The following is a 144,179-nucleotide window of genomic DNA, read 5'->3' as shown; positions in this document are numbered from 1 at the left end:
TTAACAACAGAATATTATTTATAAGGAACCCTGGAAGAAGCAAATTCTTTCCCAACCAAGAATATATCAACGAAAATAAACAAATCTCAAGAAATTATCATATTTGAATAATTCTTCTACTCTAGATGCATTTATTTTCCTGGCTACTAATTTGCATGGAACAAGAAAAATCATATTTTCATGGATTAATTTTGAACTTTTGAAAAATTCTTTATACAACTAATTATAAGCATTGAAAAAAATTTGTTATCTGTTGAAGACTAAAATTTGATGTTCACATTCACAAATAAAATTCATTAAAGTTAGTATCTAAGATCAAGAATGAATCCTAAGTATGTAAAATACCACATATATAACATAGAGAATTGAATAGTGTGTCTACAGGCTATGTGTGAGGCTATAAAGAGGTGAAGCAACCATCAAAGCAAAGAGACATGACATTAGAATAGTGTGCTTACAGGTTATGTGTGAGGTTATAAAGAGGTGAAGCAACCATCAAAGCAAAGAGACATGACATTAGAATAGTTTACTTTCAGGTTATGTGTGAGGTTATAAAGAGGTGAAGCAACCATCAAAGCAAAGAGATATGACATTAGAATAGTGTGCTTTCAAGTTATGTGTGAGGTTATAAAGAGGGGAGGCAACCACCAAAGCAAAGAGACATGACATTAGAATAGTGTGCTTTCTGGTTATGTGTGAGGTTATAAAGAGGTGAAGCAACCATCAAAGCAAAGAGAAATGACATTAGAATAGTGTGCTTACAGGTTATGTGTGAGGTTATAAAGAGGTGAAGCAACACTCAAAGCAGAGAGACATGACATTAGAATAGTGTGCTTTCTGGTTATGTGTGAGGTTTATAAAGATGTAGAGCAAATATCAAAGCAGAGAGAAATGACATTATGATAGTGTGCTTTCTGGTTATGTGTGAGGTTATAAAGAGGTGAAACAACCATCAGAGCAAAGAGACATGACATTAGAATAGTGTGCTTACAGGTTATGTGTGAGGTTATAAAGAGGTGAAGCAACCATCAAAGCAAAGAGACATGACATTAGAATAGTGTGCTTTCTGGTTATGTGTGAGGTTTATAAAGATGTAGAGCAAATATCAAAGCAAAGAGAAATGCCATTAGAATAGTGTGCTTACAGGTTATGTGTGAGGTTATAAAGAGGTGAAGCAACTATCAAACCAGAGAGACATGACATTAGAATAGTGTGCTTTCTGGTTATGTGTGAGGTTTATAAAGATGTGGAGCAAATATCAAAGCAGAGAGAAATTACATTATAATAGTATGCTTTCTGGTTATGACTGAGGTTATAAGGATGTGGAGCAACTATCAAAGCAGAGAGAAATGACATTATAATAGTGTGCTTTCTGGTTATGTGTGTGAGGTTATAAAGAGGTGAAACAACTATCAGAGCAAAGAGACATGACATTCGAATAGTGTACTTTCAGGTTATATGTGAGGTAATAAAGATGTGAAGCAACCATCAAAGCAAAGCTGATATAAAGAGTGGATAAAAAAACTATTAAAATTAACAAAAAGGTGTTTGTTCCCCAATAAGGAATATGGCATTGGACAAGGACTACAGCTTGGGGTGCATAGTTCCCAACTTGATGTATATTTACAAACCATGTAAGCTGTGGCAGGGAGGAAGATAAAAAGCAGTACTGTCAAATGTTCAATAACATTAGCTTTCAATTGTTCTTCATGGCTTTATCTTCTAATTGGCTGCTGTATCTGGTACTTAATGGTGTAATCAACCTTGAAGTATTGTCTTGGCTTCAAGCAGTTACACATTAATTTGTGGTGTGGCCTTTTAGTTAACAGGCTCTTCATGTAGATGTAGATTAATTTGCTAATTGTTTGGGCAAATGATTAAATCTCCATTGGTAACAAATGAATTAAATGAATTCACAACAAGCACTTGATATGGTGTATGCCATGCTAAGCAGATTTATAACTAATGTTACAGATAGATCAGACTCTAGTGACTACCATCACAATCACCTATCATTATAATTAACTCATACTCATTTTTGATGAAAATTTAGAAATTACTGAAATAAAGACTGACCATAATGTGAAATTAGTAACATCTCCTGGCTACAAAACATAAAAAAAAATCATTTGAAATTAGAAAAATATCATCATAATAGACATCAAGTCGTATTTTAATGCTGCTCAATTAAGAGTCCCAAAATGCAATGATTTTGTCCTTTGGTAAGATTATTCCAAAACTTCCAGTGAACTGATTGTTATGAGTAGGTATAATGAGAGGCAACTATTGTTAAAAAAAACCCAAAAATTTACCAAATTTACAGAAAATATTCTTTTGCCGCTCAAAAAACTTTCTCTGGTCATATCTGAAGAAAAAAAATTACAATTAGACAGAATATAGATCTATGTGTATTGTATCTTTTTTTATATGTTATTTGGTCATCTAAATTCTATTTCAATAATAATAATCTTGCAACAAATGTCATCAAGAGTAAAAAAACTGTATCTGACCACTTTCGGCTGTCGACTGATCAGGGAAAACTCAAGTAACAAATTATACTCCAGACACTCCAAGATGATTGTGGCTTTGTTTGGTTTGTTTTCAATTTACCAAGTGCTTCTAGAGAAGATTTTTTTAACATATATAGGCAAATGAGGGAGAATTGTCATTCAGTAATATGTTGTTCCACAAACTTATAAGACTGGCTGAATCATTGATTTTCAAATATAGTTTAATTGGCATGACTAAAAAACAAATTTAAAACATCAATCGGACAAAATATACAAATATAGAACATTGACACATAAATAACATGATGTTATTCACCAATATTTCTGTCAGTAATTCAATCTGGACAATGGGATAAGGTCAAGCCACTTGAGGATCTAAACAAACAACCTCTGACAAGGTGAATCAATATATTACTACTAATTAGCAGGTAAAGTGGATTATAACCTAGGCTAGGGGGTCTCAAGGAAGAAAGGTTGGGAGATTGGTATAAGATGGCTCTAAGCATGTATATTATTCTTATAATTTGAAGGTGAAAGTGGAACATTTGTTTGGGGGCGGGGGGGTGTAAGAAATGAGGTAGCTGCATACCTTGCATTGTGAATCAATATGGTGATGATTGGAAGAGTGTTTAAACATGTCCATGTAAGTATGAAAAAAAAAAATAGAAAAAAGTAAATGGATCAAATAGGAGCTTACCTAAAAAGTAAAATGGACTTCCTGTTTCAAATTCTGAAATTCCCTTGAGTATCTGACCAAAATGTTAAAAAACATTTTAAGAAAAACTTTTTCATTTGTTCTGAAGTGGTCTATGCATAACGCTACCATGAGAGTCCTTGTCAATACAATACAATAAGCTTTATTTAGAGTCTGTACATTTTAACATACAAACATAAGCTCATAAGAGCTTTTAAAACCAACAAGTAACATATATAAGACATACAAATAAAGTAGTTTAAACACACATTTTTAACAACACACACAATAGGACATTCCTTTAAAGAACAAAACAAATGTCCCATAAAACTACAGTAAATTAAAAGCTAGGCAATGTTAGCATAAGCAGTAGCATTATTTAGAAGCACTATAGAAATTTACCTGAAGCATTGTATATGCACTTGAATCTAAAGCAGTAACAAATAATAATTTAAGTATTGAACATATTAAGCATTATTCATTTAGTAAGGAATACACAAGATTCAAATTTCGATTTTATGAATGAACTGCCCTGGTTGACCTGGGGTCATTTGGGGAAAAACACATCATAGGAAATTGTGACATAAAAATATTTGCTTTGAGACGTCAATTTTTTTTGGGGAAAAAAGTATTAATTGGAAGATCATCTACAAAGTCAAACTAAAGACGTTAAAACTGGTATTTGCTGCTTGTCTGTTTCACTAACATCATTTAGGAGGAAGAGCACAGAGTCAGTCTGCTCAGAGTAAGAATGTCTTCCCAGGGAACCATGTCTTAAGTTCATCTATACCTTTTCATCCACATACAGACTGGTTAAAAATAGCACTACAAGCGAAATACTCCAGCAGGATGACTATAGGATGGCACTCTCAGAAAATCCACACATAAGGAATACTATTCTCCAGACAAAATGGAAACACTATGTACCCATCATATATAGATTTTCTATAATACTAATGTAAATTATTCTGTTTGTTGCAAAAAAAGGAAAATACTAGTTAACTTGTGAACAGTATATGCTCTTATTTAACCATTACAATAGAAACACTCTTTATCTATAAATTTCACCAACAAAAGTTTAAGTTTTGAGTAACTCTATACAATAAAAATATCTTGAAATATTAATACTAACAAGAAATTATGCTACATTTAATATAATTTTTGCTGCATCATTTTATACTTAGGTATCTAAGCTATATTTATTATGATTTTTGCTGCATCATTTTATACTTGAGTGATAGACAAGTAAGTAATAAGACATTCAAAACTCTCTATTCAACAAAACCCATAATCCATGAAAAAACAACAAATTATGACAGGTTATATCAGACAGATCATCATGGATTATAAAAATTTGACATATTACCAAAATTCATATTATAATTCATCTTCTTTTAAACCCTCTCATCTCAGTCCTTATGAAAGAAAATTGTTGACATAACGTCTACTCCACTGTCTCAAAGTGTAGGCTTCCATAATGTGGGGAAATGTGATTCTATAAAGATCACCAAAACATATCATATTTCCATTTAAGACATTTAAATAACCTCTAACTACTGAATAGATACCACTGAACCTTTAAAAATCGAATCTGGAAATTTATAGAATAAATATCTTTACTCTTCCATAACATATTTTTTTAAAGGAGTGCATAAACAATGATTTTCCTTATTTTTTCACATTGTTTGCCTCCACTGTAGGTGTTTAGGGGGTCTGGTTAATTAGCATAATCTAAAGATCTAATTCTGATGCAAGAAATTTTTTGATGTCCATGCAAATTTCAAACTAATTGAGGTAAACTGACCAAACTGTTGGTTTGAGTTTATCATTGATCAACATTAACTAAGAACTGTCACAATATGGAGTTTATAAGTAACGGAGCCCAGAAAACAAATCAAATGATTCATACCACGTTGAAAGACTAATAATATTCAGGATATCAATTTGCTAAATAACTCATAATAATCTATTTGTTATAATCATTTGAGTGTTTCTTGAGGAAATTTCAGCTTTTCAATATGTAGGAAGTTTACAATGATAATATATTGTTGAATACTCGCAGTTAAACTTTATTTGATTGGGGCAAATATTTTGACCGCCCATAGCCATGAAATATGAAATGTTCTCCCCCAGAATTTTTGGATAAGCATCAGGTACGACAGCTTTGTGAAATGATTTGTACATTGCATTGTGTCGTGTCATGTCGCTTAGCTTTATTTCTGGTTAGTTTTTTTTTTATAACCAGAATAAATTTTGAAACATAAGATATATATGTCCAATGTCTTCCATTTGCTTTTGATGAGATGACAATTTCTGGTAATAGATTAAGAAACCTATAAACGCCCTTTAATAATTGTTTTACCATACAGGAATAATGTATATGCTCTTCATCTTGATCTAAAAACATGTTAAGGATGTTCGCTACTCTGTTTTAAAATAACAAGCTTTTTAAAAGACTGTTATAGATGAATAGCATATAAATAAAGGAACTAAAAAAGCAGAAAAAAATGAAGGGTCCGTGTGCTTGTTTTCGAGATATAAGCCATTGAAAATTTGGCGGGAAATCATTTTCTCTAGATTTTTCATACATTTAACATTGGCACCCTTTTTCTTTTAAAAAATACAAAAAAATAACAAGGATTTTCAAATATGGCTTTTTAAACTATATGTAATAAAATTATGAAAAGAAAAGTAGGGGTTAGCGGGGAAAATTTTTTAATGGCACTACATGGATAAAACCAAAGGATTCCGAATATCTGTCAAAATTTCAAAAACAAGAGGACCGAACATCCTTAATGTCTTTACAATATAACCATTAGAATACATCAAGGATTTAAATCTGATCAGAGGTATGCATACATGTTTACAGTTATTACCAATCAAGGACTCAGCAGTTTTAAAATTGCTTACATGCACATCATTCAAACTCTGATGGATAGTTGTCTCATTGGCAATCATACCACATCTCCTTGGTCTCTGGTGGATAGTTGTCTCATTGGCAATCATACCACATCTCCTTGGTCTCTGATGGATAGTTGTCTCATTGGCAATCATACCACATCTCCTTGGTCTCTGATGGATAGTTGTCTCATTGGCAATCATACCACATCTCCTTGGTCTCTGATGGATAGTTGTCTCATTGGCAATCATACCACATCTCCTTGGTCTCTGATGGATAGTTGTCTCATTGGCAATCATACCACATCTCCTTGGTCTCTGGTGGATAGTTGTCTCATTGGCAATCATACCACATCTCCTTGGTCTCTGATGGATAGTTGTCTCATTGGCAATCATACCACATCTCCTTGGTCTCTGATGGATAGTTGTCTCATTGGCAATCATACCACATCTCCTTGGTCTCTGATGGATAGTTGTCTCATTGGCAATCATACCACATCTCCTTGGTCTCTGATGGATAGTTGTCTCATTGGCAATCATACCACATCTCCTTGGTCTCTGGTGGATAGTTGTCTCATTGGCAATCATACCACATCTCCTTGGTCTCTGATGGATAGTTGTCTCATTGGCAATCATACCACATCTCCTTGGTCTCTGATGGATAGTTGTCTCATTGGCAATCATACCACATCTCCTTGGTCTCTGATAGATAGTTGTCTCATTGGCAATCATACCACATCTCCTTGGTCTCTGATAGATAGTTGTCTCATTGGCAATCATACCACATCTCTTTGGTCTCTGATAGATAGTTGTCTCATTGGCAATCATACCACATCTCCTTGGTCTCTGGTGGATAGTTGTCTCATTGGCAATCATACCACATCTCCTTGGTCTCTGGTGGATAGTTGTCTCATTGGCAATCATACCACATCTCCTTGGTCTCTGGTGGATAGTTGTCTCATTGGCAATCATACCACATCTCCTTGGTCTCTGGTGAATAGTTGTCTCATTGGCAATCATACCACATCTCCTTGGTCTCTGGTGGATAGTTGTCTCATTGGCAATCATACCACATCTCCTTTTTTCTTGTTGTCTTTGTGTTTCACAAACTAGTGCTGATTTCAACCAAGAGCTAGTCTATTTACAAGCATCTCTGAAGTAAGCACATTATTATCCCAACCAGCTGCCAATGCAAGAAAAAATAAATTATAGTGATAATAATGTTTAATCTTTTTTTTAAGTCCTAAGGCATACTTTTTAAATCTTTTTATTAAAGAGAGATGGACATTATACATAAAATTTAAGTGTGTGGTACTATATTTTACTTTTGACCATGTTTAATAAGTCAACTTTATGTGTATTATTCTATTTGTATGGACTGGTATCAGTTCTGGAAAAATAACTGTTTTAGCCGAGACTATAATAGTCAACCAATCATTTGATTTATGAATAATTTTGTATTTCTGTTGTTTTTCTAAAATGTGTTTCTAAGTAAAAGATACAAATGTATTTTCATGAAAATAACAAATTCTTAGGTTTGTTGGAAAGGTTTTTAAATTTTAAAAACATATTATGCTGACAGTGAATACAAATGCTAAGTTGGATGTTCAAATCTACAAAGTTTAAGCATAAAAAACAGTAAATATTACCTATAAACAACAACTTATACACATACAGTCATGGTGGATTCTATTCAGTTTGGATACCCCATTAAAATCCTACCTGTTCTATAATGACAATAGGGCACAAGAAAAGTTTATGCACTATTTCCTATATATATCTAATATTCCAAGTACATAATTAACAAATAAATAGTTTATGAAATTTGTAAAGACTGTCTAAATGAGGGTTGTACAGCTACAAGCAAATCATATTTATCAATAAGTATTTTTAAACAAATAATCAATTTTAACTATGCAAAACGATATGTCACCAGTTCCAGACTAACGGAGCAGCAACAAAGTTTCCATAATTATATTTGTCGTTACAGTGAGTTCACACTATTTACTTTGATCATAAATGTAACAGCTCTTAAATAATATGTCAGTTAAAAGAAGTTTTAAATCATCAAACACATTAATAAGGCTGATCTAATGTCATATAGCATAAAAAAATTACAGGAAATCAGACAGGACACTAACATCATTTCATCTCTATCAAGGAAAGATCAACAGATACGATTATCCAATTTATTCAGATTAAGGAATTTATATGCTCTATTAGGGCGCATAAATGGTAGATTTGTGTCTATACCACTGAAGGCACTGAAAGATCTTCAACAATATGATAAGGGATAAAACTCTTTTTTGACTTTGAGCATTTATCATAACACATCAATATCTAGGAATAATGTTTAACACAATAATAACTTCCATCTTTTGATGCAAATCAATGACATATTTAGGAATAAAATTTAAAAAATCCTAAATAATCAAACAGACCCTGTTACTCTCAGGATGTTAAGCAGTGATATATATAGGAATAAGGTTTTAACACAATACAGACTAATAAACCTGATCCTGTTATTCTTGGATGTTGACCAGTGACATATAACTAGAAGTATTAGGTTTGATTCAATACTGACTAATCAAACACACCCTAAGAATCTCAATATGCTGACCAGTGACATATCTATGAATAATGTTTTACACAATTTTGACAATTCAAACAGACCATTTGACTCTCATGATGCTAACCAGTGACATATCTAGGAATATTAGGTTTAATTTGATACTGACTAATCAAACAGACCTTGTGAATCTGGGTTGACGCCCAGTGATACACATTTATCTATGAATAAGATTTAACACAATACTGACTATTCAAACAGACCTAGCAAGTTTCTGAATGCTAACCTTTTCTGTATTCCCTTTCTTAATTTACACTCTCTACATTTCTGTATTTCACATACTTTTCATTGCTTCATTACTAATTATGTATAGATCACAACTACTTTATAAGACTGGATTTGGGTACCACCATGAGCAATTTTGCTAGATCCATATTATCTTCACAGACAGGATTTGGGTAGAATAGGCAAATTTGTTAGATCACCATTACCTAGTTGCATAATACTTTGTTGAGTTATTTGGATTTTAAAATGTAACATATGCAACATTGAACCCAACAAAAAATAATATCATTTTCTAAAATTTTATTTCTACCAGCCAACATAGTAATTGATACACAAAAAGTACTTTCTACCCATAAGGACAATTCTTTAAACAGAAATTTAATCCATAAACTGATAACACAGAGATATGTCTCGCCTATTTGTTATTTTGATAATGCAAATGTTGAAATTAAAATAGCAATACTTTAACATGTAAGTTATGCAATTATTCAAAGTCAATGAACCATGACTGAAGGTACAGGGCTAAACAATCTCCATGGAAATGAGATGTGCCAATGCTAATACAACTGCAAACCAAATACCATTGACTTTTCATAAGTCGTTCCCTTTAAACAAACCTAAACACAAACATTAACTTGTAAACTATGTAAAAGTTTCAAAGTCAATGAACCATAATTAGGAGGTGGGGTTATATAATCTCCATGGAAATGAAACTTGCAAATTCCAATACATTTGCATACCGAATATCATTGACTTAACATTAGTGGTTCATCTTGAACTGACCTAATTACAAACCAATACATGTAAACTAAGTAAAAGTTTCAAAGTCAATAGACCATGACTGAGGGGTAAAGACCAAATATTCTCCATAGAAATGAGATGTGCTAATGCTTATACAATTGCATACCAATTATCATTGACCTACCACTAACAGTTCCCCTTAAACTGACCTAATCACAAACTAATACATGAAAACTAAGCAAAGTTTCAAAGTCAATAGACCATGAATGAGGGGGCGGGGCCAAATAATCTCCATGGAAATGAGATATTCCAATGCTTATACAACTGCATACCAAATATCATTGACCTACCACTAGTGGTTCCCCATAAACTGACCTAATCACAAACTAATACATGAAAACTAAGCAAAGTTTCAAAGACAATAGACCTTGACTGAGGGGCGGGGCCAAATAATCTCCATGGTAATGAGATGTGCCAATGCTAATAAAACTGCATACCAAATATCATTGACCTACCACTAGTGGTTAACCATGAACTAGACCTAATCACAAACTAATACATTGTTGACGCCGCTGCCGTTGCCGCTGCCGCCAGAAACAGCATACCTATGTCTCGCTTTTTGACTCCGTCAAGGCGAGACAATAATTTGTCATCTTTTTTAATTAATAATATGTTTACTATTTTTAAATATGATGTATTAATACACCAGTTTCACATTAACTGCGCATGTCTAACCTAATAAGCCAAACTGTGAAATCACGCGATAATTCCCGAGAATTCATCGACTGGGGGCTTACGGTTGATGTAAGCAGTGACCATGCAGACCAGGAAAAACAATCACCTGATTAAGTGTTTGCGTTTATATGTACACGAGCATCATTTGAATCAAAATATATATTGAGAAGACAACTTTATTAACAATGACACATTAAAAGATTTTTAAACGGACTACTGTTGTGTTTTAGGTTTTAGTAATAGACGATCTAATATGACGCCTGACTTTGTACCTTTAATTGTCACGAAGAAATGCTTGGATTCCCGCTGAGGTTGTTCACTTAGCGGGAAGAATAAATTAGAAAAAATAAGTGGGGGTCACTTCATATCCATATATTAGGTCAATGATCAATTAAAAAGTCAATTAACACCTTAGCCATGTGGAATCCTAGTTTTACCTTGTACAATCTCACCAGGTGACAATTGATAAAAACGTACCCTTTTCTACATACAGTTGCTGAAAAGGGGATGACCATTTGATATTCTGACGGAAGCCGGAAGGATTTTTTCGGATTGAAAATTCATCGTCATCTGTTGCTACGATTTAATGTCCCCCCCCATTTACTAATTATAAAACCAAATACATGTTCTCAAGAAAATATAATTGCATTACCTGTTCTTAGAGACACTCAAAATGTAAGAGCGTTGAAATACAATATGTTATGAGTAAGTAAATGTATATATGAACGCATGCTGATTAATCAATATAAGTAATGACAGCTGTATAAAAAAAATTAATATTGAAAAAAATACATCATTTGTTACAAAAATCTAATGTGCATGTCTTTCTACGCGTTTAAAATCCCTGTACATGTACAATACATAATAGCTACGTTCGCCGTGACAAACATACTGTGTACTGGTATCATCTGTTTACCTGCCTCCAGTACACACCAAGAGAGAGAGAGAGAGAGATGTGTATTATCGGTATTTATTATTGTGTTGCCAAATATAAGGGTAAATTGGATAGCCCCTATCCCGAACGATTCAGTCCCTCCCCGTAATCGATCTCTCCTACTTGCGTTAATGAAGTAATCGTAGATCAGCGGAATATACCGACTGAATTATTCGGGTTAGGTAGCCCCCTGTCACGTATGATATCGTTAATTATCGCGGGATTTAAACTAAAACGTGCATCAGGTCAGGGTTGATAAGTCTCTTATGTGAAACTGGTCTATTACTATCATAAACAAAACACAGAGAATTTAGATCTTTATCTTTGTTTAATCTATTTCAATGATGCCTTACTATACAAATTATTATTTATGTGTAAGATCAATTTCTCTTTTATAAAGTTTCAATGTTGAGCAAAAACAGTATCAAATTTTTCAAGGAAATAAAAAATCCATTTCTGAACAATAAAGCAAGGTTTTGATGAATGAATTGGGTTTCATTCATATATGGTGATTTAACCAGTCGCAATTAATACATCACTTCAAACAGATCAGATCCACAAAGAAAAAACTTTTTCAGCCAACACATAAGCAATAATCTATAAATAGGAACGTATATACATAATTATTAATTTAGTGAATTACATTAAGGCATTGAGATGAAGTTCATGCACTTTTAATTTCCATATTAACATACAGTCATTGCTATTTAATAGAATTATATGTTGTAAATATATTTATTTTCTTTGTTATCAAAAAAAGAAGAAAAATCTTCTTTTGTGTAAGAGGATAACTAATTTTGCTGCATCCTTTGCTCCTATCAAAACAATAAATTATTTGCATTTCATCGAATATCTTAATTTGTTGTTTTTCCCTACCAAAGAAATCCATGAAAAATAATATCCTGCAAATCTAACTGAATCCACAGTATGTCTCAGTCATAAGATATTGAGCAGGGATAGTGACTTCATAGATTTTAAGAGTTCTAATGGCATTCAGATGTGTTGGGTTGACCATGACAGTCATCTTACCTTAACTTTTGACACTGTAGTTTAATGTATTACTTTAAAGACTACACTCTAACGTATATTTTTTTAGATAACTCAAATGTATAATTTTTAAGACTATAGGCTAACATATTATTTTGAGATAAAAGTATAACTTTTGAGACTAAACTCTTGCTGATAAAGTCAGTATCAAAAACAAAAAAAAACATTATTCTATATGTAGCAGTCAAGGTCCTTAAATTACATTCCAAAACTTCCCCGATACATAATTGTCTTGCAGACATAAATTCAACTTTATTTCAATCTGTATGCATGCTACCTATAATATAACTTCAATTGGAAGTTGATTGGGCATTTGGTCATCATGTTCTGTAATTGAAAAAAAAGTCATACGGAAAGTTTAACTAGTAGCTAGCAAGAGGTTTAGCGATTTCGTTGACTAGTTTGGCCCGCAAATAAAAAATCTTTCTTATACAGATTATAAATAAACGATGATTTACATTAATTTCTTTGATCTTTTTTTTATGCTTTACCATAACATCCTACCTTAAGAAATCTTTTCTCTGGTGTCTTGAATTAGTTATATTGACATCCATATCTAGCTTTACTGTATTCTGTAGCTATAATTTTTATTTCTCTCTTCACTTATTCTGTGAACTATTGTATTTTGAAATTATATTTCTGGAAGCTGAAAAATAAATATTGGTATAATTGAATGTAACTAATTAAGCAGAAAGATAAAGCAAAAAATAACAGATAGAATTATATGTTTCATAAAAAAAAAATGCCTGAATGAATCTTGTAGCTTTGTATGCATCCCTAAAGATAACTATAAAATGATCTTTAACAAAGTGATCTAATGATGGTCACTTTCAGTAAATTAAAGTCAAACATATTTGCTGTGTTTAATGAACTCTTCTGGATTAGAACTTTCATCAGGAAAGATCAAAATTATTATCCGAAGCCTAGTGTCATGTAACTAATGACCCGATATGACGTTAGAATAGTTAGAAACCTGATGACATCTAGCTATGAACAATGGTACACAGAAAAGGAACTTTTTTAAGCATAAAGTATAGATAAATCATTAAATAGGATAAAATATTATATATTTCTCAAATTTCAAAATCTCACAAAATTATATACTTTCTTGTTCTTTATAGGATCCTATTATTACCAGAGGCACAACTGAACCTGAGAGTTAAAGGAAAAGATGACTTATATTTATTGTGTAACTATAAACGTAGGTGACTTATGCTGGATAATTATAGTCAATTTGATCTAGATTAATTCAAATATTAGAATATGACAACAATTCACCTTCACTAGTCATAGTTAACTGTGTGTGGTACTGTTAAAGGATTAAACTCTTTTCTTTATTTATTTTTTAGTACTCAGTACAAAACCTTATTCATCAACTCTAAATAAGAATAAAACTAGATATACACAATGAATATGTCTAGCAACAACACATGACTAACAAAGAGGCTTGAATCAAAATGCTATAGTTATCAATCCTAAAATGGAGCTAATTATATAGAGAAGTATTTTTTTATGTCTCTGGTATAAATTCTAACTGGAAAATACCTATGGTTCAATTTTATACCTGAAATAACAAAAAATACCTCTTTTACTGACTTTCAAATGACTTGTTTTTGTCGCCCTGATCACACACATCAAAAGTGCACTTAACTAGTGATAAAAAAACATGTGTCTTCTTATGTAAAATTGTAATAACTTTACTAAGTTTAAAAACAGATTGTCTACTCTAAATTAAAGATGATAAATACAGATTAAACTCAATTCAATCTGAATAAATACCACTGTCACAATTTTACTTTAAAATTACAGATCATCCAAAAAATCAAAATTACAATCTTTATTCATATCAGTGGGAGAAACCTAGAGAATAATTGTCAAATTACAGCAAATTACCCGATAATTTCTGTAATTCTAAATTCTTCACGTAAGTCATCAGTAGGCCACCCTTTGACACCAAATATGGTCACAGGTAAATCACAGGTGAGATAGGCTACCTACTAATTTACTTTTTCACCTGGTCGAACTTGTCAGCTCTGCACGCCAGGGATTCAGTCACCTTTTACAGTAACGACCAAAGTTCAAAGAGAATTAATATTATGAGAAGCTATGAAATGACAAAAATGAAGTGTAAATTTTGACACCACATATGGCATTACATGTTGATTTTACATGAACGACCTTTGATGACCTTTGATAACCTGTGATGTCCTACTGATCCTGATGACAGTTGGCTAATGAAGTCTGAGAGTTAATTATTCCATGACATGCATTATATATAATCCCTCCTATTCATGTTGTATTTGTCAACAATATTACAATATCATTAGGAATTCTATTCCCAGGCTTTACCTTAATAAATTCTCATAAAGTGTTGAAAATTTCCAAAGAGCAATATGCTACACTGTAACTTTCTATACAGTTGATCATAAAATGGAAGTTAAATTAGAAAGACAGCAAACTTTATGCTTTCGAACATGCAATTATGAGTAATGAAAAAATCTTGACTTATCTAACTCAGTAGAAATATTTTGTGCATCTACCTTTCGGGAAACATACAATTACTATAGAAATTGATGAAACATTTTTTATATTCCAAACGTAGCAGGATAGAGATTCATGGAGATTTCTACCCTTATAGACCACTTGTGATTGACATTGGAACCAGCTGATTTTTTATGAGTTAGTGTAATTTTCTAACTGTAACCTATTCTAGGATTGCTCGTCACTGATTTCTCTTGACATGGGAATAAACACAAAATATAAAGCTTACTGTTAATCAGGTTAAATAACCCCTTTTAATAACCTATTTCCCTGAGACATAAATGAACCTGAAGTAAAAAATCCTGTAGATTCCCCTTTGTTGTTGTTGCAAAGGTTACACATGTTGAAGGACAGAAAGAAATTATTGGAATTCAATTCTCTATATTGCATGGGGCCATTCAGATATTTATACCATATAAAAAATTTATAATGATATTACAGAAAATTCATAGGTACCTGTTGACTGGATTGTCTGTTGCCTTCATTTTTTTGTTAATTTCTTTCCTGTCACTCTTATAAACATTCTATACATTGATGATAAAGGCTCCTATGTCAATTATGATATAAAATCAAATACCAACCCTCGGACACCCTTAAAAAGTGACAAAGGAGTATGGAGTATAGAGTATGGAGTATTTTTTGATATATTTCAAAGGTATAATGTTCCAACCATCAGTAAGTTTTATTGAAACTTTGATCGTTTTTTAACATTTTTATTAGCAAAACATGTCATAAAAATTAACCAAATATAAAATAGTGGTAATCTGGTTAATAACAACCTGTCAGACAAATGTGGACTTCGCTTAATTATGACTGTCACATTTTACTCAAATATACCCAATGGAAGATTCCTTAAATATTTTACACTACAAAGATTTCAATTTTGCAAATCGTTAAACATAATGATTCCATGTAAATTTTTCCAGATGTCAATCCTTACTGTATTACAGAAGCATTTTTTTTTTTTTTCAAAAGTTTTTACAAGCAACCAGTAAATTTGCCATAACTTAAGATGTTTCTTGTCAATTATTTTGGTATATAAGTATTGGAATATTTTACTCTGCCTTATTGTTTTTATATATGTCCTAAACAATAATAAAAAAAATCTCTAAGTGGCAGTTACCTTAAATCTACAGATACCTAATAGAAAAATCCTTTCAATATTACAATATTTTAAATATGTTCCATAAAAGGACAACCAGACAAATCATTATCGATCAATATAAAAAAAACCTGAATTAATCACGTTCTTTTGATTTCTATGATTGATGGTATACAACTGTATGTATATTTCATCATTTACAGATCATTGACTTAACAAACAAAATCTATCTATTTAGATAGGTAATGATTCAAAATTTCTGAAATTTGTCGAAAAATAGTCATTTACACAAATTATGAAAGAGTTGTACCCTTGTGTTCTTAATTTTACATGTACCTATGACTAAAATAATCTGTATCATGTCAAAAACTTTAACCTACGAGTGCAATGATTCATAAAGAAATTTCAGAAACATTTGATAAATTGAAATACAAGAGAAGTAGAAAATATTTTTGGCAATTTTAAAAAAAAATTTGGCAGACAATTTGAAGAATGAAATATATGTACTATTAGAAAATGAGATTTACATGTTCTTTCTATTTTAACATTAGAACTCCAATAAGTTACAACTCTGTTGGTTCTAGTACATGTATAATGAAAGAACAGTGTTTCAATGTGCACTGATGGTGTACATATTTTATCTGTCCAAGGGCAATAGCTACAATATATTTGAATTTCATTCTTTTATTTTTTTTTAGTTCATAAAAATGAAATATGGAACAGATGTTTTTATCTGTTGTCAGTTTTATCCAAAGCTGTGTTTCCAAAATAAATGGTATGGTATAACTGACCACAAAGAAAAAACTTTTTCAGCCAATATATAAGTGATAGTCTATAAATATGAAAATACAAGCTTTATTATTGTTGAATTTCATTTTTTTAAATTGGCAATGAGATGAAATGAATGCACTTTTAATTTCCATATTTAGTATGAGGTCAGTGAGTTATATGCTGTAAATATATTCATTGTTTTTGGTATCAACAATGTTGCATCATTTGCTCCTATCAAAGCAATTAAACATTTGAATTTTGTCCAGTATCTTAAGTTTTGGTTTTTCCCTCCTACCAAAGAAATCCATGGAGTGTAATCATCTGAGACTATACATTAACATATAACTTTTGAGAAAGTACTCTAACATCTATTTTTTGGGACTATGCTCTTAACAAATAACTTTTTTCCTTGTTTCAAAATTTTAATAGGGAACATATATTATATTATTGTAGTAAATAAACCATTTTGTAAGACGTTTTGGCCGCTGGCCTTCTTCAGTTTCTTTTTTACCCGTTATCCTTCTTAACTACATGGTAGACATTTTACTTTCACAATCATTAAGATAATACAGATTTAGTTCCTTGGTAATGTTATGACTTTACTTTTTGTTATGTATAAATTTTGGTAGAAAACTCTAACAAGCAACTTTTGAGAGAATATCTTAGTGTATAACTTTTGAGAGTTTACTCTACCATATAACTTTCAGGACTATACACTAACATAAAAGTCATATAACTTTTGAGACTATTATTAATTCTAACATATCACTTTTGTGACTATGCTCTAACATAAACCTTTTGAGACAATACGCTTACATATAACTTTTGATCTTATGCTCTATCATATCACTTTTGAGATTTATGCTTTACTTATGTACCTGGTATAACTTTTGATCTTATACTCTATCATATACCTTTTGATCTTATACTCTAATATATAACTTTTGATCTTATACTCTAATATATAACTTTTGATCTTATACTCTAATATATAACTTTTGATCTTACACTCTATCATATAACTTTTGATCTTATACTCTAATATATACCTTTTGATCTTATACTCTATCATATACCTTTTGATCTTATACTCTAATATATACCTTTTGATCTTATACTCTATCATATACCTTTTGATCTTATACTCTAATATATAACTTTTGATCTTATGCTCTATCATATCACTTTTGAGATTTATGCTTTACTTATGTACCTGGTATAACTTTTGATCTTATACTCTAATTATCTAATATATAACTTTTGATCTTATACTCTATCATGTAACTTTTGATCTTATACTTAATATATAACTTTTGAGACTTATGCTCTAACATATAACTTTCAAGACTTATGCTCTAACATATAACTTTGGAGACTTATGCTCTAACATATAACTTTGGAGACTTATGCTCTAACATATAACTTTGGAGACTTATGCTCTAACATATAACTTTGGAGACTTATGCTCTAACATATAACTTTGGAGACTTATGCTCTAACATATAACTTTGGAGACTTATGCTCTAACATATAACTTTTGAGACTTATGCTCTAACATATAACTTTTGAGACTTATGCTCTAACATATAACTTTTGAGAATATGCTCTAACATAAATTTTGAGACTATAAAAACCTTTGATTTAAATTTCATAAATATCAGACATGAATTGCATACTTGAGAGTGCTAACAAACTTGTTTAGACTTACTGACAAACAAACTGTCTAATGCTAAGATGAACGACCAGCAAAATTACCCTTCTTAATTTTTGAAGAAGATTTTGCACCCCATAAGGAAAGTTATTATTCTCAATAATTTTTTAGCATTAAAGACTAATAGTAAATGTCTGTTTTTGCCTTAACAATTTTAAATACAACATTTTTGTAAGATTTGTGGATGAGAATTAAGGTTAAAATGTTTTTGTTTTTATGTTCTACTAAGGGCTCAAAAGAATTTTTTTTTTTTAAAAACAAAAAGATGACAATAAAGATAAGCCATAATACATTTATATAAGGGAAGTTAAGTAATACTGTGGCCTCTCATAGAAGAAATATGTTTTTTTTCTTTATATCACTGTGACAGATTTAACTGTACATTTAAAAATGTGACAGATTTTACTGTACATATAAAACATAGCATGACAAATGATCCACCCGTCATGATACTGTAATTTCAGAAATGTTTGGGATGTTTTTATTATTGCATAAAATTGCAACGAGATAAGTGTCGCAAAGAACACCCGTTTTGAATTTTGATAGCATTTGTATTTTATGAAACCCTGAAATTGCAATAGTTTAACTCTTTTACAGTTGTGTAAATGTTATTCATTCTAACATGTGATCAAACATAATTAGACAATATCCTAAAACTTTCATCGTTTTTAAAATTCAAATTAAGATTATATCTAGTGATAAGGAAAGTAGATGTCTGGTATTGAATTTTCATAAATCAGATGGATGCTTTTTATTAATGTATGGTATTATACTGATAACAGCCCTTAATTTCATAAATATGGCCGAACCTTTTCATCTTACTACACTATGTAAATATTGTTAGATATAAATGTGTTGTAACTTTACATGACGCTGCAATAAATTGTGAATTATTAAACTTAAGGGTGCAATAATAATGATAGTTGTCTAGAAACAAGTATTTGCTTTACAATAAATGTAATATAATGATCAAGATACCCTATAAAACGTGATTAATAAGGCATATACTCAACTCATGGAGAGGAAATGAAAGCTTTTTATCAAAATCTTAAAATAATAACTCAAGATTTTAGATTTGAATATAAAATTTACAACCAAAACTTTGTGACATGTTTCTAAACAACCCTGCTACGCTGTGAGAAAAAAAAACCCTTCCATTCTACTTAAGGGGAGAGATGTTGTGGTATTATATGTCTCTGATTCTACTTTAGGGGAGAGATGTAGTGCTTTTGGTGTCATAAGGTTGCTGTCTCATTGAAGTAAACCCCACATCATCTTTTATTCATATACTTTATCATCAACAGAAATTTTAATGTCATTCTTTTTTTTTTTAGTCTATAAAATGGAACAGATGTTTTTATCTGTCATCTGATTTATCTAAAGCTGTGTTTCCATAATAAATGGTATAGTATGGTATAACTGACCAACGAGGGTCGAGGATCATTGTATCATGATGCATTGCTACAGTTGCACACTGGGATCAATTATTCACTTTCAATACGACATTTATCAACTGGCCATGTCTTTTGTTTTCATAAAATTACTAAGTTAAAGCAAAAGACTTCCGACCTTTGTGAAATACATCACCTGTGAAAGTCCCGAGTAGTAATTTATCACGGTCATTTATAAAATAACTGTATCACATTTAATAATATTGGTATCATTTACTGGAGATCGAATGTCAAGCCTATTTTAGAATTCATTGTAAATATGTCTGCATTTGATTATATGTTATAAATCATAAATTGAAGTTTTAAATTGTGACAATGAAATTGTAAAACAATTCAGATTTGATTTCTATCGGGCTACAACAAAAACTGTTTTTGTTCTATCAATATTTCAAATTCTTAATTCTTCCCAATAATGTCTTTATCTGAAATATTTTTCCATAATTATTCATAAATAATAGTGTTATTCCAAGAATTGGTGAATCGAAACTGGTGAAAATCAGGGGCAATAATAGATAAAGTTGGATAACCTAGTATAAATGTTTGGTATCTACCAAATTGAAAAATTACCCTAGTGAGTCCAAAATCTTGTTATGGACCTGGAAATGATCCAATATAAATTATATTTCCTCAATTTTCATACTATTATACTTCCTAAAAATTTAAATCAATCAGGAATATTTCTTTGCAATTGGCTACTTTGTTTGTTTTGTTCACACATTGTTGTCAATATAATGGAATTCTATGCAACTGTCATACAAGTGAAAGGTTTAGCTAGCTATAAAACCAGGTTTAATCCACTATTTTCTACATAAGGAAATGCCTGTACCAAGTCAGGAATATGACGTTTGTTTTCCATTCGTTTGATGTGTTTGAGCTTTTGATTTTGCCATTTGATAAGGGACTTTTCGTTTTGAATGTCCCTTGGAGTTCGGTATTTATGTTATTTTACTTTCTACTAACAACATGTTCTTTGACAATTAGTGTTCAGTTTTATGACAAACATTTGATTTTACATCTGACCCCATGCAGAAAAATGATGATGGTATAAACCTGCAGTTTTAAATTCATAAAATTCAAAGAAGAACAAAGTCCATGTTATCAAAGATTTAGCATAGATTTCAGAACATAAAATACAGCTTTGTAACTCATACAGCTGTAGTGGGTACATGTTTTCTGCACGAACTATGATAAATTATAAGTTTTCTCTAAACTTACTGCACTAAAGCTATAATACATCAGTATTAGTCATGGCATCTGACAAGAAGTATCAAAATTTTATTATCACCAATGATCTACTTTCAACTTATCAAAAAATCTTCTTATTTTATCAAATGTAATTTTTTCAGAAATTGATTATCTGGGTGTACTTGATACATTACTCCTACAAGACAAAGAATCTTTTACATCTTATCAATAGTGGTATAAATATCTTGGCTGACAGACAAACTTCATGCTTAATATTATTTATTTACATTTCAACTCTTTATACCATTTTTTTTTGGTAACTTGTTACATGACATAGATCAAGTGTTCAATGTTGGAGGAGCTAACAAAGAAGACAGATCTTACATTTTTTCAAACTAGTAGTAGCAAGGAAATGACTATATAATAAATTCTAAATGATGACTTGGGACCAATAACAGGTTAAAGGGTCACCTAATTACATGTTGTTGCACATTATATTGTTTAATTCAAAGTTCATGTACTACTGTGTAAACTTGGTGTCAAACTGGTGTCTTGCTGAAAGATGTTCATTAAACCAGCTATCATATCATCCTTATCTACAATTAACAAGCACAAATATGATCAATACAGGAGATCATACAAGAGATTCTAAGAAATGGATGTTCATAACACTCAGTATGGCCTTGTGTATAACAATCAACACCAAAGGAATGAATGTCGTCTTATAAGATCAGCTACCATGCAAATGTGTTTTAGAAGATAAAAAATATGAATAGTAATTGTCATAACAAATAATTAAGACTGAGGTCTACAGGCAAGCTGATTTTATTTAAACTTTTCCCAAAAATGGAAATGTCAACCCATGCAAATATATTTGATACACAGCAACACAATCTGTAGTATGTATACAACTATCAGCTCATTCAGTAAAGTGAAGACACACAAGACATCTGTAATGTTTCAGGAATAAATGGTGTGTCCTTGACTAGTACTTTCACCAAAGGAGCAAATGGTGCATCTTTGACAAGAACGTTCAACAGTTGTTATTATCCATCAATTTGTTGTTTTCCCATTTATCAAGCTAGAGAAAATGCAAAAATTAAGTAAATCCTGGGAATAATCTAATGCTTTTTATATAAGGTGAACAGTTGATGATTATAATATATTGCTTTACATCTGGAACTTGGTAAATGAGCCTCCTCATGGGGTTTTTGATTATGTGATTACTTGGCCGTTTTTTTAGTGATTATTTGATTACTAGACCAAATATTTCATGATTATTTGATTATCTAGGACTGTATTTTTGATTAATTGATTACGAAGTTTAAAAAAAAAATGTTGTGAATAGCAAGCATATAAATTTTGGCTTGAAAGATGTCAATTTTTTTTTCGCCTAGCTCCGCTCGGCAAAATTGCTAAGAATTAAATCCTAAGATTAAACGTGTTCGTCCAGCAATCTTATTAAGATTTATATCTATATTAACATGCTCATACATATAAGTATAACGAAATCAGAGATATATATTTTAATTAGATTGGTTCGTCCATAGATATTTTTATCTGAAGTTAATTTACTAACTTCTTTAATAAAGGATTTGAGCAAGAATGTGTCCATAGTACACGGATGCCCCACTCGCACTATCATTTTCTATGTTTAGTGGACCATGAAATTGGGGTCAAAACTCTAATTTGGCATTAAAATTAGAAAGATCATATCAAAGGGAACATGTGTACTAAGTTTCAAGTTGATTGTACTTAAACTTCATCAAAAACTATCTTGACCAAAAACTTAAACCTGAAGTGGGACAGACAGCCGAACGGATGAATGGACAGACAAACGAACGGAGGCACAGACCAAAAAACACATAGCCCATAAATGGGGCATAAAAATGTGCTGAAATTGAATGAAGGTCTGGTTAATCTCAATGAGACCATACCAGGCATATCCAAATAAAGTTCTCTGAAGTCACAAACAACTTCCCTCACTTGAAGATCTATTTCCACTACTTATGCAATATTGTATTTGTTAATAATAATATAAATAAAAATTGTATGCATGTAAATTAAAAATGATCAGGGTAAACTTATCAATCCTTTAAATACACTTATTTTAAAAGGTTACCAATTGAACACTGTAATTAGATCTTTGAATATTGTTTTTATTGGTTTAAATATTAATTGTGTTATCAGTAACTTAAAACCATACTAAATATTATTGTTATACACATCAAGGTACTACAATCTGTTGATACTTATAATTTGGCATTGCACAAGGTCAAGTCTTTCTCTGACTGTTAATGACGTCTTTACACTAAATCCATTGGATGTTGTACTGATTGATATTTTAGTCTTAGATACATGATTGTTTTTATTAGTTATTGGCTTTGAACTAGCTGTCAGTAACTGCGAGTACTCTCAGATCTGTACTTTGTGTCCTTTTTTGTTTGTTAAGGATGTATAAATACCCTGCCAAGTCCGGTCTGTGTTAGATGCTTTTCTGTTTTGTATCGATCTGATGAGTTTGGCACTTTTCAACTGATTTTTATAGTTTTTTCTTACGTTGTGCTGTAACAAAACTGTCCCAGGTTAAGGGGAGGGTTGAGCGCTCACAAACATGTTTAACCCCGCCACATTCTGTATATGCCTTTCCCAAGTCACGAGCCTGTAGTTCAGTGGTTGTCGTTGGTTGATGTCTGTCATATTTGTTTTTTGTAAATTATTGTGTTATAAATTAGTTATTTTTCTCAATTGAACTGTTTCATATTTTTCATGTCAGGGTCTTTTAAAGCCGACTATACCATATGGGTTTTTCTCATTGTTGAAGGTCGTATGGTTGCCTGTATATAATTGCTTACATCCTCTTCATTTGAACTTTGGGGTAGTTGTCTCATTGGCAATCATACCACATCTCCTTATTTTTGTTATAAAGAATAAAAGTATTGAAAAATGTTGAGGGGGATTGAAATTTGTATTTCTTAGGAACGGGGGTCTTGAATATATTTTCCTTCCTCAACATGCTCAAGGCAGAGACTTGAAAAAAAGAAAAATTCCAATGTTTCCTCCCAGGTCACCCAGTTTTAATTGGATATTTTGACATTTTGCTGTGCCCTTGGGTTTGTGTTTAGAGCCAACCAGAGCTGACTGCCTGTTGGTGGGTAGTTCCTGCTCAGTTGAAGACCATATGCATATGGTAAGCTCTGGATGTCTTTTTGTGTATTGCATATGGGTGATTTGGTGATGCCTTTATGCCATTGTCCCATTACTTTATATAGACAGCTTATCAGTCAACCTGATCTATCAAAGACGACAAATGATGGCTAAAGGTCTCCTGGTCTTTTGTATAGTCAGGTGAGAAACAAAATATAAACTGACTTGCTTGGTATATACATGTATATTTAGTAAACTCAAATTCAAGTTAAATTAATATTTTACAACAACATAAAGATATAAAAGTGTATGAAAAAAATGTTTTGATAAATGTTGAAAATATTATTGTGTTTGAGAGTGGCCATGAATAAAGGCATGTTTTCTGGTCTGAGTAAAAAAATGATTGCTTGGGGTACAAATCCCTGCCCCACCCCAGTCTGGGCAGAGAATCAAATGGTTGCTTGCTTAGGAACAATAGAGCTTGAAGATGTTGAGAATGAAGATCAGATACAATTATTCTAACATCAGAATTGTACACAACAGTTTTCCATCAGCAAAAGATGCAGGTGATTATGGTTTCACCCGAGGAGATGGATGAGGAAGATTAAGAAGAGCTTCCTCAAAAAAATTGATAGAAGTAAACGAGCAATTTAAGACATGCTAGAGAAGACCCAGACTGTTGAAGCTTTTTTTGTTATTAAATATTTTACATTTAAATTATCAAATGATTACCAAACTTTTAGTTTATGATTATTTGATAACTAAAGAAAATCATTTTCTGATTACCAAAGCAAATACTTAATGATTATGTGATTATATTGGCAAAAAAATGGTGATTATGTGATTACTGGGACCCCCAGGAGAAACCTCATAAATGAAAAATCTTGTCCAGAGAATTATCTCCCTTTCACATTAAAAACACTTATTTTCAATTCCCTCAAAGGTATGCACCAATTACCTTAAGTACAGTTGTTTGATTCAACTAAGTACATATATGTTAAGTTGGTATTATGACCAAGTGTTAAACAAATTCATTGAAAGATTTATATCACTGAAGGTCTATTTTTTCTTCTTTTGAGAGTCTTTCTGTAATTTTTTAACTATTTTTTTAAAATTTCTAATTTTTTGGCATTTAAATCTGTAATATTTTTTTCACTATTCTCTATTCTGCAAACCATATCTAGGCATTACTACCTGCATTGTATCGACAAAAAAGTAGTTACAGCATGACATGACACGAGGTATTCCAAATAATTATGACGTCTTGGGACTAGTGACTAGACACGAGACTGACCCACAGGCAAGTTCGCAAACTCGAGGAAAAAATAACTTTGCAGAATTGATTAATGAAATGTATAAACTTGCTTAGTTGGTATCAAAACCGTAAGTTTTGCCTACCAATAAGTGTTATTCGGGTAAGTCACTATCACTGTGCTGCTGGAGTGGAATGGGAACGCCGTGTTAGGGGAAAGAAACCTACAAACACACACTAAAAATACCACGGTGCCCTATTTGATCCTATTTTAAAATACTCGACAAGGACTTGCATAGCAAGTATTGTTATACAAATCCTTACGTTCGACTATAAATTTCTGCTGGGGCCCTATAGTAGAATTTTTAAAAAAAAATTGAAAAATAGCTCTATGAAATGCTTTAAGAAAATGAAAAGTACAAATCACTACTCAGCGCCAGTAGAAGATGTGGTATGAAATGTCAATGAGATAACTTCGAGGTGAATTATTTACCAAAGACCAGGGGAAACTCCAAAAAACAAGAGTGTGAACAAATCTTAACTGACAATGAGCAAAATTCCATATCGTATGGTAAACCGTTTTACCTTGAAATTTCGACAATGTTATCATGCTCTGTATTCCTACTATTTTTATAAATAAGAAGATGTGGTATGATTGCCAATGAGACAACTCTCCACTAGAGACCAAGTGACATAGAAGATAACAACTATAGGTCTCCGTACGGCCTTCAACAATGAGAAAAACCCATACCGCAAAGTCGGCTATAAATGACAAATGTAAAACAATTCAAACGAGAACTATTCTTATATACCATATACTTATTTTCAAATTTCAATGGGAGACTGGCAAGCTACTTCTGTGGGACCTCATATATGGGAAATATCATCATATCTCTAGACTTCTGGAATTTTCTTAAACTAAGTACAAAGGTTTCCTATTGTAAAATTTGAATGTTAAAAATGTCAATTGAAAACATACAAAAATCTATGTGTCTTTGATCCATTATTTGACCAACTATAAAACAGCACCATATAAAATGACCATGAAAAATCGACCCTAAAACTCCCATTTTCTTTTTAGTGATAAGTGTCCATTTCATTAAGAGGCAATCAAGGGTTAATTGTAAATTCTTTGTAAAGTCAATGCTTGACCAGTATAACTTTACTAGGGACTATTTTATCACGTTAAATGAACTTGACCAAGTTATAAATTCCAGATTAATTTCATTTAGGGCCTAAGTTATTCATTTAACAAGAATATGTCAGTTTAAACTAATGTGATCAAAAGACGATTAAACTAATGTGATCAAAAGACGATTTCACTTCACAATCTAATTGAATGTTGATTTACTACCTTATTAAGTGATAAGCAATTTTCCTGAATAATTTCACATACTAAATTAAAGTTTATCAGACTGAGTCCGGTTGATTTTTGTTTCAGTGCACCACAGAGGTTTATACATCTATGTGAGTGCATCCACATGATGTTGCTTTCTGGACAATGTGTTGTTCCTTGTATGTTTGAGGTTTTTTTCGGTGGAGTCAGGCTTTGGTGGGTGATGTGATTTGTTTTACTGTGCTGTATTTTTGACGGTTCTTGATATTATGTAAGATACTATAAAACTTTTAACTGTGAATACCTGAGTGAAAACTAAAATACTTGAGTATATCATTTATAAGGCGTGTCCAATCTGCAACATTTGTAACTCAGTACTCAGACGGACTACACATATATTGAAGCTCTCTACAATACTATAAAAATCTCTCTTTGAGATTAACAGACACAAAGCAACTTAAATTGATAATCGATTACAAACATTGAATAAGATCGTCGATTCCTTTTTCCCTATGATAAAACGATTGATTGTTATGGCTATGAAATGTTATCAAGATTTAATATAAATGTTAAATTGATTCCTATAAACCATTCTTAATAGAAATGAGGTTATTATGAGACGCACTCTGTGACAAAAGATTGGTAACGTCAATAACCCGCCATATCCGAACGCCATTCTTTTCAACAGAAATACTAAACAATTGCTATAATAGACTTGTCATTATAATTATTTGCAAATTGTCCAAATTATACGCTATCGTTTTGTGTTAGGGTGGCATAATATTTGTATAAACCAAATATAAAGTCAGATGATTTAATGTTCATTTGCAGTTTATGGTAGGGACAAAGAATCAGAAATGTATTTCGGTGCACTCCATTGCTAAGAAACAAAACGTTTGTAAAGGTTCGATATATAATTATCTACTTAATGTACGAAATACATAGCAATTAAAAGGCGAATTACTCACAAATGGACAACTAATTTAATACCTATAGTACTAGAAAAGACTACCGAGGATTACAAATTATGTAATACATTCAACCGGAAAGGGGTGCAATGTAAGAGCCACTACCTCACGGTTCCATAGCCTTATTAAATAGTTAAAAAAAATCAAAAATATATAAGACAAAATTCACTTTTATAAACGCTAGTATCAGACAACTTGTGTCTTGTGAGCATCATTGGATGTTATATATATATATATATATATATATATATATATAAGTCTGAAAATTACACCCAACAGTGTTAGAATTAGACTTTTATGATGACAAATTTTTGTCCCTCAACGGGATTCGAACTCACACCTTTGATACACTACAGCACCAATCGCTTAGCCTCATGTCCAGCGCTCTAGACCAAACGACCACATATATATATATAACAAGTCTAAATTGAAAACAACGTTCAAACCTATGATTGCGTTGGATAAAAACCGCAATTTTTATACGTGTGCATGTAACAAATTTCGTTGTAGAAGGGTCCAAATACAGCACAAACAACATTTTCCAAAAGACCAAAAGAGTGAAAAAGTATATTTTAACAAAACGCATTTGACTAGCAGGTCGAACAACTGATGTTCTTAAACCCTGCAGACTGCCATTGGCGATTGCCAAATAAATTGATCACAAGATGTAACAAAATGGATCTCTATATTAACTTTATACCAAGTAGAAAACAATAAACTTGCGGCAAAGATGGTAAACCACAACATGAGGTGCTAAATTTTTTACACCATATCCGGATTTCGACAATTAATGTCTCTTCAGTGATGTTAGGGATCGAAAAGTATTAGGAAGGCCATTTAATTTACCTCAATTTAGGATAGACTCTTGAATTTTAAAGAGTCAAAATAGGTTGAACGGATCATATAAACCGGAGGGAATATATAATACAAGCCCAAACGAAATAAATATAAAACAAGTCTAAATTGAAAACAACGTTCAAACCTATGATTGCGTTGGATAAAAACCGCAATTTTTATACGTGTGCATGTAACAAATTTCGTTGTAGAAGGGTCCAAATACAGCACAAACAACATTTTCCAAAAGACCAAAAGAGTGAAAAAGTATATTTTAACAAAACGCATTTGACTAGCAGGTCGAACAACTGATGTTCTTAAACCCTGCAGACTGCCATTGGCGATTGCCAAATAAATTGATCACAAGGTGTAACAAAATGGATCTCTATATTAACTTTATACCAAGTAGAAAACAATAAACTTGCGGCAAAGATGGTAAACCACAACATGAGGTGCTAAATTTTTTACACCATATCCGAATTTCGACAATTAATGTCTCTTCAGTGATGTTAGGGATCGAAAAGTATTAGGAAGGCCATTTAATTTACCTCAATTTAGGATAGACTCTTGAATTTTATAGAGTCAAAATAGGTTGAACGGATCATATAAACCGGAGGGAATATATAATACAAGCCCAAACGAAATAAATATAAAACAAGTCTAAATTGAAAACAACGTTCAAACCTATGATTGCGTTGGATAAAAACCGCAATTTTTATACGTGTGCATGTAACAAATTTCGTTGTAGAAGGGTCCAAATACAGCACAAACAACATCTTCCAAAAGACCAAAAGAGTGAAAAAGTATATTTTAACAAAACGCATTTGACTAGCAGGTCGAACAACTGATGTTCTTAAACCCTGCAGACTGCCATTTGCCAAATAATTATATGGCAAGCCGTTCTCGTCAAAACTTTGCTTAGAACGGCTTCCCAAAGATTTATATTACTTTTTGACGCTCTAAATCAATGTAACAAAAGTCGCGTGTCGGAATTATAAACTAGCAGAGGCGGATTTAGGGGGGGGGGGGGCTTATGGAGCTTCATTTATGGTTAATCCAGACTTTTTACCGGTCCCACTACAAATTTTGTCTAGTTTGGGGGCTCATGCCCCCTCCCCCTTTTCAAAATCCTGGATTCGCACCTGTCTAGAAGTGTTTTTCTAATAGCACCTTTAAATTGTTTATCATAAAATGCAGAGTTCAATGTATGAATAAAGGATGGTGGTATACGTCAACGGAACAGTAAACTAACAACAAAAAGAAAGAAGTCTTTGTAGCCATAAAACATGTGTCAAGTTATAATTCTCTGTGTGACTATAGACAAAATGGTAACAAAAGTAACAAAAATATCTGTTATAAGCAGAACATTCTCTGGAGGTCAAACATATCAAAATATATCGCGTTCATGTTAACCTGTGACCATTTTTGTTTCCGTCAGTAGAATGACAAAGGTATTGTATCAAAAACCAATTGCCAAAATGAGCATCCGGTACAGTAAAATTAGTTCCGTAACTGTTATTACGCTGGTAATTATGAATAGAAGCAGTTACATGGCAACACTCAACGAGACAGCAACCAAACAACACAAAGCACAAAATACATCTTGCTATAGAAACTAACCATGCACACGATCAAGTTGTGAATGAGAATACCAACTACCTTCATCAATACCAAATACTTGAAATGACAACCATTGATTTAGCTTTTCATGTGCCGAGGTAAAACTAGCTTTTGTACAAATGGTTAAGACCTATTGCATATATAATATTGACAGACATGATAGAATGAAAAGTAACATACTAATATACATCATATTATTAAACTATTCCTTATATTTAGACACTATGATATGAAAGATTCCAGAACAATAGTGCGGGCACGTAAACAATTGAGAGAAATAAAGCGTGAAATAAAACTGAAATTGCTGATTTACCGCGTTACCTTTACCTGTATCAATGGAGTCAAAAAGCATAAAAAACAATTCACAGTAAAACGACTAAATCAAATATACTTACTTGGCTGCGTGATTTGTAATTTCTACTACAACGTCGATCTATGAACATGCACTGATATGCGGCCTGGGCTGGGAATAGTATACCAGACTTGGTGTATAAACCCCCTTTATTTCATTCTGTTTATTTGTTTTCTCAAAAAGAAAATAGATTTTTTTTGCTATTGTAAACCACTGGCCCGACTCCTAACCTTTCATGAAATTCATAGGTAGAACATAAAAAGAGGAGATGCATTTTTGGCCCCCATTCCCTAAGAAGCAAGAACAAAGTCTGAATATGCTTTATAGAATAAGTAAATTCATTTCATTTTGATTTGTTTTAGTGAAAGGAAACTTTTTTGCACATATTTTTGCCAAGTGACACTAATTCAAAAGTGTGTTTGCTGCACATCAATCGATAATTGATGTTGTTGCTATTCTTCCTTTGATCTCAATTGACAACTGCATATGTTAACGGAGAATCGGCGTGTTCCAAAGAACAGCCAGTTGAAAAATAAATTGAATTTTAATTTAAATTCTTTTCATTACTACTATTTTCCAGAACGTTTTTATCTTTAGTTTATAATCAGTATGAGTAACTCCGGGAAGAGAACGTGAAAAAACGTTAATAGTTCAAATTCTTATAGTGGTTGCACGGGAGGAATTTCTTAGCCACTACATTCTCCACTGGCTGCTACAATAACCACTAAACCAAAAACATATTCATTATTCATTGTTATGTACAAAAAAATTGCATAATAGCAGAGAAAAGCTATTCTTCCGGATGGCCGGAAGAATAGACATTTTTGGCTATTTTTCCGGCTAGGCGGAAGAATAGCCACTGCCTTTGAAGTATAGTCTTGAACAGTAAATGAAGACATGGTCTTGTACAACGCCAAAAGTAAATGGGTATACAAGAAACATTCTTGTCGCGCTTCAAACTTTAAATAAGCAAATAGATGATCCCCGAAAATACAAGACGCAATGATTTTGCAATAAATATATAATTAACTCTGTGTTCCATGAGTGTATTATGTAAAATTAGAAAATATAATGGCAACTCTAATACTTGTTTGCTTTACAGATACAATTACTATATGAAGCTTGTGTTAAAATTGACATCTAGTTGATATCTTTTTAGTGCCTCTACTGTTGTTCAAAGTTGTGGACATTCTAAAGATGACACAAAGATCATGTATATGGTCATAATAGCATATAAACAGTGATCTCTGTTAATCTTTTCACCAAACGTGCGAAGGGACATGCCCCTGCTATTCGCATTACGACATCTGCTGTAACATGTACATAAAGAGCAAGTAAAGCATGTGGAACTACATCAAAATACAGATAATTGAAAAAAGTATAGAAACTGTACGTGCATTCTATACATTTATGCTAAGTTCATCAGTTATTTTTACCATTTTCGATCTAGAGTATACAAGTTACGTGCTATTCCAGATGATTTAGCTAATATATCATTTGAGTTCAGAATTTCAGAAAACAAAACGCGAGAAACTTATCTTGGTAATGAATAGTGTAGATCAAATAATCGTCCATTTTACTAGATAGTCTTTTAAGGAGCTTCATTTTTTTCCAGACGTTTTATACTTGTAACAGACTATAGGTTCTATTTTTTAGTAATATGAAAAATATTTGTTATAATCTATAAATCAAAAATATAACCTCCATTAGATTTTATCTATTGCCTTCATATGTTGTTTTCGCGTCTGAGTTACTATAAAAGGTACAGTTCTGTCACACCATCTGATTTTTTACACCAAGGTACACAACAGTACAATCCATTAAAAATGATTTACTATCGCTATAAAATCTTGGCACCTAAGAACAAACACATAATAATGAGTAATTATCAATATAATCCTTTTTATTTCACTATGGATAATGTGAAAATACAACATCATTTACATAAAAGGAAAATAACCATAAAAACTTAAATATATTCCACGTAACAAGCAATTTTGTTATCTGTGCTAGAAATTGTTATGGTTAGGTAAAAATTAAATCATATATTTTTTTTTATCATATATGCTCTAATGGATATGAAACAGCCATACGAGTTCTTTTGTGGTATTCGAGGAGGAGTGCTCTAATGGATATGAAACAGGCATACGAGTTCTTTTGTGGTATTCGAGGAGGAGAGTGAGAGAAAAAGCAAGCAAAATTATATATAATGTATAGTTGGGTTGCTGTCTCACTGACGTATTCCAAACATATGTTTCAATAAAATGTGAAAGCAGTAATGCAAGAATAAAAAAGATGAGAAAACTGATCACTCCAAACTGTTTTTTTTTTCTCTCAAATTTTACTATACTTGAAAAAAAAAAATTAAAATCCATTTATTGATTGTCGGACATAATCCATACATATAAACTGATATAAAATTATCTGACCAACATTGTATCTTACATCAAAATAAGTTCACCTACACATTAGGAAAAAAATGGTCCCATCGTTCGATATTTCCTTATTGTGTTACATTAATTTGTATTTTTCTTATTAAATGATCTCATGACTCTTCCTCATCGATTTCCAGAAATTGTTCACCATTAGCAGAAACATATAATACAATATATTGTATTATATGTATCTGCCATTAGGTAGATAGGGGTCTAGGTTAAAATCGATCTTTTTTTTTATTATTTGCCAAAATAAAGTTTATATCTCTAAGCTACATAAAAAAAATGTGGGTTTTAGATTAGATATAAGAAGATAGCTCCTATTATATGCCTTGAGAAATTAAAAAGAAAAACTGGGGTCATGTGACTCGTTATCTTTCTACAAAACATAATAGGTAACATTACTACATGGCATTCGTTTATTTATAAGAGTTAGAATCGTCAGAGTTATCTTACATTTTATGGCTAAGTTGGACAAAATATATAATATTTGTGCTTGTAAAAACGTCCAAACAATTTAACAAGATAAAGCACATAGTTTTCTTCAGTTACTAGTAGATGAAATTACTTACTTCCCAAAAAATTAGCAGTCCAGTAATACCTGTCGTTACTTACGGTGATTTTCAATTTTGTTTGAATCTTAGTAATATATCTGAAAAAATCTAAACATAAACCTTACCTTGTTACCATAGTTACCATAGTTAAAGTTTGAAAATAAAGCTAGAACTCTTCAATTTCTAAATTAGAAGAAAAAAAATATATTGATAATCATAAGATACCACCAGAATTATATAATACTATTTGTGTATTCTGTCTCTCATACAAATATTATTCTGAAATTATTAATAAAAATTTCATGAAAATAGGAGAAAAAATTGGTTTAAAATTATTTATTTGTTTGATTTAGATAAATATACAAGAATAAATATAAAAGGAAGACTCTTGTCCACATACTGCAAATGCTTTTATGTTGGATGATCTAACCAATAATGCTCCAAATCGAGAATATTTTAAGTTTTCTTTTTCTGAAAACAATGATTGATGATGGTAAATGAAAATTACGTTCGTGGTCACTTTTGTTGGGTCATAAAGTTTTCTTACTGAAAATTGCTGTCTATTTTTGTTTTTAATTTGGTACATATAAACAAACCCAGAACTTCAATCTTGTTTTCTAAATACTAAAAGATGTTTTGGCAACAAAAAAACAGTGGTGAAAGGGAGACAACTCATGTTATTTTATCCCTTTTTCTTTTCAAGGAACTCAAACATTACCTGTATATATTTCACTCAGAAAGTAGAGATTAAAACCAAACAATATAAAGGTTACACACAAATCATTTCGTGTATTAAATTATTTTGTCATTATCATAGTAAATGATGACACAACACAAAGTACATAAGCTATGTACAATCTCTGTAATAGTTGTCTTGTTCTTTCGTTCGAATATTGTATAATTACGTACCATAATTTTTGTGGTAATAAATCATTGACCAGTAATAAGCTCAGAACATATAGATTAGACAGCTAATAGGGAAAATTGCAAACTAGAAACCTATTTAATGTTATGCATTGAAAACAAATAATAGTAAATTTTGCTAATATTCGTCCCTTAGGTCTTTTTGAAGTAGATGACGAATTCCATTTCTCTATAAAATGCACAAACCTAAATACAATTAGAGAGCAATCATTTTCTGAAATTGGTGAAATTGTTCCCTCTTTTTTAAATATGATCAATGAAGCAAGATTTGAATTTGTGTATACTTGTGGTGAGAATCATATGATTAGAATTATTGGAAAATTCATTAGAGACATGTACAGTTCTAGAAATGCTTTATTGAGTAACAAATAACTTCGTGGTACCACAGCGGAGATCAGATCCAATCTGATTAAAATTAAGATCTATCGCAACTCGGATCGTACTATGATCATAGTGTAGTATGTCTTGTAGTCAAACGAGTAACCATTGCTGCATTCTAAAAATGGATGACTAATCAGTATTTCTATGTGCACTTGTTTATGTTTAAATTTTGTAATGGTAAAAGGGATATGTTGCATCTATCAATGACACAAAATCACTCAAACTGGGAGCACATGAAATTCCCAAAAACAAAGTGACAGTGCTTTTGTTGATGGTCTTAGTCTCAAAGTTACGTTTAGGCCTTCAACATTGAGCAAAACTCAGATGCCACAGCGAGTTTAAGACGAACCCCTAGCACCGGTTTGAGCGGAATTCCGACGGTTGGCAGATATCGATCTGGCAAAGTATATTTGTTCCTCCTCACAGAAGTTAATCCTCTGGAAACTTTGTTATAAACAATGCCATGATATTATATGTTCCTGTTGGAACAGATATTCTATACCTTTTATTTCGTTAAAAACAAATACATTTCTGACAATGGAAATAATATTTCAAAGCATTTCTTCCGTTTTGAACTAATATTTTGAGAGAACTTCTATTCCATGACAAATCATGCTACATCTGTGCATTGGAAAACACAGTGTGTAAGTTTTATATCTAATATTAATTCATGTATAATACTATACATCAGATATATCGAAATATATTCTATTGTTTTTTTCAGAAAATTTCTGTTTGATAAGATTATTTGATAGTTGCGAAAAGTAGAGAAATCATAACTTCAAACGAAGATAACATGACCTTCAATAGAACGCTGCTTATCTAAGACGCTCTGGGAAATTTGATTACTCAAGAAGTATACAATACCACTATCAACACACGATTTGTCACAAAATTTGATAATAATATTCTTAACAGTGGAAAGAGAACCAGTGGAATATTTGCAGTTGAATTATAACGTGATGCAAGCATGAAACAAAATACGTGTTTTGTTTCTTGTGTAATTTAGGAAGTGAATTAATCAAGGCATCTTTTGATGTTGAATTGTTCAGTAATAGCTTTAAGACACGTCTTTGTTGAAAGTGTTCATCTCCGATCTTTTCTCCGATATAATATAAGCAAAAGAATTTTTAATCTCAGTTTTTAGGATCTCAATATAGTACTTTGGTCAAACATGATACTGTTGGCTGCTTTGTTAGCTGGTACACATGAAAAACGCAATCATTGACGTGATGCGTATCGATCATCCCTGACTAGTTTGTTTCTAACTAGCCTATAGCGGTTTATTGAAGAGATATTTGGAAATATATTTCTTTATTTTAGTGCAACAATACGCATATGATAAAGGCAACTAAAGTGTTGACTAACTTAGGATACCTACATGTATATCACTGCTGAGTTTTGTAAGTAATGCAAATATTGGGATCACCGAAATCTACAAACACGCGCATATCAAACTAACGGAGAAATGTATATACCGAAGAAGAAGGAACAAATGGAACACCAATATCAAGAAAAGAACAATTAACAGTAGGGAAGAAATTGTGTCGTGGACAATTTAATGCTAAAAAAATATGTTTTCCAATCTTGAGGGGCGTATGCCCTCTTCGCCCCACCCTAAATCCGCAACTGGTAAGATCGGTGAATTGAAGTGCACAATTCATATGTCATATGAATATTTAGAAAAGTTGGATTGCTAACCTTAAAAGAATATATCGTATTAGTAACTACAAGTATGGTTAAAATATTTATCAAGAGGTGTTTCGTTAGGTTTGTCAAGCACAACAGTAAAACGAGCAATTTCAAGATAGAGTGGCACAGTTAGTCTCCAGCGGAATAACAATCACTTGACATAATACTTTATTTTCAAAACGAACATATACATGACAAGCACAAAATTTGTAGCTTTTAATTTCTTTGGGTGTCCATTTTTTTTTTATTATGATTTATTACCGAATAACAACTTATTAAAGATTTATAAAAAATATCGAACAACTATCTTCTTTTAAGGAAAGTGTAAGTTTGATACTGAACGTATTCATATGTGGTAATATGAAGACTAGAGAAAACATAAATGTTAACGAAGACAAGCTGTCCTACAAAGGAATGTGGCTTCTCCAAGAGTTCTTCTACTTTTTCTGTGCTTTTTTATCATCTGTTCCCTGTTGTTTTTTTATTTGTTTATTTGTTTGTTTGTGTTTTTGTGGGATTTTTGTTGTTGTTTTTTTTTCCCCGTTTTATTAACTAAGCATAAAGTATATTAAAAAAATTATTAAAGTCGGATATACATACAAGAATACAAATATAAGCTCTGTAGAGCTTTTAACCGACATAAATATATGATAAACAACAGAAATAAAACATAAAAAGTGGCAGAAAGCACACCATGAATATGATAAATATTAGTAGCAAAGCACAGCAAATTATAGACAAAGCAAACATGAAACACAGACAAATTGACATTAATGTAGTTACTGATAAGCACTGAAAAAATGTGAAGCACATCAAGTTTAAAGGATTTGCAACCGAAAATTAGTTGTTCAAGTTTAAATTCTGAAAAAAATCTAGCGGATATCTTAAAAGAATACTTAAAACCACTATGTAATCAAATAAATTCATTCTAAATAGATGTTAAACAGCCTTGTCGCTCGATGGTAACATTGATTGCATATTAGCAGAATGATACATAATAATAAATGTATTGTAAATGTCCACGTCAGTACAGACTATAGTACACATTTTCCGGAAATCCATATGGGTTGTCCGGTTTAAGTTTTGTATTTACATCTGTTTCATCTTTAATTATTAAATATTTCATTTTTATATTTTTTAATCATAGAATTTTATCGAAAGATTATAATGAGTCAAAAAATGTATCGGGACAATTTTATTTTCTAAAATAAGACCACGTTAACTTAGAATCTCCATAGCAACGTTGTAAATGGACGGCCATTTGTTTTCGAAATGAAGCGCTCCAAATGATCATCTGACAGGACAAAACTAAATAACTAAGCGATAAAATGGCAACCCAAACTCAAACATTACGAAAGCCTGGATTTCAGCCAGCCCGGAGACACGACTATCTGTATGGTTAGTTGGTTAAATTGTAGTTGAATATGCGATAGCCAAAAAAAAAACAAACAAACAATAAAAAACGGCCTTCTTTTTACTTTAAGGGACCCTGTACTTTATGATAAGGGTTTATTTATTGTAAGGGTTAATGTTAGTTTTAAGTAAGGGTTAGAGCTAGTTTTATGATTAGGTATGGGTTGAGGTAAGGCCTAAGGGTTAGTCAAGTTTTTGGAATCCTTCTCTTCTGGAAGTCGATACTAAACCAGCACTTGCATTTTCATTATCATGACACTCGTAACAAAAGAAAACGTAAATGATTCATTGGCTTATCTGGAATCAATAGAAATGTATAAGAATATGTGAAAAATCTCAATGATATGGGTACTTTTCTTCCTTCCAAGTTACTCTGGGTACTATTACCCCAAAACAAATAAATGTGGGTACCATTTGATTAAGTATAAGGTCCCAAGGTACTTTCTGATGGTTAGTCTGTCCCAGGTATCCTTGCCTTAAATCTGGAACAATTAACTATAACTGAGGGTAGGAATGCCCCTTATCATCAAGCGTCTTTTTTCAATACCGTTAGCTTCAAATGAGCCATAATTCTGACATTATCTTCATTCGTCAAATCTCATTTTGTAGCTACTGTTAGCTTCAAATGGAGTAAAATATTTATCTTTTACATTATTTTAAATATTTTACTGTCATTTTGGGTACCTCATTCCTACACTCATAAATGTGATGTAAGAGCAAAAGCATTGACCCTTTATGCCAATATTTGGCATAAAGGGTCAACCCGTGGTAAAATCAATATAAATTCAAGCCCCAATGAATTATTTCTTAAACATACATGTAAACAAAAAGCACTAGTATAAGCATATGGAAAAACATGTATATGTGTAGCTAATAAACAGGTAGCAAAAAAGTAAAACAGATATAGCAAAAAGAAGGAATTTAATTCAGCCTTGAGTTAGAAAGTTAAAAAAAAGGTCCTCATTTGGATGTGGGTAGTATATAAAATTTTAAATTGCCAGAAGATCTATTATTCATATTAGTGCTATTTTACCATTTCAGATCCTTTACATGTGGTAGCTAGTGAAAGAGATCATGCAAGAGCCACATTTAAATCACACACCAGCACTGACAGGGTTGTAAGTAATTTATTTGACAAAAATATATTATAACCATCTTAACAGTCAAAAATCAAAGTAAGGAGTAGAAGATTGTTCAGATAGAAGAAAAAGAAAGAAATGTCTATACAAATGTTAAGAAACACATCATTAACAAGTTCAAATGCAGACATATGTGCTATCTTCTTACATAAATAAATTTATGTCATACACAAGAACTGTCAACTAATTGGTATTAGAGTTTAGGAAGAATAGAGTAGTTTTATAAATTATAATCAGTAATTTTATACAATTATTGTACATTTGCCAAAGAAATAGTGTCAACAAAATATATATATCAATGTTTCATATGTTTCTGCAGAAAAGAGTCCCTTTGTACCCTACTATGTTCAGTGAACTACGACACCACCCCAGATTTCAGATGAGGTTGGATGTTACGGATCCTGTTCCCAAATTTATTTCAAGACAATGGAGAGGATATCAGAACCAAGCAAGAGAAGCCATGATTAGGCATACAACGTAAGGATGCAATAAAATACAAATTGAAATATCATGATAGACTCTTATGAGTTAAACCTTCCAATGAAATAAAACTTCATGAAAGACTCTTATAGATATATGTATAATATGAAAAAGTGTTCAAAGGGTATTTAAGCATCATGAAATTTTGATGCCATGATTTTTCTCCCTCATCCTATTTAAAACTTATAATGAAATATACATGCAAGGTTTTATTAGAAAATTAGATTTACCCTGTTGCTATGAATTTTAACATCACAATAATTTAAATTGTGCCAGGATACTATTTGTAATTTTTTCTCAGAACTTTGTAAAAGCTAATTATGAGAAAATTAGATTAATGGTAGGTGAACATTTAATAAAGCTATGACCGAAATAAAAATCTATAATTACTTCAAATTATCTTTTTTATTTGCCAAGAAAATATGTGCTTAAATTAAACTATTAATCCTTGATTATATTGAAATACACCAAAAATACTAATGATATGTTCTATTTTTGTTTTTATTTCAGATTTAACTTTGATCCGTCCGTCCAAGTTCCTGCAAAAGCCTATTCCTCAGCAGATGTTGGAGGGGCAGATAGATATAAGTTTTTTAAAAGGTAGGATTTATTGATATATGACTGAAGAGCACCACAGTATCTATCCATTTCAATGTAAAGTTAGTCTGTGTATGTGAAATATGAAAGCCTTCACTAAAAAAATAAAAAATCTAAATTTGGTAATTAAAAAGAAGCAAAAGTCACAATGAATTTCAGTTATGCAATGCTCTCATTTTGAAAGAAAACCGAATTTTAAGCAGATTTTAACATAACACACTTTTTTCTAGGCCGATTATTCCATTTTTACAACAAATACCACCAGAAGTATTACTAGCCACAGCCAGACAAGATCCCTTGGCAGCACAAGAACAACTGCGGGTAGAGAGGGCACCTACACCGCCTACCAAAAATATGATGACACAAACAGACTATAGGGACTCTGAGGCCCAAACGGATCCTTATACACCAGAATATGTTGTCAGACCTGGGTCAGCCCCAGAATTACTCACATTGGCCACTCTCAGCTATGGTATGTAGCATAGAACACACATATTTAGAAGATAGTGCAATTTCTTTAAATTTTAAATTGCTAAATCAATACAGTGTATTCTAAAGGTCCCTTGGACATTGGTAGCACTTCAATACTAGTCAGAATAACTTGTAAGAATCTCAACACCTACAGCATTTTGAATTTTTCTTGGAAAGTGCAGTTCAGTCCTGTAAACTTGACAAATTCATCAGACCAAATGTCCACAAGTTCAGAAGCCCTTTGGAAACACTAATATACTTTCCATTTTCAACAGATATAAAATATGCTAATCATATATCTTTTCTAACCATGCTATTAAACTGTCAATTATTTTTTAAACATTTTGGAATACATGTACCACAATTTCTGAGGAAGAGCAAACTATGTGTAAAATTACATACATGTTTTTTTCTCTTCAGGAAGGGGATTACCAGCTGGATTGGCTGAAGTAGAGATGATTGAGAGAGCTAGAGCTAAAAGAGCATGGGAGTCAACTCTTCCACCACTAAGTGATGTCTCACAGCTGGACAAAAGAAGGAAGATGATGGATGAGATGGAAAGAAAAGAATGGACATTGAGAGAACAAGAAATAGAAAAGTAATTATTCTTCTTCAATATTATGATTGATTGAATATTCTTTAGATCCGTGTTGTTACCTATTTAACTACATCAAGACATAATTTTTAGTGCTCATTTTCAATTTAGATATATTTTCAAGAAAAATCTTAGTCAAAGAACAAACTACCAGTATTTAATAAAAAAAAAAATGATTTATAGACTTTCTAATACCAAACCATAGTTTGTTGCACTGAAACATGCAGTTTTCGTTTGTTTCTATTGATTTAAAATATAAGAAAACTAAAAATGAAATTCATTCAGAACCCAATTCTTAATACATTAGTTGCCAAACTGGGAAAGTCCGAGTAAATTTAAGAAATAAGGTTCTTATTTCTTAAACATTTTAAGTAACTATGATATGATAACAATTTTATACTTTTTTTAGACTTCAGGAAGCAAGATTAGAAGTTTTGAAGCAACTGCTGAAAAAGAGAGAAGAAAATCATGCAGAACTGAACATAAAGAGATTAGATAAATTATGGTAAGAATAATGAACATGATTAGGTCCTTTAGATAATGGAGAAAAAAAGATATGATGTATCAATTCATGACACATTACTACAGTGTAGAAAAAACCAAAAGCAAAGGAAAAGTTTATTTATTGGTCTGCATAAAATTTATTTGTTATATTCTCATCTTCCTTCAATACAAATGTGGGTTTGGAAGCAGGAAGTTGTTTTTCTTTTAAAATTGAAATTTTACAATAATATTTAGCAATACAATTACAATAAGATAGAACTCATATTATGTTTAGATACTTTGCTGTCAGATTTCTTTTGCAAGTATGTACATTAAAACTGAGATGTATACTTTTCAGGTCAAAGAAACAGAAAGAAAAGGAGGCCAAAATAAAGAAAATAAGAAATGAGCACATAAAAAGTAAGCACATTATACTACAAATGTATAACTTATTTAAGACCATGTCCACTGGTTATTTGTTAGATTTTTTTGTGCTGGGAGAAAAAAGTTTTACTAAGAACCAGAACTTTCATACTAAATTTTCAGTCAGGTTTGAGGGAAATAATCCAAGATATGCTTATTGTTTTTCATGATCTGAAAGTAATTTAGCTTAAAAAATTCTTAATTTGCTGATCATGTAAAAAGTTTTGATTCATTAATTCTGGGGAATATGTGATTATACATGTTTTCATTTTTCTTTCAGGACAATCATTTGTTTTAAGTTCACTTGAATTTTTGATTCCATGTGTCCCTTCTGGAAATAAACCTTGTGAGGACTTTTTCCAGCAACTGTTTAACTAGATGTGAAATACTTTCCGGGGAGGAATGATATTTTTATGACCATACAAACAACCAGTGATTAATCAATTTGTGCAACAGTCTTTGGTATTGATAAATCATAAACTGTTGTTGCTTTAACGTGGTAGGTTGATCAGCCTAATACAATTTTCAGAAACACTCGCCATTCTACACTTAGGAAGGAATGATGAGAAATATTAAGCAATTCCATTTCAAAAACTGGAACGCTCAATGTATGTGTCAATATTTACTGAGATATAAGCTTAGATGAAAATTACTAAAACTTTTTCTTAATATTAGTTTTGATGACCATTGACTTCTTTTTTGCAGCCATAAGAAAGCTGACTGGTAAAAGAGCGAAAGTGGAAGGAAAACTGGAGAGGAGAGATGTGATTCAGGATTTCTCTAATTATGGTTCCCAAACATATGCACCACTTACAAGAATAGGAATGTTCTTAGACAGGGGATCAGAACAATTTGTTGTCAAGAGTAAACATCTTAGTACATATCAAGGTTAGTTTTTTTATTCTGTCTAAATATATATATATAGTACCAGTAATGGCAATGAGCATAAATATAGACTAGAAATACTAGTACAAAACCATTGTTTTGAAACATAATATTCCAACATTTTTTTATTATATGAATTATATATAAAAATAAGGAGATGTGGTATGATTGCCAATGACACAACTATCCACCAAATTTCAAATGAAGTGGATTTAAGCAACTGTAGACAACAGTACGGCATTCATAGTACAGTTTCTGTAAAAACACAAATTTGTATATCGATCTAATCAAACACTGCAGTATTTGAATTATTGTTATACTATTATTATTTCTGCTTATTCAGGTCTTCTAGAATTAGAAGCATCTCTACCAGACTTTGTAACAAACCCAAGAATTAAAGCTCCCAAACCTAGAACTGGTGTGAAAGCTGGATTTATCAAGAGGAAAGATAGACAGGAAAATGAACTAAAAGATATGTATCAAGTGAGTGCAAACCATAATTTGGTTTACATGAAACATTAAGTGCAACACATTAGCCATCATAGTTCAGTTTATTCTTATCTATTTAGCTATTTATAGAACTATTACTTTTCAACATTAAAATTGGTCAGATGAAAAAGCTCACTGCTGGTTACTTTCTCCTAAAGCTTTACTTAGTTGTGTAAATAGATCATAATGGAATTTAACTCAACCTGACAAGTGTTGTTTTCCTTGTTCAAAGCAAAATTCTATATATCTATAGGATAGATTTTTTTCTTCAAAATTTTTTAAGAATTTTGACAATGAAACATACATCTCAACATTCTGATTTGTAAAGATAAAAAAAATTGAATGAAAAAAGTTGAATTTGACACTACCAATTTTTAAACCTTAATTTTATGCAAGCTTGAGTGCATTGCCATGAATAATTTTGTTTTTATGTTTAGACTATTAAGTTTGAACAAACCAAAGGTGAAGAACAACCTAAACCACTGAGGTTTCTCCAGAAGATTGAAAAACCCATTCCTAGACCTCCTACACCATCTGTTGATGTACCATCTGAGGTAAGTTAGTTGGTATATTAGTAAGTTTACTTTGATTTACAAACTATGTAAAGCCAATTATATTATGCATAGAACAAAAGCTGTAAAAGGGGAGATTACTCAGATAATATAGTTTCATAAAAGAATATACAAAAAAATTATCAATTTGTTATGTAAAAAGAAAATTTGTACAATGATGCTGTATTTTTTTTCTGAGAGTATTTTACAAGAGCTATTTCCTAATTTTATTTTTATAATTTTATCATTTAGATTTTTTTTAAGGTACAAAATGGTGTTTTTCTGTGTAAAATTCATACAAATTGTGAAAATTGCACATATGACAATTTGAAAGCAATTTAGGTAGCATAATTTGAATCACATGATGGCAAAGTAAAAAAAACTTCTCTCCTGTTTTGTTTATAGTCCCAGGTAACTTTATGACAGTTTTTAATGACAAGTATTTTTTCCCATTGTTAGGAAGAAGAAGAAAGAGAACTTGCTACCATATTCCTGCAGCAAGTTATCAGAGGACGAGCTATCCAGAACATGGTTTGTTCATTCATAATGATACAGTTATAAAATTGATATCACATTGTTCCACGATAACATACAAATTACATATTTAAATCTGTTTCTTAAAATGAGAAAACTAAATTCAATCAACTATCTGTATTTAATGTATCATAACATATTACATGGCATCCAGCAAGATTAACAGAATAGATGAATTTTAACTTATCTTCCAATTGTGTGTGCTTATTTTTTGAAATAATATATCAAAATTATAAGATTGATTGATTGATGGGGGTTTAACACACCGTCAGCATACATTGGCTATGTCACAATGAGAACAAATTTTCCCACAAAAACATCATTAGTGATTTAATCACATAGCATTGTAATATTTTGCATTTTTGTAGATATTTGAGGGTAAAGAAAAGAGAATGGAACTAATCAAGGAATTACGAAGTACTCATGCCTTACAAGATGCTGAACATGCCATGAAACTACAGGAGAAACAGGCTACATTGGCTCTACAGAGACAGAGAAGATTACATGAACACAAGGTATATACAGTCAGCAACTCTAGTGCTCGACTCACTATTATCAATCAGGACTCGACAAATTTACAGTCAGCAACTCTTGTGCTCGACTCACTATTATCAATCAGGACTCTACAAATTAACAGTCAGCAACTCTAGTGCTGCACTCACTATTATCAATCAGGACTCGACAAATTTACAGTCAGCAACTCTAGTGCTGGACTCACTATTATCAATCAGGACTTGACAAATTTATAGTCAGCAACTCTAGTGCTGGACTCACTATTATCAATCAGGACTTGACAAATTTATAGTCAGCAACTCTAGTGCTGGACTCACTATTATCAATCAGGACTTGACAAATTTATAGTCAGCAACTCTAGTGCTGGACTCACTATTATCAATCAGGACTTGACAAATTTATAGTCAGCAACTCTAGTGCTGGACTCACTATTATCAATCAGGACTTGACAAATTTACAGTCAGCAACTCTAGTGCTGGACTCACTATTATCAATCAGGACTTGACAAATTTACAGTCAGCAACTCTAGTGCTGGACTCACTATTATCAATCAGGACTTGACAAATTTACAGTCAGCAACTCTAGTGCTGGACTCACTATTATCAATCAGGACTTGACAAATTTACAGTCAGCAACTCTAGTGCTGGACTCACTATTATCAATCAGGACTTGACAAATTAACAGTCAGCAACTCTAGTGCTGGACTCACTATTTTCAATCAGGACTCGACAAATTTACAGTCAGCAACTCTAGTGCTGGACTCACTGTTATCAATCAGGACTCGACAAATTTTGCAGTCTGAAAATCTGAAATGTAAACTGAAACAAATTTCATGAAAAGTATGAAAACATCAGTGTGATTACAGTAATTAATTCAAAATTTTTAGTTATTTTTATTGTAAATGTAATGTTTTCCTAATCCTTTATTTAAATGCACATAAAATATCAGTATGGTACTACAAACCAAAGTTTTTTCTTATCATCATGTTGAGTTATTTCCCCTTAATTGTTCATGTCTACTGTAGTACTTTGGGTGCCTTTCAGGAATCTGGGAATCTGACTGTATTTATCATGTAATCTTTTCCCTGTCATGGTTGTATTGAAAATTTACCTTTTAATTAAGATTTCTCATGCAATCTCATTTATTATTAATGTACAATCTGTCCTAATGATTAAAGACTTTTATTTTATCCAATAAACACTATCACCATCTTCTGATAAAATACTAGATAATTTATATATCTGTTGTGTAAAATGTGTTTGTGAAAGATTGAATGCAATTTTGAATTTTGGAGATTGTTTGTTCTTTGCTTAGGAATTCTTGGTCGATGAAGCACTTAGTCAGATGGAGGGAGCCAGTCTTGGTGATATGGCTGATTTCTTAAGTAAAGAATTGATTAGGCTTCAGGAAGAGAGAAGAATACATGCTTTCTCAATGTTAGCAGAAAGACAAAGAAGAATAAGGGAAGCTGAAGAAAGTGGGCGTCGCCAAGTAGAAGAGAGACGAAGGAGAGAGGAAGATGAAATTTTCAAACAGGTAAATTTCAGTGTAATGATTAAAAAAATGTGTATTTACATGTAGACTTCAAAATAAAAAATTATTCTGCTTACTTAAAGATAATTTTGGTATATATGGCATGGAAAATAATGTTAAATAACAATGCTGCATTCTTGATGTATACAAATCATCTCCTTTTTATAAAAAAATCCTGTTGAAAAACTATCTCCAAGTACCAAGAATGCAAAAATATTACACCTGCAATTTTAGACACAGACCACTGAATCAAATCAGTATACTAATTTCACAGGGTTTCATCATTCAAATTTGGAGATTTTTTCAAATTTTATTATTCTTACCTTTATCAACTCTTTGCTACCAATTTTTCTATATTTCATTATACCCTTAGGAGTGGATGGTATACTGCAATACCTTAGCCTGTATGTCCATCTGTAATTTCCTTTACAAAATACTCAGCTTCTGTATTTTCGAATGAAATGATATATGTTTTGGAACTTCATAATGAGTTTTACTGTGGCTTTTAAGTAAGAAGAAACTGATTTGTATCTGTTTAAATTACAGGTTGTAAAAGTACACCAGAACAGCGTTCAGACTTATTTGGAGGACATTATCATGGGATCAGTAGACAACACTGCAGATTTACAGGCCAGATCAGAAATCATGGAGACAGCAGAAAAGATCAACGATATCGCTTATGATATAGAGGACAAGTAAGTTGAGAAAGCTGGAACAGTGGGGTTATATTGCAATCTCCTAGTCTATTTGTTTGTCCCTTTGTTTGTCTGTGTTCCAAAAAATTTTTTTCATAGTTTTCTCAGGAACTACTGAACAAATTAACTGCATATGTGGTCATTATGTTCACAGTGGTGAGTTGTTGTTTGTGAGTGATATTTTTGAATCTTACAGACATCCAGTTCCTGTTTTATTAGACTTTGACGATTGAGTGTATGCTTGCACAACAACACGCACAAGTTCTTGTTGTTTATAATATAGAGAAAAGTAGGAACAGATAACTGGATCATTTTTATGTTCCATTTAAATTATTACTTCTTTATTTTTTTTTACTTCTGTGAAGCCATTTATTCACACTGTAAACTGTAATTTAGTAAATGATGCTTTAAGTTGAACAATTAATTTACAAGTATTTTCTGTAAAGTGTTTTATTTTTGTGATTTTCCTGACCCTGCTTCTGATCTTCCAAAATGATGAAATTTAAACCAAGAGGATAGTTCCTTTATGTTTGCAAAAATAAACCTTCACAAAACATCCAACTTTACAGTTTCTGTTAACCTCCAGCAGAAATGTTTGAATCAGAAAAAATAGTTGCTCTTGTACATTATTTACTTTGTTAATCCAAGGAGACTCCAGTTGCATTCATAACAAATATTAGTACATCTTCCACATTGTATACCCTTTTTATTCCAGGAGAACACAGTTGCATTCATAACAAATATTAGTACATCTTCCACATTGTATACCCTTTTTATTCCAGGAGAACACAGTTGCATTCATAACAAATATTAGTACATCTTCACATTGTTTACCCTTTTTATTCCAGGAGAACTCAATTAGATTCTGAAGAAATAGTAGCTGACCTTGTACATTGCTTCCTGATACCAGAAGTACAAAAAACCACAATGAGAGAAAAAGGTAATTAATATTTTATTCCAAATCAGAATTCTGATGACAAACAAACACTTTTTTGACTTGATGATTTTTATATATGACACATGCTGCTGAACAAAATTGAACTTATATAATACATTGAACCATAGCTGGAACAAAGTAATATTTCTTTGTTACTGTAACAACACTGCTCACTTTGAGAGTTTGGCATTGTGAAATTTTAGACTTCCTGAACCAACACCTTCTTTATTTAGTGTTGGAAGAGTTTCCTTTAGTGGATACCGGTGGTATGTAGGGTTGTCAAAAGAAAATAATAAGATGAGGCTTAATTGATAACACTTGAGAAAGCTGCAACTTTTAATTGGTCAGTTTTATTAATGTGTTGTAGTCAATTTAGTGGAATCGTGAATTTTGTGGTCTGTTGTAGTTATCTCACTTGTTTTGGACCTATATAAGCTATGCTGTTATAGTCCTGAAATAATTGACACTGGACAACAATCAATCATCCAAACTTTGTTTTTGCATTTTCTTGATCACCCTTCATCTCGAGTGAACAGCTTTCATATAAAGCCATTTTCACCTGTTTTGTATTTTTTATCTGAATTTTTGGGTTTCCCTTAGAAAATCATAGACTTTGCTCTTCTCTTTGTGAGGCTGGGAGTACCCTTTCTTAGTTTTTCCTACAGTACCTCTAGCTTTTATTATGACAGAATGCTCTCAAAACTTATTGTGGTTATTATTGGGTCAAAAGCTATCTTTTGGTTCCAAACTGCTTTATTTGTAATCTAATGTTTCACAGCGTTCTTAGATAAAATGGACATATTTAAGGTAGACATTTTGATAACACCATAATAAGTTACTGAAAGATGTTTAATAGATATGAATGTTTGTACTAAAACATTTTACAGAATTTATTTAAACCCATTATTATCATAATAAAAGAAAATGAAAATTGCATTGCAACAGAAATATATCTATAATTTATGTTTATTTTACAGTAAAAAGATCACAAAGAAAATATCTGATAGCAGCACACAATGAAATCAACAAAGATTCTGAAAATACGATCAGTATGAATGCTAAAGCACCTAAATCTGAACAGCCAAAATAAGAAGAAAAATTAACAAGCTAGCTCACCTTCGTGACTATTTTGTCTATTCTACAATCTAAATGAGAATGAAAATTGTTGACACAATTGAAAAATTTACGGAAATTAAAATGTGAGGAGTACATGTGCTTGTATGAGGAATAAGTGGAAGTATGAGAGAGTGTAGGTGTAGTATTTCTCTGTGATATGCACTGCCTGTGTATCATAAATCATGTATCTTATCATGAAAAACTTAACTGTGTTTGAAAAATACATTCCAAAAAGTGTTACCTTTTTATTAATTATTCATGCTTATTTTTTTGACATATTTGTGAGGTCAAAGTGTAATGCTGCCCCATGTTTAAATTTTGTACTGTTAATTATATTTTCTGCAACAGTAAAAATATCTATGAAATATGATCCATTTTTAAGAAAGCATGGAACACAACATGGAATTTAGTTCAGTGCATTCTAAAAATATTAAGTAGCAGTCATTCACCCATGTGAGACAAGAAAATTCTCTTTTGCATCATTGTATATCAAAAGATGACAAGTGGTTTAGATAATGGGGATAATACCAGTTTTTAAGGGAGACAACTCCATATAATTTTTAATTTGTTCTCATGAGAAGACTTAAATTTATCTGTGATATTTATTTATAAATTTATGTAAATAAAATGAATTATATATATCTGGTTCTTTATAAAGTCGTGAAAGAGTTTTTATCATGAGAATAAAGAATTATATACTTGATTTTTATTATCTTTACACAGGCAGTTTTGTTTAAAGATGCTGTTTTATATGCTTCTACCAAACCAGTGTTGTATGAGGCTTTGTTCAGCTTTCTATTCCAGTTAACCTTTGTACATGTATGGTGGTTCAGATTTAATTCCAAACCGCAGGATGATAATGTTTTATACTACATTATAATGTAGATCTGGATCATCTTGACCTACATGTTACACATGAGGGATTCTGATCAAGTAGTCCATTAAACCCAGTTATAATCAGAGATATGTGAACATGGTTCTTAACAGACATCATACTCTTCATTAATGAATCAATGATATCTAAGATGGAGAAATATTTTGAAGCAATACTGATTTTTATTTTTTGCTTAAGTCAATTTGCCACTGAGTGACCTCTACCTGGGACATTAAATTCAAAAGTTTAATACTTCCCCTGTCTATTATTTTACTCACTTTGTTGATGAATGAATGCGACTGAAATTAGTCAAGTCATGTATTGATCGTTGGGGTCATTTATGGGATATCACAGTGCAACTTTAACAATGGACACATCAAGAGATGAACTATCAAAAATAAGATCCATGGGAGTGTGGGACATTCAATTCCATGGTTAAGTTCTTCATTAATGTGGAAATAATTTGTGCGATATTACCAAAAATTACATCAAGGGATGAACTATATGATATTAATTTTCTCATTATTGAAGGCTGTATGCTGACATGTTGTTCACATCCTTGTCCTTTTCTTTGGTTGATAGTTTTCTGATTGGCAATCAAACCGTATATCCTTATTTTCATATAAACTAGAGGCTCTCAAGAGCCTGTGTCGCTCGCCTGTATTTACTGATACTTTGGAAATCATGTAAAATAAGGTTAAAATCATAATTAATAGTATTAGATATTAGATATTATAATGATATCTAAGATAATAACAAAAAACTGCAAAATTTCTGTAAAATTACTAACTCAGGGGCAGCAACCCAACAACGGGTTGTCGGATTCGTCTGAAAATTTTAGGGCAGATAAATCTAAATCTGATGAACATTTTTGCCACCTGTCAGATTTGCTCTAAATGCTTTAGTTTCAGAGATATAAAACCTAAAACTGCATTTTACCCCTATGTTCTATTTTTAACCAAGTCGGCCATGATGGTTGGAAGGCGGGGTCATCGGACACATTTTTTAAACTAGATACCCTTATAATGATTATGGCTAAGTATTGTTAAATTTTTCTCAGTAGTTTCAGAGAAGAAGATTTTTGTAAAAGATTACGAAAAATTGACTATAAAGGGCAATAACTCCTAAAAGGGTCGACTGACAATTTTGGTCATGACGACTTATTTGTAGATCTTACTTTGCTGAACATTATTGCTGTTTACAGTTTATCTCTATCTATAATAATATTCAAGATAATAACCAAAAACTGCAAAATTTCCTTAAAATTACCAATTCAGGGGCAGCAACCCAACAACAGATTGTCAGATTTGTCTGAAAATTTCAGGGCAGATAGATCTTGACCTGATAATCAGTTTTACCCTCTGACAGATTTACTCTAAATGCTTTGGTTTCAGAGATATAAGCCAAAATCTACATTTTACCCCTATGTTCTATTTTTAGCCATGGCGGCCATCTTGGTTGGAAGGCGGGGTCATCGGATACATTTTTTAAACTAGATACCCTAATGATGATTGTGGCCAAGTTTGGTTAAATTTAGCCCAGTGGTTTCAGAGAAGATTTTTGTAAAAAGCTAACGACGACGGACGCCAAGTGATGAGAAAAGCTCACTTGGCCCTTCGGGCCAGGTGAGCTAAAAATGTATCTCTAAATGTTTGACTTTGATTTCATGATTTCATGATTTAGTTGTTCCAAATTAAAGCTATCTTGATAATGACATATTCAGCAGATTTGACAACACAATGTAACCACCACAGAAAAATGTACTTTCAAAGGATTATGTGACTTCAGTTTAATGGTTCAATGACTATGGGTATAATTCTGGTTAAGTTGATTCTTTAAGACATCTTTTTCATTGGGATGCTGTTCAATATTTTATGTACTTTTAGTGTTGAGCATAGTTAATAAGGGTTATTCCAGAGACATGGTGTAGTGGCCATTGAAATAAGTAATATGTTTACATCAGAGACTAGCTTATACATGTAGTACATTGTATCAAAGCATCTAAAACTTGTATGTTGTGCCATTTTGATTTGGTCATCATAAAGAAATTAGAATATCATCCTGAAAAATCTATTTATGATTCACAAACTTTATTTTATTTTAGCGTTTTATGTGAATTTTACACAGACCTAAGCTTACTACTCCCATTGCATGACAATGTTTACATAAGATAGTTTGGGCCTACCTTTTTACGTAAACTTTGATTTACCATCAAAATGGGCTTAAAAGCAAGCCGAAACCATCTTATGTAAACAATTTCTAAGTGAGTAGTAAACTGAAGTCTGCTGAAAATTGATCTAAGTATACCTAATTAATTATGGACAATGGTGAATCATTGACCAAGGAGTAAATAACTTGGTTTGAAACCAATACATGTATCTACTGCATTCTATCAAAACTATATGTGTATTAGCTGCTCTCACTTACACTTTGATTTGGTGTTAGTGAAATTTATGTCAAAGAAGTACATCATCAATATCTGATGAATTTGAAAATCAGAACAGATTGATTATTTTTGAAGGAACTATGCCTACTGAAAATATAAGTGATGCTGAATATTCAAAGATATTGGCGGGGAATATTTGCTTCTCTAGAAATCTTGTTCATATTAAGATAAAAAATATTAAGAAAAAGATAAAAGTTTAAAACAGAACCCACTGATCTACATAAACATTTTTATGGTAAAATAGGAATCAGAAAGGGCAGTTAGTGTATCTTTCTGTTTCTTTGTGATCATTTGTGTGTCATGTATGAATAAAACTTAAATGTAAGGTAAACATGAATAAGATGACAAAATAAGAATACAATAAAATTGAGAATGGAATTGGGGAATGTGTCAAAGAGACAACAACTGACTAAAGATCAGAAAACTGCTGGAGGCAGGCTTCAGCTAGCCCCTAAACAAAAATGTGTAGTACAGTGTACTAGTTCAGTAAAATTGGACGTCACACTAAACTCCGAAATATATAAATGAAATATAACAAGCATTCTGAGAGTATTGCATGGCAATACATAGTCCCCTACCGGGTAAAAATTCATTATACTGGAACAAAATGCTAACTTGTTATATAACTTGCCATGGTGTAAACAAAAAGTAAATATCATGTCAATATCTTCAAGCATGACTAAAAACAGTGTGGAAAACTGATTATATGAGTGACCATAACTCTGCACAAAATTATTAGACCGAAATAAAAATTTGAACTTGATCTGTAACTTGTCATGATAAAACTATATACCAATTATCAATCAATATCGTATAACCATGATGAAAAAAACATTAGATATGATTAATAGTTCTCTAAAATTAGATATGATGTAATACAGTGTATATCTATTTTCAAATTATAATCAAATATAATTAATAGTTCCAAATATTTTTTCTTTCATTTGTCACAAACTAATATAGATTTGTAACTTATCTATAAAATGTCAACAACTTTTATCTACACAATATAATGTATTGAAATATATACATAATAAAAATAGATTATTATCTAATTTAAGGATTTCTCTTCATATTTTTTTTTTATATATATAGCATTCGGAAAATTAGTTTATACTAAATAACTAACAAACCTGCCAAAAAATTCTTCAAATAATTGAACAAAGAATGTCTTTTAAAGAAATAGTTATCTCCCTTTGTACAGAAATATGGTTTAACACAGTACTCTAACATAAGATATGGTCCAGAGTTATGGTCCATAACTCTGGATTAAAACATCAGACCGGAACAAAATTTGAACTTGATCTATAACTTGTCATGATAAAACTATATACCAAATATCAAATCAATATCTTCAAGAACGAAGAAAAAAAGTGTGGAAAGCTGATTTGCCGGACTGACAGAAGGACAGACAGACGGACAGACAGACGGACTGAGTGCAAACCTAAAGTCGCCTTCGACTTCATCGGAAGGAGACTAATTAAAAAAACATACAAGACTAACAAAGGCCAGAGGCTCCTGACTTGGGACATGCGCAAAAATGCAGCGGTGTTAAACATGTTTAGTGAGATCTCAACCCTGCCCCTATACCTCTAGCCAATGAAGAATAAACAAACACACAGCAATACGCACAATAAAACTCAGTTTAAAAGAAGTTTGAGTCCAATGTCAAATAGGAAACAGAAGAAACTTAAGCAAAATGACAATGATACATAAATTAACAAAGGACTACTAGCAGTTACTGACATGCCAGCTCCAGACATCAATTAAACTGATTGAAAGATTATGTCTTCATCATATGAAAATCAAGCACAATCCCTCCCGTTAGGGGTTTAGTATCATACCATCATAAAATATATGAGAAGAACATAACCCGTATCATGCCAACAACTGGGTTTAGAATAAATATGTTTATTTCCGATGCAAAGACCCTATGAGTGAATCAATATTAATTCCAAAATATGCCATCTTTAATGACCTGACAACAGTACCGTAACTATATCCCTTCTGAATAAGTCTGTTTAAAGGTTTGGTTAGCTTTTGAGGTGAACGACAACATTTTTGTGCTTTGTATAGAATATTACCATAAAAGATTGGATGTGAAATACATGAACGTATAAGATGTCTGCATGTTGATTTATATTTACGAATGATGTCCTTGTACCGATGTTCACCAAAACAAACTATCCAAAGGTGACACCATGCAATCAAGTTCTTTTACTGCTGATTTTCAATATTAATTACATTTCCAAGGGGCATAACTCTTTCTAAAATATTTGAACTGCATTGACTTTCAAACTTGTCTAAGATATTGCCGATTTTCCATATCATTAAGATTTCAAAGGGACACAACTCCAAGTTAATAGTCAGTCAGCACTGATTTCAAAAGTATCCAAGATATTTGTGATGATAACCTTTACAAGAATTTCTTTAAACTTCAAGACATAAGAGCACTTACAATAATGATTTTCCAAATTAACATTTCAAAGTAATCCAAAACTAGACAAATTGATGCGCCCGCACTCCACTCTGAAGTATCTGTATTATAAAGTCAATGTAAGACTTTCTTTGAGATATTATTGTGTCTGTGAGACACAAATGATGCCCCCGCAGATGCAAAGTGTTATTTTAAAATACAATAAAATGCTCCGCTGGGGCGCAGCTTGATACGACTGCAGAGGTCGAACCCTGAACAGTTGGGGCAAGTATGGACACAACATTCAAGCTTGATACAGCACTGAATTTGGATTGTAATTAAATATTTGACACAGCATAGGTTTCTGACACAAAATGAATGTGGTCTAAGAACTTAAAAAAATTTTATTTACCTATTCAAACCATATCATTATTATTTGCTTTTATATTTTAATCAGAAATAACCAATTTAAAATGGAAAATTTTAAAGAAAAAAAAGGAAAAAAAATCTCCCCCCCAAATTTTTTGAACCTCCTTATGATTCATCACCCCCAAACTCAATCCCAGCCTTCCCTTTGTGGTATGGTACCTTGCAGTACAATTTCAGAGAGATCCATACACTTGAACACAAGTTATTGTCTGGAAACTAGAAAAATGCTTGTTTTTTGCCCTTTTTTGGCCCTTAATTCCTAAAATTAGGAGGCAATTACCCCCAAAATCAATCCCAGCATTCCCTTTGTGATATGGAACCTTGTGGTACAATGTCAGAGAGATCCATACACTAACACACAAGTTATGTCTGGAAGTTACAAAAATGCTTATTTTTGGCCCCTTTTTGGCCCCTAATTCCTTAACTGTTAGTACCATAACCCCCAAAATCAATCCCCACCTTTCTTTTGTGGTATTGAACCTTATGGTAAAATTTCATAAAGATCCATTCATTTAAACTAAAGTTAGAATGTGAAAACCAATGTGTCTTTGGACGACGACAACGCCAACGTCATACCAATATACGACCACAAAATTTTTTTGCGGTCGTATAAAAAGTTGAGCATGGCAGCACAAAGGTCTATGGATCACTGTAGGAGGAGTTATCTCGAAATTCTATGCACCTCTTATGCGAGTATATACTCCGAAACGACAAAGTTCAACTATCTCCCAAAAGAGCAAATAATAATAAAAATCAAAACCTTGTCCACATGCACACATTCAATATATGTACAAACCGCCAGCAAAGTGAAAACTTCCTATCATTCAAACTGTAGCAGAATTTTTTTGGAAACACTATGCACCTCTTTAGCAAGTAAATACTCCAAAAAATGACAAAGTTCAACTATCTCCCAAAAGAGCAAATATTAATAAAAATCAAAATCCTGATCACATGCACACCAATTTATGTACAAACAGCCAGCAAAGTGAAAACTTCATAGCATTCAAACTGTAGGAGGAGTTATGTGAAATAACTATATACCCATAATGGGATGGATGGACAGACTGACAGGGGTAAAACAATATGCCCCCCAACTTTTAGTTGCGGGGGCATAGAAATGGATGAACTCTAATTGTTTCCTGATGTAAATCTTTTGATATAAATCCTTAAATTTCAACAGAAATATTGACAGGAGAGAACTTACAATGTCCTATTCTATATTATTTATATTTCCAAAGGAACTGCCCCTTAAAATCATTGATTGGGATGCTAACCTTGACATTGTGAAAGGACAGACAGATGTGAAGGACATTAGTATTTCCATATCTCCAGCTCAAATTCAAGGCTGGGGACAATAAATGGAAATGGGGGTATACATCAACGAGACTGCAACAACCCAACGACACAAATAACCAAAAAATATCTAAAGATTAAAGATTCTTAGAAGTAATAGACAGGAGTCTATCCAATATGTCCAGATCTTAAACACCCTGAGACTAAAAAAAAAGTGTAAAAATTTAATTAAACCAATAAAAACAAGAGTGCACACGCTGAAATGTCTCGCCTTCTTTACAAACCATTGATTTTCTGTTGATAGTCCTAAATATAAAGCTTTACTACAAGTAACACATAAACTTAACATGATCCAAGAAAATGAGGTCAAGGTCAGATAAACCAAACGAGAAATACATGTACACCTTAGAATCATTCAATACACCAAACATAGTTGACCTATTGCTTATAGTTTCTAAGAAACAGTCTTAACCAAGAAAACTTAACATTGACCCATGAACCATGAAAATGAGGTCAAGGTCAGATGAACCATGCCAGACAGACATGTACACCTTACAATCAATGTATGGATTAAATCTAGTTGACCGATTGCTTACAGTATCTAAGAAACAAACTTAACCATGAAAACTTAACATTGACCAATGAACCATGAAAATGAGGTCAAGGTCAGATGATACCTGCCAGACAGACATATACACCTTACAATCCTTCCATACAACAAATATAGTTGATCTATTGCTTATAGTTGAAGAAAAACAGACCAAAACACAAAAACTTAACACTTGAGAAATGAACTGTGAAAATGAGGTCAAGGTCAAATAAAACCTGCGAGACTGACATGTACATCATAAAATATTTCCATACACCAAATATAGTTGTCCTATTGCATATAGTATTAGAAAAAAAGACCAAAACTCAAAAACTTAACTTTGACCACTGAACCATGAAAATGAGGTCAAGGTCAGATGACACCTACCAGTTGGACATGTACACCTTACAATCATTCTATATACTAAATATAGTAGACCTACTGCTTATAGTATCTGATATATGGACTTGACCACGAAAACTTAACCTTGTTCACTGATCCATGAAATGAGGTTGAGGTCAAATGAAAATTGTCTGACGGGCATGAGGATCTTGCAAGGTATGCACATACTAAATATAGTTATCCTATTACTCATAATAAGAAATAAACATTACTAAAAATGTTGACTTTTTTTTTTCAAGTAGTCACTGAACCATGAAAATGAGGTCAAGGACAATGGACATATGACAGACGGAAACTTCATATCATAAGGCATCTATATACAATGTATGAAGCATCCAGGTCTTCTAGCTTCTAAAATACAAAGCTTTTAAGAAGTTAGCTAACGCCTCCACCACTGCCGCCGGATCACTATCCCTATGTCGAGCTTTCTGCGACAAAAGTCGCAGGCTCGACAAAAACTCTGGCTTTTCAAACACATAAATGTTCTACATTTCATACAAATAGTCATAAGTCCTTTTAGAAATATATATATTATTTATTTGATAAAATAGAGTAAGAAGACCCTCGTCCAGTTTGAGTAAAATCTGATAAAATATTTTTGATGTCCTCCACTTCCTTGACATTTTTAGGAGGCTCAGTAGTTGAAGTCTTAGACATTTTTTCTTTCACATGTGATGGTATTAAATGTAGAGGATTTCGCCAAACTGTTGGCATTAAACAGGTTCCTGCTGGTCGAACCATCTGAAAAAATATATAGACAGAGCTTAGTTTCAACACATTTTAAATATAAAAAAAACAATTTAAGAAAAAAAAGTAATATCTATACTAAATGAGTGCCACTTTTCATTGGAAATATGTATGGTGTGTCCCACTGCCTGCAAAAAAAAAGAAGAAAAGAAAGAACATTTTGTATAGCACAACACTTGAATTTAGCAATTGAGTATATAATTTCAAAAGATGCAAAAATCTTCCAAGTTTTATAGTAAGTATGTTTTTTGTTAAATTCATTCTGCTGAAATGTGACTTAAAGGTAGCAGGATTAATGTGACTATTTTATAAAGTTCTAGAGATGTAGACCATACGGCTCTAATCGGACCTATTGTAAACACTACTGTTGTCTATAACCCTTCTTGTAAACACCACTGTTGTCTATAACCCCTCTTGTAAACACCACTGTTGTCTATAACCCCTCTTGTAAACACCACTGTTGTCTATAACCCCTCTTGTAAACACCACTGTTGTCTATAACCCCTCTTGTAAACACCACTGTTGTCTATAACCCCTCTTGTAAACACCACTGTTGTCTATAACCCCTCTTGTAAACACCACTGTTGTTTATAACCCCAAGGCTTACCGCTGATTCAGGTTCAGGTTTCACACCATATAGTTCTGATCTGATTTCATTGTAAACAACTTCACCATGGTCCTTTTTAATGTGTGTCATTAGGTTATGTTTGTTTGAGTAACTCCTCTCACAGCTTTCAACAGGACAGAACTTTCTCTACAAATATATAACATTAAACCTTTGGTATATGTTTCAATATGTATCTCTTTAGTCACAGTCATAGAGCTTTGTCGAATTTTTATGATGCTAACTTGCTGATTTCTATTTAAATGACAAAACTATACTGCCTCTGATTTAAAATAAAACTTGGAGGAAGAATAAATAAACTGTTAACACAGAGATATGTCTCACCTTTTTGTAATTTTGATAATGCAAATGTTGAAATTAAAATAACAATACATTTTTTTTGTACTTTAACATGTAAGTTATGCAAATATTCAAAGTCAATGAACCATGACTGAAGGTACATGGCTAAACAATCTCCATGGAAATGAGATGTGCCAATGCTAATGCTAAACTGCATACCAAATACCATTGACTTATCATAAGTCGTTCCCTTTAAAACAAACCTAAACACAAACATTAACTTTTAAACTATGTAAAAGTTTCAAAGTCAATGAACCTTGATGAGGGGATGGGGCTATGTAATCTCCATGGAAACGAGACTTGCAAATGCCAATAAATTTGCATACCAAATATTATTTACTTAATATTAGCGGTTCATCTTAAACTGATCTAATCACAAACTAATGCATGTAAACTTAGCAAAAGTTTCAAAGTCAATAGAACATGACTAAGGGGGCGGAGCCAAATAATCTCCATGGAAATGAGATATACCAATGCTTATACAACTGCATACCAAATATCACTAGTGGTTCCCCATAAACTGACCTAATCACAAACTAATACATGCAAACTAAGCAAAAGTTTCAAAGTCAATAGACCATGACTGAGGAGGCGGAGCCAAATATTCTCTATGGAAATGAGATATGCTAATGCTTATACAACTGCTTACCAAATATCATTGACCTACCACTAGTGGTTCCCCAAAAACTGACCTAATCACAAATACATGAAAATTAAGCAAAAGTTTCAAAGTCAATAGACCATGACTGAGGGGGCAGGGCCAAATAATCTCCATGGCAATGAGATGTGCCAATGCTAATACAACTGCACTCTAAATATCATTAACCTACTACTAGTGGTTCACCATAAACTAGACCTAATCACAAACTAATACATTGTTGCCACTCTTTGCTTGTATCTGTTAATTTTTTTTCAAAATTTGTATAGACTTGTGGAAGCTTGATATTTTTGAGCTATAAACATTTCTGTGTTATGACCATGACCTTTAAATATTTTGTTTTTGTTTTTTTGTGTTGTTGGGTTTAATTGATTTTCCTAACTACTTACATGACTTACTTATGTAAGCTATGAAAAGGTTACTGTTATTGTCAAGGTATGTAGACAGGTTTCAGATATATATAGCTTTTTAGATGTATGATTGAATCCTCAAGATGGTTGATGAGCACTTATTTAGAAAGAAAGGTTATTTCAGGAAAAGTGAAAAGTGATTTTCACACTGTGATAAAAGTAACTTACTTCTTCGTATAGCTGATCATCATGTTTCCTTGCTATATGATGTTCAAGAGTCACAGAACTGGCAAATCGCTTTGTACATCCAGGCTCTGGGCAAAACAAGTCATTCTGCAACATAATACATAATACATACAGTGTTTACATTGATCAAAATATCCAGGCAAGCTCTGCATCAGGATCTACACTATATATATACATGATAGAGATTATAAATGTCAAATTGTTTATCAAAAGACCAAAAAGTTTTTGTAAAAGAAACCTATAAAAGTCAAATACTGAAAGAATTCTCCTTATATAAAAACAAGAGCTGTCTTACTCTCAAGTATAGTTTTACTTATTAAAGGCCTTGCTGCAATTTTCAGATTACATAAAGCAATGTAAACACTGTTCATTTGACCCTTTCCTGTTTTTCATGTGATAAATCTCATGTTAATGAAAAAAAGGTGATTTGGGATATATGTTAATGAGACAGCAACCCAAACAACAGAATAAAGCCTAAAAACCATGATTACCAAATGATCCAATGATTTACTATTTCATTGTATGTATCTTACGTCTGTAAAATCCAAATCATCAAAATCTGTGTCTTCATCATCATCTTCAGATATTGACACTGAATCATCCGAATCCATTATCCAATCAAGATCCACAAATTCCAATACATTATTATCACTTTTTCTCTTCTTTAACTCTCCATTTGGCCTAAATGAGTTTGATTTTCTTTTTCTTGAACATTCTATTCTTTTATGAGGATTATCATGAAAATATTTATTCATCTCAAACAATTTTTTACAAATTTCTACAATTCTTTTCAACCTTCTAGGCTTCATATCTAATTTTAAGCAGCCATTCATTAGTTGATCAAAATTACGTGCATCTAATTTCTGCATAGAATAAAGGTAATTTGCATAATTTGTTTTATGTCCTGATTTTAGTTCCTGACAAACATAATCCACATCGCTGTCATCTAATTTAAAAACTTTAATTTTACAATCCTTAATTTCATGTCCCTCTACCACCCATTTTTCTTTTTCATGTTTTAAATCAGATCCATTTTCATTTACAGTGCCTTCCTCATTTACCAAACTTTCACCATGTGACAAATGTTTTTGGAATGATTCAGATTTTATATTATCACAGACATTCTGCATAGAATTTAATTCAATCACAGAATTTGTTTCTTTTTTAACTTTGGAACTTGAAAGATTAGTTTTCTTCGGAAATTTCCATTCACAAAATTTCTTTTTCTGTTGAAAAGGTTGAGATTTTTTCTTGGTATGATCAATTTTGTGATTACTTTTATCAACCTGTTTTCTTTTGCTGTCCAGAAATTTCCTATTTTGACAATCAGTTTTGTCAGACAATTTCCAATTTTTCTCTTTAAATTTGATTGAAGAATCCTTTTTTGTTTTAAAATCAGAAGGAGACTGTACACTGTACTCTTCATGAGTATAATCATCAGTATCGTCAGAATCATCTAACATTTCATCTTTTTTTAGTTTTTTATGATTAGTATACAGGTCATGTGACATGACGTCATCATCATTATCAATTTGTATCACTTCGTCATGTGACTTGAGTGTTTTGGTACTTTTGTTTTTCCCATTATTAAGATTTGAGTTATGAAGTGACATTCTACTTTCATTATATGACTTTCTAATATTGTCACCGATATCTAAATCTGTTTTGTCATTGGAGTGTCTTTTCCTTTTATGTAGGTGTACAGGATTGTCATTGGAATGTCCTTTTATATTATGCATGTCTTCGAGATTCTCACCGGTATCTATAACAATTATATCATCCTTATATACATTTCTGCTATGAGAGTTTTTGTGATTGTGATCTACATCTATTTCTATTATATCGTGATGTACATTTTTACTGATATCATTTTCACTTTGACTTCTGTTGAGTTTGACCTTGCTAGTACTACCAATATCTAGTTCTATAATATCATCATCATCATCTGTATCATCAATTTGATTTTTTAAATGACTTTTTTGTGTTTCATCTAACAACAACCTTTGAGACTGATTTCTTCCACTTTTGTCCACTTTAATTGCAATAACATCTCCATATGAATAACGGCCAGTGATTTTGCTTTTTTTGTTGGTTTTAATTCCTTCAATATTAAGCAATGAACCATAAGGCTTTTTACTGAACGTTTCTTTCTTTTCCTCTTTAGCACTATTCTGTTCACTACTACTTGAGCATTTGGAAGAGAATTTGTTTTGTTTATCATTTATTTTTTGCTTTTTCTCTCTTTGTTTAACGGATTTGTCACCCGGAGGTACACTCAAACTCCTTTTGAAGGCACTACCACCACTACTAGGAATGTTTAAACATTTTTGAGACTTGGAATCTTCAATAAAACATTTTTGAGACTTGGAATCTTTGTTTAAACTCTTTTGAGACTTTGGATCTTTTTTTATACTGGTAGATCCCCCTTCCAGTGTATCACAGATAACATCAGAGGACTTCTGAACCTTACTATATGTATCTTCTACTACATTCAAACCACTGTCAATGAAATTTTCTGAGATTTCAGATAAGAAGTCACTTGTTACCAAATGTGAATCTGGTATTGAAATACAACTCCCTATTTCCTCTTCTTTCCAAGTATGAACTTTATTTTCCTCGGTTTGGGATGGTTTTTTCATGTTTTTACTACCTCCCTTCTTCGAAGACTTTGATGACCTAATTTTATCTGATTTAGTTTTACCACTATTGACTTTTTCCTGTTTCACATTTTCAGTCAGAACCATTTCTTCATTAATAGGTTCTGGCTTCATACTTCTGTTAACTGTTTGATCATCTGTGGAAATGTTTAAACTTCTTTTTATAGAATCATCACCAAATTCTTCCCAATAACTTTCAACTTTTATGACATTTTTCCTGTCTATATCTTCTTCAGCTGGTTCTGCTGAACTGTTCAACTCACTTGGAAATGCATCACAACTTAAAACAGCATAATTATCTTGATCATTTTCATCATGGTAAATTATCTCCCCTTCTGGACTGTCTAAATTATCTTCCACAGTTTCAGGACAGGCTGGAGAATAGTTAGGATTAGGTTTACCATACAAAAAAACCAAATCTCCAATGTCAGCTTCCACATCTTTTGGTTTAATATTTTCAGAAATAGATTTTTGTAATTCATTTTTTGTTGGTTTAATCTTTTTTAATATAGGTATATCAATTTCAGAATCCATTGATTTTTCACCATTGTCTTCCTTGATTTCTGATCGGGTTTCAACATCATCAATAAAAATACAACAACCGAAATGAAAATCATGAAATAAAACCCCACTATTCAACATTCTGCTTTTAACATTGTTGATATCAACAATAAAATCTCCATACGCACTTTTGATCTCCCGACATACGTAAGAGACATCACACTGTTTCTCATCTTTACACAATTTGCCATATTTTAGTACGTCAAAATCTCTTGGAGCATCATAGTATGCACAGTTTTCACAAAACGATACAAAGTAATCACCAGAAGAGACAATTATTCGTGTGACCTCGTAAACTTCCACAAAGAAGTTCCTGATTTCCTGAAAACAATTTTCATGGATGCGTTCATTTTTGTGCATCCCTTGCTTGTTCCCTAACTTGTCGTTTGGTGAGCTCTTTATAATCCATAAAGCACCATATCCATCCTACAAAAAAAATCAATTCTAATTACAACTTACATAAAATAGTAGCTATTTATTGGTTAATATATCCCTCCTATCTGACAGAAAATGAAGTGCTATTTTTTAAAAGAATCTTGTAATAGTTGAAGATATCAAAGGAATATTCTAACTCATAAGATGAAGACACACTGACATTGCCACGGCAAAAAAACAATATACGACAAAAAGACAATGATCAGTCTACAAACAACATACAAAACTAAAGACTGAGCTCATGTAAGTACAAAATCAGTGTTACTGTGAAAGTACTTTTATTTGTGGGGTGCCAATTTTCGTGGTTTTCATGTATGGCTTTATCCATGAATTTAAGTGTCCAACGAAATATAATAACTGTTGTCCAAATCAAGACATGGAAAGATCCCCATGTAGGTTTGACTATATGGATACGGGCATATAATCTAAAGAATACATCGAATATCAGCAAACACACAATGAACTATATATATATTACTTCAGACAGGATTTTACCCATTTAATCTTTAAAACAAACCAAAACTGTAAGACTTTAAACCTTTTAATTCTCATATGTAAAAAAAAAAAAAAGTTTCAGATTGGACTCACTTTTTCAGTTCATAAGAATTAATTCTACAACTCAAAGTAAACTTGTAGCATTTTTTATGTAACCGTTAAGTGACATGTTTATGGCCCAATTAACACCTTTGACTTCTGATTACACATGTGCAACAATTAAAATGATTACTTTGCAATTTCTTTCAATCAAGACAATTTGTAGGCATAGATGAATCAGCTTATTTCTGAAAGCCATTATTTTATTAAAAATTTGATGAATGTTGTCAGTAATGATAGACAAACAAGTAAATGAAAATGAACACCTTATTTTGCGATGTCCCACAAATCATTATAAAACAACATATGATTTTTTTCAAGAATCTTCATTTCTTATGGCTTCAAATTCTTCACTGGATTATTTTCAGAAAACTAAAATCCACGAATTAAAGAACCAACGAACATGAAATTTTTGCTCAAACCACAAAAATTGATGCCCACAAATTAAAGAACTTTCACAGTAAGTTTCATTCTGTGATGTTGTAAGATGCATGCATGTGTGTATATATACTGAATTGACCTAAAATTTTTTTTTAAATTTTGCCTATCAAGTTTAAGAGATTTGGAGAATGAAAATGAGGTTAAAAACATATCTCAGATTGACATATAATCCATAGGGCAATACACATCCAACTATAGTGGTTTTCTGTCATGCCTCACTGCTTTTCTGTGAAAATGTGGTTACAGCCATATATGAAAAATATCAAAAAGCCAACAAATTCATATTACAACACATTTCTTATTTTTTTGCTACTGAGGAATTTCCCTACTCCAGAAAACTTTATCTGACCACAAAATATATTAAGGAAAGGATTTCCTAAACCATGGAAGTCAATATAATACTTCCATGCCTAAACTACTACTGGACACCAATCAATCATATTGAAGTTTTTTTCTTTGGTTTCAACTGAATAATTTCAGCAATCGATGATTTGGTTTGTCCAAATAATATATAATCTGATCAATTAAAGGTTTTTCAACAAAAATCAAAAGGTCCAAGTAGTTAACGTATGAACATAGGTCCATTATTGGAGAGTAAAACTGACTACATGTACTATGAATGTCTGCATGGAAACTACATACACATATGATAAAGTCATTATATACAAGCCCTAAATATGAGTAATCTACTACCTAACCATTTTTTAAAACTGTTTCTTTCAAATGAGGCAAGATTTATTTGGTTGTTTACTACTGAAAATTTGTCTGTCCTAAAATATTTTATGAAATTATATAATTAAATGTCTAGATGTTAGCCGAAATGTGAATTAATGTAGTATTACATAATAATGTTGTTTATTGTAATTGGTCATGTCTGGAAAAAAATGAACATGATTAATTTTGAGATAAAGAAATATATGTAGGTTTAATTATATAAACATTTAATATTTCATTTCAATGTGAAAATGTGTTACGAAATCATAGTGATGTTTGTGTATGTGAATGTCATGCTGCTGATTAAAGGCCCTTTATTCAGCTGGAACAATATATATATATATATATATATATATAAAAATAATCACCATTAAATGAGATGTTATTGCAAATTTAATATGTACCAAAAATATGACCATAGTCACCTAGTTAAATTTGACATATGTTTAATGGTCCATATCAAGACTGATTTAAAAAGTCTTCCATTTCCTTATGTTAAATCAAGTACCAGGTTCTGTGAAGTATATCAATCATCAACTGTTAGTATAGTCGGTAAAATAGTGAAAGTTAAATAAGTACTGTAAGTTCAAATAATTTTGTGTGCACTTATTATTAAAAATGTTTAACAATTAACAAAAATGCAAAATAAGTTATCGGGATTTCAGAAAATGCTGTATACAAATAACGCTATCAAAATTAAAATGCAATTTTTTGTATTATTATTGTGAAATCCATTCCAAAACAACAAACAATAAACTGCTTCGCCGAGCGCAGCTGGATACGACTGCAGAGGACCAACCCTGAACAGTTGGGGCAAAAATAGACACAATATTCAAGCTTGATACAGGTCTGAATTTGGATTGTAATTAAATACTTGACACATTATAGGTTTCTGACACAGAATAAATGTAGTCAAAGAACTTGAAATTGGTTATATGATTTGAATTTATATTCAGTTGAAGATTTCTTGCTGTTGTGCAATACATTGTGCTGTTGCCCAATACTTAGTAAATCTGTTTTCAGACTATACACAAAGAATTAGCAAAATAAATTGTGACCCCAATTTTTCTTTGGAAAATTGACAATTTCTTAAATCTTGAGGGAAAAAAAATTGACACCCACATTCAAATACCAAAAATATGACCATAGTCAACTAGTTAAATTTGACATATGTTTAATGGTCCATATCAAGACTGATTTAAAAAGTCTTCAATTTCCTTATGTTAAATCAAGTACCAGGTTCTGTGAAGTATATCAATCATCAACCGTCAATACAGTAGGTAAAATAGTGAAAGTTAAATAAGTACTGTAAGTTCAAATAATTTTGTGTGCACTTATTATTAAAAATGTTGAACAATTAACAAAAATGCAAAATAAGTTATCAGGATTTCAGAAAATGCTGTATAAAAATTAAAATCGATTTTTTGTATTATTATTGTGAAATTCATTCCAAAACAACAAACAATAAACTGCTTCGCCGAGCGCAGCTGGATACGACTGCAGAGGACCAACCCTGAACAGTTGGGGCAAAAATGGACACAATATTCAAGCTTAATACAGGTCTGGATTTGGATTGTAATTAAATACTTGACACATTATAGGTTTCTGACACAGAATAAATGTAGTCAAAGAACTTGAAATTGGTTATATGATTTGAATTTATATTCAGTTGAAGATTTCTTGATGTTGTGCAATACATTGTGCTGTTGCCCAATACTTAGTAAATCTGTTTTCAGACTATATACAAAGAATTAGCAAAATAAATTGTGACCCCAATTTTTCTTTGGAAAATTGACAATTTCTTAAATCTTGAGGGAAAAAAAAATTGACACCCACATTCAAATACCAAAAATATGACCATAGTCAACTAGTTAAATTTGACATATGTTTAATGGTCCATATCAAGACTGATTTAAAAAGTCTTCAATTTCTTTATGTCAAATCAAGTACCAGGTTCTGTGAAGTACAGTAAAATTGATATTATTTAATTTTCAGGCAAATGGTAGGGCAGAAATACAGGTTTCCCATTTTCTTGACTAGTTACACAATTTTCACAATAATAAAACCATAGCAAAAGTTTCTGAATTTACAGTTTAAACTAGATGTGTCAGACAGATGTATAGTAGACTCACATACTATGTGAAGGCATTTAGAAAACAAGGGTAAAACTTGATGCCCTTTCCGCTACGGTGGGGTCATAAAAAGTCTGTATAACTGTTTGTTGCAGAATGACGGAATGGCGAATGGTAAAACTATATGGCCCTGACTTAAGTTGACAGGGCTATAAAAAGCAAATGTGGAAACAAATATGTGTGAGTTTTCTAGAATATCAATCAGTTAAACCAAAGAAACCACTGAAGGACAACAAGGGCAGACCTACATTAATCTATTGTACCACCATAAGAGACAGATGGACAGACAATGGTAAACTTAATGCCCCCCATTACACAACAAAAGTGGTATAGAAATGAAATACAGTGTACGACATGTTAAAATACCTCTCTTTTTATACTGTGATCTATATGAAATTCTCTAACATGCTGTTTTCTAGACTCCTGGCTGGAGAATAGTCTTTCACAATGCCTGTACTGACATTTTTTATAGTCAAATACTAGTTGTCTCTTTGTGTGATGTTCAGACACATGGTTTCTCAGAAGTCTGGCACATGTATATGTTTCAGTACAGTTTCCAAATTTACATGGATAAAGCTGTAAATATAATTGGTGATTATTAAAATGAATTTATCATGCCAGGAGTTAATATTTCATTGATTACATTATTATGAAAGAACAAAAATAGGGACGCTTAAAAAATCTGGCCTTTTCTCTGACCATGAAATTTGATATGCACATCAGCTCAAGAATAATTGGATCAATTTCCCATCAACTTTACACTGCTGTTGGTATTGGTGAATGCAGGCTTGCTTCTGATTTGGAAAATGTCTGATTTTGTCTTTGAAACCTGAAGACGCCATGTCTGGTGGGTAATTTACAATTATTGATTATTTGTGTTTGAGAGTTATGGGACTTTTAATAGATATATTAATTTAATTTTTAGCATGTCACTCAATAGCTCTAGAATGCTTGGATCAAAAGTTTACAAACTTTACACTGTTGATGGGATTGGTGAATGAAGGCTTGCTTCTGATTTTGAAAATTTTCTGGTTTGCTGTTCTAGAGTTATGGGACTTTTAACAGTCATATTAAAGGCAATATCTATACATTTCTTAGCACGTCTTTCAAAAGCTCTATTATGTTTGGATCAAATTTTTTACAAACTTTACACTGTTGTGGGAATTGGTGATTATATAGGCTTGAATCTGATTTTAAATTTTCTTGTTTGGCAATCCAGAGTTATGGGACTTTTAAGTCATATTTAAGGCTACGCATATCCTAATACAAGTTTTCCTACTGAGTAATTTAACTAACTTCTGATTAGATGCCTTCTCAATTTTCTATTTTATCTCCCAGCAATTTCAGTGAACTTTGAAATTTGGGTAAAGCCTTCATTTGGCATATAAACAAAAAGTTCACATCAATATGAACATATTTACAAAGTTTTCAGTTGATTTAACCACAACTTCATCGTAAACTACCTTAACAAAAATTTATTAACCTGATACAGGACGGACAAACAGACAGATGGACACACTGAACAGAAAACACTATACCCCCTACTATTGTAGGCAGGGCAAAAAATTTACCTTAAATCTGATGGTTAATGTCCCATAACTCTGGATTGACAATTCAGAAAATTGTCAAAATCTTTCAAGATTCTTTTATATCTATTCTGACGCTACTTCACAATCGTATCACCCTTAACTGAAAGCAGTGTTTATGACAACACCACAGTACAATACATGTTGAAACCTACCTTTTCCTGTACAACTGGAATGCAATAGTAATTGAAGTCTTCAGTGTGACATGTGAACTGGAAATATGGTCCGGTCAGGTTAGGAAGAGGATGGTGTACCAGTATGGCGTGCCTAGCTAATGTTTGACCATTTGGAAAAGTAGCTGTGGTCATCTTCTCTCTCAAACAGGTGTTACAAACAAACAAAATACTTATATTCTGAAAAATAAACAAAAATATATATTTGATAAATCTGCATCATACAATTTTAAATACTTCTGGCAAGGTAATATTGTTTACCGTGCCCGGAAATTTAGAAACGATCCTGGTAAACTTATCGATCCTTTAAATAAACTTATTCTAAAAGGTTACCAATTCAACACTGTAATTAGATCATTAAATTAAAAGCAAACTAAATATTATTGCTATATACATATACACATTCATGGATCTACATTCTATCGATACCTGTATCTTGGCATTGCACAAGGTCATGTTTTTCTCTGACTGTTTATGACGTCTTTACACTAAATCCATTGGATGTTGGATGTGTACGGATTGATAATTTTGTCTTAGATGCATGATTTTTTTTATTAGTTGTTAGTGGCTTTGAACTAGCTGTCAGTAACTGCGAGTACTCTCAGATCTGTACTTTGTACTTAGTGTTTGATGTACAAGTAACCGGCCACGTCCACTTGTATTTGTAGTATTTGTATTTTTATCCATCTGATGAGTTAAGCCTCTTTCAACTGATTTTTATAGTTTGTTCTTATGTTGTACTTTTACACCACTGTCCCAGGTTAGGGGGAGGGTTGGGATCCCGCTAACATGTTTAACATTTTGTATGTATGTGCCTGTCCCAAATCAGGAGCCTGTAAATCAGTGCTTGTTATTTGTTCATTGTTTTGTACATAAATTAGGCCATTAGTTTTCTCGTTTGAATTGTTTTACATTGTCATTTCGGGGCCTTTTATAGCTGACTGTGGGGTATGGGCTTTGCTCATTGTTGAAGGCTGTACAGTGACCTATAGTTGTTAATTTCTGTGTCATTTGGTCTCTTGTGGAGAGTTGTCTCATTGGCAATCATACCACATCTTCTTTTTTATAAATACAATTCAATCAAAGCCTTCTAAGGACATCAGTTACTATTCAGAAATTATTACTATGCTTTTATTATTGCCAAACTTGCAACCTTGGGTATATGTTTCCCAAAATAAAAACTAGCATTCTAAATTTTGAAAGCATTATTCGTATGCAGCAAGGTTTTAAGGGTCCACTCAGGGACCTAGGTAAAATCCATCTGAGATCATCAAGGTGGCAACTTTTCAAAATCAGGACTGTTATTCCTATATTATAATATAATGATCTGGAGTATTCTACAGATTACTGATTATTTTCAGTTATACATTAAAAGATTTAGAATGCAATTCTTAAAATAAAAAAAAATAATGGCTTTAAAGAGACAGGTTTTATTGTTTTAAGAAATTATTACCTTAGTAATATGAGTTAATTACTGGTGAATATTGTATTGAGTAAAGCATACTGGTTTTATATGTTATATCTAAACTTCTTCATGGGTCATGGATGTTTGTTACTTTGACAGTCTAATTGTTAAAATGTTATTTTTGTTGTTGGAAACATTCAATTGTATCAAGTTATCAAATAGATCATTAATTTCTTGCAAGTTCTTCTTAACTTTTAATTCAAAGACTCCAAACAGTAATATTATAGTTGACATTTCCTAATGGTAAAATGGAGAGCATTTATAAAATAATTATCTATTTTAAAATGCAAAATAACTAGCCTCCACTACTTCTTAAACTTGTAGAACAATTAGTTTAAATATATCTAAGATCAGGTTTCTGCATGGTGGCTGATGCTTATAAGAAAATCCTTCTAACCGAGTTATAAACACTCCAGTTATAAAAAAAATCCATAGAAATATGTAATTCCCTAAACAACAAACTTAAGAAATTAGACTAGGATGACTAATTTAATCTAATGTAAAGCAAAGGTAAATAGTTAAGATTCTTCTTATTTTCACAAAACTGAATTTTTTTCTGTATCAAGCAGCACTTTTTGTACTTGATGAATAGCTGATCATTTTGACTTATTTTCAAACAATAAAAAGACAACAACATCCTGGTTATGGCAAGGGAATAATTTATTATTGTCCTGAAGACGCCACTCTTAGTAGTGAACCATGTCAACACAATAAATAATGTCCTTGCCATAACCAGGATGCTGTTGTCTTTTAACAGTTTGGATTAATGAGGTTTTAAGACAACCGCAGCATACTTCAGTATCCATCTTGATTACTTTACCAGCCTAAACCGCCAGAAGGTATTGGTCCACTTGAATCATTCAAAATCTAAATTCAAGTCCATTTACAGAAGTTAAGGTAGCTGGGGTGTCTCAATGTTCCATGATAGAATTTTTTTAAACTTCTGTAAAAGACTTCTGGGTCAAATTACTTCCAAATTTCATTCATAACTTTTTTTAAAATATATGATCGGCACAGATTTTCTAATTTGTCCGAGACATTGCTGATATAAATTTGATAAAAATCTGGCAAGAATTGTACACATAAGAATAACAATGCAATTTTCCATATAATTAATATTTCCAAGGGCCATTACTCTATTAAAAATTCGTAAAGGTTCCGCGGAACCCAGTGTCTCGCCTACTTTTGCTGTTAATCGCAGGCTCAACAAAAATGAGGAAAAAAATTAATAAAAATATTCCTCTCTATACTATCTTTTGATTGTAAGTAGCTTCTGTCCAAGTTTGGTAAAAATCCAGGATAGTTTATGAATCTAATAAATGTTTTAAAAACTTAAACTGCAGACTGTATGTAATGTTAACTGGAAGAAAAACTAAGTCCATTTATAAGTAAAATACGGAAAAAATGGAACAAAATTTTAACTTCTAGATACTAGCTTTTAATCATAAACAAGCTTCTGTCCAAGTTTGGTACAAATCCAAGATAGTTTAAGAAAGTTGTTAAAATTTCAAAAACTTTAACCATAGAGTGAATGTAATGTTAACTGGCAGAAAAACTAAGTCCATTTATAAGTAAAATACTGAAAAAAACGATTTTTTTTTTTACAAAATTTACTTCTGGATACTATCTTATGATCATAAACAAGCTTCTTTCCAAGTTTGGAAGAAATCCAGGACAGTTTAAGAAAGTTATTAAAATTTCAAAAACTTTAACCACAGAGTGAATGTAATATTAACTGGCAGAAAAACTAAGTCCATTTATAAGTAAAATACGGAAAAAATGGAATTTTTTTTTTTACAAAATTTACTTTTGGATATTATCTTATGATCATAAACAAGCTTCTGTCCAAGTTTGGTAGAAATCCAGGATAGTTTAAGAAAGTTATTAAAATTTCAAAAACTTTAACCACAGAGTGAATATTTGTGGACGCCGCCGACGACAACGACGACGACGACGACGCCGACGCCGACGGAATGTAGGATCGCTATGTCTCGCTTTTTCGACAAAAGTCGAAGGCTCGACAAAAATATTTGATTGGCACTGATTTTTAAACTTGTCCGAGAAATTGCATATATAAACCCATGATATTATAAAAATCTGGCAAGAATTGTACATGTGAAAGCACTAACAAGCCCGGACGGACGGATCCATGGTATTTCTATGTCCCCCACAACGTGTTGCGGGGGGAGCAATACAAGATAGGGGTCACTAGCCTTATTTTCTTGAAAATTCCCCAAAACACAAATTGTCCTATCAAATCAATATATTTTTCTGCTCTTGATTTTAAAAGGATTTTTTCTGTATTTTTAAATACACTTAAAGGCATTTAATTTTTTGATACTTTAATCTTAAAATTTAAAGCTTTAGATGTTTTTGTTGTATATTTAATAATACCTGGTACAATATTTTTTAACCAAAAAAGTATTTTTGCAACATGCCCAGAATGGATGCTCAGAAAAAGACACCCAATCTACTTAAAAATGTAAAGACGTTTATTTAAAGAAAAGATTAATTTCACCAAAAAAAAATTGGACTACAGCAACAAACTTTAAAAGTTTTTAAAACAAACATTTTTTCACTGCTTGGCAAATCATTTAGATAAATTTTAACAACCAAATCAAATTGCTTATTTTCAGCACATAAATATGTATTAACACTTACCTCTTTGTGAGCAATGTCATCCTGAATCCCACCCTCTGTGCCATGTTCACTTTGTTGATTGGTAGGATGTTCAATCTCAGACTCAGATGTGACCCGTTCATCAATTTCTAATTTGACAGGAAAAACTAGCTTTTCAAATTCAGTGTGATCTGTGGCAATCTGAAGACTATTTTCTGAACTTGTACTTTCACTATGTCCAATACTAGTACTCTGATCCATGATGATCTGAAGACTATTTTCTGAACTTTCACTTTGTTGACGTTGATATGTAACTATCTGATGTTTATTTTCTGAATTGCTGTCACTTTGCTGACCACTGCTTCCACTATATTCAGTATCCATGACAACTTCCTGTTTACTTGGATGACTTAATTGTCTCATCACACAATAATCCCCACCTGAAGTTTTCTGTTGTAGGTTGTCTTGTATTTTCCCAAATTGTTCATTAGGTGAATGTAGAAAGTGAACATCCTTGCCTTGTACCTTGAACTCATGGAAGTTGCTGACATCTTCCTGTTGGTATGTCTTATATAGTTCCTGCATGTCTCTGATATCACAATATTTTTGTCTGTTTCTATGTGCTTTTCTCTTAGGAATGTGTAAAAGATTGTCACTTTTTTTACTATTAGGAATGGTAATAGACTGTAGACCATCTTTCATTTTAGAATGGTGAATAATATTCTTCAAGTAACTTTTCTCATCGTGAGATTGTTGCATTCTGTCATCAGGATAATTGGAATGACTATGTATTGAGGATGCCATGCTCTCAGTATGCTTTTTCACTTGTTTAGGTGCTAACAGAAATCCATTGTTACTGTTGGACTTTTTATTTGGATTTGATAAATCAATAGGCAGCTCTTGATTGCTGTTATAATATTCTTCAATTACCTTGATATCTTTTTGATTTGGATCCTCCATATGTTGTTCAACAGTTTTAAATGACTTAATGTTGTCCTTCGCCCTTGCATTTAGTTTACCTAAAAGTGTGCTGTGTTTTTCAGTGGAACTAGTTTGTTGCATGCTGTCCTTGCTGTCATTCAGTTGTTTTTTGGGACTACACTGTAGTTGGCGGTTCCTTAAGTCACTTTCTGCCTTACTGGTTTGACTTAACTGTTGATTGACCTTTGTATCACTATTTTCCTCGCTTACAAAACACTGATGTTGGTTATCCTTACTATCAGATGGTTGCTCTAAAGTATGGCACTGTACTTTGTTGTTCTTGGCATTACATGGATGGTTACTGGTATGACACTGTTGTTGGTTGTTCTTGGCATCAAATGGATGCTTAGTGTTATGGCACTGTTGTTGGTTATCCTTAGTATCAGATGGTTGCTCTAGGGTATGGCACTGTGCTTTGTTGTTCTTGGCATCACATGGTTGCTTAGTGCTATGGCACTGTTGTCGGTTGTTCTTGGCATCACATGGTTGCTCATTGGTATAGCACTGTTGTTGGTTGTTCTTGGCATCAAATGGTTGCTCATTGGTATGGCACTGTGTTTTTTTGTTTTTCGTATCACATGGTTGCTCACTGTTATGACATTGTGGTTTGTTGTTCTCAGTATCACACGGTTGTTCACTGGTATGGCATTGAGGTTTGTTGTTTTTCGTATCACATGGTTGCTCACTGTTATGACATTGTGGATTGTTGTTCTTCGTATCACATGGTGGCTCACTGGTATGGCACTGTGGTTTGTTGTTCTCAGTACCACATGGTGGCTCACTGGTATGGCACTGTGGTTTGTTGTTCTCAGTACCACATGGTTGTTCACTGGTATGGCACTTTGATTTGTTGTTCTCAGTATCACATGGTTGTTCACTGGTATGGAACTGTTGTTGGCTGTCATTGGTGTCATCATGTTGCACACTAATTAGACCATCTTGTTGGATGTTTTTGGTGTCATCATGTTGTTCATCTAATTGCTGTTGGGTGTTCCTGTTATCTCTATCATGGTCATCAGTTGTTATTATCATCAGTTTTTCATTGTCCTTTTCAATTGTTTCCTTCAGGATATCACTGTCTTGGAAACCTGTTAGCATTATTTTCTGTCCATCTTGTACAGTGTTCTTTGGTTGTTTAATGTCACTGATTCTACATGATGGTTGTTCAATGTCAATGTTATCAGTTGGATGCTGTTGGATGTTACTGTTGTTATTTGGCTGTTGTTGGATTTTTTTGTTGTTACTTGGCTGTTGCTTGGCATTGCTGCTATCATTTGGCTGTTGTTGGGCAATTATTTCATCTCTAGGTTGTTGTGAGGTGCAATTTTTATCATTTGATTGTTGCTTAGTGTTATTTTTGTCATTTGGTTGTTGTTGATTGTTACTGTTGTTCCCTGGTTGTTGTTGGGTGTCATTTAGGTCACTTGATTGTTGTATGGTGTTACTGGTGTAACTTGATTGTTCCAGAATGTCACTGTTGCCAATTGGTTGTTGTTTGGCATTACTGTTTTCAATTGGTTGTTGTTTGGTACAACTGTTGTCATTATGTTGTGGTTGGATGTTAGTGTTGTCAAGTAGTTGTTGTTGAATGCTGTTAGTATTGACCAATTGTTCCTGAAAGTCAATGGCATTAGTTGGTTCCTGTTGGTTGTTACTCAATTGTAAATGGTTATCAATGCTGATTATTGGTTTTAGTTGAAGGTCTTCGCCATCATTTTGTTGTTGTTGGAGGGTTTGACTTTGAAATGATTGTTGTTGAATATTACCTACTTGTTTATTGGCCTGTTGGACATCATTACTGTTACCTGCCTGTTCAACATCAGTGCTGTTGCCTGCCTGTTGGACATCATTACTGTTACCTGCCTGTTGGACATCAGTGCTGTTACCAACCTGTTGGACATCAGTGCTGTTACCTGCCTGTTGGATAGCAGTGCTGTTTCCTGCCTGTTGGACATCAGTGCTGTGACCTGTCTGTTGGGCATCAATACCAATTATTGCCTGATGGACATCAGAGCTGTTATTTGCCTGTTGGACATCAGTGCTGTTATTTTCCTGTTTGACATCAGTGCTGTTATGTGCCTGTTGGACACCAGTGCTGTTACCTGCCTGTTGGACATCAGTGCTGTTACCTGCCTGTTGGATGTCAGTGCTGATACCTGCCTGTTGGATGTCAGTACCATTACCTGCCTGTTGGACATCAGTGCTGTAATTTGCCTGTTGGAAATCAGTGCTGTTATTTGCCTGTTGGACATCAGTGCTGTTATTTTCCTGTTTAACATCAGTGCTGTTATGTGCCTGTTGGACATCACTGCTGTTACCTGCCAGTTGGACATCAGTGCTGTTACCTGCTTGTTGGATTTCAGTGCTGTTACCTGTCTGTTGGAAATCAGTGCTGTTTCCTGTCTGTTGGACATCAGTGCTATTATCTGCCTGTTGGAGGTCAGTGCCATTATCTGCCCGTTGGACATCAGTGATAATATCTGCCTGTTGGACATCAGTGCTGCTACCTGCCTGTTGGACATCAATTCCAGTTATTGCCTGTTGGACATCAGTGCTGTTATTTGCCTGTTGGACATCAGTGCTGTTATCTGCCTGTTGGACTGCAGTGCTGGTACCTGCCTGTAGGATGTCATTGATGTTACCTGCCTGTAGCACATTAATGCTGTTACTTGCCTGTTGGACATCAGTGCTGTTTCCTGTCAGTTGGTAATCAGTGCTGTTTCCTGTCTGTTGGATGTTAGTACTATTACCTGCCTGCTGGACATCAGTACTGTTACTTGACTGTTGGACATCAGTACTTTTACCTGCCTGTTGGACATCAGTACTTTTACCTGCCAGTTGGACATCAATTCGAGTTATTGCATGTTGGACTTTAGTGCTGTTACCTGCCTGTTGGACATTAGTGCTGTTACCTGCCTGTTGGATGTCAGCGCTGCTATCTGCCTGTTGGACGCCAGGCTTACTGTAAATGATTTCCTTAGAATTATTTCTTTCTTGTTTAGAATTTGTACTGATCAACTGTTCATCATTTATTAATTCTGACAAAATCTGGTCCTGGTTTTGGTCACAATGTACAGGTTTGACCTCCTGACCTTCATTCCTAGTATTGCATTTTGTTTTGTTTTCATCTTCACCAATGCTTCTATTTTCTTTACATGTTGGGCTTTTTAATTGGATTTCCTCATCAGTTTCCAATGGCAGCCAATTCTGATCTGATGTGTTTTTCCAATGCGTTGTCTGAAATACAATAATTCTTTAAACACAATTACATGTAAGTATAATATGTTGTTATATAAGAATATGTTACAATTAAATAGTAACCACTAATAATGCATTGCATTTAATATGAGTGAAATCAAACCATCAAATAACAAAATAAATTATGTACTGCAAGTTTTCTATATCATTATTCCATTTCAAGGCTATGAATTTATTCCTTTTAATTTGGTCATATTGAATGTGTATGTATATGCATGATGAAATTAACTGTTGAATAATATATGTCTGTAGTTAGGACATGCCAAATTAATTTTCAATTTTTGGTCAGGATTTAAAATAATTTCCTCATATCCTGCAGGCATGAAGCTAATTTGTTTTAGGTACTTTTAATGTAAGGCATAGACATCCATATGATTCCATAGTATGTGGATATATCCTATAGATACAAATAACAAATATTCTCTTAGACTGCAATGTATATGTCACCAAACTTCAGTCTTATGCAACAAGTATTTATCAGGTATACTTTTTTGCTATATGTTTCATATAATAACATTTGTCAATAGACACAGAATAGTTTATTTGGTTATAATTTTGTCTTCAGTTGTTTTAGTCTTCTCATGATGTGTATATGATTAATTTTTTACAACTTAATTTGGATGAAATATATAGCAAATAATCTGTAAAACTAAAGAGGTGATCTAGTGATCACAGATATCACAGATACCATGCCTGCAACAACTGAGAAAACATGATTTTGTTTAGTGTTTCAAAAAAAGTAATACCGGTAAGCAGTTTCATTGAAAATCAGTGTAAAGTTGAATATACAGCTACATAAACAAGAGTGCACACGCTCAAATGTCTCGCCTTCTTTACTAACCATTGATTTTATGTTGATAGTCCTAAATATAAAGCTTTACTACAAGTAACACATAAACTTAACATGATCCAAGAAAATGAGGTCAAGGTCAGATAAACCAAACGAGAAATACATGTACACCTTACAATCATTCAATAAACCAAACATAGTTGACCTATTGCTTAGTTTCTAAGAAACAGTCTTAACCAAGAAAACTCAACATTGACCAATGAACCATGAAAATGAGGTCAAGGTCAGATGAACCTTGCCAGACAGACATGTACACCTTACAATCAATTTATGCATTAAATATAGTTGACCTATTGCTTATAGTATCTAAGAAACAAACTTAACCATGAAAACTTAACATTGACCAATGAACCATGAAAATGAGGTCAAGGACTGATACTTGCCAGACAGACATATACACCTTACAATCCTTCCATACAACAAATATAGTTGATCTATTGCTTATAGTTGAAGAAAAACAGACCAAAACACAAAAACTTAACACTGAGAAATGAATCGTGAAAATGAGATCAAGGTAAAAAAAAACCTACGAGACAGACATGTACATCATAAAATATTTCTATAAACCAAATATAGTTGACCTATTGCATATAGTATTAGAAAAAAAGACCAAATCTCAAAAACTTAACTTTGACCACTGAACCATGAAAATGAGGTCAAGGTCAGATGACACCTACCAGTTGGACATGTACACCTTACAATCATTCCATATACCAAATATAGTAGACCTACTGCTTATAGTATCTGATATATGGACTTGACCACAAAAACTTATTCTTGTTCACCGATCCTTGAAATGAGGTCGAGGTCAAATGAAAATTGTCTGACGGGCACAAGGACCTTGCAAGGTACGCACATACTAAATATAGTTATCCTATTACTCATAATAAGAATGAAATTAACATTACAAAAAAAAGTTTTTCAAGTAGTCACTGAACCACGAAAATGAGGTCAAGGACAATGGACATATGACAGACGGAAACTTCGTAACATAAGGCATCTATATACAAAGTATGAAGCATCCAGGTCTTCTAGCTTCTAAAATATAAAGCTTTTAAGAAGTTAGCTAATCCACCGCCGCCGCTGCCGCCGCCCCCGCCGGATCACTATCCCTATGTCAAGCTTTCTGTGACAAAAGTCGCAGGCTCGACAAAAACTAGAATTTTTCTTTAGGGTTAATAATTTTATGGCTCAATTGTTGACATTTAAGTGGAATACATATAAAATGAACCTTTTTTCATAAAATTTTCATTTTACAAGAGTCTATTACTTCTTTTCCTGTCTGTGGCACTGCAATGTTAATTGAAAATTCCATTTTTGGGTTAAAATAAATAAAATTTTGTTTGAATAGTAAAATTTCTCCAATACTATCCATGCCGACAGGGATTTTTGTGCTTAGGTGTTACAAGTAATAAATATTCTTACCAAAAACACCAACTTGAGTAATCATTTTGTTTTTTCGAGGTTTTTATTGCAAATTATGTTATACGCATGGGGATGTGAAGTAAAACCATGATATAGTAGGCATGTATGTGCACATGTGTAATCAATAAAGAGAAAGAAATATTCAACCTTGTGTATATAAAGCTGTATTGCAACAAGTTCTTCTTTTTGAAAAAGTTTTTGGGAAGTTTTTCAATTTGACTAAAACAAAAGGCCCACTTGGATAGATTTCCCTGGAAAAATGGGGCAGGGGTAAAAAGTTGTATTTGGTTTAATCATTGTGAAGGAAAATGAAAAAAAATAAATTAATAAGAATTCTCCCATAGCTTCACAATATCCAAATAATTAGAAAACATCTTTTAAAAGATGCAAATTTGAGATTTACAGATCATTTGGTAGACGACTTATATTCCAAATTTTGCCTGATTTCAGAAAAGAGTACTCCTATTATAATGGGATTACATTTAACAATACAGGAAAGTGGAAGGATATCATATTTACAAGAAGTGGTACAGACTAGTAAAAACAGCAAGTAGAAACTAACTCAGGGGCAGCAAACCAACAACGGCTGACGGATTCTTCTGAAAATTTCAGGGCAGATAAATCTAAATCTGATGAACATTTTTGCCACCTGTCAGATTTGCTCTAAATGCTTTAGTTTCAGAGATATAAACCAAAAACTGCATTTTACCCCTATGTTCTATTTTTAACCATGTCGGCCATGATGGTTGGAAAGCGGGGTCATTAGACAAATTTTTTAAACTAGATACCCTAATAATGATTATGGCCAAGTATGGTTAAATTTGTCTCAGTAAATTCAGAGAAGAAGATTTTTGTAAAAGATTACAAAAATTTAAGAAAAATTGTTAAAAATTGACTATAAAGGGGAATAACTCCTAAAGGGGTGAACTGACAATTTCGGTCATGCTGACTTATTAGTAGATCTTTCTTTGCTGAACATTATTGCTGTTTACAGTTTATCTCTATCTATAATTAAAGAACCTTAGTGAGCGCGCTCACATACCCCACGTCCCCACATTGTCACTAGAGAAATAAAATAACTGCAAGAAAAAAAAATTGTATAAGAAAAACAAATTGAATCATAATTTCCTGTCGATATGCACATCTACCTAGTATGTCCTTATTATCTACAAAGTTTCATGAAATTCTATTGTGTGGTTTCAGAGGAGTTGCGATGACAAACTGTTGCAGAGGTATATTGAAGCAAATAAGTTCAAAGGGGCGTAACTCCTAGAAAAAAAATTTTCAATTTTTGTGGTCGTATAAAAATTGAATCGTAATTTCCTGTGGATATGCACATCTACGTAGTATGTCCTTATCATCTGAAAAGGTTTCATGAAATTCTGTTGTGTGGTTTGAGAGGAGTTGCGATGACAAAAGGTTGCAGTAGTATATTGGGCAAATAAGTTCAAAGGGGCGTAAATCCTGGAATAATAAACTGCTTCGCTGAGCGCAGCTAGATACGCCCGCAGAGGTCCAACCCTGAACAGTTGGGGCAAAAATGTACACAATATTCAAGCTTGATTCAGGTCTGAATTTGGATTGTAATTAAATATATGACATATTATAGGTTTCTGAATAAATGTAGTCAAAGATCTTGAAATTGGTTATATGAATTGAATTTATATTCAATTAAAGATTTCTTGCTGTTGTGCAATACTTAGTAAATCTGTTGTCAGACTATAAACAAATAAAGTTCAATTAATTCTCAATGTCATATTAGAAATTTATGAAATTAAAAAGGGAGCTTACATCAATAGATATAAACAGTTCACCAAAGTTTCATGAGAATTGGTGACAGCATTTTTGAGTTATTGTCCGAAAACTGGAAAATCACCCCTTTTTTATTGAATAAAACCCCATAACTCAAAAATGTAAAATGTAAAATGTATAAAATTCTAAAGGGAGCTTCCATCAATACATACAAACAATTCACCAAAGTTTCATAAGAATTGCTGAAAGCATTTTTGAGTTTTTGTCCGAAAACTGGAAAATCCCCCCTTTTCTTATGAAAAAAACCCTTAACTCAGAAAACGTAAAATCTAAAATTTATAAAAATCTAAAGGGAGCTCATGTCAATAGATATAAACAATTCACCATAATTTCTTGCAAGTTGGTGAAAGCATTCTTGACTTATTGTCCGAAAACTGGAAAATCCCCCTTTTTTTAATGAATAAAACCCCATAACTCGGAAACCTAGAATCTAAATTTTATAAAAAACGAAAGGGAGCTCACGTCAATAGATATAAACAATTCACCAAAGTTTTATGCAAATTGGTTAAAGCATTTTTGAGTTAATGTCGGACATGTTGACGACGGACGGACAGACGGACAGAGGTATACCATAATACGTCCCGTAAACGGGCGTATAAAAATTGAATCGTAATTTCCTGTCGATATGCACATCTACGTAGTATGTCCTTATTATCTACAAAGTTTCATGAAATTTTGTTGTGTGGTTTCAGAAGAGTTGAGATGACAAACTGTTGCAGTAGTACATTAAAGTAAATAAGTTCAAAGGGGCGTAACTCCTAGAAAAAAAAATTGAATCATAATTTCCGAATAAAGGGGCGTAAAAGATTACAAAAATTTAAGAAAAATTGTTAAAAATTGACTATAAAGGGGAATAACTCCTAAAGGGGTGAACTGACAATTTTGGTCATGCTGACTTATTAGTAGATCTTACTTTGCTGAACATTATTGCTGTTTACAGTTTATCTCTATCTATAATTAAAGAACCTTAGTGAGCGCGCTCACATACCTCACGGACAGATGGACAGACGGACAACGGTATACCATAATACGTCCCGTAAACGGGCGTATAAAAATTGAATCATAATTTCCTTTCATATGCACATCTACATAGTATGTCCTTATTATCTAAAAAGGTTTCGTGAAATTCTGTTGTGTGGTTTGAGAGGAGTTGCGATGACAAAAGGTTGCAGTAGTATATTGGGCAAATAAGTTCAAAGGGGCGTAACTCCTGGAAAAAAAAATTGAATCGTAATTTCCTGTCGATATGCACATCTACGTAGTATGTCCTTATTATCTGAAAAGGTTTCATGAAATTCTGTTGTGTGGTTTGAGAGGAGTTGCGATGACAAACTGTTGCAGTAGAATATTGGGCAAATAAGTTCAAAGGGGCGTAACTCCTAGAAAAAAAATTGAATCGTAATTTCCTGTCGATTTGCACAACTACATAGTATGTCCTTATTATCTAAAAAGGTTTCGTGAAATTCTGTTGTGTGGTTTGAGAGGAGTTGGGATGACAAGAAACAGGACTGACGGACTGACAGACGGACAGACAGACGGACGGTCAGACGGACGGACGTGTCAAAAACATTATACCCTCTGCAACTCGTTGCGTTGGGTATAATAATATTCAAGATAATAACCAAAAACTGCAAAATTTCCTTAAAATTACCAATTCAGGGGCAGCAACCCAACAACGGGTTGTCAGATTTGTCTGATAATTTCAGGCCAGATAGATCTTGACCTGATAATCAGTTTAATCCTGTCAGATTTACTCTAAATGCTTTGATTTCAGAGATATAAGCCAAAATCTACATTTTACTCCTATGTTCTATTTTTAGCCATGGTGGCCATCTTGGTCGGTTGGCGGGGTCATTGGACAATTATTTTAAACTAGATACCCTAATGATGATTGTGGCCAAGTTTGGTTAAATTTGGCCCAGTGGTTTCAGAGGAGAAGATTTTTGTAAAAGCTAACGACGACGGACGACGACGAGGATGGACGACGGACGCCAAGTGATGAGAAAAGCTCACTTGGCCCTTTGGGCCAGGTGAGCTAAAAAGTAGTTTTTACTTCAGGGTTTCATATTCTTCATGGCATGAGGCACTTTTTTTCCCCATTAAATCACAATTTCACATTACTAAATACATGATATGTACATGATAAAAAAATTCTATGTAGCATTTTGTTTTAAAAAAATTTCAAAGATCAGCTGTTTTGCATGCAAGCCTATGGAACAGTCAATTACAATTACAAGGCTGTTACAAGCTAGTGATGGTGTCATCCTGATTTGCCCACATTTATTAAATTGCAGGTTTATAAAAACATAGGGTGTTTTGTTGTTTTAAATGTTTTTAATATTGTAATTTGTGACTTTGTGAATAAAATGTTTTGTGACTTTGTAAATTAAATGCTTTGTGACACTAATGGACTTTTAATATAAATAAGAAGATGTGGTATGTTACTTAAGTTTACTCCTGGTTTGCACACATTATATTATACCAATTAAATGATTATCAGATGCAGATCCAGGATTTTGAAAAAGGGGGCCGGTCAGCCCCCAAACTAGACAAAATTTGAAGTGGAATCGGTAAAAAGTCTGGATTTACCATAAATGAAGCTCCATAACGGCCCTCCCCACTAAATCCGCCCCTGAATAATGAATGATTATTCTATATTGTGTTCACAGATTAAACAGAAAATGTCATGGCTTCATATTATTCAATACTTACTTTGATGTTTTCTTAAATTTTTCAACCTTAAACTCAACTCTGAATGATTCATGGACCAAGAATTAATATACTGACTTAAATTATTTACAAGTATAATATTACTATAAGTATAATATCATTAAAATGAAAATCTACCAAACAATATTCTCAAATCAATGTTTATAGATTTGTTTTAGAGAAATGAGTATAATCAATGTTTTTATACATATTGTTTAAACATTAACATAAATTTTAGAATTTTTATTTTCAAAATATGTCACAGAAATGAGAAATTATTCATAATTTTTTTTTCAATGATCATTTGAAGTTCAACATGCTGAAACTGTATTCAAATTTGTTTGACAGATGTGACATTGCCCATTTATTGTTACTTGAAATCAATCAATAAAAAATCATTATACCTTGACAGATGACATACATATTGAGGATGTCACAGAACCAAGCTAAAGAATCTAAGGTCAACTTTAACTTAAGTCAGTAAAATAATGAATAATATATATTTGTCCCAATTATTGACCTATCACCTTCTGTATATGATGTTATGAACTAATATTTTATAGTACCAAAGATGTCAAAATAAACTTCACAACAATGAAACCAAATCCAGTAAAACCAAAAGAAGTTTGGTAATTTAACCTACTTATAAGAAAAGTTTGGTAATTAAACCTACTTTATAAGAAAAGTTTGGTAATTCAACCTACTTTATAAGAAAAGTTTTGTAATTCAACCTACTTTATAAGAAAAGTTTGTTAACTAACCTACTTTATAAGAAAAGTTTGGTAATTAAACCTACTTTATAAGAAAAGTTTGGTAATTCAACCTACTTTATAAGAAAAGTTTTGTAATTCAACCTACTTTATAAGAAAAGTTTGTTAACTTAACCTACTTTATAAGAAAAGTTTGGTAATTCAACCTACTTTTTTCTGAATGCTGACTTACTAATTATTTGTAGTGAAATTATTTAAAAACATTTTATATATATTTAAATGTAAGTTATCCTAACTATCAACTCAATACATCTTACGGCTATTTGTTTAACATTACTTGACAACACACAAGTTCCTGTAAATTTTGACCCCATACGCAAAATATATGCTGGGCAAAGCTACAGTGACTGTTGTAAGATATATTTATAATGAATAAAATAAATAATGATTTTCAATTAGTATTGCAAATCCCAGAAAGGCAATAAGGTCTACAAAAATGTGTTTTACTCTGGCCATCAAAATAAAACATTTTCAAAATGCAATAAATTCTTGATATACTTTGAACAAACCCAATTACTTCCAAAATAAACCTCATCTACATTTCAGTCAAAATTTACAAGCAATGCTATTTTCAGAATAATACACTATTCAGTCTAAGACCTGAAACATCTACATACAAACAAATACTGTCACTATGAAACATCTACTGTTACATCAAATAACATACAATTAAATATTCTCCATAAGTCTCAAGTAGTTTTAAGACAGCTTTTATAATATAGAATATTGTTTTTCAATTGTATGTTGCCTTGGTTACTAAACTAACTTGTACATACCTCAGTTGATGTGATAGTGTCATCATTGTCTCTGTTCATGTCAACAAGAAAACTCAAATATTGTCACCTTTAATAGTTCCTGAAATTAAAGCAAACAAATTTAGTTTTCAGTTTTAATTCCATGCAATTTTTTTTTTACTGAAAGATACCTCTATATTATTTACATTTGTTTTCCGTTCTGCTTCATTTTCCTTTAACTTATATGTTGATATTCTTTGAGACAATGGTTTTTCTATATCTATCAAGAAAACTTATTATCGCTATTTTACGAAAATTTCCTTTGATCTTACTGACTGATAATTTCCTTTCTCAGCGGAGTCGAGTGATATGAAAATTATCGCTAGAAACTAAGGGGGCACGTGCCGTACCGGCTCAAGCGAGAAAATCAATCTTGTTGAGATGATCAACGATAATGTATAAATATTCAACAAAATTAAACTGGATAATGAGGTCAAGTGCCCCCTCTCCAACAACATATATACATTGATTTTATAAACCAATCAAAGTTGACCTTTTACTTACTGTAGTAACCTACAAGAAAACAAAACATTTAACACTGCACAAGAAATGTACACCTTACAACAATTCTACTGATTTTAGAGATAATAACTGAGCAATAACACACTGAACCATGAAAATGGGGTCAAGGCCACTTGACATCTGTTTTGATTGGATAAAATCTGCCTTCAATTTTATGGTTGACAATCAAAGTCATTGGCAACATTATTGTGCAATCCCAGCTTGAGTCTCTGTCATATTTAAGTAGATTTATTTTGAATATTTTATGAGTATTGCACTAGAATAAGAACAACAGTACTGTATTTGAAGAGCTGGCACCATCAATTGGGATTATTATCTGTAGTGCCCCCCCCCCCCCCCCAAAAAAAAAAACATAATGTCTAAATATGAAATCTTTTGAAAATTGTATAAATCAATGAACACCGTATAGAATGTCTGTAAAATCAAACAAAAATGTTCTAATAAATTATCTTTAAATCCTCATTCCACTAATCAATAGATATTCCTAAAATATGTATATGTTTTTGCCAGCTTAAATTTCTGTATTAATGATATCAAATTATCGTAGGAAATAACGAAAATATTTACAAAGACGAGTTCTTTTGTGAAAAAAATAATTAAAAATATCATTGATTTCTTTAAATTTATACTGCAGCAATCCCTAAAGTGTTGTTGTTATAACAGTCTTTAACATTTTATACAACTTTGCATATCCAGGGTATTCACTTTACAGATTCTATCATATTAAAGATTTACCAAGCATTGGTTCTCTGTCATTTGTAAAAAAAACATAGTACATTGTATAAGCATATCACTTTTGTAATGCAGTTTAAGCCATATATCATAAGGTAGATAATTTTCTCATGAACACACTTATAATTATAGATGAACAATATCTACAAAACAATGGAGCTGATTCTATAATTAGTCTTTATCATTTAAAAGGAAGTATATTATACCCAGTAACATCAAATCGATTCTAAGAAAAAATCTATTAACTTGTTTAGAGAAATGATGAGGTCAATCCTAAGTATAATATTCCCTCATTTTACGTGTATTCCATACAAATGTCCAATTTGTTTAAAGAATTTTCATTCAATAGAATTTATGAAATAAATTTTTTTTTCAATTTTATTTAAGTTCAAATTCAATATGCCACTAGTGTATGCAGAAATTCAAAAATTTTGTGACTTCACTAATTTACTGTAACTTGACCTTAAAACAGTGTGATCCAGCAGTATGATAAAATTAGAAATTCTCTTTTTTTGGCATGATATCATAACCATGAAATAAACATTAATATAGAACCTTTAATTTCTACCAACGTAAATTTGACAAAGTGCTAAGGAAGTAAAATAAAAATAAAAGAATTGTTTCTCCGATTTAAAAATACAGTTTTCATTATAAAATTTTGTTTTGGAAAATGTATCATACTTTGAAAAAGTTATAAATGTGATACCTGTGTTAATTACTGATGTCATCAACCATTTTTGAGTATGTTTATTCTAAGGTTCAAGTCCCAAGAAATCAGTACATTTTGTATTACATCACTCTTATAAAATTTAAATGCCAGGATGTGCAGAATTGAGAATTGAACTGATTGGGAAAATATATGGATTGCTTATGAAGCATGATAGTATTGACAAAGTAGACATATGTAGACTAAAATAATAAAAAAAAGATTTTTAAATCAAATGTTTCAACATGTTCTGGTATATTTGGTAGCAAAGTCACCTTTCTGGATAACCTTTAGACTTTACGAAAATTATAAAATTATATTTTTATCTTAGGAACGTCATCATGCACCATCCATTCCTCAGTGTAATAGTATTCTAAATCTTATTGAAATAAATCTGCAATCATTTTAAAAATAAATTTCCAATGTTAATGAGGCTTAAGAGATCCATATTTTCATATGTGAATTTAACTATTATTTTAAAAAAATCAATTTTGAAAAATTATCCTCATTTCATTTTTCATTCCATCTTTATACAATTAACTCAGAACTGAGTTTTCACCATTGTAACAAAACTGCATTGTTTTCAATTTCTGTAGCTATATGCAAATTGTATAGCATGCTCTTTTTGTTGTATAGAGGTTTCCTATATAATCATGTGCTATAACATAATTTACTTCCTTATCAATTTTAGTATCAAAGAAATAAATTCCATAAATAACAAATAATAAATATTTCAAATAACAAATATGTTTTTTAGTTTGTGTGAATCAAAATCTATAAAAATATGTGACTATTTTTCTTGCTGATTATCATAGGGGGTCTCATTGGGGGGGTCTGATCCCGGAATCCCGCTTATTGTTTTGTCAGAATCCTGTATCCTGCTTCTTGTTGCCGTAATAGCAAATATAATTTACCGTGTCCCGTACGACCTCGTTTCCCGTTTTCACGCTAAATTATTTGACTTTCACGTGTCACGCTTAAAAAAAAATCGGCCAATCCTGTGTCACGCTTAAACCCCAATGAGACCCACATCATAGATTCCTGATCTTTATCTAAAAATCAGTTAAAGTTGTTAAGTGATTACAGTCCTTTAATCTTTCACATTTTTTATTTTGAGTACCATATGTGAGTCCTGTGTAGATGAAACATGTGTCGGTCATATTAAACTTATAAGCCTGGTACAGTGTATCTTTAATGACTTTTCAAGCTCATTAATTGGTTAAAATTTCTTACCAAATAATAACCATAACAAGAAGATGTGTCTATAGAACATGATGTCCCCACTATCTATAGAACATGATGTCCCCACTATCTATAGAACATGATGTCCCCACTCTATAGAACATGATGTCCCCACTATCTATAGAACATGATGTCCCCACTCTATAGAACATGATGTCCCCACTATCTATAGAACATGATGTCCCCACTATCTATAGAACATGATATCCCCACTATCTATAGAACATGATGTCCCCACTCTATAGAACATGATGTCCCCACTATCTATAGAACATGATGTCCCCACTCTATAGAACATGATGTCCTCGCTCTATAGAACATGATGTCCCCACTCTATAGAACATGATGTCCCCACTCTATAGAACATGATGTCCCCACTATCTATAGAACATGATGTCCCCACTCTATAGAACATGATGTCCCCACTATCTTTAGAACATGATGTCCCCACTCTATAGAACATGATGTCCTCGCTCTATAGAACATGATGTCCCCACTCTATAGAACATGATGTCCCCTCTCTATAGAACATGATGTCCCCGCTCTATAGAACATGATGTCCCCACTATCCTATGTACATGTTCTTTGATTTGTGAATGTAATTTGTCATAAACTCTTAAAAGTTCACCTCAATGAATATGAGTACATTTGTAGTAAGTTTTAAGTTAATGCTACAAAAACTTCATGGTTAACTTTTAACCACAAACTTTAAACTGAGAATGTACTAATTTCTAAATTTTAAATAAATTTCTACACAGTATTAAAAGTTCATAAAGAACATGTAACTTTTTAAATTCATGTGACCACACCTTCACGGTAAACTTCCTTTACCAAAAATTTTAATCTGATACAGGATGTTCTAATAGATAAAAGAAACCAAAGGCACTTGCCTCTGAATTCGTTTTACCCATAATCTGGTATAAGAAGGTATAATGTTATACAAAAATTTCGTAAGGGTTCCGCGGAACCCAGTGTCTCGCTTACTTTTGCTGTAAGTCGCAGGCGCAACAAAAATGGGGAAAAAATTATTAAAATTTTCTTCTAGATACTATCTTTTGATTGTAAGAAGTTCTGTTCAAGTTTGGTAAAAATCCAAGAAGGTTTATGAATCTAATTAATGCTTTAAAAACTTTAACTGCAGACTGTACGTAATGTTAACTGGAATAAAACTAAGTCAATTTATAACATGTATAAGTAATATACGGATAAACAGGAAATAAATTTTTACAAAATTTCCTTCTAGATACTAGCTTTTGATCATAAACAAGCTTCTGTCCAAGTGTGGTACAAATCCAGGATAGCTTAAGAAAGTTATTAAAATTTGAAAAACTTTAACCACAGAGTGAATGTTATGTTAACTGGCAGAAAAACTAAGTCCATATATGAGTAAAATACGGATAAACAGGATTTTTTTTTTTACAAAATTTTCTTCTGGATACTATCTTGTGATCATAAACAAGCTTCTGTCCAAGTTTGGTTGAAATGCAGGAGAGTTTAAGAAAGTTATTAAAATTTCAAAAACTTTAACCACAGAGTGAATATTTGTGGACGCCTCCGACAACGACGACGACGGAATGTAGGATCGCTATGTCTTGCTTTTGCGACAAAAGTTGCAGGCTCGACAAAAATCAGAGACAATTGCCTTTGACTAACAGACCAGTAAACCACACAGAAAATTTTTCAACTAATTTCAATCTCTAGCTTGAAAACGAGTACATGGACCCGTCCTTTTTTTTTAAAAGGGCATTTGGCTTTATTACGAAGGAAGATTAGTTTAATAATTTTTTAAACAAATCACATATGATTTTTTTTTTAAATAATATAAATAAACAGCAGTTTTTTTCTAAAATCATGAACATTTAATAACAAAGAGTGCACACGCTGAAATGTCTCGCCTGCTTTACTGACTATTGACTTTATGTTGATAGTCCTAAATATAAAGATTCACTACAATTATCACATAAACTTAAAGGGGAATTAACTACAAGATATATAAAATTTGTAAGGGTTCCGCGGAACCCAGTGTCTCGCCTACTTTTGCTGTTAGTCGCAGGCTCAACAAAAATAGGGAAAAATTATAAAAAATTTTCCTCTAGATACTATCTTTTGATTGTAAGAAGTTCTGTTCAAGTTTGGTAAAAATCCAAGAAGGTTAATGATTCTAATAAATGTTTTAAAAACTTTAACTGCAGACTGTACGTAATGTTAACTGGAATAAAACTAAGTCCATTTATAACATGTATAAGTAATATACGGATAAACAGGAAATAAATTTTTACAAAATTTCCTTCTAGATACTAGCTTTTGATCATAAACAAGCTTCTGTCCAAGTGTGGTACAAATCCAGGATAGTTAAGAAAGTTATTAAAATTTTGAAAGCTTTGACCACAGAGTGAATGTAATGTTAACTGGCAAAAAAACTAAGTCCATTTATAAGTAAAATACAGATAAACAGGATTTTTTTTTTGACAAAATTTACTTTTGAATGCTATCTTATGATCACAAACAAGCTTCTGTCCAAGTGTGGTACAAATCCAGGATAGTTTAAGAAAGTTATTAAAATTTGAAAAAATTTTAACCACATAGTGAATGTTATGTTAACTGGCAGAAAAACTAAGTCCAAATATGAGTAAAATACGGATAAACAGGATTTTTTTTTTACAAAATTTACTTCTGGATACTATCTTATGATCATAAACTAGCTTCTGTCCAAGTTTGGTTGAAATGCAGGTTAGTTTAAGAAAGTTATTAAAATTTCAAAAACTTTAACCACAGAGTGAATATTTGTGGACACTGCCGATGCCAACGACGCCGACGGAATGTATGATTGCTATGTCTCGCTTTTGCGACAACTGTGGCATTCGCAACAAAAAAATATAAATTATGATTTTTTTTTGTTCAATCATAATGAAAGTGAAATAGTGAAATGATAATTCGCTTTTAGCAGCCAGTTTGGTTCAATTATGTCAAAATCAGCTAAGAAACATTGCTGAAGAATTTTTCACTGGCAAGTAAATAATTCGACCTCATTGAATCTGTATTCATGTGACCTTCAATTTAACCCCTTAGCTGGAGATGGGTTACGCATAAACTAGGAGTGTTCAGTTATTAAAAGGAAAAGAATGTCAACATTGAAAGTGAAACAAGGGTAAACCATTTGGTTGACTGATTCGATCCACAAAAACTCGTTCTAATACAGGTAAACACGATGATTAACATATTTTTTAAACCTATAATATGAAACCAAACAGACCTAGAAAAATCCAACTGCATGTGTTCGCTATCTATTTATATCTTTATTTATGTTTATCTCAGGTTAAATGTCCGTCGACAGTCTTCAGAGGTCACCTCAATGGTTAATTAGATGTCATCTAGACTAAAATACACACGAAATTCTGATACATATTATCGAGTCCATGCATCATAAATTGTTTTTTTAAGACTTTTTATAATTTGGATACACGTTTTAGTATTTTATAAATCAAATATGAGAATTTGATTCAAATCGGTGAATATGAATTTGACAGCTAATGCCCCTTTAACATGATCAAAGAAAATGAGGTCCAAGCCAGAAATACATGTACACCTTAAAATCATTCCATAACCCAAATATAGTTGACTTATTGCTTATAGTATACAAGAAACAGACCAAACCATGAAAACTTTAAATTGAGGTCAAGGTCAGATGATACCTGCCAGACAGACATGTACACCTTACAATCATTACATTTAAGAAAAACAGACCAAAACACAAAAACTTAACATAAAGCAATGAACTGTAAAAATGAGGTCAAGGTCAAATAAAACCTGCCGGACTGACATGTACATTGTAAAATATTTTCATACACCAAATATAGTTGACCTAATGCATACAGTATTAGAAAAACAGATCAAAACACAAAAACTTAACTTTAACAACTGAACCATGAAAATGAGGTCAAGGTCAGATGACACCTGCCAGTTAGACATGTACACCTTACAATCATCCCATACATCTAATATAGTAGACCTATTGCTTATAGTATCTGAGATATGGACTTGACCACAAAAACTTAACCTTGTTCACTGATCCATGAAATGAGGTCAAAGTCAAGTAAAAACTGTCTGACAGACATGAGGACCTTGCAAGGTTCGCACATACCAAATATAGCTATCCTATTACTCATAATAAGAGAGAAATTAAGAATACTAAAAATCTTAACCTTTTTTTCAAGTAGTCACTGAACCATGAAAATGAGGTCAAGGACAATGAACATGTGACAGACGGAAACATCATAACATAAGGCATCTATGTACAAAGTATAAAGGATGCAGGTCTTCTACCTTCTGCAATATTCAGCTTTTAAGAAGTTTGTTAACACCGCCGCCACCCAAACAGTATCCCTTTGTCTGGCTTTCTGCGACAGAAGTCCCAGGCTCGACAAAAATGAATTATTTCCAAAGAATGTTACATAAATTTATAGTATACTTATGTAAAGAAGATATTCCAAATTTTACAAAAATCCACTTGTGTATTATCTTTTGAAACAATAAAGTTAAGTATGTCTTTCCGAAGAATAAAAATTTCCAAGAAACCCCAATTTTGAGTAAATGTCACAAATTTCGACCCCATTTATCTCTAAAAGTAGCACATGTAGGTATATTTTGAATTACATTTTTGGATTTACAAGGTGAAAAATAGCTTGCTTGCAAATTTTTGTAAAAATATCATCATGCCCTTAATATTAAAAACATACATCAAGACTTCACAAATATATCTACACTGAAAAAACTTCTTAAAACCTTAGTAAACTTGATACTTGTGAATGTAAAGAGGTTATTTATAAACATTATCAATTAGCTGAAGATTTATTTATATTTAAATATTATTTATTCTTAAACTTATTTGGCATCTCACCTTAAATTTTCATCTATGTTTCATAAAGTCTGCATATTTAAGTGATCCTGTTTTACAATTTAAAGACATAAAACAACAGCTTAATAATTTATCATATACTACACTAGTTAACATCTTTAGACATACACAATCAATAACAGACAACATATTGTGGCTTTTGTCAATATATATTTTTGCAATTACTTAAATGAAACTTAAAATAAAAAACACTATTCAATGTGTTACATGTTTTGAGCAAGAGATATATACTTGTAAATATTATAATCCTTTTTACACTTCATAAATCTTACAAAATTATCATATTAGGCAACTTCAAATTAATGTTTTGTTTTTTTCTTAATGCAAGCCAAAATGTGAGATTTTTCTTTTCAGGTAAATGTGAAATCACATGCATGTTAAAGTAGTTTTCTGTTTTTATTAATGAATCTAATTTAAAGAGGGACAAGTTGAGATGACAGATGACAATTTGCTAGTTGACACATGGGTTGACAGTTTAGACTTTTTAACTCTCTTCTCTACAATTCCACACAATCTCATCATTCTGAAGTTTCTTATCTAATCAAATAGTCCTTAGAAAAATCTGAATGCAAATTTATTTGCTGCAACTCATATAAAATCTTCTACTGTTATGAAAAAGATAAAATACTAGATACATTTAATGAAAATGTAATGCGATGACTAAGCTATCATTTGTCTCCAAGACAACATCTATGTACATTTCAGAAATAAGTTCATCAACAGTTTGTAGGTATTCCTATAGGCACTAAATAAGCCCCTTTAATAGCAGACTTGTTCCTGTTCCTGTATTGTTCTAAATCACAGTTATGGACAAACTTAGTAAAGATACATCTTATTCCAGTTAATAATAAAATGCTCCGCTTGGCGCAGTTTGATACGACCACAGAGGTTGAACCCTGAACAGTTGGGGCAAGTATGGACACAACATTCAAGCTTGATACAGCACTGAATTTGGATTGTGATTAAATATTTGACACAGCACTGGTTTCTGACACAGAATGAATGTGGTCTAAGAACTTAAAAATTTTTAATTTACCATTTCAAACAATATAATTATTATTTGCTTTTATAAAAATCAGAAATAACCAATTTAAAATGGGAAATTTTAAAGAAAAAAAAAGGAAAAAAAATCCCCCCCCCCCCCCCCCAAATTTTTTGAACCCCCTTATGATTCATCACCCCCAAACTCAAACCCAGCTTTCCCTTTGTGATATGGAACCTTGTAGTACAATTTCATAAAGATCCATACACTTACACACAAGTTATTGTCCTGAAACTAGAAAAATGCTTGTTTTTTGCCCCTTTTTGGCCCCTAATTCCTAAAATTTTGAGGCAATTACCCCCAAAATCAATCCCAGTCTTCCCTTTGTGGTATGGTACCTTGCAGTACAATTTCAGAGCGATCCATACACTTGAACACAAGTTATTGTCTGGAAACTAGAAAAATGCTTATTTTTGGCCCCTTTTTGGCCCCTTATTCCTAAACATTATGGGCAATTACCCCCAAACTCAATTCCAGCTTTCCCTTTGTGATATGGAACCTTGTAGTACAATTTCAGAAAGATCCATACACTAACACACAAGTTATTGTCATGAAACTAGAAAAATGCTTGTTTTTTGCCCCTTTTTTGGCCCCTAATTCCTAAAATTTTGAGGCAATTACCCCCAAAAATCAATCCCAGCATTCCCTTTGTGATATGGAACCTTGTGGTACAATGTCAGAGAGATCCATACACTAACACACAAGTTATGTCTGGAAGTTACAAAAATGCTTATTTTTGGCCCCTAATTCCTTAACTGTTGGTACCATAACCCCCAAAATCAATCCCAACCTTTCTTTTGTGGTATTGAACCTAATTATAAAATTTCATATAGATCCATTCACTTAAACAAAAGTTAGTGGTGTGAAAACCAATGTGTCTTCGGACGACGCAGACGCCAACATCATACCAATATACGACTGCAAAATTTTTTTGCGGTCGTATAAAAACAAGAGTGCACACGCTGAAATGTCTCGCCTGCTTTACTGACCATTGATTTTATGTTGAAAGTCTTAAGGATAAAGGTTTAACTAAAAGCATTACAGAAACTTATCATTTCTAAAGATCTATGACAAAGAGGTCAAGGTCAGATAAATCGTGCCAGACAGACAAACATATTCGGCTGTTTTCTGCTCTTCAGTCTGGTTGTTGTCTCTTTGACACATTCCCTATTTCCATTCTCAATTTTATATACACCTTGCAATTTTTTATACACCAAATATAGTTGACCTATTGCGTATGCTAATTGAAAAACAGACCAAAACACAAAAAATGAGGTCAAGGTCAGATTATACCTGCCAGACAGACATGTACATCTTACAATCATTCCATACATAAAATTTAGTTGACCTATTGCTTATAGTACTTGAAAAACAGAACAAAACACAAGAACTTAGCATTGACCAATGAACCATGAAAATGAGGTCAAGGTCAGATGAAACCTGCCAGACTGACATGTACCCATTACAATCATTCCATACACCAAATATAGTTTACCTATTGCTTATAGTATATGAGAAATGGACCTAATCACATAACATTTACCTTGATCACTGATCCATGAAATGAGGTCGAGGTCATGTGAACTCTGTCTGACGGACATGTAGACATTGCAAGGAACCCATATACCGAATATCGTTATCTTATTACTCATAATAAGTGAGAAATTCACATGACAAAAAACAAAAAAATTTTTTCAAGCAGTCGCTGAACCATGACAATGAAAATATGGTTGACGGAAACTTCGTAACATAAGGTTTCTGCATACAAGATATGAAGCATTCAGGTCTTCTACCTTCTGAAATATAAAGCTTTATACAAATAGTTTACGCCGCCGCCACCGGATAGTAATACCTATATCTTGCATACTGCGACTTTATCGCATACGAGACAAAAACTGAAATTTTTTCGAGCAGTCACTGAACCATGAAAATGAGGTCAAGGACAATGAACATATGGTTAACGGAAACTTCCTAACATAAGGTATCTGCATACAAAATATGAAGCATCTAGGTATTCTACCTTCGGAAATATAAAGCTTTATACAAATAGTTTATGCCGCCACCGCCAGATAGAAATATCTATTTCTCGCATACTGCGAAATTTGTCGCAGGCGAGACAAAAATTAATAACATTTACCCTTACCTTGATGTTTAAACTCTAGTGTCTATAGAGACATTTCAAATTTCAATGAGCATTCTAATTTTGTTTTTACAGGTAATCATTTAGTCAAGTGTTTTTCGTTACCACAAATTACTAAAAACCTTGACTAAATTTTTAATTTTTCTTATATGAGATTCTGCAAATTAATAGGATGTGTCTTGTTCTATGTAGAACAAAATATATTGTATCCTTAATCAATGTGTTAACCATAGATGATAAAATGTAGGTTTACGTTAACATGCATCATTAATCATATATTACATGATAAACAACTAGGACTCCATATATTTAAATCTTTAAATTATATAAAATAAGTAAATCATATTAATTAAGTAAAACATCTTCGAAAGTGGGACTCAATAACAAATTTAAACTGATAATTAAAAATAGCTTCTTATAAGTCATGTAAGTAGTACACACACATGATGGTTTACAGCTATCTATTTCACCTTAAAAGTTGGATTCTTTTAAAAAGACCAAATAGTTATCGCGCCAAATTGTTACTATACTTTCAAATTTAATCAAAGCATGTGTTCTACCAAATCTACTTTAAAAACATCCTGTTACAGTAATAGAAAATTTCGAATTAGGTAAGATAATAAGATGGAATATAAAAACAAGTTGCTTTCTTTTAAAAAAAGAAAAGCAATACGTGAACCCGAGACCGCTGACTGGTTACCAAATATTTTTTGCTGAATTTATTTTTGCTTTAGAGTTGAAATAATTGACAGTCACTGTTAACAGAAAGAAATATATTGAAAATATGTTATTGTATGTAGATTCTTGCACACAAGTCAATTAAAATCACTGTTCGATTTTAGTTCTAAATAGAAAATTGTATACAGCTACCATTTGAAATTACCTTTCAAGGCTTGACTATTTTAACTATTACTTGGGAGTGAACATAATTTTTTCTCTGTGTTTTATGTACAAAGACCTAATCCTATTGCAATTCTCAATTTCTGCAAACCGGATTTCTTAAACAAATTGCACAGACCTATCAAGATATAGAGTTCAGCACTCAGTTTGCTGTATATATTATCTGGATGCGTTTCTTTTATCTTTCATATCTTCATATTTTGTTTCCTGGATGCTTTAATTTATTCTTATACTCATTGAATCTGTCTGTACTCATGGAAGAGATGGTATAGAGAAATTGAAAGTCCAATTTCCATGTGAAGTGTAACTCTGTGACACAAATTATGAGAAGATGTCGTATTTTGTTCTTGAGAGTAACACACCAGCTTCATTAGGACCTCCTATTTACTGACAATTATTTTGGTCTGATTTTAAGGATTTCCTTAAGTAACTTAAATCATTTCAAAAATTTGACAGGAAAACTTAGTTTTGATAAATATCTTGTTTTCATAAGTCTTGTCAATACCCGAACCCAAAAGAACCAATTTATGTAAAAAGTTATATTTGGAAAAAATCAATAAACTCATCATGGACACGTGGTCAGGATTAAAGTTTTGTACGCCAGATGCGCATTTCGACTATAAAAGACTCATCAGTTACGCTCGAAACAAAAAAGTAAAAAAAAAAGGCCAAATATAGAACAAAGTTAAGGAACATTGAGGACCCAAAAGTCTGAAAGTTTTGCAAAATACAGCTAAGGTAATCTATTCCTCGGGTTAGCATTTTGAAAATTTCAAAGTTTATAATAGGACAGTCACTCAAAAAGAAAGAAAAAGATTAGAAAAAAAACAACGATGTCAGAGTACCTCAATGATGAGCATGCTTCAAAATCACATGTCAAGCTCTTACTGTCGTGTTCTAGATTTAGATAAGAAAGGCAAAAAATTACCTACCACAAGTGAAATCAATGTTTACGCATGCATGAGAAATAGTAAATGACAAGCATAGGCACTGATATTATGGATACGAATATGCATTTGCATCATCACGTATATCTATTCTAGGTTCAAATCTAATGTTAGTTGAATTCGGACGTCAAACTGCCTACCTCAAGTGGTTTGACTCTGGATTCATTGCCATTTGATCCCATTTTGTTGTGTCGTGTGAACATGGTGTAATAATAACAGTAATATTATGTAAATAAACGGCAAGACGTTTGTAGGGTAGCTGGTCAACACAATGCATACAATTTTCAAAATCGCACAATCATTGCAAAGATTAAAATGCTTTATCGTAGGGTTGAACTATTAAAAACAAAACAAAATAATCAAAATTTAATTAACAAACATTCCTAGCCTTTAATAAATCTTTTCCACAAATTTAAAATATACTTTCAATAAACATAAACCTCAAGTATTTACTAATGGCAATTTTTTTTATCAAACCAATTTCTTCTTTAAGTCTAACTTTCTATTTTATATCTATATAAGATATAGCAGACTTATAAAACCACACGTAAAATTAGTAACTTATATGTTGTAATTATGATTATTGTTAAAGATCAGTTACGTTTTTTGTGAAATGCAAGGATTCGAAATTCTTGTGAATTATAACCATGCAAATATTTTGCTCATTCCCTACAGTTTAAACATTAGATACTAATTTATTTGTGTTCATTCATGATAATTTGTACTCATATGTTGCATATGATTTTCATAAATGTATTCACTGTAAAAACCCGTGTGGGATGATAATATAACATTATCAATTATATTCTATTAATTATAAATTTAGTTTCAGTTTAAACTTAAATGATTTTAATGAATATTTCCTTGGTCTTTCAATGAAAATAACTATTTTGGACAGAATATCATTTTGTTTAATTATCTTACTGTTTTCCGACCTAAGATGAATATTGTTTACAGTAATATCGTTTTGTTAATTTTCTACTTGCTTTCCAACATTTGCTCAGGCTATGATGGAATTACAAATATGACATGTTAAACGTTCAGAAATAATCAAGTTTTTTCTGGGACATAATTTAATGTCAGTATATTATTCCCATGTTTATTGTCACAATGCACAATATCACGTTGTATAAATACTACACAAACAACGTGTACAGGGACCGTCTCAAAACATAAATTATATAATTGCAATATCATTATACTTCATATTTAATACTTTCAAATAAAAACACATATGTTCTGTCAAAGGCAAATAGGTTGGAATATATAAATGGCTTTCTTACTTCAATCTATTCTTGAATTTTTTACTTTCTGATCTTTAAATGAACTTTAATTTGATTGTTGAAATATATATACAATGTCACGTGGCAACATATCAATAGAGGGACCGTATCAAAGACATAGATAACTACCTGTATAAATGATCAAAAATTTTTCGAGACATTCTGAGAATCTTGTTTCCAAGGATTTCGAATGGCCCATAGAAGCTTCCAAAACTCACCAATATATAAGTGTGAACCCGCAATTAACGTAAATTAAAAGAGAGAATTTAAAACATTAAACATGAGAATCAAGAAAACTAATTTTAGTGATTGTTTTTTAAGCCTTACTGTACATTTGTTTCTCTGTCTTTGTTTCGTGAAATGATGCAGACGCTATTTCACATTTTGCAACTGGTCATGTGACTCTCATGTGTTCAAATCCATGTCATATTTTATAATTATGAGGCATCAAAGTTATAATGTTGTAAAGCACAGAAAGAGATGCAGTAACACTCCTGGAAACAGTTCAGTGATTTTAGAAACAGCCAGCAGAATAGGATTTCGGAAGACAAAGTGGAGGACGCATAAACAAGGCACTGCTAAGAGAAAGTGACTTAAATATTACTCTGAATCCTCAGAACAAAGAAAGCATAAGGCCGTACGGTGACCTATAGTTGTTAATTTTCTGTGTCATTTGGTCTCTTGTGGAGAGTTGTCTCATTGGCAATCATACCACATCTTCTTTTTTATATATAAGAGCTGAACTTACAACAATGTAGGTCATAATTTAAATCTGCAGACAAAATATCTAATGACAGTCTGCTCTACCATGGATGAATTGGTTTGTAATTATTTTTAAGGACTGCTTTTGTCATTATAATTCATATTTAATTATTTTTATAATTTTAATTTTGTAATATTATAAACTTACCTGTCATAATTATGTTTGCGATCCACAACGATGATATCATAGGGTGACACGTTTTAAACCTGAAACAGACAATAATATTTCTCAGCAAAAAAAATTTAGCAACTCATAGATTTGAGATACTTTTATTCATGTGAAACTTATTGAACAGTTTGATAAAAAATTCGTAAGGGTTCCGCGGAAACCAGTGTCTCGCCTACTTTTGCTGTTAGTCGCAGGCTCAACAAAAATGGGGAAAAAATTATTAAAAATTTTCCTCTAGATACATTTTTTTACTATCTTTTGATTGTAAGAAGTTCTGTTCAAGTTTGGTAAAAATCCAAGAAGGTTTATGAATCAAAAAAATGTTTTAAAAACTTTAACTGCAGACTGTACGTAATGTTAACTGGAATAAAACTAAGTCCATTTATAAGTAATATACGGAAAAACAGGAAATAAATTTTTACAAACTTTCCTTCTAGATACTAGCTTTTGATCATAAACAAGCTTCTGTCCAAGTTTGGTACCAAACCAGGATAGTTTAAGAAAGTTATTAAAATTTTCAAAGCTTTAACCACAGAGTGAATGTAATGTTAACCGGCAGAAAAACTAAGTCCATATATGAGTAAAATACGGATAAACAGGATTTTTTTTTTTACAAAATTTTCTTCTGGATACTATCTTATGATTATAAACAATCTTCTGTACAAGTTTGGTACAAATCTAGGATATTTTAAGAAAGTTATTAAAATTTGAAAAACTTTAACCACAGAGTGAATGTAATGTTAACTGGCAGAAAAACTCAGTCCATTTACGAGTAAAATACGGATAAACAGGATTTTTTTTTTTACAAAATTTACTTCTGGATACTTTCTTATGATCATAAACAAGCTTCTGTCCAAGTTTGGTTGAAATGAAGGATAGATGAAGAAAGTTATTATAATTTCAAAAAACTTTAACCACAGAGTGAATATTTGTGGCTACCGCCGCCGACACTGTACGACGACGGAATGTAGGATCGCTATGTCTCGTTTTTGCGACAAAAGTCGCAGACTCGACAAAAAGGAAAACATCTTTTAATAAATTTCATGCATCCAAAGCACTTTTCTGGATTTATCATCATCAGGAAAAATATTTGAAAGCCAAGGATGTATAAGAACTGAAACATTGAAGAGCTATATGACTAAAAATTCGTAAGGGTTCCCCGGAACCCAGTGTCTCGCCTACTTTTGCTGTTAATCGCAGGCTCAACAAAAATGAGATGAGGAAAAAGTTAAATAAAAATATTCCTCTGGATACAATTTTTTTATTGTAAGAAGCTTCTGTCCAAGTTTGGTAAAAATCCAGGATAGTTTATGAATCTAATAAATGTTTTAAACAAGAGTGCACACGCTGAAATGTCTCGCCTTCTTTACTAATCATTGATATTATGTTGATAGTCCTAAATATAAAGCTTTATTACAACTGTCACATAAACTTAACATTAACCAAGTAAACTAAACTTTAACCAATGAACCATGAAAATGAGGTCAAGGTCAGATGACACCTGCCAGCTAGACATGTAAACCTTACAATCATTCCATACACCAAATATAGTAGACCTATTGCATACAGTATAAGAAAAACAGACCAAAACACAATAACTTAACTATAACCACTGAACCATGAAAATGAGGTCAAGGTCAAATAAAACCTTCATGACTGACATATAGATCATAAAATATTTCCATACACCAAATATAGTTGAACTATTGCATATAGTATTAGAAAAAAAGACCAAAACTCAAAAACTTAACTTTGACCACTGAACCATGAAAATGAGGTCAAGGTCAGATGACACCTGCCAGCTAGACATGTAAACCTTACAATCATTCCATACACCAAATATAGTAGACCTATTGCATACAGTATAAGAAAAACAGACCAAAACACAAAAACTTAACTATAACCACTGAACCATGAAAATGAGGTCAAGGTCAGATGACACCTGCCAGTTGGACATATACACCTTACAGTCCTTCCATACACCGAATATACTAGACCTATTGCTTATAGTATCTGAGATATGGACTTGACCACCAAAACTTAACCTTGTTCACTGATCCATGGAATGAGGTCGAGGTCAGGTGAAAACTGTCTGACGGGCATGAGGACCTTGCAAGGTACGCACATACCAAATATAGTTATCCTATTACTTATAATAAGAGAGAATTTAACATTACAAAAAATCTTAACTTTTTTTTCAAGTAGTCACTGAACCATGAAAATGAGGTCAAGGACATTGGACATGTGACTGACGGAAACTTCGTAACATGAGGCATCCATATACAAAGTATGAAGCATCCAGCTCTTCCACCTTCTAAAATATAAATGCTTTTAAGAAGTTAGCTAACGCCGCCGCCGACGGATCACTATCCCTATGTCATGTATGTCGAGCTTTCTGCGACAATCGTCTCAGGCTCGACAAATATTTAACTGCAGACTGTATCTAATGTTAACTGAAAGAAAAACTAATTAGATATAGGAAGATGTGGTATGAGTGCCAATGAGACAACTCTCCATCCAAGTAACAATTTATAAAAGTAAACCATTAGAGGTCAAGGTACGGCCTTCAACACGGAGCCTTGGCTCACACCGAACAGCAAGCTATAAAGGGCCCCAAAAATTACTAGTGTTAAACCATTCAAACGGGAAAACCAACGGTCTAATCTATATAAAAACGAGAAACGAGAAACACATATGAACTACATAAACAGACAACAACTACTGTACATCAGATTCCTGACTTAGGACAGGTGCAAACATTTGCAGCGGGATTTATTAGTCCATTTATAAGTAAAATATGGATAAACAAGTACAAAATGTTTATAAAAATTTCCTTCTAGATACTAGCTTTTGATCATAAACAAACTTCTGTCCATGTTTGGTACAAATCCAGGATAGTTTAAGAAAGTTATTAAAATTTTAAAAACTTTAACCACAGAGTGAATATAATGTTTCCTGGCAGAAAAACTAAGTCAATTTATAAGTAAAATAAGTAAGACAGGAATTTTTTTTTTTTAAATTTACTTCTGGATACTATCTTATGATCATAAACAAGCCTCTGTCCAAGTTTGGTACAAATCCAGGATAGTTTGAGAAAGTTATTAAAATTTGAAAAACTTTAACCACAGAGTGAATGTAATGTTTCCTGGCAGAAAAACTAAGTCCATTTATAAGTAAAATACGGAAAAACAGGATTTTTTTTTTTACAAAATTTACTTCTGGATACTATCTAATGATCATAAACAAGCTTCTGTCCAAGTTTGGTAGAAATCCAGGATAGTTTAAGAAAGTTATTAAAATTTCAAAAACTTTAACCACAGAGTGAATATTTGTGGAAGCCGCTGCCGCCGACGCCAACGAAATGTAGGATTGCTATGTCTCGCTTTTTCGACAAAAGTCGAAGGCTCGACAAAAAGGATCTAAAATATTAGACAAATCTATCTAAGGTCAACTTTGCCTGAAGGAATTGAAACCTTAGTTCATAGCAATTTCTAAAGGAAAAATATTAGTGCACATTTAAAAGTTAATATACACATTCTTAAACTTGCCCTAACCACACCAAGGTACAAGGTATTCAGAAAATAAAGACAAATTTTACATTTTTAAAACGAGTTACCATGGCACATAAACATAATATTATCAATGATACATGAAAATGAGGGTCATATTCAGATAAACCCTGCCAGACAGACATGAACACCTTACAATCATTTCATACGCCAAATATAGTTGACATAATGGACATATTGGTTAGAGTATCTTAAAAACAGACATAACCAGGAAAACTTAATATTAACTGTGAAACTGAGGTCAAGGTCAGATGATACATGCCAGACAGACATGTACACCTTACAATAATTCAATGCACCAAATATAGTTGACCCATTGCTTATAGTATCTAAGAAACAGACTTAAACAGGAAAACTAAACTAAACCTTGATCAATGAACCATGAACCATGATAATGAGGTCAAGGTCAGCTGACCATGCCAGACAGACATGTACAAATTACAAACGTTCAATACAGTGAATGTATTTGACCTAGTACTTATAGTATCTTAAAAAAGACCAAACTACTGAAGCTTAAAATTGACCAATGAACCAAGAAAATAAGGTCAAATACAGAAACTACCGGCCAGACAGATATGTAAAAATTACCTCATTTCATACACCAAATATATAAGACCTATTACAGTATTTGAATCAAAGCGCGAAAGCGCTGTAAAGGCAGTTAATTACAGGTTGTGTGTATTTTTAGTCCAGTTATATCATTATCTTGCATAGTACATTGTACTTATCAGAGGTGGCTTTCAGTATTTAAGATTTAGAGTTCTCTAATGATATTGAACAAGTTTTATGAATGTCATATTCTGAGCACTATATGAAGGCGATTGTTCTCACTTGTTTATGAACTAGTGCATTATGTCCAGTTTGTACCTTTTTTATCTATGTTTATAGTCAAATACTGTTTAAAATAGTTTGGCATTTTCTTTTAAGTAATAAGTAAATGTTATCAACTGTATTTTATTCAACTTTGCAAATGTGGTTTGTTACTGGTAAGTACATTGTATGGATGATAGTTGTTTCATTGGCAATCATAACACATCTCCTTATTTATATAATGATCTATATTCAACGACCTCAGGTACAAAAAAAATGTATGTAACTAAACTATGATGGGAAACCTTTGACTTCTTTCTTTAATATAAACTTTTGATTTGGTACCATAGAACTATGTAGAATAAATGTACATTGCAACATGTCAACTCTTGCAATGACAATACTTTTTTTAGAAACTATAACTCCAAGCAAAATTATATTTCCAAGTATAAAGTAATTTATGAATGAAACAAGAGTGCACACGCTGAAATGTCTCGCCTTCTTTACTAATCATTGATATTATGTTGATAGTCCTAAATATAAAGCTTTATTACAACTGTCACATAAACTTAACATTAACCAAGTAAACTAAACATTGACCAATGAACCAAGAAAATGAGGTCAAGGTCAGATGAACCATGCTAGGCAGGCATGTACAGCTAACAATTCTTCCATACAACAAATATAGTTGACCTATTGCTTATAGTTTAAGAAAAACAGACCAAAACACAAAAACTTAAAACTGAGCAATGAACCTTGAATATGAGGTCAAGGTAAAAAAAAACCTGCGTGACTGACATATAGATCATAAAATATTTCCATACACCAAATATAGTTGAACTATTGCATATAGTATTAGAAAAAAAGACAAAACTCAAAAACTTAACTTTGACCACTGAACCGTGAAAATGAGGTCAAGGTCAGATGACACCTGCCAGCTAGACATGTACACCTTACAATCATTCCATACACCATGTACACCAAATATAGTAGACCTATTGCATACAGTATAAGAAAAACAGACCAAAACACAAAAACTTAACTATAACCACTGAACCATGAAAATGAGGTCAAGATCAGATGACACCTGCCAGTTGGACATGTACACCTTACAGTCCTTCCATACACCGAATACTAGACCTATTGCTTATAGTATCTGAGATATGGACTTGACCACCAAAACTTAACCTTGTTCACTGATCCATGAAATGAGGTCGAGGTCAAGTGAAAACTGTCTGACGGGCATGAGGACCTTGCAAGGTATGCACATACCAAATATAGTTATCCTATTACTTATAATAAGAGAGAATTCAACATTACAAAAAATCTTAACTTTTTTTTCAAGTAGTCACTGAACCATGAAAATGAGGTCAAGGACATTGGACATGTGACTGACAGAAACTTCGTAACATGAGGCATCCATATACAAATTATGAAGCATCCAGACCTTCCACCTTCTAAAATATAAAGCTTTTAAGAAGTTAGCTAACGCCGCCGCCGGATCACTATCCCTATGTCGAGCTTTCTGCGACAAAAGTCGCAGGCTCGACAAAAAGGAGTTCTTAATTAAGTAATAGACTGATTCGCTGAGCGCAGCTGGATACACCCACAGAGGTCCAAACCTGAACAGTTGGGGCAAAAATGGACACAATATTCAAGCTTGATACAGGTCTGAATTTGGATTGTAATTAAATATTTGACAGATTATAGTTTCTGAATAAATGTAGTCAAAGAACTTGAAATCGGTTATATGAATTGAATTTATATTCAATTAAAGATTTCTTGCTGTTGTGCAATACACTGTGCTGTTGCGCAATACTTAATAAATCTGTTGCCAGACTATAAACAAATAAAGTTCAATTTCTTCTCAATGTCATATTTGAAATTTATGAAAATCAATAGGGAGATTACATCAATAGCTATAAATAATTCACCAAAGTTTCATGCGAACTGCTTAAAGCATTTTTGAGTTGTTGTCCAAAAACTGGAAAATCCCCCCCTTTTTAATGAATAAAACCCCATAACTCAGAAATGTAAAATCTAAAATTTATAAAATTCTAAAGGGAGCTTACGGATTGATAATTTAGTCTTAGATGCAAGATTTTTTTATCAGTTGTTTGTGGCTTTGAACTAGCTGTCAGTAAATGCGAGTACTCTCAGATCTGTACTTAGTGTCTTTTTGTTGTTTGGATGTACAACTACCCGGCCACGTCCACTTGTATTTGTATTTATCCATCTGATGAGTTAAGCCTCTTTCAACTGATTTTTATAGTTCGCTCTTATATTGTACTGTTACACCACTGTCCCAGGTTTGGGGGTGGGTTGGGATCCAGCGAACATGTTTAACCCCGCCACATTCTGTATGTACATGTATGTGCCTGTCCCAAGTCAGGAGCCTGTAATTCAGTGGTTGTCCTTTGTTTATGTGTTGCATATTTGTTATTCGTTCATTTTTTGTACATAAATTAGGCCGTTAGTTTTCTTGTTTGAATTGTTTTACATTGTCATTTCGGGGCCTTTTATAGCTCACTGTGCAGTATGTGCTTTGCTCATTGTTGAAGGCCGTACTGTGACCTATAGCTGTTAATTTCTGTGTCATTTAAATTTGGTCTCTTGTGGAGAGTTGTCTCATTGGCAATCATACCACATCTTCTTTTTCATATTTACATCAACAGATATAAATTAAACAATTCACCAAAGTCAAGGTGAGACAACAAAACTTAGTTGTAAGATCTCTGAAAGTTTTTCTAATTGTTGGAGATTGTATGGTGACAGTAACACCTGTAACTGCTTAACCCATTTCTTATGCACTTTGGTTCGATAAACTCACTGAATATCATACCACATCTCCTTATTTTTATATGCATTACAATTTACATGTGCATGTAATTGTAAATAATATTTATATATATATATCAGAACAAACTTCATTGCGTCACTTTTATTTATGCATCCTTTGGCACAATACAAGTTCTAAAATTACACAACATAAAACAACTAAATGTTATTTCAGATGAAAGTTTTGTTTCAGTTCCATTCATAGGATTTATTAGAATTTTGTATGTTTTGCCAAGTCCAATAATTAGCTCTATGTGCACGTGTTAATTGGAGACTTTTCTATCCCGTATAAGAGTTTTGGAACTAATTCTGTTTCTTTTTTTGAAAAAAGTGAGCAAACAAATCTTGCACATTTAAACCTTTGTCTGCCATCACACTGTCACCTGGATCACATAATTGAACTATTCTACATCTTTCAACTATTTCACAGTCACTGGTACAACCAACATATGCATTAGAGACATAGTTGACTAAACCACCAGGTGTCGAACATACAAGTATTTTCAGTGTTTCTGTTTTTATATGATGAAAAGGTTGCCTGAGCTCTAGGAGCTTTAGGTTTTATCACGGGATATTCTGTGCTGTCAATAATAATCCAAGTTGTAGGAAACTTTAATTCTAAGTTGGATGGCGAAAAATACCTGACTAAACCACTAAATGGCCAAGTGTTAGCCTCACGCCACTGTTTAGACATAAAAACAATCCATGTTTACACAATATTCTTAACACTAGTTTCAATCTAGAATCTAGACAGTTCAAAGTTGGTTGTATAATGCATCAATTTCATCAAAGTCATAAAAAAACTGATTTTCAAATGACACCCTATCAATTTGAAAATATATGTATCTCAAACAATGTGCTGTTGGACCAAGTGTGTTCAAAACAAATAAAAATTTAGTATACAACTCTAAACTGGTATAAAAATGCATGGCTGTGTCACGTGTCTTCATTTCAAAATTCTCTGCTGAAAATATAGGCATTGATGGTGTTTGCGTAATTCCATCTGTGAAGCTCAACATTAGCTCGGCAGTTGGTGGTGGACAGTCATAAATCCTGTCTGCAGTATGAATTACTTCTTCAGGAAAACCAACTTTACAATCAAAACTTTCCTCTAGATTTCTACTACAATATTCATCAAGTTTAGTTCTTTTGTTTTCGAAGGAAACTGCCCTGATTTTTCTTTTTGCGGACGATTCAGTCTCTTGCTTGGTCCAGGAAAATAGGCTGGGATTGGCAGTAGACTTAAGTCTCTGTATGGTGGGTTTGTGCCCTGAAAAAGGTTATAAAACATTAGTTTTTTGATAATTAAATGAACTTCCATTAGCAATGCATACTTTGTACAGAAGCAAGTTAACTCGTACCATTGTAAACTCGTACCACTGGGAGGTCGTACCAATCAGAACTCGTACCACTGCAAACTCGTACCATTAAAAATATATTCAAAAATATGAAAGTTTTATGATTTTTTTTTGGTAAACTAAATAAAAAAAGTTGAATTACTTGAATTTTATACTAGATTTTAATGAAAACTTAGACAAAAATACGAATGTTTTATGATTATTTTTTTTTTAAAGCTTTATACAAAAAATTAAAATATCTTTGAAATTTATACCAGATTTTAATGAAAACTTAGACAAAAATACAAATGTAATTTCTTAATTACCATGCTAATAAATATATTAAATTCCTTTGATTGTGTGATTATTGGCCTGGTTGATTATTAACTAATCAACTTGTTTTTTTTTATCTTTAACTAATCAACTTGTATAATCATATAAGCATGGTCATATTCTGCTGAAATGTGCTGAATATTGTATAAAAATAAATTTCATACTTTCTAACTGTTGGTCATAAACAATTTTAAACCTTTAAAACACAATCAATAAATTCTTTCATTAAATAAAATTCCTTTTAGAAACAATAGAAAAATACCCAAATCTATTCAATGTTACTGATTTGGAATGATTAAAAATTAAATCAAATAGTTGTCAGTAAAAGTTTAAATAAAATGCTTCGCTGGGCGCAGCTTGATACGACCGCAGAGGTCGAACCCTGAACAGTTGGGGCAAGTATGGACACAACATTCAAGCTTGATACAGCTCCGAATTTGGATTGTGATTAAATATTTGACACAGCATAGGTTTCTGACACAGAAAGAATGTGGTCTAAGAACTTCAATTTTTTTAATTTACCTATTCTGGTCCAATGTCCAAAATCAAAATACATGGTTAGATTCAGCATATCAAAGAACCCCATATATTCAATTTTTGTTGAAATCAAACAAAGTTTAATTTTGGACCCCAACTTGGACAAACTTGAAAACTGGTCCCATAATCAAAAATCTAAACACATGTTTAGATTCAGCATATCAAAGAACCCCAAAAATTCAATTTTTGTTAAAATCAAACTAAGTTTAATTTTGGACCCTTTGGACCTTAATGTAGACCAATTTAAAAAACAGGACCCAAAAATAAAAATCTAAAAACACGGTTAGATTTGGCATATCAAAGAACCCCAATAATTCAATTTTTGATGAAATCAAACAAAGTTTAATTTTGGACCCTTTTGACCTCAATATGAACCAATTTGATAGCAGGCCCACAAAATAAAAAATCTAAGTACATGGTAAGATTCAGCATATCAAAGAACCCCATATATTCAATTTTTGTTGAAATCAAACAAAGTTTAATTTTGGACCCCAATTTGGACCAACTTGAAAACTGGGCCAAAAATCTAAAATCTAAATACATGTTTAGATTCAGCATATCAAAGAACCCCATATATTCAATTTTTGTTGAAATCAAACAAAGTTTAATTTTGGACCCCAACTTGGACCAACTTGAAAACTGGTCCCATAATCAAAAATCTAAACACATGTTTAGATTCAGCATATCAAAGAACCCCAAAAATTCAATTTTTGTTAAAATCAAACTAAGTTTAATTTTGGACCCTTTGGACCTTAATGTAGACCAATTTAAAAAACAGGACCCAAAAATAAAAATCTAAAAACACGGTTAGATTTGGCATATCAAAGAACCCCAATAATTCAATTTTTGATGAAATCAAACAAAGTTTAATTTTGGACCCTTTTGACCTCAATATGAACCAATTTGATAGCAGGCCCACAAAATAAAAAATCTAAGTACATGGTAAGATTCAGCATATCAAAGAACCCCATATATTCAATTTTTGTTGAAATCAAACAAAGTTTAATTTTGGACCCCAATTTGGACCAACTTGAAAACTGGGCCAAAAATCTAAAATCTAAATACATGTTTAGATTCAGCATATCAAAGAACCCCATATATTCAATTTTTGTTGAAATCAAACAAAGTTTAATTTTGGACCCCAACTTGGACCAACTTGAAAACTGGTCCCATAATCAAAAATCTAAACACATGTTTAGATTCAGCATATCAAAGAACCCCAAAAATTCAATTTTTGTTAAAATCAAACTAAGTTTAATTTTGGACCCTTTGGACCTTAATGTAGACCAATTTAAAAAACAGGACCCAAAAATAAAAATCTAAAAACACGGTTAGATTTGGCATATCAAAGAACCCCAATAATTCAATTTTTGATGAAATCAAACAAAGTTTAATTTTGGACCCTTTTGACCTCAATATGAACCAATTTGATAGCAGGCCCACAAAATAAAAAATCTAAGTACATGGTAAGATTCAGCATATCAAAGAACCCCATATATTCAATTTTTGTTGAAATCAAACAAAGTTTAATTTTGGACCCCAATTTGGACCAACTTGAAAACTGGGCCAAAAATCTAAAATCTAAATACATGTTTAGATTCAGCATATCAAAGAACCCCATATATTCAATTTTTGTTGAAATCAAACAAAGTTTAATTTTGGACCCCAACTTGGACCAACTTGAAAACTGGTCCCATAATCAAAAATCTAAACACATGTTTAGATTCAGCATATCAAAGAACCCCAAAAATTCAATTTTTGTTAAAATCAAACTAAGTTTAATTTTAGACCCTTTGGACCTTAATGTAGACCAATTTAAAAAACGGGACCCAAAATTAAAAATCTAAATACACGGTTAGATTTGGCATATCAAAGAACCACAATAATTAAATTTTTGATGAAATCAAACAAAGTTTAATTTTGGACCCTTTTGACCTCAATATGAACCAATTTGATAGTGGGCCCATAAATAAAAAATCTAAATACATGGTAAGATTCAGCATATCAAAGAACCCCATATATTCAATTTTTGTTGAAATCAAACAAAGTTTAATTTTGGACCCCAATTTGGACCAACTTGAAAACTGGGCCAAAAATCTAAATACATGTTAAGATTCAGCATATCAAAGAACCCCATATATTCAATTTTTGTTGAAATCAAACAAAGTTTAATTTTGGACCCCAATTTGGACCAACTTGAAAACTGGGCCAAAAATCTAAAATCTAAATACATGTTTAGATTCAGCATATCAAAGAACCCCATATATTCAATTTTTGTTGAAATCAATCAAAGTTTAATTTTGGACCCCAACTTGGACCAACTTGAAAACTGGGCCCATAATCAAAAATCTAAACACATGTTTAGATTCAGCATATCAAAGAACCCCAAGAATTCAATTTTTGTTAAAATCAAACTAAGTTTAGTTTTGGACCCTTTGGACCTTAATGTAGACCAATTTAAAAACGGGACCCAAAATTAAAAATCTAAATACACGGTTAGATTTGGCATATCAAAGAACCCCAATAATTCAATTTTTGATGAAATCAAACAAAGTTTAATTTTGGACCTTTTTGACCTCAATATGAACCAATTTGATAGCGGGTCCACAAATAAAAAATCTAAATACATGGTTAGATTCAGCATATCAAAGAACCCCAAGAATTCAATTTTTGATGAAATCAAACAAAGTTTAATTTTGGACCCTTTTGACCTCAATGTGGACAAAGTTGATAACGGGGCCCAAAAATCAAAAATCTAAATACATGGTTAGATTCAGCATATCAAAGAACCCCATATATTCAATTTTTGTTGAAATCAAACAAAGTTTAATTTTGGACCCCGATTTGGACCAACTTGAAAACTGGGCCCATAATCAAAAATCTAAATACATGTTTAGATTCAGCATATCAAAGTACTCTAAAAATTCAATTTTTGTTAAAATCAAACTAAGTTTAATTTTGGACCCTTTTGACCTTAATGTAGACCAATTTGAAAACGGAACCAAAAATTAAGAATCTAAATACACGGTTAGATTCGGCATATCAAAGAACCCCAATAATTCAATTTTTGATGAAATCAAACAAAGTTAAATTTTGGACCCTTTAGACCTCAATGTGGACCAATTTAAAAACGGGGCCCAAAATCCAAAAACTTAATACACGGTTAGATTCAGCATATTAAAGAACCCCAAGAATTCAAGAATAAAACCCCATTGAAATTGATCAAGAAATAAGCAATTTATACGAAGTATCTTCTTTTGCACAATACTGTGCAATTGAATATTTCTTGCTATTGTGCAATACTGTACAATTGACAATTTCTTGCTATTGCGCAATATTGTGCTATTGGATATTTCTTGCTATTGCGCAATAGAAGATTTCTTGCTATTGCGCAATACTGTGCAATTGAAGATTTCTTGCAATTGTGCAATACTGTGCAATTGAAAATTTCTTGCTATTGCACAATACTTATTATATAATAATTTACACATCCTGTTTGGTGTGTATCTCCTACCATATCATTATTATTTGCTTTTAAATATTAATCAGAAATAACCAACTCAAAATGGAAAATTTTAAAAGAAAAAGAAAAGGAAAAAAAAAATCCCCCCCCCCCCCAAATTTTTTGAACCCCCTTATGATTCATCACCCCCAAACTCAATCCCAGCCTTCCCTTTGTGGTATGGTACCTTGCAGTACAATTTCAGAGAGATCCATACACTTGAACACAAGTTATTGTCTGGAAACTAGAAAAATGCTTATTTTTGGCCCCTTTTTGGCCCCCAATTCCTAAACGTTTCGGGCAATTACCCCCAAACTCAATTCCAGCTTTCCCTTTGTGATATGGAACCTTGTAGTACAATTTCAGAAATATCCAAACACTTACACACAAGTTATTGTCCTGAAACTAGAAAAATGCTTGTTTTTTGCCCCTTTTTTGGCCCCTAATTCCTAAAATTTTGAGGCAATTACCCCCAAAATCAATTACAGCCTTCCCTTTGTGATATGGAACCTTGTGGTACAATGTCAGAGAGATCCATACACTTACACACAAGTTATTGTCTGGAAGTTACAAAAATGCTTATTTTTGGCCCCTTTTTGGCCCCTAATTCCTTAACTGTTGGTACCATAACCCCCAAAATCAATCCCCACCTTCCTTTCGTGGTATTGAACCTTATGATAAAATTTCATGGAGATCCATTCACTTAAACTAAAGTTAGAGTGCGAAAACCAATGTGTCTTCGGACGACGCCGGACGACGCCAGACGACGACGACGACGCCAACGTCATACCAATATACGACCAAAAAATTTTCAATTTTTGCGGTCGTATAAAAAGAGTCTATTCAAGGGAGACAACAAAGCCAATCTGCCACGGTTTTCTCTATCCAATTAGACAAGGAAAATTAGCTACAAATTGGTTATTGTAATTTCAAATTATATACATTTTACAGACTTAAGAGGTATTGAGTGAAATTAAAGTATATATTCATCATTAAACACCTTTTGAATGCATTTAAATAAGTTGGTACGAGTTTACAATGGTATGAATTTACCGTGGTACGAGTTAGCAGTGGTACGAGTTTGCATTGGAACGAGTTTTTGTGTAGTGGTACGAGTTGACATTGGTACGAGTTACAATGGTACGAGATAACTATAATTCCTTTGTACTCGTAACCTGGCAAAATATTAACTAGATTTATTCATTACAATCTGGATAAAACTATGTTAGCCTGATTCAATGTACATCAAAATGTATGTTATGTAAATCCAAAGGACAAATGTAACAATGAGAGACGTATGCAACAAACATACATTGTTTGTACCTAAATAACTATAATATAGATGAGAGCATGTCATTGTTTTGTTCCTGTTAACATTGTCATTGATATTTTTCAAGAAAGTCTATGAGGCATAGCTTATGCATTCCTGTCATTACTACAGATGCATAATTACTGCTAAAATAATTCTCAGTATGATATACCTCTTGTAAGAAATCATTATAATTGTAGCAAGCACCAAAAAATCTCAAACAGATCACATTAAATCGTAATCCAAAAAATTATGACGTCTTGAATTAACCACCCCCTTTTATTCTAAAACGATAATTGCGGTTGTAAACTGACTTTGGTTTATTCGCATGGCGATTACATATATAACTATATATTTTAAAAAGAAAATAGAGTTTTACCATGAATAGTTTCCTGCACGTAGTCTTTTTCAGTAAAATGTGCCTTGCAAACAACAGCTGTTTGAGATGGACTCCACGATTTCATCGTGTTCTCGTCCAATCTGCGTATGGGCCATGGCGTTGATCCAACTTTTCCTTCTTTTTAAGTCATTTGGAAATGCATGTCCTCCTCTTAAATGACATCCAAGTACACAACAACAAGTACTTGGCATCGTTAATTAATGCACAGTGCAGAAACCGGAAGTGGAAGTACAGGATCGGCTACCACGGCGCCACCTATTCAGGAACGATAATTTGCTACTTTATATAACTGCGAAATAACTATAACGTTAGACGGGTTCGCGTGCATAAACAGAAATGCGCTTTTAATTGTATAATATAATTCATGTTCAGTCGACCTTTAATTATTATATCAACGACTGAAATGATTTATAAACATCTAGATTGCAGATAACACTCGAAATTAACCCGACCTCTTTCCACACGGAATTCAAATAATTCTAGTTTGTCAATCGGTTGACTGCTTATAATGTAAAATACAAATATATCAAAAGTTTTTAAAACTAACAAAACAATGATCGTTTCTCTATTTCCCAATGTAAATGAAATGAGACAAAACACATTTTATACCACAATAAGAAGAGGAGAGAATCAACATTTTCCGGATCTACTTGGAGCTAAATGACCCCCCACGTAGATAAGTTGGATATCGCGGAAAAAAATATTAACACGGCAACTAGAAAGGCATTAAAGCACTGCCTTTAAAAACAGACAAAAACACAAAAACTTAACATTGACCAATGAACCATAAAATGAGGTCACTGTCAGATGAAATCTGCTAGACGGACATGTACATCTTACAATCATTCCATACACCACATATACATATGTATAGTTGACCTACTGCTTATAGTATCTGATAAATGGACCACATCATGTAACTTTAACCTTGATCACTGATTTATGAATTGATGGATGCAGACCTTGCAAGAAACTCATATACCAAATATAGTTATCCTATTACTCATAAGTGAGAAATTCAGATGAAAATAAACTGCTTCGCTGAGCGCAGCTAGATACGCCCGCAGAGGTCCAACCCTGAACAGTTGGGGCAAAAATGGACACAATATTCAAGCTTGATTCAGGTCTGAATTTGGATTGTAATTAAATATTTGACATATTATAGGTGTCTGAATAAATGTATTCAAAGAACTTGTAATTGGTTATATGAATTGAATTTATGTTCAATTAAAGATTTCTTGCTGTTGTGCAATACTTAGTAAATCTGTTGTCAGACTATAAACAAATAAAGTATAATTAATTCTCAATGTCATATTAGAAATTTATGAAAATAAAAAGGGAGCTTACATCAATAGATATAAACAATTCACCAAAGTTTCATGAGAATTGGTGACAGCATTTTTGAGTTATTGTCAGAAAACTGGAAAATCACCCCTTTTTAATGAATAAAACCCCATAACTCAGAAATGTAAAATGTAAAATTTATAAAATTCTAAAGGGAGCTTACATCAATACATACAAACAATTCACCAAAGTTTCATAAGAATTGCTGAAAGCATTTGTGAGTTTTTGTCTGATAACTGGAAAGTCCCCCTTTTTTTATGAATAAAACCCCGTAACTCGGAAACGTAAAATCTAAAATTTATAAAAATCAAAAGGGAGCTCATGTCAATAGATATAAACAATTCACCACAATTTCTTGCAAGTTGGTGAAAGCATTCTTGACTTATTGTCCGAAAACTGGAAAATCCCCCTTTTTTTAATGAATAAAACCCCATAACTCGGAAACGTAAAATCTAAATTTTATAAAAAACGAATGGGAGCTCACGTCAATAGATATAAACAATTCACCAAAGTTTTATGCAAATTGGTTTAAGCAATTTTGAGTTAATGTCCGACATGTTGACGACGGACAGACGGACGGACAGACGGACGGACGGACAACGGTATACCATAATACGTCCCGTAAACGGGCGTATAAAAACACTATAAATTTTTTTCAGCAGTTGCAGATTTATTGGATCCAAGTTGGTAGTTAAACGATTAATTTTCCCCTTCACGACCAAATACCAATTAACATTATGGTCATCAAAATTAGTAAATGACCAAATAAATGACAAATGAAATATATCAGTACTCTTTACTTGTATGTGATCTTTTTTCGTACACCACTGACAATGATTTTTAATTCAACCATTACTGAACCTCCATTTTTTGTTTTTGAGTGTTAAAAGCTATGGTGTTTTACCTTTTGATATTTAGTGGTTTTTATCTTTCACTCTTTCTTTATTTTTGTTACTTTGTGAATGACACTACTAATAAGTAAAATAACAAAAATATCCAACTCCAAGGAAAATTCAAAACGGAAAGATCCTTATCAAATGGCAAAATCAAAAGCTCATACACATCAAACGAATGAAAACAACTGTCATATTCCTGACTTGGTACAGGCATTTCCTTATGCAGAAAATGGTGGATAAAACCTGGTTTTATAGCTAGCTAAACCTCTCACTTGTATGACAATCGCATAAAATTCCATTATACATGTATTGACAACAATGTGTAAACAAAATAAACTGCTTCTCTGAGCGAAGCTGGATACGCCCGCAGAGGTCCAACCATGAACAATTGGGGCAAAAATGGACACAATTTTCAAGCTTGATACAGGTCTGAATTTGGATTGTAATTAAATATTTGATACATCATAGGTTTCTGAATAAATGTAGTCAAAGAATCTTGAAATTGGTTATATGAAAGATTTCTTGCTGTTGTGAAATACACTGTGCTGTTGCGCAATACTTTGTAAATCTGTTGTCAGACTAGAAACAAATAAAACTCAGAAACGTAAAATCGAAAATTTATAAAAATCAAAAGGGAGCTTACAAAAATAGATATAAACAATTTACCAAAGTTTCATAAAAAAAATGCTGAAAGCATTTTTGAGTTATTGTCGGAAAACTGGAAAATCTCCCTTTTTGTAATGAATAAAACCCCATAAATCGGAAACTTATAGTCTGAAATTTATAAAAATCAAAAGGGAGGTCATGTCGATAGAAATAAACAATTCACCAAAGTTTCTTGCAAATTGGTGAAAATGTTTTTGAGTTATTGTCTGAAAACTGGAAATTCCCCCTTTTTTTTAATGAATAAATCCCCAAAACTCGTAAATGGGAAATCCGAAGTTTATAAAAAACGAAAGGGAGCTCACGTCAATAGATATGAACAATTCACAAAAGTTTCATGCAAATTGGTGAAATTTTTTTTGAGTTATTGTCGGAAAACTGGAAAATCCCTCCTTTTTAAATGAATAAAACCCCAAAACTCGGAAACGGTAAATCCAAATTTTATAAAAAATTCGTAAGGGTTCCGCGGAAACCCAGTGTCTCGCCTACTTTTGCTGTTAATCGCAGGCTCAACAAAAATGAGGAAAAAAATTAATAAAAATATTCCTTTCTATACCATCTTTTGATTGTAAGTAGCTTCTGTCCAAGTTTGGTACAAATCCAGGATAGTTTATGAATCTAATAAATGTTTTAAAAACTTAAACTGCAGACTGTATGTAATGTTAACTGGAAGAAAAACTAAGTCCATTCATAAGTAAAATACGGAAAAAAATGAACAAAATTTCCTTCTAGATACTAGCTTTTAATCATAAACAAGCTTCTGTCCAAGTTTGGTACAAATCCAGGATAGTTTAAGAAAGTTGCTAAAATTTTAAAAACTTTAACCACAGAGTGAATGTAATGTTAACTGGCAGAAAAACTAAGTCCATTTATAAGTAAAATACGGAAAAAATGGAATTTTTTTTTTACAAAATTTACTTCTGGATACTATCCTTTAATCATAAACAAGCTTCTTTCCAAGTTTGGTAGAAATCCAGGATAGTTTAAGAAAGTTATTAAAATTTCAAAAACTTTAACCACAGAATGAATGTAATGTTTCTTGGCAGAAAAACTTAGTCCATTTATAAGTAAAATACAGAAAAAATGGAATTTTTTTTTTACAAAATTTACTTTTGAATATTATCTTATGATCATAAACAAGCTTCTGTCCAAGTTTGGTAGAAATCCAGGATAGTTTAAGAAAGTTATTAAAATTTCAAAAACTTTAACCACAGAGTGAATATTTGTGGACGCCGCCGATGACTACGACGACGACGCCGACGGAATGTAGGATCGCTATGTCTCGCTTTTTCGACAAAAGTCGAAGGCTCGACAAAAACTAAAGGGAGCTCACGTCAATAGATATGAACAATTCACAAAAGTTTCATGCAAATTGGTGAATATTTTTATGAGTTATTGTCCGAAAACTGGAAATCCCCCCTTTTTTAATGAATAAAACCCCAAAACTCTTAAATGGTAAATCTGAATTTATGAAAAACGAAAGGGAGCTCACATCAATAGATATAAACAATTCACCAAAGTTTCATGCATATCAATTTAAGCGTTTTAGAATTAATGTCTGACATGTTGACGACGGACGGACAGACAGACAGACGGACGGACGGATGGTCAACGGTATACCATGATACGTCCCGTAAACGGGGTATAAAAACCAGATATAATTGGTAAAAATGTCAAAAATAAGGGTACAGCAGTCAACATTGTGTTATAATTAATCTTAATCACTATAAAAACAAACAAATATGTCAACAAAGAAAAACAAAATGGCATATAGACAAAGCACATAAGCAAAAATGTAGGACAAGAATGCAAAAAATGACAATAGCACAATGGCAGGATGTATAAGTACCGAGCCATGCCAAAAGGATATTACCAAAAATGGACTTAACAGTAAAGGTAAATAATTTACAAAGACAAATAAAGGAGCATGATAACACGTAAATGTTAGTACCTAGAATCTATACTTCAAGATCATCATGTATTATTTTTGAAGTTGATACCGAATATTTTACAACAAGGTCTTGGTATCTTCTGATGAACTTTTTTAGAAAAAGAACAAGACGTAATTTGACGTAAGCCTGGTTCATCAACTTTTTGCTCAGACACTGGTGACGTTTTATAAAGTCAGAGTAGTAGCTGCAAGCTCTTGAATACCAATTGAGTTGGGAAATGTATGTTCCATATGCAGGTGAAGTTGGTATATTGCTACAAAGGTGGGGGAAATTGATTATTTCAAAATTAAAATCGTCTCGTTTGTCATAGATTCTGGTACTGAGATAACCGCTTATGTCAAATTCGAAGTATAAGTCTAAAAATGAGGCAGATCTCCTTTTATTATATGTTGCCATAGCTACAGGTAATTATAAAAGTAGCATACATGTAACATTTACCTGACCTTACAATACACCTTAATCATGTTAATTTCTGTAATAATGAAATAGATACAAATCCTTACTTCAGAATTGAATGCTTCTTTTGAAATTTTATAAAGGTGTAAAAGCATCCACAGAAGCAATTAATACTAAAAACGTGTGCACAATCAAGGCTTTAACAATCCTATAAAATAAATTGCTTCGCCGGGCGCAGCTGGATACGACCGCAGAGGTCCAACCCTGAACAGTTGGGGCAAAAATGGACACAATATTCGCGCTTGATACAGGTCTGAATTTGGATTGTAATTGAATATTTGACACATAATAGGTTTCTGACACAGAATAACTGTAGTCAAAGAACTTAGAATTGGTTAAATGATTTGAATTTAAATTCAATTTTTTGCTTTTGTGCAATACACTGTGCCTGTGCAAATTGACCCCCCCCCCCCCAAAAAAAATAAATAAAGATTAACCCATTTCTTTTTTTGCTTTTGTGCAATACTCTATGCTGTTGCGTATTGACCCCCCCCTCCCCCCCCCCCCCCCCACCTTTTTTTTGCAAAAAAAAAAATTATGTGAAGAAAGTGTTTATTTTCTAAATTCTGAAATGAAAAATGCACCCCCCCACCCCTTTTTCAAAAAAAAAAATTCTCTTCCTCAAGATATGGTCATAATCTCAATTCAAATTACCAATGGAGTTTGCAACCATAATTACCCATTTAAATACATCATAAAAGTCTTAAATAGATAATTTAAAAGCAGTGTACGGGAGGTAATCCAACATTGTACAACATTGTAAAATTTTGTTTTTGGATTACATCCCTTACACTGCTTTTAAATTGTCCATTAACCAGGAAACCCTTGTTTTCCCCCTTTTTTGCCCCTAATTCCTAAACAGTTTGAGCCGTAACCCCCCAAAGCCAATCCTAACCATCCCTTTGTGGTATGGAAATTTGTGGTATAATTTCAGAGAGATCCATACACTTAAACACAAGTTATTGTCTGGAAGTTACAAAAATGCTTATTTTTGGCCCCTTTTTGGACCCTAACTCCTTAACTGTTGGTACCATACCCCCAAAAATCAATCCCAACCTTCCTTTTGTGGTATTGAACCTTATGGCAAAGTTTCAAAGAGATCCATTCACTTAAACTAAAGTTATTGTGCAAAAACCAATGTGTCTTCGGACAATGACGCAGACGATAACGACGACAACGACCCCAACGTCATACCAATATACGACCACAAAAATTTTTTGCGGCCGTATAATAACAAAAAGAAGCATGCAATACAAATAATTACATTTTAGGCTACTATGAGTAAAATCAAATTTTCATTTTTTTCTATATGCATTGTTGTCATGAGGAACACATGCAGTCATAAATGTTTCATTTCATTGGAAAATAAAACATCTAATGCATGTAATGGTTGTCTACCAATCAAAATGACAGATTCTTATGAAACATTTATATATTGTAATTTTTGGACATACGGACGTACGTACAGACGGACAAGGGTAAAACTTAATGCCTCCTCCGGCTACGGCGGGGGCATAAAAATCCTTGATTTGATAGGGGTAACCCTATAAATATACTAGAATCTGATGCAAGGTTATACCAAAAAAAATAAACTGCTTCGCTGAGCGCAGCTAGATACGCCCGCAGAGGTCCAACCCTGAACAGTTGGGGCAAAAATGGACACAATATTCAAGCTTGATTCATGTCTGAATTTGGATTGTAATTATATATTTGACATCTTATTGGTTTCTGAATAAATGTAGTCAAAGAACTTGAAATTGGTTACTGTAAATTCAGAAATTATTGCGAAGTTTTTATTATTGCGAAAAATGCGACAGGGATATAATCGCAATAATTTAAACTCGCATTTTGAAATTTTTTATATAAATTAAACAGGATTTTTCTCAATATCGCAAAAATTGAAATCGCATTTTAGTCTAAAATGACAAAATCGCAATAATAAATGCACGCAATAATTTCTGAATTTACAGTATATGAATTGATGAATTTATATTCAATTAAAGATTTCTAGCTGTTGTGCAATACTTAGTAAATCTGTTGTCAGACTATAAACAAATAAAGTTCAATTAATTCTCAATCAATGTCATATTAGAAATTTATGAAAATAAAAAGGGAGCTTACATCAACAGATATAAACAATTCACCCAAGTTTCATGAGAATTGGTGACAGCCTTTTTGAGTTATTGTCCGAAAACTGGAAAATCACTCCTTTTTTTAATGAATAAAACCCCATAACTCAGAAATGTAAAATGTAAAAGTTATAAAATTCTAAATGGAGCTTACATCAATACATTCAAACAATTCACCAAAGTTTCATAAGAATTGCTGAAAGCATTTTTGAGTTTTTGTCCAAAAACTGGAAAATCCCCCCTTTTTTTATGAATAAAACCCTGTAACTCAGAAAAGTAAAATCTAAAATTTATAAAAATCAAAAGGGAGCTCATGTCAATAAATATAAACAATTCACCACAATTTCTTGCAAGTTGGTGAAAGCATTCTTGACTTATTGTCCGAAAACTGGAAAATCCCCCTTTTTTTAATGAATAAAACCCCACAACTCGGAAACGTAAAATCTTAATTTTATAAAAAACGAAAGGGAGCTCACGTCAATAGATATAAACAATTCACCAAAGTTTTATGCAAATTGGTTGAAGCATTTTTGAGTTAATGTCCGACATGTTGACGACGGACAGACGGACGGACAGACAGACGGACGGACGGACAGAGGTATACCATAATACGTCCCGTAAATGGGCGTATAAAAATCACAGACAAATATAGATTTATATACTTTCATTACTCAGGCATAACTTCCTCCTTTAAGAGATACATGATTGGAGGATTCATATTGTTTAAATACAGAAAAATTTCTCCTGTTATGTTGATATATATGTTATACACATCAATTGCTTCAATCTTGTGTAATTAAGACATATCTTTATTTGTCAAGTGCAACTACGACTAATATCTAAATTAGTATTTTGTTATTTTGATATATGTTTTGCAAATCTTGTGTTATTTAAGACATATCTTGATGTGTCAAGTGCATCCAGGACAACATCTTAATTACTGTTCTTACATATGTTACATTTGTGTAATCTAACATGTCATATTCTTCCTCATTCCACTGTGATCAAACAGATCTATAACGGCTGATTTAGAAATTTGTTTTTTTCCGAAACCAAAAAAATTAATATTTTCTTCTTTTATTTCTTAAAATACTTTTTTTTTTTTTTTTTTTACCAACAGTGACTTAAATGTAAAATAAGAGGCTGTAACATTTTTGATTATCAGACAATGTCACTTATTTCAAAGAAAGAACATTGTTAGGGAAATAACTCTACATTATTTTTTTTTTAAAGGTCAGAAACCCCTAGATTCATGCGCCACTTTTTCAAAGTTATTTCTTATTTTTAATATCTAAAAAGCTTATAACTGTTCCAATATGATTTATAAAATAAAATATCATTTAACAACTTGGCCACTTGAGCTTAACTTATCATGATTGAATTTTATACCATACACAATATAGTTAGACTATTGCTTATACAATGTAGTATTTGAGAAACAGATCTATTAGGAAAATTAGGCGTTTACCAATAACAATAAAAAATTAGGTCAAGGTCAGACAAGCCTGCAGTCAGACAACATAAGCATCATGTAAATATTCCATACACTGAATATGGTTGACCTATTGCTAACAGTAGACAACATAAACACCATGTAATCATTCCATACACCGAAAATGGTTGACCTATTGCTAATAGTATCTGAGAAATGGAAATAACCATAAAAACTAAATATTGACTAATGAAACATGAAAATGAGGTCAAGTCATATGAAACTTTAGAAACACCAAATATATCTGAAAATTTATCTTTAACTTTGATCAATTACCATTGAAATGAGGTCAAGGTCAGATGAACCCTGTTTGATGGACATGTTGACCTTGCAAGGATCCCATATACCATGTATACCAAATATAGTTGTTCTATTACTCATAATAAGTGAGCATTTCAAATGATAAAAAAATACTAAAAAATTTCAGAAACAGTCGCTAAACCAGGGAAATGAGGTCAAGGACAATGGACATATGACAGACTGAAACTTCATAACATTAGGCATCTGAATATAAGGTATGAAGCATCAAGGTCTTCTATCTTTGGAAATATAAAGCTTTATACAAATATTTTACTGACTTACCATTAATGGTTTCCTTTAAACTGACCTTTAAATCACAAACTTTAACACGTAAATGCAATATTTTTAAAGTAAATAGACCATGACTAAGGGGGATTGGGCCAACTAATCTCCATGGATATGAGTTGTACTAATGCTGATACAACTGCTTACCAAATACCATTGACTTACAATAAGTGGTTTCCCTTAAACTGACCCAATCATAAAATTTTAACAAATTGCTGAGGCCATCAACACAACAATGTTGCCATAAAACAGCACATCTTAGTCTAGTCTTCATGACTTCGTTGACACAAGACAAAAATTTGAAATGCCATCACCAGACAAAGGTCTCTGTCGAAACAAGAGTGCCTTTGCTGAAATATCTCGCCTGCTTTACTGACCATGATTGATATAAAGTTTTAACGATAAAGGTTTCAATACAACATGTACAAGTATCACATAAACTTAACATTATTAATGATCCAAGACAATAGGGTCAAGGTCAGATAAACCCTGCCAGACAAACATGTACACCTTACAATCATTCCATACACGAAATATAGTTGACGTTTTGCTTATGGTTTCAAAGAAACAGACCAAACCCATGAAAATAAGGTTGAGGTCAGATGATACAATGTACATGCCAGACAGACATGTACACCTTACAATCAATCCTTGCTCCAAATACAGTTAACCTATTGCTTATAGTATCTAAGAAACAGATTTAACCAGGAAAAATTAAAGCGGGATTAGCTGTGAAATTCATGTTCACCGATTTGACTCAAATTCTCATATTTTATTTATAACCTACTAATACGTGTATCCAACTTACAAAAAGTCTAAAATGAACAATTAACAATGCATGAACTGGATAAAATGTATCCGTATTTCGTGTGTATTTTAGTCTAATCTAATTAACCATCAAGGTGACCTCCGAAGACTGCCGACCGATATAAACATAATATAGATATAAATAAATAGTGAACACGTGCAATTGGATTTTTCTAGATCTGTTTGAGTTCATATTATAGATTAAACAAATATGTTAGTCATCGTTTTTACCTGTATAAGAATGAGTTTTTGTGGATCGAATCAGTCAATCAAATGATTTATCCTTGTTTCACTTTTAATGTTGACATTATTTTCCATTAATAGCTGAACACGCCTAGTTCATGTGTAACACATCTCTAGCTAAGGAGTTAAATAAAAGGTCACATGAAGATGGATTCAATGAGGTCGAATTATTTACTTGCAAGTGAATAATTCACCAGCGATATTTCTAAGCTTATTTTGACAAAATTGAACCAAACTGGCTGCTAAAAATGAATTCTTATTTCACTATTTCACTTTCATTAACAATATTGAACAAAAAAAACACATTTTATTTTTTTTATATCTCGCAGCTAATGCCCCTTTAACATTGAACAATGAACCATGAAAATGAGGTCAAGGTCAAATGATACATGCCAGGCAGACATTGACACCTTACAATCATTCAATGCGACAAATATAGTTGACCTATTGCTTATAGCATTGAAGAAACAGACTAAACCATGAAAACTAAACATTGACCAATGCAACATGGTGAAGTCAAATGGTCAGATAAACCCTGCCAGACAGACGTGTACATCTTACAATCATTCCATACAGATGGTGGTGAACAATTTCTAATTGCTCATCTTTCATAGTTTTTCAGATAGTCTCTTCCAAGTTTATTTTGAAAACTGCATGATGGTACATTTATTGATGCAAAACTCCATTTGCCATGTTTTGCTCTAAAGCATGAGATTGGTCAGGTCTTTATGAAGTAAGATGCGTTCATCATTGGACTCTATAGGGCTAAAGATGACTCACTTATACCATCAAGGATGTCGTTGATGTAAATCAAGAAAAGAGTGGGTATCGTGTGACCATCTTTTTCTGTTTTTTTTTTTATTTTTAAAACATTGAATGCATCTTAAATCAAAATATTTCCTGTTTTATTCTCACATTTCAGTAATTATATATTCTACAATACAGAAATATGATTCAAATACAAAACAAGTCAAGGGGAAACGACTCACTTTTCAAGGTGAATCAACCCCATGCAAACTGGAATCTGACCGAAACAATACAGTGAAAACCAGAATCTGAACGAAATAATACAATGCGAACTGCAATCTGATCAAATCAATACAGAGGGAAAGGGAAACGGATCAAAACAATTTGATCAGTGGAAACTGGAATCTACCTGACCTGAGAATGTCTATTATCTTTTACAATGTATGTCATATTATGATTATCTGGCTTTAGAAGCTATACTGGTAATACAATTTTTTCTCTATATTTGTTTTGGTTGCAGATAAAATTAAATAATAACAGCTATATCTAAGTCATGTAAATTAACAGCAAAATTCTCAAATTTTGAAAACTAAGTTATCTTTATAAATTGTTGTGATGACGTGGGAAATACATAATAAGCCCTGTTGTGCATATACATGTAACGTAACCAGTCAGGGTGGGTATCCGTTAGATATTTGAGAAATATACCTTTACAAAAGAATGACAACTGTCATGGTTGTTCCTCAGAGCTACCGAATTATTCCAAAGTGTACTTCCACACTATAAAATAGTTAATGTCTTCCTTAATTTACTTTTTTCATAAATCATTGAAACACAGTTCAGGTAAGAAAGAAACAGTTTCGACAACTCTGAACAGGAAACCAGTACAATTTCGATATAGTGTTAATTTTTCATAATGAAAAATGAACACTATATCATATCTTTTCATTAGAAACTTATACAGTCCCATAAACGGTTTCACACAGGAAAGAACCAAACAAACAAAACAAACAAACAAAACTTAACTAAAACAAACTTGAAAACGTGAAAACCAAAACACATAAAAAGTTTTATTGCAATGTATGACAATGGCCTATATGCAGACTTTCAAACTAAGAACTTGTTATCAATTTTTGTATATGCATATGAAAATAATGGAATTAATTATTTTTGGATTGTCAAAAACGAAAGGGACATTAGCTACCAGATATATAAAAAAAATAAATATTATTTTTTTTTCAATCATTAAGGAAAGTGAAATAGTGAAATAATAATTCGCTTTTCGCAGCTAGTTTGGTTCAATTTTGTTAAAATACGTTAAGAAACATCGCTGATGAATTATTCACTTGCAAGTGACTAATTCGACCTCATTGAATCGTTATTCATGTGACCTTCAATTTAACCCCTTATCTAGAATGGGTTACGCATGAATTAGGCGTGTTCAATTATTAAAATGAAACGAATGTCAACATTAAAAGTTAAACAAGGTTAAACCTTTTGATTGACCAATTCGATCCACAAACACTCATTCTTATACAGGTAAAAACGATGATTAGCATATAGTTTTAACCTATAAATATGAACTCAAACAGACCTAGAAAAATCCAAATGCACGAGTTCGCTGTCTATTTATATCTATATTTATGTTTATATCGGGTTATATGACCGTCGTCAGTCTTCGGAGATCACCTCGATGGTTAATTAGATGGTGTCTAGACTAAAATACACACTAAATGCTGATACATATTATCTAAACCATGCATTGTAAATTGTTCATTTTAGACTTTTTGTAATTTGGATATACGTTTTAGTATGTTATAAATCAAATATGAGAATTTGAGTCAAATCGGTGAACATGAATATGACAGCTAATGCCCCTTTAATTTGGATGCCAGTTTGGAATAATTACTGGAGTACGTTTTTCGGATGATCCGTTCACACCCTGTATTAGCAGTAGCCAAGTTCTTTAGACGAAGATGTGATTCGATTCACAGTTATGACCTTTCGACTCTAGCTGTACACTATACTTTCACACAATATTATCATTCAAAGGATCTCTTATATAATTAACTGATCCTTTTGTGACAAATCTGATCGCAGATTTATTGCTGCAACTCATATACAGCTTTCTTCTATAATGGAAAAGGAAAATATTCTAGATATACTTACTGGAACTGTGGTGAGATGATCAAAGCTGTAAACTGCCTCCTTGACAACATCTTTGTACCTATATGCAACAAAGTTTATCGACAGGTTAACTGAGGCATTCCCATGGGCACCAACTGTGACCCTTAATAGCGGACTTGTTTTTGTATCGTTACAAATCAGTTTTTGGCTAAACTCAGTAAAGATCCGACTAAATTACATTTAATTGATAAGTAACATAGATGATACTGTTGCTTTAAACTGTCAAGAATTTTCGAACATTTCTGCGTAAATTTTACCCACGAAAACTCCTTAAATAAATCAATACTGACAGCAATCATAGTCTTTTTGTAGATATGCACATTCCAGTTTCACATGGGAAACTGTTTACCAGAACTTACTACACAAGTGACGATTTCGTTCCCTATTGTTAATTTCCCCATATTGGACGGTTATGTTCCTTTGGTCCCTTCTTCCGGTGTGTATTTGTCACAACTTTTTGCTTTGCTCATGTCTGTAGTGGTGTTTTAGATTTCAATGAACGTAATTTATGTATAACCGGTAAATTATTAAGTTAGGGATTTCGGTATCACAAATTGATTAAAACTTTTACTTAATTCTTTCATAGAATTCATTTGGGAAGTTTGGTTGCACCTGTAGAATTCATATTACATCATAATGTTTGTGGTGGTGTTGTTTAATGAGCCCGTAAATTTAAATACGGTCCATATAAACGAATACTAACAATGAACACTGCCCTTTCCTGGATCTTGATATCTATATCTTTAACGGGAAGCGTAATACCAAAATTTATGATAAAAGAGATGATTTTTCATTTCCTATTGTTAATTATCCATTTTAGATGGTGACGTTCCCTTGTCACCATCTTATGGTGTTTATATATCTCAACTTGTTCGATTCGCTCGTGTATGTAACAACGTATTTGATTTCAACGAAAGAAATCTCTGTATTACTGAAAAATTATTACACCAGGTTTTTTGATATCACAAACTAGTCAAAACATTTACTAAATTTTATCATCGGTACAAGGACATCATTCGTAAATATAAATCAACATGCAGACATCTTATACGTTCAGGTATTTCACATCCAATCTTTTATGGTAATATTCTTTACAAAGCACAAAAATGTTGGCATTCACCTCAAAAGCTAACCAAACCTTTAAACAGACCTATTCGGAAGGGATATAGTTACGATACTGTTGTCAGGTCATTTAGGATTGCATATTTTGGTATTAATATTGATTCACTCATAGGGTCTTTGCATCGGAAATAAACACATTTATTCTGAAACAAGTTGTTGGCATGATACGGGTTATGTTCTTCTCATATATTTTATGATGGTATGATACTAAACCCCTAACGGGAGGGATTGTACTTGATTTTCATATGATGAAGACTTATATAATCTTTCAATCAGTTTAATTGAGGTCTGGAGCTGGCATGTCAGTAACTGCTAGTAGTCCTTTGTTAATTTATGTATCATTGTCATTTTGGTTAGCTTCTTTTGTTACCTTTTCTGACATCGGACTCGGGCTTCTTTTAAACTGAGTTTTACTGTGCGTATTGCTATGTGTTTCTTTATTCTACATTGGCTAGGGGTATATGGGGAGGGTTGAGATCTCACAAAACATGTTTAACCCCGCCGCATTTTTGCGCCTGTCCCAAGTCAGGAGCCTCTGGCCTTTGTTAGTCTTGTATGTTTTGTTTAATTTTGGTTCATTTATATGTTTTGGAGTCTAGTGTCATGTCCATTTTAACTGTACTAGTACACAATTTTATTTAGGAGCCAGCTGAGGACCACCTCCGGGTGCGGGATTTTCTCGCTGCGTTGAAGACCCATTGGTGGCCTTCGGCTGTTATCTGCTCTTTGGTCGGGTGTTGTCTCTTTGACATATTCCCCATTTCCATTCTCAATTTTATCATTGCTTTTGAATACACTTATTCAAAAGGTTATCAATTTAGCACCGAAGAAAAGTCTGTAGATATTGTTTTTATCGGTAAGATTGATTTTGTTTTTGAAAAAAATAAAACCTAACTAAATATGCATTGCTATAAATGTACAGTTATGAGTACTCATGACTGTAGGTCATGCGTTTCTCAGAATGTTTATGATGTCCTAATCATTACTTTAGTTTGGGATAGCAAGATTTATTTATTAGTTGTAATTGACTTTGAACTAGCTCTCAGTAACTGCGAGTACTCTTATATCGTTGCTTTGTGTCAATTTTTTTTTAAATTTTAGTTGTTTTATTTGAGCGTCGTACCGATCTACTTCTTCGCTTGCCAAGGGTTACGATCTGAACCGCTCATCTTCGCTAGCCAAGCGTTACTATCTGACCCGCTCCTCTTTGCATATAGAGGAGCAGGTCGGATCGTAACCCTTGCCTAGCGAAGATCAACGATTTATTGAGTTGAGTCATTTGCAACTGATTTTTACATTTTGTTTTTATGTAGCTGTTACGCCACTATCCCGGTTTAGGGGAGGGTTGAGCTCTCACAAAAATGTTTAAACCCGCCACATTCATGTGCATGTCCCAAGTCGGCAGGAGCCTGTAGTTCAGTGGTCGTCTGCCATATGTGTTTTTCGTGAATCGTTTTATTATAAACTAGGCCGTTAGTATTTTCATTTGAATTGTTTCACATTTTCATGTTCCGGGCCGTGTATAGCTGGAAATAGAATATGGTGACGATGCTTATACCCCCGTCATTTGGTGGATATTTGTCTCATTGACAATCATAACACATCTCCTTATTTCTATATACTAGTAGTATATTTTTTATTGGATTTTTGTATCAATCATGGGTCTTCCTGAAAAGTTCTTTTGGTTGATAACATGTGAGAGAGTAACTTTATTCATACACAGGTAGATTATTTAATTACAAACTTTAGTATTGCCAAGGATTTGTTTGGTTTTGCTCAACAAATTTGGTAAAAATGTCTGTTTCTTTGTATAATTCAATAATATGTTTCTAAATACCCTTTTGAATTATCTGAACTGCTTGCTTGGATGCAATAGACATGAGAGAATCATATTCATCCGATTCTTAAGCACCGTCTCCTAGTGTGTTCTCCAGCTAAGCAACCAATTAATGCCTTTTTTATCACCCAAATTGCTAGTTTTGCTAGCTTGAAACGGACAGAATCGTACCTTTATAGCTTACTATATGGTATGGGGTTTGCCCTGGTATTGTTGAAGGCGACACGGTGACATCTAGTTGCTTACATCTACGCTATTTGGTCTCGGGAGGATAGTTGTCTCATTGGCAATCATAGGTCTTCTTATTTTTACATTACATGACTCTTTAAGCACGGTTCCCTGGTATCTTCTACAGCCAAGCAATCAACCAAACCAATTCCAACCAAACGTTTGCCTTTCCTTGATCAATGCTGCCTCCAAAAACACACTTGAACAGGACTTAAACAATTAAAACTGTCTTTTATTTACTTTTTCGTATTACACATGTAGTACGTTGAATCTTGGACATAAATTGACCATACTATTCCTAAGTTGAATATTTCATCTTTGTTTCATTAATTGTTTGTATCTACTGTATATGTACTATATATGTAAATCTCACAAAACATGTTTTACCCCGCCGCATTTTTGCGCCTGTCCCGTCAGGAGCCTCTGGCCTTTGTTAGTCTTGTGTGTTTTTTTAATTTAGTTCATTTATATGTTTTGGAGTTTAGTGTGACGTCCATTTTCACGGAACTAGCACACAATTTTATTTAGGGGCCAGCTGAGGACCACCCCCGGGTGCGGGATTTTCTCGCTGTGTTGAAGACCCATTGGTGACCTTCGGCTGTTGTCTGCTCTTTGATCGGGTTGTTGTCTCCTTGACATATTCCCCATTTCCATTCTCAATTTTATAAACGGAAATAAAGATGTATGTTTGTCATATAGTTTTGATCGTTATAATTGGAGTGTTCTGCTCAGATAATGGGCACCCCAATTGGTTAGATAAATTTATCTTTATGTGAAAGGCGTTTCTCTGAAGATTTAATAGTACATTTTGTTGCGAGGTTTCGTTTTTTATCATAGTATATAAATCAGACGATCTCGGTTGCTAGGCTGTTGACAATGTTCAAATGGAAGTCGGTTGAACTCGTAGAATCTTAAGAGTTCAACTTACAAGTGCCGATATCTGCTTGTGCGATGCTTTGAGTCTCCTTGGTGATATCCAGACTTCATGTCAAGAACGGTATACCGATATCTGCTTGTGCGATGCTTTGAGTCTCCTTGGTGATAACCAGACTTCATGTCAAGAGCGGTATAATAACTGTTTGCACAGAGTGTATTTTTTCGTACCTTGATAACGCATTGGAATTGCAATACATCTGGTTGTTTAATTGTCTATATGATTGCAGATGTGATGTGTCGATGTCTTTGCTGAAATAACCTACCATCCTTTAATTATAAACTGTATTTTGCGCTTTTGTAGATGAAACACGTACCTTGCATACATTTTTTAGCATTGCATCTTTGATGAGGTTTTTTACAACCAGTGGGTCGATACCACTGCTGGTAGAGGTTTATTCCATCTTTGATGAGTTTTTTTTTACAACCAGTGGGTCGATACCACTGCTGGTAGAGGTTTATTCCATCTTTGATGAGTTTTTTTTACAACCAGTGGGTCGATACCACTGCTGGTAGAGGTTTATTCCATCTTTGATGAGTTTTTTTTACAACCAGTGGGTCGATACCACTGCTGGTAGAGGTTTATTCCATCTTTGATGAGTTTTTTTTACAACCAGTGGGTCGATACCACTGCTGGTAGAGGTTTATTCCCGAGGGTATCACAGGCCCAATAGTCAGCACTTCTGTGTTGAAATGATTGATATGGTCATATCTATAAATTAACTGTTTACAAGGCTTTATATCGTTAGAAATACTAAAGAGTTTCTACCCCAGGAATAGACGACCTTAGCTGTATTAGGCAAAACCTTTCGCATTTTTGTTTATCCAAAATAATTTTCAACTTCGGTCTTTATTTGGCCTTTTTCTGTTTTAAATATTCGAGCGTCACTGATGAGTCTTTTTGTAGACGAAACGCGCGTCTGGCGTACAAACTTATAAGCCTGGTATCTTTGATGAGTTTTTTAACATGACAAAGATAGATGACTAAACTAGTGCAGACATCTAGAAACTGACGAAGTAGTTGCTTTTCCTGTTCTTACTGCTGATTATAAATATAGTAGATCTGTTGGAAGAGTACTACGCCTGTTGATATCTGGCGTTTCAACTGATACTGGTTGAGGTTGACGTTTGGTAAAATGGTGATTGATCTAGTGCTTAAGTTACTTATGTATACTGGTATAAATGGATCATCTCTAAAGTTGTAGGAGATTAATTATGGAGCTATGTCTAAATCGGATGGTATCGCAGCTTTTTCAGTTGGTTGAAGCAAACCCAAACAGATGGTATTGTACCGGAGTAGACATTGTACATGCTCATCCCTGGAATTCTTCCGTCCGACAGTATCGAAGCCTGATAGATATATCGGAATTTGCGAGTGCTAGAAAGAAATTGTTTTTGCTATCCGGATTCCTTTGAGGACGAACAACATGGACTCTTATTTTGCCCATTATATGAAGATATTAGAGACAATTGTATAGAAAGCCATATGGCCCTCCGACTCCGTACAAGTTTTATATAGTACTTTCACGGCCGTGTAAGATTACCGAATAACTTCCATTTTGATGGTTTGGATAATTTTCAAGTCAAGATAAGCTATCTGTGATTCTCGTTGGATTAGGCAATATCCGCGTGCGTGCCGAAATCTCCACAGAGACATTTTAGATAGTCATCGTAGATTTTATATACATATTACAGCCGATTTCAACGAGTGTGTAGCTAAAGGTAGAATCTTTGGTTAGCTTCCTTCAAGTTGCTAGCTCAACCATGAATTCATTATTAGGTAAGGCACATCCAGCCTTTGGGTGGTGTCAATAGTTAAGCAGAGAACCAATCAGAATTAAGTGACAGAATATAAACATTGTAAAACTAGTTTTACAAGTCAGTTTAAAAATAAGTTTTCAATCTAAATTTAAAATTTAGTGATAATAATAAGCTGCATGTTGTAGGTGTGTTTGATATGCCAAAATAATTATATGATTTGCATATTATAGGGAATACGTTGATATGATTGACCGAGAGGACTTCCGGTAGTTGTTCTTGACGTTGTTTATTTTTCGATAGACGACGTTGACCGAACTTCTTTTTGTAACCAATGTAAACAAGATGGCGACGATAATAACACAATCCGGCTCGACGTTTAAAATATTTATTTTCACTTCGCGTTAATCGTTAAATTAAATAATAAACACAAAACATTCATTTGAATGATATTATGATTTTTTGTAGTTTATTTTTTATCAGATAACAAATTTCATGGAGTACATACTTTTGCTTTAACAAATAAATATACTCATGCGCCAGGCTAATTCAATGACATAATTATACAATTTACGTGTGAAAGAGGTGATGAGTGTGGTTAAATAAATTCCTTGTCTCTAATTTAAAGAATTATAAGGATTAAACGCTTTTTTAAAGGAATTTATTGGTGTATAAACTGGACTAAGTCACTCACAAACATATCTTTTATTTGTTTGTGAGTGAATTGGTCGAGTTTATACACCAATAAATTCCTTTTAAAAGGCGTTTAATCCTATAATGATGAAAAGTTAACTGAAAGCTGAAATTCCTTATTTTTTACTTCTTCGTCAGACATTACAAATAATAATATATTTAACTTGTCTGTTGAATTTGTTACATCAAGTTAATAAAATGTAGTTGGATATGATTGACAAGTGCTGACCGTATTCACTTTTACACATACACATATGTTTGAAATACACCCGGACAGGTAAAAAAGATTGGAAGGTGTCCAAAATTACATATGACCTGATCATTCAATCTAAGTCAGATTAAAACTGAAGTAGAGACATAAAAATTGTTCTTCATAGCTGCATTATTTATCTAAAACTAATAAGTAAGGTAATGTTAACGGACCAAGTGGATGTTCATAAACTCTGCAATATTTTCAATTCCAGACTGCAGTTGTTTGCTGTTTTTTTTTTTTTTCGTTGCATTTTTAACTAAATAAAAGGTCGACAAATGCAACCGTGCCTGATATTAAGTAGTATGATATTTTTTTTTCTTTTCTGTGTGAATATAAAAGATTTTAGTTCTAAAAACTATGCATATATATGAAGAAAAGACACCAAGACCATAACAATGTTTTTTGCGTGCACAGGGGCGGGTCCAGGTAAGGGCGTAATGGGCGTACGCCCCCCCTTTTCAAAAAAAAAAAAAAAAATATCGTTATCTGCTTATATTGTATTGAATATGGCAATTTATCATATTCATTAATTAAACACATACTCTGATTTCTTTTATACTGATTCGCCCATCCGATGGGTGACTTGGACACCTTTTTTAAACAACCAAAGCGGTAAGTAAATCTATACATGAAATGGTTGTTTTGTGTGACACTTCCCCAATGGCCATTCTACATCTACCCGGGGGATACTCGCTATATATATGATACCGGGTATGTTCCGACAAACGGGGTTGGATTTTCAGCTAAATTGTCTGAAATGGGGTTATGTTTTTTTCGCCTTGCATTGGAAGGGGTCAGATTTGACTATCTAGAACGGGGTATTATAAATACAATGTTACACTATTGTTTCAGATAAGGGTGAATGTTTGGTACCATTAAAACGTTTAAACCCGCTGCAACTGTTTGCACCTGTCCTAAGTCAGGAATCTGATGTTCAGTAGTTGTCGTTTGTTGATGTGGTTCATAAGTGTTTCTTATATAGATTAGAACGTTGGTTTTCCCGTTTGAATGGTTTAACACTAGTAATTTTTGGGGCCCTTTATAGCTTGCTGTTCGGTGTGAGCCAAGGCCCCGTGTTGAAGACCGTACTTTGACCTATAATGGTTTACTTTTATAAATTGTGACTTGGATGGAGAGTTGTCTCATTGGCACTCATACCACATCTTTTTATATCTACTAAATTGAAAACAACGTTCAAACCTATGATTGCGTTGGATAAAAACCGCAATTTTTATACGTGTGCATGCAAAACAAATTTCTTGGTAAAGGGGTCTAAATACAGCACAAACAACATTTTCCAAAAGACCAAAACAGTGAAAAAGTATATTCTAACAAAACGGGTATACATATATATCAAAAGTTCAGAAAAAGCTATCGTTAAAGATTTATTTTCCATTTTTCATGCCCATTTCATATAACCTTTTAACTGAATTTATAACTTCTTCCAAAGATTTGATATCCACATGTTAATCAATACATAATTTGAATGATCCGAAGGCAGACTATTTTCACCAGTTTGTCTATCATGGAGTCTGTTATAATACTTCATAATTTGATGCTTAATTGTTGAAATCCAGGAGCTTCTGACCTTCCCCATGGACCCTATACCAGGGCAACCGGAATTACGCCTCCCGTTCATAAAATCCTGGCCTAGGACTATTGAAATGTAAAGTAACGCCCTATACCCTAGAATTTGGAATTTCTCGTTATTGGTCTACTGCTGTTAAGATCCATCCAATCATTTTAATATACCATAGATAATTAATAATCAAAGAACCGTTATATTAGTGCATTTCACAATTATTTTTATGTTTTTTAGCCAAAAAAAGGTCCAAAAAATTTTTCGCCTCGCTCCGCTCGGCGACAGATTGTATTCTATGCCCCCTCTTTCAAATATCCTGGAAACGCCCCTGCTGCACCCAAATACACTAATTAACTAAACTGCCTATTCACGGCGTAAATATTTAAAAACAAAAACGTTACTCCGCTTCTAATTTATTGTAATAAAAAGATTTTTTAATTCAATCGAAGACTAAGAAATGAAATTTTATTTGCAAAGCAGTCTAGGTAAACCTTTGTATGAAACATACATATATTATGAATAATAAACAGGCCATTGATATAAATGTTTTCATTGGTTGATAATATGGTGCTTTGCTCCTCCCAATTTAAAGGTAATAATCATTTCATGGTTGAGCTAGCAAGGAAGCTAACCAAAGATTCTACCTTTAGCTACACACTCGTTGGAATCTGCTGTAATATTTTTTTGTTTCTCGCTTTTCCTTTCATGATTTTAAGTCTTTTTAGTAATTTGTGTTTTATGCATGTGTAAATAATCTTCTCTTGTATTTTATATATGAATGGCTTTGACATTTTTGTGATTGCTTTAATAAATTTTATTTTGTACTTGTTTGTAAAAGGTGAGATGTTAATAAAATATTGTTTTGTATTGCCAGTAAACCCTTGCAAAAGTATTTGATTGTGCAGGATGTGTAAATACAATATTACGCCTCAATTAGGAATCGTCGCATAAAAGAGCGAAACAAACAACGTAACAGGTAGAATATTTCACAAGAAATAAATATATCCGACATATAATAAAATTTATCATCAATTTTTATATAGCGCGAAATAATAATTAGAACTGGAATGAGACATGTTCCCTGTGTCTTTCGATTTATATTTACAATAGTGATAATGTAATAACATTTAAGTATCATTTTACAACAGATACAGTAAAGTCTGTCTCATATCTTGACTTACATCTAGCAATTGACATTGAGGGTCGATTGAGAACAAAACTTAACGACAAAAAAGATGACTTCAGCTTCCCAATTGTGAACTTTCCATTTTTATATAGCAACATTCCAACAGCGCCTGCACAGAGTATAGACTTCAGCTTCCCAATTGTGAACTTTTCATTTTTATATAGCAACATTCCAGCTGCGCCTGCATATAGAGTATATATCTCTCTGTTGATACTATATTCTTGAGTTGAATATCCTATCAGGATTTCCATGATAGAAGGTTGCTGCTTACAATGAAGCTATTGAACCAAGAGTTCCAATTGGTGAAGTTGAAATCATCCCTCCGAAAATTTTACGGACACCATCACGAGTTGGTTGGCCGTTTTGGAATATCTTTTTCACAGATGAATACGGTGATTGTGCTTGATTTTCATATGATGCAGAAGACATAATCTTTCAAACAGTTTAATTGAGGTCTGGAGCTGGCATGTCAGTAACTGCTAGTAGTCCTTTGTTAATTTATGTATCATTGTCATTTTGCTTAGTTGCTTTTGTTACATATTCCGACATCGGACTCGGACTTCTTTTATTCTTTTTATTCTACACAGGCTAGAGGTATAGGTGGAGGGTTGAGATCTCACAAAACATGTTTAACGCCGCCGCATTTTTGCGCCTGTCCCAAGTCTCTGGCCTTTGTTAGTCTTGTATGTTTTTTAATTTTAAAGTAGTACACATTTTTGTTTAGGGGCCAGCTGAAGCCCGCCTCCGGGTGCGGGATTTTCTCGCTGTGTTGAAGACCCATTGGTGCATGGTCTTCGGCTGTTTTCTGCTTTTCGGTCGGGTTGTTGTCTCTTTGACACATTCCCCATTTCCATTCTCAATTTTGGATATGTTACAATTGTCGTAACCACAATTCCGTCCTCTTTTCCTCGAGTGTCACTTACTGAATTAGACTTATCACCGGGTTAGCACTTCCTAGAGCAACACGACGGGTGTCACATGTTGATCAGGATCTGTTCACCCTTACGGAGCACCTGCGATCACCCCCGGTTTTTGTGGGGTTCGTGATGCGTAGTCTTTAGTTTAGTATATTGAATGAATGAATGAATGAATCAATCAATCAATCAATCAATCAATCAATCAATCAATCAACCATTCAATCAATCAATCAGTCTTTATTTTCTCAATGTATATGAAGATTTTGCATACAAAAAAAACAAGTTATTATCTACACAGTAAACAAAATATCATACATTTTGAGATAAATACACAATAAAAAAAACATTTTCAGATAAACACACAATACACAGTTACTGGTAAACAAAACAAACAAAAAATGTTTATCAATCAATGTTTATTCAAAATTTAACCTGTTTTCAAACAATGCATGTCTGAATTTTTTATACATTGAGTGAACATGTTTTGCTATGTAATACATCATTCTAGACCAAACTGTAGGATCGAGTTCGTATACTGTATCATTTAAAACAGCGCATAACAGTACTCCAAGAAGGTCATCGTCGTCTAAATTGAAAATATCCACGGACTTTTGAATGGGTAGTTCATCCATAATTTTATAGTACATAGCATTTCTTTCTATTAATAAAACATGACACTCCATTATTAGATGTTTAACAATCTCAAAAGAATGTTTGTTGCATAGAGTACATGTAGCTTTCTTAATGGCTGCCGATCCTAAAGCCACAAGTACTAAAAGTTCGAGTTTTGCATCGGGATATAAAACTGTCAACCAAATTAATCTATGTTCACAGAGGATAGGGTGAATTTTAGAATACCGTATGAGTTCATTTCTATTTTCTAAAAAACCTTTCCATCTGTTCTCTTCATAAATTTCAATAGACTGATGGACGATTTTCGACCATAGCATTTTTTCTGGTATGTAATCCTCATTCACATAGGTTTCAAGGAAAGACAATAGATCGTTTTTAACAAGAGTTGTAATAAGATTATAAGTTATAGAGTGTTCGGCATTTTCTTCCAGAATAAATTGACTGATGCACATGTTGAACAATTTTTTATGAGTTGTTCCAGATTTACTCCTGCATAATCGCCCAAAGAATAAAAGCTTGACTTTATCGATTACAGCTTCTAATGACCATAAACCAAGGTTATTTGTAGTTGAGTCCGTTGGTGAATATTTGTCCATGCACTGTATATATCGGGCAGCATATCATTGTGTTCTTTCTAAAAGTTTTGTTTCAGAATATGATAGTTGACCCCATACTTTGCAAGAGTACATTACTGTAGGAAGAACAAAACGTTTCCATATTAATGTGTTTGTGTAATCGGTGTAAGGCCTTTTGATTTTACTCCAACACTATACAATGAGTGTAGATTTTTCTTTAACTTCTTTGTCCCATTTTTTGTCCTTTCAAACGTTTTATTATTGTTTGGTGTCAATGAATTAGACTTACCACCGGGTTTGCACTTCCTAGATCAACACGATGGGTGCCACATGTGGATCAGGATCTGCTTACCATTAAGGAGCACCAACGATCACACCCGGTTTTTTGGGGGTTCGTGATGCGCAGTCTTTAGTTTTGTATGTTGTGTTTTGTGTACTATAGTTTTTTTTGGTCGGGTTTCTTTTTTGCCACGGCATTGTCAGTTTGTTTTCGACTTATGAGTTTGAACATCCCTTTGGTATCTTTCGCCTCTCTTTTTATTGAATCAGGTATATAACACACCACTCCTTAATAAGTTTGATGACAATGAAATCTTTTTGAAAGTGCATTATTCAGTTGATATAATCTTGAATGAGCATCAGCAATGATATTATCCTGGCCTTTAATATGTATAATTTTCTAAATTAAATCATTATAAGAGTTAACACAAATCTTATAACCTCTGATTTCAATTTTCATTTTATGTATGAAAATTAGAATATTGTAATCTGTATATACAACTATAGCAAAATAATGTTCACTTTAAAAAAGCACCAAAATGTTGCAAAGATCTCTAGTGATAAAGCCTAAAAAAATGTTCTCAACAGTGGAGTAATTTGTCTGATATTTATCAAATCCGATGAAAAATTACAAACATGATGTTTAATACCATTCTCTGCATTCTGTAAGAGTACTAAAGGTTTGAAATAAGGGACAACAGTAGTGTCTCGGAATTTGTGTCTCACAATTTATTAAAATGTCAGTTAATGTAAATTTCATTTAAAAAAATAGTTGAAGGTTCTGAACCCTTAAATAAATTGAACACAATTTTCTGTGGTATCTAGCTATTCCCACTAATCCATAAGTTCCTTCTTGTTACATCTAGACTATAAATCATCAAACGCATTACTTTTGACAAGATGGGTTTAATTCGATCTTCACCAATAAAAAAGTTCCTGGACAAAATTCACCTGCAACTTAAATTAACTGTTACATTTACTTGTGATAATCTTTAACATACGCATTTTTTGTAAATCACTGTAAATGATAATAAATGCTCTTCAACTTCGTACTTTATTTGGCCTATTAGCTTTATTGATGAGTGTTTTGTAGACGAAACGAGCGTCTGGCATACACAATTTTAATCGCTATCTTTAATGAGTTTAATTGTCATCCATGTCCCCTGGACGACTATTCAAATCAAATGAGAATTTTGTTAATAAGTCTTGAGAGTTTTTCAGTTAAATAATCATTAAATTATAGTAGTTCAAACCGTTATGCGTAACAGAAGCAGACACCTTTTGACCATATCTGTAAAAGGAATGTGCTAATCACGTTTCAAGAGGTCAAATTTACTTACAAATTGTGCGTCCTTGTTTTGTGTATCCAATCGTTAATCTTATGGATAGGATAAGCATCTCGTTTTTGCCAAAATTTTGATTTTCCTAAAATCTGCAACAAATCTGTATGACTTATCAGGGTTTTAAAACTAAACAACAGCGGGTGACTCACTCACTATGCTCAATTTTCTAGCATATAATAAATTTCTTTTTGAACGTACTGTGGTTTTATGGGATTGACTGGTCATGGATATTGCTTATAAATCGGTTCTGCATCACTTACAATGTTCCTTTTGTCGTTACTACAATCCCGTCCTCTTTTCATCGCATGTGACCTACCGAATTAGACTTATCACAGGGTTTGTACTTACATCATGAGCAACAAGACGGATGCCACATGTGGATCAGGATCTGCTTACCCTTCCCGTCGCCCTTTTTAGCTCGTCTTTCTGCT

At 32.5% G+C, this 144,179-nt stretch overlaps 4 protein-coding genes and 2 long non-coding RNA genes across 26 annotated transcripts in view; 2 read left to right on the top strand and 4 right to left on the bottom strand.

Annotated features, from left to right (window-relative positions):
• The window catches only part of LOC127701567 (beta-1,4-galactosyltransferase galt-1-like), a 9,410-nt gene extending 1,532 nt beyond the window's left edge, over window positions 1–7,878 (bottom strand). Inside the window, exons 1-3 of one of the 7 annotated variants that reach the window (XM_052205513.1) lie at window positions 7,752–7,878; window positions 3,607–3,632; window positions 2,313–2,365 (exon numbers count right to left, since the gene is read on the bottom strand). The gene's annotated coding sequence lies outside the window, so the exon portion shown is untranslated. The other 6 variants (XM_052205517.1, XM_052205512.1, XM_052205514.1 and 3 more) reach the window with 6 other exon arrangements.
• A 30,011-nt stretch (window positions 7,879–37,889) lies between these two features.
• On the top strand, window positions 37,890–49,806 carry LOC127701555 (cilia- and flagella-associated protein 91-like). Its single transcript, XM_052205487.1, has 17 exons — window positions 37,890–38,067; window positions 39,124–39,200; window positions 39,541–39,698; window positions 40,212–40,301; window positions 40,529–40,770; window positions 41,190–41,367; window positions 41,774–41,869; window positions 42,206–42,267; window positions 42,976–43,158; window positions 43,499–43,638; window positions 44,082–44,198; window positions 44,655–44,726; window positions 45,098–45,244; window positions 46,557–46,778; window positions 47,322–47,470; window positions 48,319–48,410; window positions 49,385–49,806. Exons 1-17 carry the CDS (start codon window positions 37,998–38,000, stop codon window positions 49,495–49,497), a joined length of 2,208 nt encoding a protein of 735 aa, XP_052061447.1. The 5' UTR covers window positions 37,890–37,997; the 3' UTR covers window positions 49,498–49,806.
• Window positions 49,807–57,990: 8,184 nt separating this feature from the next.
• On the bottom strand, window positions 57,991–108,218 carry LOC127701593 (uncharacterized). Its single transcript, XR_007982115.1, has 3 exons — window positions 108,107–108,218; window positions 104,271–104,584; window positions 57,991–58,008 (listed from the first exon to the last, which is right to left on the bottom strand). It is a non-coding gene; the product is annotated as an uncharacterized LOC127701593 (long non-coding RNA).
• Window positions 58,487–129,090, bottom strand: LOC127701543 (uncharacterized). 15 transcript variants are annotated; one of them, XM_052205446.1, is made up of 11 exons: window positions 128,931–129,090; window positions 102,253–102,311; window positions 86,896–86,974; window positions 77,398–78,532; window positions 74,357–77,208; window positions 70,213–70,410; window positions 68,838–69,047; window positions 61,471–64,581; window positions 60,920–61,024; window positions 59,327–59,473; window positions 58,487–58,713 (listed from the first exon to the last, which is right to left on the bottom strand). In XM_052205446.1, the coding sequence occupies exons 3-11, from the start codon at window positions 86,932–86,934 to the stop codon at window positions 58,504–58,506; spliced, it is 8,007 nt and encodes a 2,668-aa protein (XP_052061406.1). In that variant the 5' UTR covers window positions 86,935–86,974; window positions 102,253–102,311; window positions 128,931–129,090; the 3' UTR covers window positions 58,487–58,503. The 15 variants fall into 15 exon arrangements, with proteins under 15 accessions (XP_052061406.1, XP_052061409.1, XP_052061404.1 ...); XM_052205449.1 differs by having other exon boundaries at window positions 74,357–77,100; XM_052205444.1 differs by having other exon boundaries at window positions 74,357–77,262; window positions 77,425–78,532.
• On the top strand, window positions 108,250–122,627 carry LOC127701591 (uncharacterized). The gene is made up of 2 exons (XR_007982113.1): window positions 108,250–108,321; window positions 122,471–122,627. It is a non-coding gene; the product is annotated as an uncharacterized LOC127701591 (long non-coding RNA).
• LOC127701581 (uncharacterized) lies at window positions 110,184–117,103 on the bottom strand. The gene is made up of 2 exons (XM_052205547.1): window positions 116,888–117,103; window positions 110,184–110,760 (listed from the first exon to the last, which is right to left on the bottom strand). Exons 1-2 carry the CDS (start codon window positions 116,970–116,972, stop codon window positions 110,246–110,248), a joined length of 600 nt encoding a protein of 199 aa, XP_052061507.1. The 5' UTR covers window positions 116,973–117,103; the 3' UTR covers window positions 110,184–110,245.
• Window positions 129,091–144,179: the final 15,089 nt, after the last annotated feature.

The sequence above is a fragment of the Mytilus californianus genome, unplaced genomic scaffold (assembly GCF_021869535.1).
Source record: "Mytilus californianus isolate M0D057914Y unplaced genomic scaffold, xbMytCali1.0.p SCAF_5, whole genome shotgun sequence".
Taxonomy (NCBI): Eukaryota; Metazoa; Mollusca; class Bivalvia; order Mytilida; family Mytilidae; genus Mytilus; species Mytilus californianus.
This window is presented reverse-complemented; position numbering and strand designations above follow the sequence as displayed.

Coding starts and splice junctions, on each gene's coding strand:
- LOC127701555 (XM_052205487.1), top strand. CDS start 37,998: ATGGCAACCCAAACTCAAACATTACGAAAGCCTGGATTTCAGCCAGCC. Junction 39,699..40,211: donor GCCATGATTAGGCATACAAC/GTAAGGATGCAA, acceptor TTTTTATTTCAG/ATTTAACTTTGATCCGTCCG. Junction 41,870..42,205: donor AAGAGATTAGATAAATTATG/GTAAGAATAATG, acceptor TATACTTTTCAG/GTCAAAGAAACAGAAAGAAA.
- LOC127701543 (XM_052205438.1), bottom strand. CDS start 86,934: ATGAACAGAGACAATGATGACACTATCACATCAACTGAG. Junction 61,025..61,470: donor ATGATTTGGATTTTACAGAC/GTAAGATACATA, acceptor ATTATGTTGCAG/AATGACTTGTTTTGCCCAGA. Junction 59,474..60,919: donor ATGATCAGCTATACGAAGAA/GTAAGTTACTTT, acceptor ATATATTTGTAG/AGAAAGTTCTGTCCTGTTGA.
- LOC127701581 (XM_052205547.1), bottom strand. CDS start 116,972: ATGAAATCGTGGAGTCCATCTCAAACAGCTGTTGTTTGCAAGGCACAT. Junction 110,761..116,887: donor CGTGCAGGAAACTATTCATG/GTAAAACTCTAT, acceptor AACCTTTTTCAG/GGCACAAACCCACCATACAG.